The sequence below is a fragment of the Carassius carassius genome, chromosome 30, assembly GCF_963082965.1.
Source record: "Carassius carassius chromosome 30, fCarCar2.1, whole genome shotgun sequence".
Lineage (NCBI taxonomy): Eukaryota > Metazoa > Chordata > Actinopteri > Cypriniformes > Cyprinidae > Carassius > Carassius carassius.
The window spans coordinates 6,275,566-6,419,744 of NC_081784.1; the positions used below are offsets into that span (position 1 = coordinate 6,275,566).

Consider the following 144,179-nt stretch of genomic DNA (forward strand, 5'->3'; position numbering starts at 1 on the left):
TGTGTGTTTCCACCGCAGGAACCAGGAAATAAATAAAGTTCCGGGTAAAAAAATGCCCCTCAGAAAGTCCCTGCAGGCGAGGTAGTACTTTTTCAAAGTTCCGGAACTATTGGGGGCGGGACTTGGGTGCTAAACATCCTGATTGGTTGAGTTCACGCAGCATTGGTTGAGTTCAACCACCATTTATTCGGATCAACATTTTCAAAATATTACTGTTATTGTGTCATGAAATTTAATTGTAAAAGTATTTCAGTCGAGAATGTAGTTGTTTAAAATTCAAATCTGTGGTTTATTTATAAAGACAGCGCCTATTTAAAAATGTGTTTCGCCGATCTCGGAGATGTGAGCTCCACGCAATCAGCGGGAGCTCAGTAATCATGTATCCGCCGAGAGCAGCCTCCCCTCGGCTAGACCTTCTGATGTGTGCCGCTGGCTCTGATGTCTCTTTAGAGGTTAAACAACATATAATTCGTTTTGGGTAAATCTAACAGTTATCTTTTGTCTGTAGCCTATTCAATGTATCTAAATGTTAAAATGAAAATAAAAAAGGCTAATCTATATAATATTTCGTTTCATTGTAATGGCTGTATATATACACATTTCCCTGAACTAAGTACATTTCTGCAGCTGTTATTATGTTTAAATGAAAACGAAAGGAGGCAGTGGTATTTGATATCCCATTTCGTTTTATTGTAAATATACAGAGAGGAAAATTGCAGTAGCCATGGTCAGCTGACTGAAGTTATCAAGTACGCTGCTGTTTGCAGATTTACCGGATTTGCGTCGTCGCGGACATCACACTCCCGTGTCGAATGCACGAAGTCTGAACTACCGAGGATGCACGTCCAAAATCAGCGTACTTTGTATTGAGAAGCGCGCGCAGACCTACGTCACCAGTCTATTTGCCTAATCTTCCATGTACTTTAAACCGCGGTGGAAACCCAGAAAGCAACAGGTCTGGGGGGAAAAAAGTTCCTGGGAAAAAAAGTTCCTGGTACAAATTTTCCGGGTAATTTCGGTGGAAACGCGGCATATGAGAAGCATCATCAGAATAGTCCATCTGTTCAACCATAACGTTATGAAGCCATGAGAATACTGTTTGTAAGCAAAGAAAACAAAAATAACGACCTTATTCAATAATTCCTTTGTCAATAGTCTCTTCTGTGTCTCTCCACATCACCATAGCGGCATTTTGGAGAATTTGACCTGAACTCAAATTGCCTATGCTCTTCTGTGTCAGCTGTGCCACAATGTGCTGTTTTCTTTCAAATCAAAGCATAAATATACCTAAAAACAGCGCATCCTTGTGACGCGGCGGACACAGAAAAGTGTAGGAAGTTTGAGTGATGTGAGGCACAGAGGAGACTGTTGACAAAGGATTTGTTGAATAAAGTCGTTTTTTTTCTTCACTTACAAACAGTTTTCTTGTCACTTCATAACATTATGGTTGAACCACTGATGGCAGATGGACTATTCTGATGATGCTTTTCATACTTTTCTGACCGTGTAATTTACTTGGCAGTCTATGGGACAGTCACAAGCCTCCTGGTTTCCCACACAAGTTATCCTTATCCTTTACCTATAGGAAAGTACGGAAGCCCGAAGAAGACATGCATTATTATTTTATCTATGGAGTAAAATCAATGCCACATAGACTTGCAAAAAAATTTAAGTATTGCAGAAATGTGAAGCGCAAAGGTGGTAGGCCTATAGCTGAAATGCAAAATAAAAGCAGCTTTGCAAATAAATTACCGTATTTTCCGGACTATAAGTCGCACTTTTTTTCATAGTTTGGCTGGTTCTGCGACTTATAGTCAAGTGCGACTTATTTATCAAAAATTTATTTGACATGAACCAAGAGAAATGAATCAAGAGAAAACATTACCGTCTACAGATGCCAGAGGGCGCTCTATGCTGCTCAGTGCTCCTGTAGTCTACCCCTGAGAACATAGAGCGCCCGCTCGCGGCTGTAGACAGTAATTTTTCTCTTGGTTCTAAATAAATGTGACTTATAGTCCAGTGCGACTTATATGTTTTTTTCCTCGTCATGGCGTATTTTTGGACTGATGCGACTTATACTCAGGTGCGACTTGTAGTCCGAAAAATACGGTAGTAGACATGCCCATGGACAATATGTGTTGCAAAATCATTTATTTTGCTCTGTTTCATTTACATTTTGCAATCTTTTATTTTTGTTTGCAAAACTTCTTTTTTTTCACAATACTTCCTTTTCTTTTACAATTCTTTATTTTGGCTTGCAAAAAGTACATTTATTTTAACCAACAGACAAAGAGCTATTTTAGCTTGACTGAGTCCTTGGTCAATGTAAAAAAAAAAATGAACCCACTCATCCATGAAAATGGATTTTGCTACCTCCAGAACAAAAGAAAACAGCTTATAATTTGACAGAACAAGTCAGAAAAGAATATATATAATGCATGGCTGCTTAGGGCTTTAAAAGCAAAGGATGTTAATAAAAGAAATTGATTTTATTTCACATTCAAGGCTCACACTGTGAAAACCCAGAGTAGACTTAAATGGTAATTTTTCTCTTTTGAGTTGCCCTTCCATCCTGATGCATTCTCACAAAAATGCCCAAACACACACAGACATACTTGTTTATTTTTCAACACACATATTTCTGGATACACACACATCATCACAACTTTCTTTTCTCAGAGCACAGCCCACCTCTCACCTCTCCACACACACATTCAAACAAGATCATGTAATATTCGCCAGAAGTACTAGCTCTGAAATTGGAAGCAGTCAGCGAGCGATGAGCATTTGGACACACAGAGCTAACAGCTCAGCACAGAGTGTCCAATTATCCCCCAGCCTTCCCTGACATATCAACACACAACTATGCAAAACAGAGCTTTGTGACATTTTGGCAGAATTCCCACTGTTGAGGGCACCAGACTGCCTAGAGAAATCTCTTACTCACATAGAGCTTCTGTTTATGGTTCATCCTATACCAATGATGAACAGCATCAGTAACATTTGTTCATTTGCTTGGGGGTTTATTTATTATGCATATAGACAATTGCATATGCATTTATTATGCATATACACAATTCATAATGAGGTATGCACTTTAAAAAAAAAATAGTGTTATTAGTTATAGTCTCATTAAGCTATTTAATCATAAGCCTACCTATTTGATGAAATGTAAATATAATATATAATTATATTCAAGCCAGGGTTGTGTGGATAAAATTTTTTAATCAAACTCTTTTGGTTATAAATAGTAATATTTTAATATATTAATTAATATATAATATAATATTTAAGCCGGAGTTATAATAACGGGTGTGTTGACCCCTAGAGGATCATGAGGGTACTGCCGAGGTCAGAACTTATTTTCTATATTGTCATAATGTTTGTTCATTTTATTTCTAAAAGACTGTGTTACAATTAAATTATATTTTAGTACTAGTTACACACTGTGTGTGTGTGTGTGTGTGTGTGTGTGTGTGTGTGTGCGTGCGTGCGTGCGTGTGTGTGTGTTGTTTAATTTTTAGTAAAACATTTTGTGCTTTGTCATTTTTATTAGTTTTTAAAATTTAATATTACTATTTAGGTTTAATTTGTTTTTATTTCAGTTTTAGTTTATGTATTTCCAGTTAGAAATTGTTGTATTTATCTAGTTTATGTTTTTCATATACTATTTCTATTTTATTTAAGATGTATTAGTTTCAGCTTTATTTCAATTAACAAATATATTTTTTTAACTTAATCACAATCCTGAGAACATTTAACATTTTCATGAACAAATATACATTTAACAGTTTCGTAAATAAATAAAGAGAGAGAGAGACAAAGAGAGAGAGAGATGCATGTTATCAAGATATCATCATCTGTTAATGGATTTTTCTTACAGTAGGACAGGTAAAAATATTCTCATTTTAAACTCAGCTCTCCGCTGAGTGCCATTTAACATGTCTTTCAGTGTTCCTCGGTCTTCGTTTCTCTCTTGCTGACAGTATATCATGTGCTGCGCTCAGCTTTGTGTCACTTGTGAATCTCACACGAGAAGGGGGATCAGTGTTGTGGAGATACTCCTGGGCTCTGATACCCACCATCCTGCTCTTGCAGTTACACTTCAACTCAATGAGTAGAAAAGCCTGTCACTATGCATACCTCCATGCATTAAATATTACATATTAAATATTTACACAAGCTTAGTGTTTACATTGTACTGTTGACTTGTGATGTGAAGGAGGAAGCACATTGCTTGAAACATGCAAGATGCTGTTTATACCAAAAGGTTTGTGAGTGAAATTTAAGGGAAATCTTAGTGCTGGGGATAAGTTAGTAATTTAAAAATTATCATTAGCAGTCTTCTCTCCCACAGCACTGTTTCTAGCCTTATTCTGCTATTGCTGTTTTGGTGGCCATGACTCGACCTGTCATGCCTTCATCTGCTTCCCACTTTATCTGCTCTCTTCTCTCACCACTATTTAATTTTGCTATCCATCTGTATCAGCTTCATATTCCTCTGATGGTAGTGCTGATTTTTTAGCAGTCATCAGTCCAGTCTTCAGTGTCACATGATTCTTCAGAAATCATTCTACTGTAATATGCTGTGCAAGAAACATTCTTATTATCAGTGTTGAAAATAGTTTTTGCATAATATTTTTGTGAAAACTGTGATGTTAAGACTGTCATAATCTTTAAAAGAACATGTTTAAAAGAACATTTATTTTTTTTATTTATTTATTTTTGTTAAAAATTATCATTTATTTTAACATTCTAAAAGTTGTTAATGTCACTTTTTATCTTATACTGACCCTAAATGGTACTGTGCATATTGAATATGCACATCACTATATCGAAATAAACAGTATGGTCAAAAAGTCTGAGACCACACTGAAAAACTTTTTTCTTTTTTTTTAACCTTGCAATGAACAGAGCAAAACACAGTACACATTATTATTATTTTTAGGTCAATATAAAATAAACAAATTTGTGGCTATGGTTATGTGAACTCCTTTGTCTTGTACAGAAGCACAAGATGCTCTTTGGAGCATCTCAAATTATGCTGGAGAACAAATTTGGAAAGTTTAATACAGCTTTAAAGTGCAAAACCACAACATAACTTTTTCCAGCTTTTTAAATTGTGCATATAATGGATTGTTACATTTCAAAATACCTTTAGACCCCTATATGTACATACATGAATATTTCTGAACTTCTCATTTAGTGAATTTAGTGAAACACCATTGTACTCTCATTTCACCTTTTCTCCTCTTGCTCTATTTTTTGACCACTTCACTTCTGCATTTCACTTTTTGTACCCAGAGTCCTCTGATTCTGCCTGTCCTGGTTTCCTTTAATCTCTGTGCTCATGAAGAAGACCCTATTGAAGGCCTCAGTAAATTATAGCTGCTCTAGGCTCTTTCTTTGGCACCGCAGGCCACCTTGATTTATAGTGCAGAAACATTGCCTGTTCTTCTTTCAGACAAATAAAACACATACATTTTGTGCTATATATCTCTTTATATAGTCCCAAATCATTTCATATCTGACTTTGATAAACGAAAGTCAAAATTAACACTGAGCTGTTTACACATTTCAAAAGAAAAGAATATGGCAGATTCAAATGCTCTTTTTTTTTAGATTGCAAAAAGTGTGACCACATGGTCACTGACTGTGAACCTGTTGCTGCATTCAGGTCAAGAATTATTCATATTTTAATACGGATGTGTTCTGTAATACCAGATTGTTATTTATTTGTACTAGCTGCACATGCCGCATAAAAACTAAAGAAACAATTCAAACAGACGGGTGGAAATTTGCATAATTTAATTTAAACTTGATAGCTTTCAGACATGACTGCCATCAGCACTGAAGCACAGCTCTCATTATTTGCAGTCAGATTATCTGTGTAGCTGTACAGTTATTGTATGATGCATGTTTCATGTTACTCAGAGCTGAACATGGACGCTGGGTTTTGGACTCAAGGGCCAGTTGAGAGCCCATCAGCAGACAGCGTCTTCAGTTACGTGGCAACAGGGAAAGCTGGTGACCTAAATACAAGACAGACCAGCCACATCAAGAAATGTAGGACCAAAACACAGCCACAAAAGATGAGCATTAATTTATGTCTTTAAATATGAGTGTAAAGGGTCTGCTGTGAAACCCAGCACGTCTCTATAAAACATGAATGATGGAAGAACAGCTTATCTCAGCACACAAACCAAAGCATTTCAGGCTCTACTTACTACAAGCTGCCTGAGAGAAACTAGACAACAGACAATAATATACATGCTATAGCCCAAATTAGAAATAATAAGTAGACCATAACTGTACTAAAACAGGATGTACTCTCTTCAGATTTGATTCTAAGAAGAATAGTCACCATGAAAACTGTTTGTGACATAGATTGGATACCATACAGCCCTGTGGTTGGTTTCTGTGGGAGACAGCAAGGAAATTTTATCCTGTCTTCTCACAAAATCTTAACTGTCATGATTCTGACCAGCTACAAAAGACATGCCATGAAACTTTGACTATGAGATTATGACTTAAACTATGAGATTTAGTGTCTGTAAGACTACATCTGCAGATTTTTTCCTTAAAGACAAAGACTACTGTAGCTACCTTATTCTTGGAAATTTTACTAGAGGGAGACTGGTTTTTTTTTTGGTTTTTTTTTGTTATCAAATTCAAATGATGGACCTTTTCTGCTCTCTTTTATCGGTAACTACACTGTTTTTCTAGCTGAAAAACAGACATGAGCAGGATAAACTGTGAGCTCTTAAGATGTCATCTATTTCTAGCCCCTGAAAAGTGCTTGTACAAGTAACACGTTGCATTAAATGTGAACATTAAAAAGTTTGAAATTGTAGGCCTACTCTAGATGTTTTCTCGTAAAAACGTACTTCACGACATCATTTTGAGTGCACTTGCATTAAAAAATATGGTGTATTAGCTAAGAACTAAACGATTTTGATGAAAAAGCTGACTAATATCCTAAAATCTTTTGATTTACTTCAGACTAAAGCTCATCAGTCCAGCAAAAGATGCAGGACGGCGCTGCGTCCACCGTCAGATGGCGCTGTTGTCCTGAAAAACCTCTGGAGGTGTGACAGCTGATACGATCAGAAAATCTGTACATGCCACGGCTGGAGTGTGTGTGAGAGTGGGTAAGCGGACCATTCCAGCCCGTGTGTCTCTGTGCGCGTGAGCAGTGATCTGCTGTCATTCATGGGGATCATGTATGGAGATGGAGACCTGCTCGGACCCCCACGGAGGGACTGCACGTGTTACCTGGGACCGCCGACCACCTTGATTCCCATGTAAGAATTTTAAAAACCACATATGCATGAGTAGAGTATGTGTTGTGTTGATATGCAGCTTTACTCACTATCACTTTTGGGTCGTGACAGATGTAGTAGCTGTGTTTCTATTAAGGGACAGAAAAAAAATCGAAACAGATCCCAGTTAGAGTCAGTCGTGTTGACACTGTGAAGAAGAAAATAAAAACTAACTATTGAGCTCATTATGCTCATAAATGGCGATATAAGTCTCATGCGCATCTGGGTATTCTTAACGATTTCTTTTCATAAGAACAAGGAAGATATTAGAGTCCACAGTTATCTGAAAGTAAATGGCATTTTAATTTATAGCCTAAAAAGATGTCAAATATAGGCTATTCATTGTAGACTGTAGGAAGAAATCATGCCAGTTCTCTTAGATGCAATGCAAAAAGGGTTAGAACAATGTATATATATATATTTCAGATAACTCGCTGTATAAAACTGTAAAATAAAGTTAGATTGTTAACACGGGATTTGCGAAAAGCACCAACAGCGGCGTTGATTGTTTCGGAGACGCGTCAGTGGAATTGGTGCGTAAAGCTGAATCGCGCACGCCTCCCGGTGGCCAAACACTGCAGCAGGGAAAACTATATTAACTTATTTGCCATATGCTGTCAAGTCCTGATTCTGTTTCTTGTGTTGTTTTGTTTTTACATTAGTAAATGCAAATTCACTCAGTTCTTATCTACATTATTGCAAATGTAACTGCTAGCCTCATTTGAACATCATCACCTAACACCATGATCCAAAAAACAGTTTTATTAAATGTTTTATGAAATGTTTTATTCCTACCAACATGTTATCTTACACATTTAATTAAAATTCGTAATTAAGTAGCCTATTTATTTGTTTGTTTATTATGCAAAATATTTTAGATTTTATTTTTAATTATTATATTCACGTGATTACCCAATCGTTATTATCGCTGTTGTGTTCAGTATTATCATTTTTATTTATTTTTTTTAATATGCTCTACACTGGGTATATTATTTACTTTGAAACTGATAGTAAATTTGAAGTAACACATTGAATTAAACATTATATATATTTATATACATAGGGAACTAAACAATATATTAATTTGTTTATTTCACATTTGTATAACTATACTTTCTTCTAAATGATGGCCTACTGTACCAGAGTTACACTGTATGGAGCAGCAGTCATGTCTGGTTATCATCTTTCAGCCCCTCTGCCTCGTGTGCTCGTAACACCAGTGGAGGGTGAGGATTCGTGCATCCACCCTCTTTATGCACCGAAACAAAGCTGGGTACTCCGAAGCCGTTTTACGCAGTGTTTGTGTTTGACAAACACCCAGTCCTCTGTTTAAGGAGGTGGTCTATCCGAATCCCAATGTAATGAGAGGGTCTGTTTATGTGCAATGCTCTCACTGGCACAACTCACCCTCTGTGTCAAGCGCTCGAATCCAACGCAATTCCAACTTTGTGTTCTTGTCTTCAGCGGAATGCGTAAATCTCCCGAGGTGAGTCCCAGAAGGCTGTCCGACATCAGCCCACAACTCCGCCAGCTCAAGTACCTGGTGGTGGATGAATCGATTAAAGAGGACCTGAAGTCATCTCGATCAGTTGAGGACATCAACAGCGCATCCATCGAGGAGAGGATCTTGAGAATCACGGGCTATTATGGCTACCAGCCGTGGAATGCAGTTTATAAGAGTAAGCAACTCATTTTTACTAATAAATTGATTGTGTGGAACAGCTGTGGAAAACATCAAGGTGTTGAGAGTCTCCCAGAAGAACATTTTACATCTTGCATAGTAGATGGAGTTTAAACTTTGTCTTAAAATAAAAATATACTCAAATGTGACAATTGTTGAGAAGCGGGAATAATGTTACAAAATGAATGCCAGTAGCATAGATCAGATCATTGGGTCTTGGAAGAATTTGGGAATGTTTGAGTTCATATTTTAGACTTTTGGATCTCTGAAAGTCTGAGTTCAGTATTATTGAGAATTTCTATTTGCTATTCAGTATTATTTTTGATTTGCCAGCACTGACACTACCGGATGAGAACAAACAGAAGTTGAACTGAATTAAGTTGTATGATGACCAGTGTTGGGTTAATTAACGTAATTCGATTGCTTTTCCCTTGAAAAAGTAATTAATTACTCTTAATATGCAATTTAATAACAATTACTTCTGATATAATTGCATTAAATAATATATAGACAGAACAATTCTATATTAAAAACAGAGTTTTAAAATGTTATGTTTGCTTTTAACGTAACCTTATCCATTAAAATACTTTGGTTAGTTAAATAATAATTATGTAATTTTATACTATTTTCTTGAAAGAAATACAATCCTTGTTTTGTTCAACTGGTTGAGGTTGATATTGGATTTAGAAAGTAATTAGTAATAAGTGATAAAAAAACTTTTGAGAGAGAGTAATTAGTACAGTAATCTAACTACACTGCTGAAGATGTAATTAGTAGCTAGTAATTAATTACTTTTTTTGGAGTCATTTATACCCAGCACTGATGCTGGCACTATTGTCTTCTGTAGAGCTGCTTTCTAGCTGAACCTAATTTGTTGATAATTGATATCAACACTGTTATTGATCTGAATTTGAAACAGCATTGAACTGACTCAAGCTCAGTGACACTACTGTCTTCTGTAGAGCTGCTTACGACTGAAATGAACTTGTTTTATTACTGATAAACTATTTAACCAAATCTGAATCAACACTGAACAGACTTGAGGTGAATAATGACACTGTTGTCTTTTGAGAGGTGCTTTAGAGTATCATTTGAATCTGTCTCATATCTGAAGAAGTTTGCATCATTATTTCTGTCATTTTCCTGTTTAGTACTTAGAAGCTGCTTTGAAACAATGTGTATTTTATAACGTGCCCACATAAACAAGGGTCACTTGACTCGACCTCTGAAATGCTAGAATAGGCACATGTGAGATTTCCGGGGTCTTATTCTAAAGAGAAACCTCTGAGAAACTAAAGACTTGATGCATTTAGGCTGTGGTTTGATTATTCTGGCACTTTGATAATTTGGCTCATAAGAATTAATAAATGACTGAGTGATTGATTGACTGACTGATCTGCTGGAGGTGCAGTGAGTTATTGCAAATAATGTATGGAGCATTGAAACATTTGATGATTCTTAAATAACCAAACCTTTTAAAGACATGAACACTATCTTGCCACAGGCTTTACAGATATAAAGAACAGAGCTTCCCTCCCCGATCCTGTTTATGCCCTTTTGTGTGACTGTTCCCTCTAGATAAAGTGATAAAGTGTGCTCAGTGTGCTCAGAAACATGCACAGTAAACCATCCACTTGACCTTTCATTGGGACAGACCAAGAAATGCTTTTGTTACATGATACATTGAAAGTCTGTATTTAACTTTTCATTATTTGACATCACAGTGGCCTCAAAAAGTATTTAGACTCTTAGCCACACTTAAAAATGTTAGTATTTTTATGGCAAAATATATTTAAAACAGCTATGGATCATCCAGGTAACAACACCAAAGAATCAAGCTTGTGTAAACTTTTGAACAGGGTCATATTTATAAATTAAAATTTTCTCTACTTTTGTGTACTATATGTAAACATGTGTTATGTGAAATATCTTATTCAGGTCAGTATTAAATAATAATAATAAAAATTATAAAAACATGCATTTTTAATGATCCCTTTTATTTTGGTAAAATAATTAACATTTTGCAATATATATATATATATATATATATATATATATATATATATATATATATATATATATAATTTAAACATTTATTATCAATAAATGATTATATCAATTAAATAACAGCTTATAACTGTATTTTACCGGCTTAATTGTTTAGATTTTTACAATGCATTATCTTCTTAATGATCTACCAGTTCACATTTACAACTGCATATTTGCTGCATAAAAACATGGGTGAATGTTCGCATTGGTCTGAACAAAAACGCAGATGGGCAAATTGAAAATGCTAATTCATTCTCGCGCTGCGCACATATTTATTCAATAAAATAATTGTCTTTAGAAGTTAAATCATGACATTAAGCCATATCGCAATTCTTGTCTTTCCCTCCTCAAATTTAAGACCTCTTGAAATCATAATTAAGACTTTCTTGTACCATTTAAGACTTTTTATGGCTTTAAATATGCTACAACAAAATTTAAGTCCTCTTACAAAACTTTTTAAGGACCCATGGAATCCCTGAAACAGAAAATGTGCACTGCATTAATCATGCGTTAATAAAATGTGTGCCGTTAAAACGAATTCGCAAAGCGTCATTAACGTGTTAATTTTGACAGCCCTAATATATATATATATATATATATATATTAGTGCTGTCAATCGATTAAAAACTTTAACTAGATTAATCACACATTTTTTCTGTGATTAATCGCAATTAATCGCAATAAAAAAAGAAATGTTTTTGTACGTTTTTAATATATTTTTTAATGTAATAATTTCACAGTTAAATTTAAATACTTGTTTAAATGACATCTTTTTATGAATGAAGGCCAGTATTACTGATATTAATACAGCTACTGATTTTTTTTTTTTTTTTTTTTTTCATTTATTATTAAGCTTCAAAAATATAACAGTTTTTAATTTAAGTAAACTTAAAACAATGCTAACATAAACCCATAATAAATGTCATGTTTACTCCTGCCCTTCCTGTCTTAACAGTTAGGAAATATACAGAAATTTAATAAAGTTATCAAAGTTATATGCAGTCTGCACTGCATAAACTATAAATTAAATAGTTAATCCTTATTAAAGCTACAAAAGTTATTTAGTCAAGAGCAGCAAGTAATTTTCTCTGTTCCCTTTGTTCTTTAACTTTACTGACAGGAAGCTGTATTGGCTGCTGTCCCTTTAAGAGCAGACAGACAATCGGATCTCACCGTTTATATACTGTCTATGGATCTCGCCTCATTCTCTCACAACTCTTTTTGTTCATTTTAGACTTTATATAAATCATTTAAGATTGCTCTTATGAGGATAATCGACAAAACTGGCACTTTGGGATGTTTATTGTTAGTTCAAGCGCTTAAGATAACTGGATTCTGGCGCCCTGTCTATGCATTGTGTGTGTGTGTGTGTGTGTGTGTGTACGTGTGTATGTGTCACATAAGGGCATTCACAGACAGCGCATTCTCTTTTGTCTTGCCGCACTTGAAATGTTTAAAAGCATTTAAATTAATAAGAGCGTGATCATATAATGTAAAGCTAGCCAACGGATGGCAGAAAATACGGATGCTGCGTTAATTGCGTTAAATATTTTGGATTTTAGTTTATTGTTTGTTTTTTTGTTGTTGTTTTTTTATAATGCATTAAATTCACATATTTAAGTTAGAAAATACTTTTTGAGGTAACTGTACATATAACTCACAGATACAGGTGGACTGCAGTGTTTACAATTTTTGTCGGGTTCCCAAAGGCCAGGAACTGTGAACTGTGATTGATAAGAGAGTCTTTAGTACATTGGAGGTTGATGTTGTCTATGATGAGTCTATGTAGAGGATATGAAGATCCTGTATATATATGCAAATTGTTAATGCTGATTGTTAATGCTGTTAGAAAAGTATAAATCATATTTTTGCATCAAAAATATAGAATCATGTTAACGTCACGGTGTTGTAATCACAGTAGTTTCTTGCAAAAGAATTAACTTAGCGAACTACTGAGCGAAAACGCAAAGTTTTCTTTCCTGAGTTGATTTGATAAAGTGCTGAGGATTCCGTCACTGTCAACCTTACAAGATTGTGATAAATGTTCTCAAACATACAAAACTGTGTCTGTTCCCTACCAGCACTGTAGAGTTACACTGCGGCCCTAAATAAACTTACGTAAACACTTTCTGCCTGTTACTCAAATTTGTGTTCTGCAGGGTTTAAAGTTTGTTGTAATATTTGTTATAGTCTGTGTGGTCCCATCAGTTTGAGCTGGTTTTATTGCAATGATTATTTTTAGGACTGAGGAATTTAACTGAGTTGGACTCTATTTTTAACATGGGATTTAACTTCTGACTTTTTTGGAAATAAATGCATTCTTAGTGAATTAAAATAAGTGATTTTGTTATTATTATTATTGCTTTTACTTATCGAAGCTTACTAAGGCAAATGTCATGCCACTAATTATATTAGTGTTATGGATTCGAACAAACTCATAAGACTAATATTAAAGCCACAATTCACCCAAAAATGAACTATCATTTTGCATTATTGACACACTGTTTTCCTAATGAATGTTGTTCAGTTGCTTTGACGCAATATATTTTGTTTAAAGCGCTATATAAATAAAGGTGACTTGACTTGACTAAATAGGAAGAGCATAAAATATGCAAGGACGGTGCTGCTCCAGTCTGGATTATAAACAAATTGCATGAAAGCCCAGCAGAAAGTAAATAGTTTTATCTTGCACCACCCTGTAAGTCGATTAACGCGTATACGTGTTATGAGGCATTTTCTCCTGATAACCCCGAAAAGAACTTAAATTACATTTTCAGTTTTGATCGTACAGATAAGAGCAATACACCGCATCTACAGGCAAAAGCAAAGTCTAAAAGTCTCCTTACCAATATAATATGCAAATCACAGGGATAAAAGTGTTGCTCTTTTTTTTTTTTTTTGTGATTTCTTAGCAGATTTTCTACCTGTGTTGTGCATTCAGAAGTCTGTAAGTAGTTGAACACTTTCATTAACATCAACAGAGTTGCAAAGGAAGAGGAGCTTTATACTTTTTCCCCCCTCTGTAACGGTGGGTTAGGTAAGATGGGCTCAATGAATTATTTGTGGCATGCATCTGCCACTTTGCTTCATCCTATGCTGCATACAAGAGCTTTGAACATTTTATTGAAATTCTACCAATTGCTGTCTAATGAAACTCTCTTTAGAGAGAGATTATATATTATATACTGAAAGCTTAGTTCTCTTAGAATTTTATTTAAACTAATGCAATGCAAATTTGAATTATTTTCATTTAGTTTATTCAGAAAATTTAGAAAATTAGTCTTATTGTTCTCACATATGTTCGGCATCCTGGCTAAAATTAGCCCGTTGGCCTCTGACCATCATGGCCTCCTAACAATCCCCATATCTGCTGATTGGCTTCATCACTCTGTCTCCTCTCCACCAGTAAGCTGGTGTGTGGTGGGCATTCTGGCCAGGGGCGAAAATCTCATCTAAATGTTGGGGGGGACAATAAACATAACATTTCTCACAAGCAAGTTTTGAAGGGGACACCAATAAAACAGGCAAAATTATACTTAAGGATATGTGTACAGAGTGGAAAGCCTTACTCATGCATGGAGACCATTCCATTATCCTTCTTCTCAAAGTTTCTTTCTGGTTCAGTGAAAAAGCTGACTAAATTGACCAAAACATTCTTCAAAACATTTTTTTTTTTTTGCAATGTTTTTGAAGTTGTTTACACAATCATGCCACCAAAATACAATGGAATTTGAACTTAACTTCAACTTTATGTATTTATATAGCACATTAAATATCAATGTTGTTGCTTCACAGTTATAATTAAAACATGCATATATAAAAACATTTGCCATGCCTAGCAAAATGAAGGCATACACATTCTTAGACATACACCCTCACACAACTGTATAGTGAGATCGTTATAGATGTGAAAGAGAAGGGAAAAAACAAAAAATAATAATTTATTACGTCAATGACTAATTTGTTCAAAAAGTGGATTCACTCAGTTAGGAAACACCTCCTCAGTGTGTTTCTCAAAATTAGTGCTGTTACTGCTGTAGCTTAGTTTTCAACTTTTTTCGTTGGTGAAATTGTGCTAAAACAGGCAATATGGTGCCTAAAATGCACTTAATATTAACTTCTTGTTTATTCAATTTTTATAAAAATCTAAATCAAATGTATTATGCTAATATCTGGAGAACAACTGCACTCTTACTATGATGTTATATTAGATTAACTTTATTAAATGAAATAAACCGACCAGTGGCGGTTAGTGGATTTTAAAATAGAGGAGGCAAACTAATTGTATTGGTCTGGGGATCCCTGCCAATTGTTATTATTATTATTTGCTTAACTACTTTAAAATGACTTTTTGGTGGCTTTTAGTAAGAAACCGTAAAGAAAATATATTCAATATCGATACTCATTATAAATACTTGGTAAATTATCAGCCCAGCCGCTCCGGGAGACGTTCAAACCATAGACTATATAAAAACAGGTTCAAACTAATAGCACGTAATTTACGTCTCTATGATGGTTGGTTGATATACCAGAAGGGAGGCTAGCCTCCTCTATGATGTTACTTTTCTCAGCACCCCTCAGCGCTGAAAGTGAACACTCTCCCCTCCCCTTCCCCTTCCCCTTCCTCTTCCCCTTCTCTTTCACTTAGCGGTGTAATTACATCAGCAGATTCGGCACATTCGCGATAGAAAAGCGGAGCTTTCATGTAATGCTATTACAACTGTGAAATTACAAACAAAAATGTATACATTCTGAGACATGAACTGAAATGAATTTTATTAACATTAAATCTTCCTCATTTTCACCTCAAAATTTGGGGGAAACCAACGACGAGCCGCCACTGAAACCGACTAACTCATAGTGAACGCGGGGAAATCTAAATGAGCACCCGCACTAATCTAATCTAACGTACAAGACTTGTATATGCGTACACTATGGGTGTGTGTAAAATGTTATTAAACAAGCTAGGTAAACGCCTGTATAAGCAGTGTTGGGGAAAGTTACTTTTAAAAGTAATGCCTTACAATATTGCGTTACTCCCTAAAAAAGTAACTAAATACGTTACTTAGTTACTTTTTATGGAAAGTAATGTGTTACATTACTTTTGTGTTACTTTCACGTTACTTTTTAAATATGAGCAGGGCTTGATTGTTTTTAATATAAGAAGTTCTATTTATAGCAAATGTAAAAGCCCTTTCACACCAAAAAGTGTAATGAATAAACCTCAGGCTGAATGAAAAGTAAATTCACGTCTGTACAGTAGAACACAGGAGAAGAAGGTTCAACACTCTTCAGCAATAAAAAAAAAACAATGAAGCACAATTGTTAGTCTAAAGTCATTTTTTAATTATTAGTATGGTTGAACTGGATCATTAAAGGTCAGCAGCAAAGACACTGTTAATAAAATGGGAATAGATACATTTGTGTTATTTAATATATTTAGTTATTGCAGGTTTGCGTCATATTCTGAATTTGCATTTCACTGTTTTGATTAATTTTGATGAATACTAAATCTGTTTTGTTTTTTGTTTTTTTGTGAGTGGGATGAATAAATGCACATTCACATTTAGTCTAGAACTACAGTAACATCATGTTCACACAGCGCACACAACGCCTCCATACTTCCGATTTCTCCCAATATGGGAACAGGAGGCTTGTCAGTCAAAAAATGGGAATACAAAGTAACTGCTGTTACTTTTTTGAAAAAGTAACTCAGATATTTTCTTGTAAATTAAAAAGTAATGCGTTACTTTACTAGTTACTTGAAAAAAGTAATCTGATTACGTAACTCGCGTTACTTGTAATGCATTACCCAACACTATGTATAAGTTAAACGTTATAATCGCTAACAGCGCAGACTACATCGGTGACAACGATGGACACGATTTATTAATGACTCAGCATCATCTATATTAAAGAGAAAATAATCACTTCATCCGATGTTTAATGTGAATAAAGTAAGCTTGACTAATGGAGTTCCACAACTACTGAAACATGTTGTTTTCTCGGACCGGACAGTGTGTGTGTCGGTGGTGGTGAGGTAAAAGGGGAGCAGGCAGTGGACCAAAGCACTGTGAGGCAAAGCAGGGGGAACTCGAGATGTTTAAAACTTTTTTTGTTGTTGCTCCGTTTGCATTTGTATTGTTTTACTACTTACACAATTAGTTTAACTATATATCATTATATTATTTACAATACACATATTTCAGTTATATTTTAGGGGGGACAACCCTCAGATAGGGGGGGTCCGGACCCCCCCGACCCCCCGCGATTTCCGCCTATGATTCTGGCGCACTATGGCTCCCGTCGCATCATCCAGGTGGATGCTGCACACTGGTGGTGGATGAGGAGATACCCCCTGACAATGTAAGCGCTTTGAGTGCCTAGAAAAAGTGCTATATAAATGTAATGAATTATTATTATTATTATTACATATGACACACATTATAGAAATATTGTCATAGATCACATAATGGAGTTAAAAGTAACAAAATTAAAAAGATCTCATTTTTTAATAAAGATATTTATTAGAATGTCTCAACTGTTTTTGTCTATTCAGTGAAGGTCAATGGGCCCAGTGTTGTTTTGGACACCACTGACTTTCACCGTATGGACAAAAACACTGAGACGTTTTTCTAAATATCTCCTATTGTGTTCAACAGAAGAAAATCATACAGGTTTGGAACAACATGAGTAAATGATCCCAGAATTTATATTTTTAGGTAAACTATCCCTTTAATAGCCTATTTATATATTCCATATGTTTAATTATTCCGTTTCTTGATAGATTATTTTCATCACAGCATGCAACAGAAACCAGTCAGCCCTTTTGCACTCTTTCCACCCTTTTAAACAGACATTATTGTGCCGCAAATAACACTGTTTTTGATTACTGTCATCAGTTCTTGATTTGATGGAGTAGCATTAGCCTGTAGGTGAATTGAAGTGCTAATGTAATCACAGTCTTACTCTGTTGCTGTGGTGCACTTGAGCTAAGCATTGTCACTCCAGGCTATGCCAGGGGAAACCGTCCTTGCAATTAGTGTTCTGTGAGTCACTTTAGATAAAAAGCATTCACTCACTAATAACTAGCCTAACTAACAAGCTGATTAAATGCTGAATGCAAAACTCCATAAAATGTGTCATTAGCAGTAATGTAAACTGCTAACTCATCAGTGTGAACTGATTTTATTGTAATAATTATTTTTAGGACTGAGGAATTTAACTAAATTGGACTATTTTTAATATGGGATTTAACTTCAGACTTTTTTGGAATTAAAATGAATGATTTTGTTATTATTATTGCTTTAACTTATTAATCCTTAATAAGGCAAACGTCATGCTACTGCTTATATTAGGATTAGGGATTTGAAATAACCCATGAGACTAATACTAAAGGCATAATTCACCCAAAAAATTCAATTATTTTACTTGTTACTTACCTGTATGAGTTTCTTCTGCTGAACACAAAAGCTGTTGGTAACCTAAAATCAGCATATGAGTAGGAGGACCACCAGAGCAATGTATGACTAATAACATGAATCATTCTGAACTACAATACTAATCTGTTTATTCTGAAATTCTTGTGGAACTTTATGTCTTGGTTTTCAGTCGACCTGAATGATCAATTATAAACCAGTTTATTTCAATGCATCTTCATGTTGTGCTCAGTATAGGACTGGTTTATATCTCTCAGCTCATATGATGTAAAATGGTTCATGGCTAAAAATGAAACCGCAGAAAATTGCCTCAGATAAGATTAACTTGTACCGTCATGAATTATGTACTGAGTTCTGGAGGGGATAGACTGGGAAAAGATTATGACTTCATGTCTGTCAGCATCTTGGGGCATGATCTGCTGCCATTATATATATATATATATATATATATATATATATATACTGGATAGATAGATAGATAGATAGATAGATAGATAGATAGATAGATAGATAGATAGATAGATGATGTTGGTGATTGTCTCTCTTGATGTGTTGCAGGGATTTGATTTTTAATTTACAGTGTCTCTCTCTCTTGCTCTTTGGACTCATGCCTCATGCTCATATGGCGTGTTTGTCCATTGATTATCCTCTCCAAAAGTTCCAGCTCTGCTCTAAATGAGGTCAGACTGATCCCCAATGAAGAGCCTCAGTCTCTCTCACACAATCACACATACACTCCTCCCTCAGCTTTTTCACACTGCTTATCAGTCAATTGTGTTTATCTTTCTAAGTAGCACAGTGTTAAACAGGAAAGAAAGTGTGTAGTATGCCTAGCTGCCATTGTGTGAAAATACAAAAGTTTGGTGTGCGTCAACCAAGATTAATTTTATGCAGAGTCTTGTATCTGAGAAAAAAATGAAAACAAACGAGCTGAAAAGATGCAGAAAGTGATGAAAAAATAAACCTTGTTTACCTCTTCTCATCTTTCTAGGGAGCTTTGTGAGCTTGGAAAGGGTGTTATTTATATGCACATATGGATTTTTTCCCAACAGAGGCTTTGGATCAAATAAAGGTCACAGTCATCAGAGGTGTGGGTTTGAACCCTGGGCTTTGTCAGTTGTCAGATAGATAGATAGATAGATAGATAGATAGATAGATAGATAGATAGATAGATAGATAGATAGATAGATAGATAGATAGATAGATAGATAGATAGATAGATAGATTAGATAGATAGATAGATAGATAGATAGATAGATAGATAGATAGATAGATAGATGTGAACACAACATCAGTCTGTGCTGAAAACTGTTTCTAAAATTGGCTCTCTGTGTCTTTTTGATATATAACCTAACCTGAAAACACTCTCACACACTATGTGGGTAGTTAAACCCTCCTGCTGGGCCGTCTGTTTGATGGTTACCAGGAAAGAATGACAGTCATCTCAGAAAGGTCAGCTAGGTGTTAGAAAACCCAAACCCATGGAAGTAAGTTCAGGATAAAGCTGTGGGAGAGATTTCAAAGAGAGGATGAGAAAGAGTTGCTCTTTCTGTTCCAGTGAATCTCTCCTTCATGTGTCCCATAGTCATAGTTACAACCATAGTTTTGTCTGATACAACTGCCTGCTTGTGAAAAGAAAGATATCAATTGCTTGCTCTTTTCCGAATAAAAATAAAATACCTCATGAACAAATTGATGCCATGAATGTTCTTTCAAAAGATAAATAACCATTTATGGTATTATGAAAAATATCACGGCAGTCTAAAAATATAGATTATCCAAATAACTACATTGTTCATTTCAACTTTCAACATCTGATTTAAAGGTCTGCTTTCTTTAGTAGATGCATGGGAATTTTTGTTTAATAATATTTGTATTACACCATACACAAACTGGACAAACAGTACACTTTTTATCGCTATTCAGTTGTAAGTGAATATACCCTCTTTAAAGTAAAAAAATTAAGTAAAATTGGAGTGTTTTAGTCTTAAAGCATGTTATGCATTGAAATATTCTTTATTAATCTATATGTAGGAATATAAAACTGAATCAGAAATTCTAATAATAGGAAAAAACAGTGCAGATTCCCAGCCTTAGTAACTAGTTGATTCTATAGATATTGACATTCTTTATGCTCAGGTACAAGTAAAATTATACTCACTAAAGTGAAAAGCACAAACATTACTGCTGCTTGCATTAAGAAAAACTGAATAGTACAACTTTTTCCTTGAAACTACTGTGAGAGGGAGTACTGTGGAAAATTAGCAATAATTTTGCTTAAAAATGAAACCACTTCAGAAAGAATTAGAAATTAATGATTTGGTCTCTAATCAAATACTGTTCTCTGATTAAAACACGAGAAGTTCTAGAAAGTTGTGTGCAGATGGTTCTTGAGTGGATTTTGGAAGGTGGATGAACTTTACTGCTTTACTTTCAGCATCTTTTTGTGTTTGCTTTCTGTCTGTTTCCATCTATTTCTTGCACTCATGGGACAATGATGGATGGATGATTACTTGATTACCTATTACAGCTCAAATGCTGCTGCAAAGTGCAACTAGCTATTTCGGAGTATTCAAGAAGGTTTTGTTGAAAGGATGCTGTAATTTGCAATATACTAGTGGATTTAGTGGTGCTCACAACAACAACAACATATCTATTTATCTATGTATTGCTATGTCTATCGTTCTAGCATCCGTTATATCAATTTAGATTGTTCTGTCATTCTAAATTACTCTGTGCATAAGGCCTATAAATATTAAAACTTGTTATTTGACTTTTTACACTTGTATATTTTGTCAACCATTTTAGTCACAGTCTGGATTCCTGCCTATAGGTGAATACATCTCACAAAACATCTTTCTAACTTATTTATTGAACCAACCTTGTAAATATTTTAACCTGTCCTATTAGGCATTTGAGAACTGGAAGAACAACTGACTCTTCTATGCTCTTATCTTGAATTGTAACACGTCTGTTTCTGTCAGCATCAGGCACATGGGCAGATGCTTGGGCCAAACTGATCACTGATTAGCATGAAAAATTAGCAGCGCTTTAAAACACAAATCAGATGCCGGCCTGCCAGGACACTACAGCGAGCTCTGACCAGCATGTCAGGGTGTGTAAAGTCAGTGTCGTCCCAGCGTGTGTAATACACACCACCGCACGGCTCCATGCACACATGCAATTAGAGCAATGATGGTGACATATCCAACATGACAGCCAATGGGGGAAGGGAGAAACAAGAGACAGAAATAAAATACCCCCACAGCCCCCCTCAGGCAGGCATTCCCCTGCCCGCCCAGTCTCATTTTGCATTAGTACCATGACTTTCCATCATCTTTTTCATCATTATCATCATCAACTAGGAATGAATCATGTTGCTAAGACTGACTGCATGCTATATGTCAATCCAGGTTTGAACAGCATATTTTCAGTGGCTTTTTGAAAAAGACATTTGAAAAGAACATTTAATTTTTTTTCCCTGGCTTTCCGCATTGGAAAGGTCATGCATTTACTTTCTGGTCAGGATGGAAGGTACCAGAATCATGACTCACAGATTAGCCATGCACAACTGAGAAAACTGAGAACTGAACTGAAATACTTTTCTTATATGCAAGTCCAGTGTATAGATTCATTCAAAAGGGAGCCATTTGTAGATTTGTTTTCTTTGAAAATCATTATATGGGGTATTCAGTGGCACTGAATTGCACCCATGGATAGCACCATTTATTTACATTTGTTTTAGTGCCAGATCCACTAAAGCAATTATGCAAACCAGCAACCAAAAACAGCAATAATGGCTCAACCAGTAGTTTGATTTTGTCCGACCAATGGTAGACAGGTAGGTGTGTTCACGAAGAATGTCCAAAGAAAGACAATAGAGACACTTTGCTGACACTATGACACATTTCAGCTTTAATTAAGCACAAAATATGAATGCTGCTGAAATGAGAATGCCGAAGCAATGGGCTTTAAGATAAATTTAGTGGAGGAGGTTTAAACAACAGAGGCAAAGAGATTTAGGTTTTGCGTCTTTTAAATCTTCACTGTTTATATTTTCAGTCATATTGAATGTACAATGAATAGTTTATGAGTTTCTTGTAAGGGAAAAGCACTGAATATTATTTGAACTTCTGAAAAATGGTGCTTATCTTTGACATAATCATCATTAAGGACTTAAGTGAACCTGTTCTGAACTTGTTGCAGAAGTGAAAGTATTAGTATTGTTCCTGTGGCTCAGTGGTAGAGTATTGTGTTAGCAGTGCAAAAAGTCATAGCTTCAACTCCCAGGGAACACACATGCTGGTAATATATGTGTGTGTGTGTGTGTATATATATATATATATATATATATATATATATATATATATATATATATATGAAGAGTTCAGATGCAAAAGCCTCTAAATGCCATCTGAACTTTTAATCTAAAATTAGGATTTTTATCAAGCTCCTATGCTTGTTGAGTCATTTTACTTTAATTGCAATGTGCAGGTCCATTTCCAGGCTATACTGAAGCGAAATGTAAGTCTAGTTTCAGATTCAGATTGATCTTGCCATTGTAGCTTGTTATTCAGAACAAGTTGATGGCTTGTAGCATCTTTCTGATTTTCTCCTCTTCAACTTTCCAAGTTAGAGTACGGGCATACCTACTCCGGTTCTTTTGAAAGCAGTCCTAAAACACCAGCTGTAGCATTGGAGGATACACAACCTTAGATGAAAACAGAGCACAGATAGAGATCAAAGAGCAAAGGGACAGTAATGTATGAAGCTCTAGCGAAGAAAAAAAAAAGCTCTCCCCAGCTAATATTTGTAAAGCTGACGAGTCATAAACTTTTAAAACATCAGTAGAAGAGATGTGACATCTCATCGATGCTGAGCTCAGTGCTGGAGATAATTACATATTCCCTTATAATAATATAATAATTAAGATTCATTATCTCTTAAAGGAATAGTTCACCCAAAAAAAATTTCTTTACTGAAGTTACATTAGCAGGTTTCACTAGACTCAAGTTAATTCCTTGCTTTAATTTTTTACAGTGCTAAATGGAACAAGTTATGTATCTGTTCTGTTGGACTTAACCAACCTCAGTTTAAATGCAAAAACTCCTTCGCATCACTCCAGCTCTGTCAAATTGATTTCTGAGGCTTTCCGTGCCTTGTTATATTATTTATTTTCTCTCTTCATCTGATGTGTCTGCGTCATTGCATAAATTTCCTCATTTCCTTTTCCTGAGTTTCCTCGATGCCTTCTGGTAATGCAGCCATGACAGGAAAACAACATTTAATTTTCCTTCATGACAGAATGCCACTAAAGAATTAGAATGACTCAAAGGAAAGGAAATTAAATTATAGATTAGGACTTTGATTGCCATTGTTATTTTAGTTTCTGGTCACATCTGATTTCTTCTTATGTTTGTGGATGGGCTCTAAACTGTCAACAGCAGATTGCACACATCAGCACCGGCCAAGAGAACAGTCTTCGGGCTAATGTCATTCCATTAAAATGACCATGCTTTCATGTCCAAATGATGCCAGTGATCAAAAATTCTGTTATCTGGTGCACAGTTATTGAATTTAGTTCAAAGTGATTTATAATTGATTCACATTCTGTTTTTGGGATATGTAATGGAAGCTACAAAAACATAAGATGAAAGGATTTTGGGATATCCTATCAGAAGCATTAGCCTATGTTTTGTTTTTGGTTGGGTTATGTGAGTTTGGGTATGGGTCACGGTTGAGGAACAACCAACTCTATAACTCTGCCAGAAAAAATGTAGCTAGACCCCATGGAATCCAGAATTTGGCAAATTTTGGATGCATAAATTAAAACACGACTGCACACTTAATCAAATAATTATATGGACAAGTGACTACTGTTCAGTTTCTTGCACCGACCGTTCGTTTTGTGTCTTTACACATCAGTGTATTGTCATGAGCTGCAGGGTTTAATTTGGTTTTGTCTGTGTATGTTTTTTTGTGTATGTTTATATTATGCTGCTGATCTGTGTCAAGATCAGCAGCGTAATATACAGTAAATAAATAAATCCACTGCTCTGTTGTCTCTTCTGAGTCTGGGACTCTAAATAGTGTTCTGTGCTCGTCTGTGCAGCTAATGATAGAACAGTTAGCATGGCTTTGCTCGAACTGTTGCCATGGCGCTAGAACTGGTACGCTGTTGTAGTTTGCGAAAACAGGAATGGTGGCACCGTGAGTGAAAAGTGCAGATAAAGTGGTGGTGATATTATAATAAGATCCCTTTCCCAAGTCACAAAGGGAGCGAAATCTGACACGCTGGTTTTTTTCAGACGCTTGCAGAAAAAGGCTTACCAAAACAAAGTTACTGGCTTAATCTTTTTCACGTTTCCTGGGTTGGTAGATGCACCGGAGACCCGATTATAGCACTTAAAACCGGAAAAAGTCACTTCCTTTTCAGGAACTCGAGCTGCGTCGAAACGCTTTTGGGGAACGTCCCTGACGAGACCGACTCTGAATATCGTGTGCAATCAGTCCATCGGAAAGGCGTGACGTCACGGGCGGGGTGACGTAGCGACCAGGAAGCTATAAAAGCACGTGCCGTGCAGCTGGCTTCAGCTTCGAATCTGTCAGCAAGCGCTCTGTGTGTGCATGTGCAAAAGTCTGTCCTGTTGGTCCTATTTATTGTTGTCTGTCCCTTAGCTTAAAAAGATCGCTAAAACAGCTCAATATGCCTAAGCAGAAGCAAAAGACCAAACATTTGAAGGGCGATTCCAAGCCGCGTTACAGACTGTGTGTTCCTCCCTGCACTCGCTACATTACGAGCGGGGATACACACAGGCTGTGCGTGGCTTGCCTGGGATCGAAGCACGCTGAGTCGGCTCTCGAGGGGGCCCGGCTGCCCGCATTGTGAACGTTTGCCAATGCGGACGCTTCGATCCCGGAGGGCTCTCTTCGAGGAGGGAGCCTTCACCAGCGTTCCTCGCGGTGCTGGCCCCGCTTCTGCCGAGGCAGAGCGGCTGCTGCACTCGTGGGGTTCGCAGGTGGATCTGTCAGAAGGAATGGAGACGGGCCAGTCCTCATCTCCTTCCTCATCTGCCAGATCCGGCGCCCAAGCCCTGGGTTCGGAAGCACGCTCGTCGGTTTCTTCCCCCCAGGGTGAGGGATCAGCTCTTCACCTCTCGTCCTCTGAGGAGGTCGATGTGGAGACTGTTGTTGGGGATTCGCCACCCCTGTCGCCCCAGTATGAGGAGCTTTTGGAGGTGGTCACGCGTGCAGTAGATAAATTAAAAATCGACTGGCCTGCTGAAAAACAGACTGAGCCGCAGAGAAGCAAGTTAGACGAACGCTTTCTGCGGCCGAAGCAACCACCTCCACGTCGGAGCCTTCCGTATTTTCCCGATCTCCATGATGAGTTATCGAGATCGTGGAATCACCCGTATTCGACCCGCCTCTTTGGCCCTGATTCACTATATTATGGCAACGTGATGGGGCTGGGAGAGCGTGGTTATAGAGCGATGCCACGGGTTGAACAGACGCTCGCGGGCTATCTGTCACCCAGTTCGGCCTCGTCTCTAAAGGCTCCGACATTGCCCACTAAGCTGCTTAGAGTTACATCATCGCTAGTGGGCAAAGGTTATGTGGCAGCAGGTCAGGCTGGGGCGTGCCTTCATACTATGGCAGTCCTGCAAGCTTATCAGGCTGACCTGCTGAGAGATGTCGATGAGGGGGAGGGGATTAAGTCTGAAGATATTGAAGAACTCAGAAAGACCGCTGATCTCTCCCTCCGCGCCACTAAGGAGACCGCTCGCGCAATTGGGCGGTCTATAGCAGCCTTAGTGGCCGCGGAGAGGCATTTGTGGCTGACCCTGTCAGAAATTAAAGAACGAGACAGGGTCTGCCTCCTGGACGCCCCGCTTCAAGCCTCGGGCCTCTTCGGCGACACAGTTAATACTGTCGTCGACAGGTTCCAGGAGGCGCACAAGCAGGCGGCGGCGTTCCAGAGTTTCCTCCCTCGTCGCTCTCGTGGTGCATCTGGGCGGGAGATGACCACGCCACATACCGGCTCCTCACACCGGGAAGCGCAAAAGCAGAGCGTCGCCACTCGTGCTCCCCCACGTCGGGGCCGAGGGCAACGACGCTCTGAGTCGGGGGCTTCTAGGGCGAAAACCGATTTAAGATCTGTCATCGAAGCCCGGAAGTCCTCGACGAAAAGATCCTGACGCCAGGATCCAGAGGGTAGCCCCTGCTGGGGTAGAGCGCGGTTCTCCTCATTACACGGTGCCCGTCTCACCTCAGTACCCTCAGGAGGTCGGTCTGCCAACCCTGCCAGAGCTTCAGGGCGCAGCGGCCTCCAGCGAGCGCCACCCCCAGTTACTTCCGCCCGTGAGCGTAGCGGAGCTGGGATGCTCGCCGCCCCTTCGGGGGCCTCTTACACCAGAGGTCAGTCTCGAGAGACTGATTCCCTTAGTAGATTATTTAGCAGCGTGGAAGCTACTGCCAAATGTATCTCAATGGGTCCTGCGTACAATAGAAAGAGGCTATTGCATTCAGTTCGGTCATCCACCACCGAAGTTCAACGGGGTTACACCGACTGTGGTCGGCCCCCAGCAGGCTCTGGTTATGGAACAAGAAGTGAATACCCTATTAAGGAAGGAGGCCATCGAGGTGGTCCCTCCTCTAGACAGGGAATCCGGATTTTACAGCCGGTATTTCATAGTTCCAAAGAAGGATGGGGGGTTGCGTCCGATCTTAGACTTGCGTCTCCTGAACCGCTCAGTTATGTCACTGAAGTTCAAGATGCTCACTGTCAACCAGGTTGTAGCTCAAATCAGATCCGAGGACTGGTTTGTCACAATAGATCTCAAAGACGCATACTTCCACATATCCATCCTTCCACAACACAGGAAGTTTCTGAGGTTCGCTTTCGGGGGCAAAGCTTATCAATATCGAGTACTTCCCTTTGGCCTCGCACTCTCACCCCGCACGTTCACGAAATGTATGGATGCGGCTCTGGTATCCCTCCGTATGCAGGGCATCCGCATTTTAAATTATATCGACGATTGGTTGATCCTAGCTCAATCAGAGCAGATGGCAGCTCGACATCGAGATGTCGTTCTCGCACACATGGGGGAGCTGGGTTTGAGACTAAACGCCAAGAAGAGTGTGCTTTCTCCAGTTCAGAGAACCACCTATCTAGGCGTAGTGTGGAATTCGACCACGATGCAGGCACGCTTGTCTCCTGCTCGGATCGAGTCGATCCTCACATCAGTCGAGAGAGTCAAAGAAGGCCAGTCACTCACTGTCAAACAATCCCAGAGATTGTTAGGGCTGATGGCAGCTGCGTCCAACGTGATACCTTTTGGCCTGCTGTACATGAGACCCCTACAGTGGTGGCTCAAGTCCAAGGGCTTTTCCCCGAGGGGAAATCCACGTCGAGTTATCAAGGTCACACGGCGGTGCCTTCGTGCCTTAGACATGTGGAGGAAACCTTGGTTCTTGAATCAGGGCCCGGTGCTGGGAGTTCCTTGTCGCCGTGTAACGCTAGCGACAGATGCGTCCCTCACCGGTTGGGGTGCGGTCATGAGCGGCCACCCTGCCCGCGGTCTGTGGAGTGGTCGCCATCTAACATGGCACATCAATTGCCTAGAGATACTAGCGGTCTATCGAGCATTGAAATATTTCCTCCCAGACCTGAGAGGTCACCATGTGTTGGTGCGCACCGACAACACATCAGTGGTCTCTTATATCAATCACCAGGGGGGTCTGCGTTCGCGCCCCTTGTACAAGCTGGCACACCAGATCCTTCTGTGGTCCCAGGGCAAGCTCCTCTCGATCAGAGCAGCGTATATTCCTGGGAGATTGAATGTGGGAGCAGACATACTGTCGAGACAGGGGCCGAGGCCCGGGGAATGGATGCTTCACCCCGAGGTGGTGAAGCACATATGGAGAGTATTTGGTACAGCCCAGGTGGACCTCTTTGCGACTCAGGAGACATCGCAATGTCCCCTCTGGTTCTCTCTAGTTCATCCAGCTCCTCTGGGACTGGACGCTATGGTACAGACCTGGCCGAGGCTTCGTCTGTACGCTTTTCCCCCTATCGCTCTGCTCCCGGGAGTTCTGGCGAGAGTAAGCCGGGACGGGGCCCGTCTATTACTAGTAGCCCCGTTCTGGCCGGGCCGAGTATGGTTCTCAGATCTAGTCTCGCTCCTCGACGGCTCTCCGTGGGAGATACCGATCAGGACAGACCTACTCTCACAGGCGCAGGGCACGATAATTCACCCTCGCCCGGAGTTGTGGAAGCTGTGGGTGTGGCCCCTGAGGGGGCACAGCTGTTAGCAGCTGGTCTCTCAACCGAGGTTGTTGAGACCCTACTCCAATCCAGAGCTCCCTCTACGAGGAAACTGTACGCCCTGAAGTGGAAGCTCTTCACTTCATGGTGCAGAGACCGCCAGCTTGACCCAGCAGACTGCCCAGTTGGTACAGTTCTGGAGTTTTTACAAGCCAGGCTCTCTGCGGGGTTATCCCACTCCACCTTAAAGGTTTACGTGGCGGCCATAGCTGCTTTCCACGTCCCTTTCAATGGTCAGTCAGTGGGTAGACACCCCCTAGTTACACGTTTCCTCCGCGGTGCGCTGAGGCTGAGACCTCCAGTACGATCCCGTGTTCCCCCCTGGGATTTGGTTGTGGTTCTAGAGGCTCTTTGTAAAGCTCCATTCGAGCCAATACAAGATATCTCAGATAGACATCTGACACTTAAAACTGCCCTGTTACTGGCAATCACCTCACTAAAGAGAGTTGGAGATCTTCAGGCCCTTTCGATGGCCCCTACCTACTTAGACTTTGCCCCTGGTATGGCCAAAGCATTCTTATACCCTCGAGCGGGTTACGTTCCGAAGGTTCCCTCTGTTACACCACAACCTATCGTACTGCAGGCCTTCTGTCCTCCTCCCTTTCGGGAGCCAGACCAAGAGAAGCTAAACTGTATGTGTCCAGTGCGAGCACTGGACGCATACGTCCACAGAGCTGCCCTGTGGAGAAAATCAGACCAATTGCTTGTTTGCTACGGTCCTTCTAACAAGGGTTCTCCTGCCACCAAGCAGACCCTTAGTCGTTGGATAGTCGAGGCTATCAACGTCTCCTATGAGTCCTCTGGTCTTCCCCCTCCTTTGTGGGCCAAGGCTCACTCTACTCGGAGTATGGCGGCCTCCAAGGCCTTCTCAGCAGGTGTGTCCCTCTTGGACATCTGCAACGCTGCGGGGTGGTCCACGCCCTCCACATTTGTCCGATTTTACGATCTTGACATGCGAGCCACGCCGGGCTCTTCTGTTCTCTCGTCTTAGCTGTGCTCTTTTGACTACACACTAGGCAGGGATTTGGAAGTCTGGCAGCGTGGGCACATCGTTCCCCAAAAGCGTTTCAACGCAGCTCGAGTTCCTGAAAAGGAACGTCTCAAGGTTACGTATGTAACCCTAGTTCCTTGAAGGAACGAGACGCTGCGTTGCAGAGTCATACTCCCGGCACCCCTGCCGGCGCTTGCTTCCCTACTCGAAGCTGAAGCCAGCTGCACGGCACGTGCTTTTATAGCTTCCTGGTCGCTACGTCACCCCGCCCGTGACGTCACGCCTTTCCGATGGACTGATTGCACACGATATTCAGAGTCGGTCTCGTCAGGGACGTTCCCCAAAAGCGTTTCGACGCAGCGTCTCGTTCCTTCAAGGAACTAGGGTTACATACGTAACCTTGAGACGATTTTTATGGTATGTCACCTTTAAATAATAAAATGCATAATCCAGATTTTTTTAAAAAAACTAAACAAAATTAACACAGAATTTCTGAAAAAAGTAAAACAATTTTTGAGCACTATTAATGGTAAAATTGTAATACATTTTAAATGTTTAAACGTTTATGAACTTCATTATTTATATAGTACTGTGCCACTGTGTCTTGTGCTGTCTCTTCTGCTCTTTTGTCATCTTTTGATGTGTTGAGTAAGATGTTTCAAGTTAAAAATAGTTTTAAAAAACCCTCTTGTGATCCCTGCATTTGTTCCTGTGAACCGACATCCAAGGTTAACTTGACTGATTACTCCCAGTGATTCTCCCACTGTGTGTGGTAACAGTGTGTCCCAATGGAAAACCGCAGCAGCAGCAGGACGCAGGTAGCTGCTAATAGCTTGTTAAAGGGGGAGTTTTCACTTTTTTTTTTTTTTTTTTTTTAGGTTTCTGGCATGTCTGCCAGCTCAGAAATGCTTAAAAGAAAACATACAGCCAGTTTGTTATGGGCTGTCTGAGACCGCACCCGATGTCCAATTTAAAATGTGTGCAAACAACAGAACATAAGAGTCATCCCCAAAAGCTTTCCTTGTCTCTTTTTGTGCCGATTTGATTCTTGGTATTCTGTCTTTCTTTCTCATTTCTTGTTTTTCATGAAAAAATTGTGTAACACATCTTCTCTCTCAGGGGAACCTGCTATAAATATCCTTATCTGTCTTTCTGTCTCGCAGTCTCTTCTTATACTCTATACTGTTTCTCAGAAGCTGCCCTACACCATATCAAAGCACAGTGTGAGTCCTGTTACAGTGAAGCGGAGACAACTTTTTTCTATCTATTAATCTCCTAGTGTACAGTCATTGCTCTTGAGACTCAATACAGTGAGTCCACAGCGCCCCCTACTGCTCTATCAGTCAATATAAAATCTAGTAGTGGTTCTTTGTGTGTGTGTGTGTGTGTGTGTGTGTGTGTGTGTGTGTGTGTGTGTGTGTGTGTGTGTGTGTGTGTGTGATTGCATTGCATTGAAATCATCACTCATGACGTTTTGATATGGTTCTGAAAGATTACAATGTTCTTGTGCCATTTGAATGCTGTATGATGTGTTGATCCAAAAATGAAAGTTTTCTGAAAATGTATTCACCCTCAGGCCATCCATGATGTAGATGTGTAAGTTTGTCCTTCGCAGCACATTTGGTGAAATGTAGCATTAAATAACTTGCTCACCAATGGATCCTCTGCAGTGAATGGGTTTCCTTGGTAAAAGCAATATTATGGATGGAAGACTCATATTTTAATGGGCAACAATAGTTTTAAGTAAAAAAAAAAAATTGTTAATAATGTATTTGTTTCTTTCAGACACACACCTTTTTACTTCACCAGAAGTCAATTGATGGACTGGAGTCATGTGGATTACTTGTGGATTACTGTGATTTTTTCTATATTTCATTTTTTTATCGGCTGTTTGGACTCTCATTCTGACGGCACCCATTCACTGCAGTGCATCCATCGGCGATAAAGTGATTTAATTCTAAAACTGTTAAAAGTTTGAATTGGGCTTTACTTTGAGCAAAGTATACTTTCTTATTGTTTTCTCGTTATTTATGAAATATGACCTGGGCATGTTCTTGCAGCTTTCAAGTGATTCACTCAGTGATTCACTGATTTGGACTGAACTAAAATCTCTCTTTTGTTTTAGTACAGAATCACATTACACACCATATCTATTGATATCACCCACCATATATCCACCTTGTGTTTACAGTCTTTAACCAGACTGTATCTGCTGTCCATTATGTTATAGAAATGATGATCCCACTATGTTTTTTTTTTTCACATAAGGAGAGAACACTGGTATACAAAAGATCAAAATAAAAATATTACACCAAAAATGACTAACAATAGAAATATGGTACCTATTACATTTCCTTTCAAATGTCAGATGATAACTGATCCCCTGTCCGGGGAGAGGGGTCTGAGCTCGGCTTAGCCCAAGTGCTCCCCTGAGTTTTTCTACCTGAGCTAGGGTAGAAACTTGGCTGAAGGTGCGAGATTGGGGTGGCGGAGGGATTCTGAAAGTCGAGAGATAACGAAGGTAAGATGTACTTGATTATTTATAGGCGTTTTCTCGAGCTAATTGGTAAACAGTGTAATTGGTGATGATGATGAACTGGCCGTGTTAATTATCCGTGCAGACTCCTCCCGAAATTCGTTTGTGAAACGTCACTTAATTTGTATGTTCGTTCTGTTTATTTGTTGGTGCTATTTACAGAGTGTTTACGTTTTTTCAAGTTTGTAAGTATCCAGGTACAGAAACCGAATAATTAAATGTAAAATAGCAGTGTAAAAATTAAACACAGCCAAACCAAAATTTATTCAGACACCTTCAACATTTCTCACATTATCAGTTTATTTGCTATAGTTTAGAAAATGGTAATTAAATATGACAAGAACTCAGAGTTAAACTGTCAGAACAAATTCATCTTGCTAATATCAGATAACTTTAATAGAAAGATATGTAATGGATTACAATCAAACAAAACTTCACACAACAGTCAATACTTTGTTGGCCAATTACCAAGCAATGATTAATTGTGTTCAGTCTGTGGTGTGAAAAGGTTGCATTAGCAATTCCGCAAAGGAGAGCTCAGTTCAGTGTTACTGTCTCTGAGACGTGGCTCTCTCTCACGTGCTCACCGAGCACAGCACGAGTAACCAGCTGCTCAGTTCAGCTTTTCCGTGTCTTGTGTTTGAATGCTTTACATTTTTTTGAATGGTTAAATTGGCAAGTGGCAAGGCTTAATAACACCTGAAAATGATACGCTTTCATGACGACACGCAGCAGCGTTCTGTCAACTGTCTTGAACGTCTTTTTAGACTGGCCTCAGCCAGACGGTTGAGCTCGACTAGTAAAGGTGGGATATTTTTTCCTCTTGAAAGCGCGATCTGACATCATAGCTCACTATCAGCAGTTATTTTATCTATGTTCGTAACATTTCTTATAGATTATTGCTCGGTGTAAGAGATAAATAAAGATCAGATATAGATAAATTAGCACAGTAACGTACCAATGCGAGTGATTGCGTGTGTGAATTAGTCATAGGGCCTACTGTCTCTATATTATTGTGAAGCTGTGGGTTGTAAATAGCCTAGTTCCTTCAAAAGTAGAAAAATGCTATAATAAGTTTTGAGATTCTAGGCTACTTTAGTAATAACTCACAGGACAGCGCTGATAAATAGTTTTTGCGTTCCTCTGTGTGCGCAATCTTCACAGCTACTGTTTATATGAGTGTTCTTGCCACAATGCAGCTGCGCGAACATGGTAGCTCGATATAATAATACACATCCGACCGTCTAATCGCTTGAATGTCTAAACCATAAAACAAATACAACTGACAAAGTTTAGTGAAGACTCTAGGCTCACCGCTCGCGCGCCATCACTATGTGTTGAACCGGCGTTCACCTCCGTGTTTTGCTTTTATGCCACTGACTGGCAGAATCATGTGGCTGCACAAGCGGTAGTATGCTTTTAAGGGGGAAGTATTAACATGATTAAAAAACCGAAATAACCTACATGGGAAAATTAAGTCGGTTATAGGTTCTGAATTTCGGTTTCGATTACTTTTCGATTAATCATCCAGCCCTACTAATGGTTAGAGATTTAGACTTTGGTTGTGGGTTTGAGTCTAAGGTCCAGCCAGAATTTTCAAATAACCAGCGCTCTCTTCCACTCTCAATACCACGACAGAGGTGAGACCTTGAACAATTAAGGCACCGTACCTCCAACTGCTCCCTGGGTGGTGCAGCAATATGGCTGCCCATGCTCCAGGTGTGTGTTCACTACTGTGTGTGTGTGTGCATGCACTTGGATGGGTTAAATGCAGAGCACAAATTCCAAGTATGGGTCACCATACTTGGCCACATGTCACTTCACTTCCTTCACTTATATAAACCATGTTTATTACAACTATATTGATTTAAATGAGCTTGACACTGTTCATTTCTCGTTGTCTTACAGTAGATATATTCAGCCTAGTGTTGCTGTTGTTGTTGTTATTATTAGTGAAAGTATCATTCAGGGCGTCATTTATTGGACTTGTTTCATTTATTTTCCACTTGACATGTGGCAGAGCATTACCTTAATATTGAATTATGAATATTAAAGCATGCATCATCAATCAGTTTTGATCGAATTTTGTTTTTGTTTATAACAAAGATCAGTGGCCAATTCTGTATCATGTTAAATCAGGAAGAGCAGCACTACAGATGAGTTTGATTGTCGATGATCGTCACTGTCAGCAAGGTGATTTTCTTTTAAATGTTTAACAGGACTACCTGTTTGCTCAAAGAGTTATTATTGCTGTACTAGATTTAGATTGATCCTATGTGATATGAAAGTCATTTCATATGAAATAATGTTCAAAGATTGTGCTTTATTGTGTCAGCTTTTTTACTTTGATTTTGAAATGAGCTTGTCTTGCCCATACAACAGCCTTTTCTAATTAGTAATTTCAAAACGTAATGTGTTCCTGTAGCTCAAGTGGAAGAGCATTGTGTTATCAATCACACGGTTGGGGGTTCGAATCCCCGGGAACACAGGTAAAAATTGATAGCTTGAATGCACTGTAAGTCCCTTTGGATAAAAGCATCTGCTAAATGCATACATTTAATATTTTAATTTAATGTTTTGCACTACAGTGACTCCCATTTTGACATTTGGTGAGACTAACCATATTTTTCAAGCTTAGAAATACAATTTTTAAAAGAATATTGATTTTTACCACCCGCAAATAAAACGGCTATTAAAAAAAAATTTACCAGTTAGGACTCAATTATAATTATAATAATTATCATTTTAAAATTATAATTTTAAAATGTACTTATGGCAGAAATTTTAATTTTAAATTTAAATTTAAAGTTGTCTGTAGAATTAAATGTGCTGTAGTTTCTGGAAATGATGCATACTGTACATGGCAAACCATTTCTAACTTATTTTGGATTTAAAACATCTGCACAAGAAGCTGGAAGGAAGGCTGACATACTGATGTTGTCACTGTGTCTGTTAACCTTCATCTCACCTCACACTCATCAACCTAAGGTTTACATTTAGTCATTTAGCAGATGCTTTTATCCAAAGCAAATTACAAATGAGGACAATGGAAGCAATCAAAATCAATAAAAGCACAATGATATACAAGTGCTATAACAAGTCTCAGTTAGCTTAACGCAGTAAACGTAGCAAGGTTTTTTTTATATAATAAATAAAAAGAAAACAGATAGCATAGAAAAGAATAGAGCAAGCTAGTGTTAGAGGTCTGCTTTTGATAATTGTATAATAAATTAACCTATCTGACCTATCTGATAGGTACTGTAAGACTCAAACCACTGGAGTGCGGTTCCTGAGATGCTTTTTGCCAATAGGGTTGACAGGAGGATCTGGTGGCTAACCATGTCAAAAGCAGTGGACAGATTCAGGAAGATAAGTATTGAAGATTTGGAATCCGCTCTTGCCAGTCTTAGGGCTTCAACAACTGAGAGCAAGGCAGTCTTAGTTGAATGTCCACTTCTGAAACCAGACTGGTTGCTGTCAAGGAGGTTGTTCTGTGTTGGAAATTTTGCCCACGTCACCTTTAAGGCCCTGTCATATGATTTGTGTCAATGTTCTCTAATGCACTGAACTTTAATCCAATGTCAATACCATATCATGACATTCAAAGAAAAAATTATGAATTGCACAATGTCAAACATAGAATGCCTCGTAAAATAACCCTGTCACGACGCTATCTGCAGTATTTTACATGTGAAGGCCAAAGCAATGCGTGACCTATAGTTGACTCATGATAGATCACAGGTATATATATTCCACTCCAGAGATCCTGTTCTGGTTTCCATCATGATAGTCCATGTTCGTTTTAAATTATGTGCAGTCTTTCTACTTTAAACACATGCCTAGCTGTGAGGAGAATAGGAGTGGAAAATGGTCAGAAATCCAGTAAATGACACAGAAGAGAGAGAGAGCAGAAAGGTGAATGGGATAAGGTTAGCTCTTGTTAGTTTCAGTTAAGGGCCAGATTAAATCTTCTTTTAAGGTTCTGGAAGGTGAATAATTCAGGGGATTTCTCAGATGAGGAAGAAAACAGTCCCACACTCTCTCCTGATCCCTCTCTCTCCCTATTGCTCTTGTGCATAAATATTCCTTTAACCCTCTGGAGTCTAAGGGTATTTTTGGGGCCTGGAGAAGTTTTGTCATGCCCTGACATTTGTGCTTTTTTTCAGTTTCTTATAAATACCTAAATGGGTAAAGTCTAATCTCACTGTAATCAGCACAAACTGGGCTGTAATAATATTTGAAATTATTGTACGTACATGATTGTGTTTTTGAGAAAAAAAATGTTATGCGTGGTTAGTTAAAAACTAAAAGGCAAAAAAACACATAAAGAACAATGGTTCCCGGGATTTTTGAGAACTGGAGCTTGTAGCCTAGAATTTTTCTTTCTAAATTATGTGAAAATCATCTTGTTTACTCACTCACAGAAAACAATATATTGATTTAAATTTTCTAAGACACTTTTTGTTGGTAAAAGTCATATGCGAGTAGGCGTCAACTATCCTGAATATCATTGTGATTTACACCTGAGAAGACAAAGGCCTGCATAATGAGCTGCATAATGAGCCATTCATTCATCTGTGTCACTGAGAGGAAGGAGTTACAAGAAAGAATGTGAAGACAAAATAAATGTAGCCTATATAATTTTATGTTTGTAGTTTATTTAGAATATATTTAATTATCCCACAACATAATTTAATATCCACTTGGGGGAGCAGTTAAACAGTTTATTAGGAACAATCAAAGCTGACTTTCAAACTAATTTTTTGCATCATTACTCCAGTCACACAATCCTTCAGAAAAATCTTATTTTATACAAAAAGATAAATAAATAAAAAATGTATTGTTATTATTATTATTATTATTAATGTTGAAAAGAGCTGAGAATATTTTTTTTAGGTTTTTTAGGGGGATAAATTAAAAGAACACAATTTTTTGTTACATTTGTTAGAGGTTACATTTATTTGTTACATTTATATTATTTACATCAAGCTTTTGAATGGTATATATTGTATATTGTTATTGAAACTTCATAATGTTTCACTTGATTATACATTTATTCAGGAATTATAGTTTGGAAAAAGTCTAACAAGTAAAATGTTTACACGTTATGTGAAAACTAGTACAAGTATATAAATAAATAAAAAGAGACTTACTCATGTTTATGATCTCTGCTGAATAAAATACTTCATTTTTTTTCTGAGGAAATCCATTTCTCAAATCCTCAACCACATCACATATTTTTTTAATATGTCTTATTCCTCTCGTAGCGAAGCAAACAGTAAAATAAAAGAACTTGAAGAACAGTCTGGCTGCTTTTTCTTCTGTTATGGGCGTATTCAAGCCGCGCGCTTCAGTTTGAATCTGAATAGTGCGTTCAGCGCGGGGGCGTGGTCACATTAGATATAATGAAGGGAGACTTGAAAAACGGACATTGCGTTGTTTTTATATGGATTACTTTAACACAGAATATCTGTTTTCGGCAGCACTTATTTAGTTTAAAAGTAGACATGTCAGGCTCTCTAGATATCTCTCTCATGTCTCTTCATTGAGTATTCACTGAGTTACAGTTCATTTTAATGACGTGTTTGTAAATGAAGATCAGCGCAAAGGCTGCAGACAGCACACCTTGTTTGTTATCTTTATTTTATAAGTGCACAAAGTTTTGTTGTTATTATGTCTGTATCCAAAAAAAAGTAGACCCTTTACAGATTCGATTGATGTATTGCTCTTATCTGTACGATTAAAAATTAAGTGTAATTTAAGTTATTTTCGGGGTTATCAGGAGAAAATGACTCATAACGCGTATATGCGTTAATCGACTCCAGATGGGATGGGAAGTTCCTGCATCACTTTGTTGTCCAAGGTGTTTCAAACTCTAGATAATCTACTAAATCAATTAGACTAGGGAGACTATATGCCTGCCAAGTTTTAAAATGAAGGAGGAATTTACCTGAAAGGAAACATTTTAAGACATTTTTAAAATGGGCATTACTAAGATGACCATGGAGTGAACTGACTTGCCTTAAATTGACTTTAGGGCTTCTGACCTCACTGACCTGTTATTTTTTTTTTGTGACAGATGGCTGTTAAGATTTACTGTTACATTTTTATAAAATTGAGTTTAAAGCAGCATTTTAAAGAAATTTATTTTTTGTTATTATTAAATTAGAAAATAAAAAATAAAAACAAAAATAAAAATGTTTTAGGTAGCTTCTCATTTAAGGGTAAACAAATTGTTAATATTTTTCTTTGACAGATTACTATAGTAGTGTTGATGTTATTTTCTGTGACAGATTCAGATTGTTAACACTAGACATTAAAGCAATATTTTAAATAAATGTATTATTATTGTTGTTGTTGAATTTTGAAGTTCATTAAAAAACATTTTAAAATAAATATATTAGCCTATATTATATATTATGGGCAATGAAAGGTTCATATTTTGGTTTTGAGAGTCCCCAACAACAGCTTGACATGCATGCAATGTCAAAAAACACTTTGATTGTCTTATAATATGCATTTATTTTTATCATATTTCCTCAACGATTAGCTCAACGATTAATTTTTCCAAACGCCTCCCTGTGCCTCTAATCTACTGTGATTGGTCTGCATCATGACTGTAATGCCTGATAAAGCAGCGTTTGTGAGCACAGCGTTACTGCAGAAACAGCTATTTTAACCGCTCCAAAAAGCGGCAACTAGTGTCAATGAATTTGCATTTTCATTCATAACAACTAAAAAAACCAACATGTGGGCGGATAATATGCTAATTTTTTATCTTGACGTCGCCATGAAACATCTTGGGATTCGTTTTAAAAACGACTCGTTTCAATGATTCAGAGTCGACTCTTTCTTTTGTGAGACAATTTTATACACGGTGCACTTTCAGATTTAAACTTTTCAGGATGTTTTCATTCACTTAGAGCTCATGAAATGTAGCTAATTGTTAAAAAACTAACTAAGGTAGCCTAGTTGGTTTTTTGTAGGCCTACCTCCACATGTAAGGATTAACTAATTGTTGTGGTATTTTGACAGATGAAGAAATAGAAGCAGTATTTTAAAGAAATTTCATATACAATTTCATTAACTTAATATAATTATATTAATATTATATAATTAATAATAATAATATAGAATTAATAAAATAATTAATTAATTCACAATTATTTTCTGAGGTTGCCATTTCTATGTTTTTCCTCATTTAACTTAAAACAATGCGTTTGTTGTGTGTGTTTTGCTTATTTTAAATTTTTTTTTGTTCGTTTTCTCTTGGTTAAACATTCATATTGCTTTGGTTACATTTACAGATAAAGGGGGTTAATATGTTGGAGTACAGCGACGCAGCTGTCAGAATCAACATCATTGCTGAGATTTATGTACAGTAGCCTACTACTGTGAAAACTAGAATGCAAATCTCTATAGGGCAAAAGAAATGAGCTGCAGCACCGTGCCTGTCCCGCGTGGAGAATGCGGGAGGATACCGCAGAGTGTTTAGAGGGAGGGGAGAGCACAGTTCAGGGGTAGAGGAGGCGCACGACACATCGAGAGCAGTTCGGTCACAATCAGCTTTAGGGATGTAGTCGATGCGGCTTGAGCTCCGTCTGTCCGAGCTCGTCAATATGAAGAAACATTCGGCCCGGGTCGCGCCGCTGTCCGCCTGTAACAGCCCGGTGCTCACCCTGACCAAAGTGAGAGGTACGTGCGCAACACGACTCGCGATTCAACCTCGTTCTGTAGCGCGATCTGCTTTCCTCACTCGCACTTAGTCTGCTCTGTTGCTTTAAAACAGTCTTTGAAATTTAAATCGAACTGTAGTGCATGCGAAAAAATTGCATAATAATAAACACCGAGAAACACCTGTCTCCTTATGCGCATCACCAGTACAGATGTTTGGTTGTTCTCTGCGCCTTTTATAGTTGGAATGTTAATATAAACAGATCATCGTTGAGGTTACAGTGCATCAGATCCTAAAACATCTGCATTCGTAAAATCCTAAAGACATATGGATTTTTTGTTGCTGTCATAATTTAGAATCAATCCAAATAGTTTTATATCTCAAAGAAGCATTTAAAATCCTAGTGGATTTCTGATTGTTATTGCTTCAAAATTACCACAAATATGTATTTCTGGTGAGGATTTAAGACTAAGAGATTATCTGATTATCTGTCATTTTCTTGAGGATATCATCTGCTGTTTCTACTGAGACACAGCAAACAAACTAGTCCTTAATTTTAGACGATGATGTAAAAAGTGCCTCTCTTGTTAATGCAGACAGAAACTTATTTATTGTTTTGAAACTCCAATATTTTTTACATTTCACATGCTGTTTGTATGCATAGAATTGTCATTAATTTTCCCCCTACTTCAGTCAACTGCTACATTTATTAGATTTACATTTACATTACATTTAGTACATCATACTTTTAACTTTTTTAATAATATTTGCAGTAAAAGTAGGCCTACATGTATTGTCATTTTAAACAGTATAATTTTCATTTACAATTTTAAAATAAGTTTTATTTGTAATTCATTGTTTGAGCATATTGTTTTAGTCGTTAGTCTTTAAGCTGAGTGTGCGTGCATTTATGCTCCAAACCATTATTTATATTAATTCTCATTGCATTAGTTTGCATTTTCTAGGTGCCTACAAAGCATGGATTTAAAAATAAAATTTCTTAGAAAGCAGGACAGAGCACAGGTACTTTGATTTTACATTTTCCTCTGGTTTTGTGGTCTGTATCAAACTTGTATGAGCACAGACAGAAATATCAGCAGTTATTGTGAAGGTTTCACTCAGAACATTGTGGCAGGCAGTTTTGTCATACCCTGACATCTCATTTATGCACACTTCATAGTATGAGTAACCATCTTCTCCAAGGGTCCAATCTGAAGTGATGACCAGCACCAGCTGGAGAAATGGACTACAAATCAACTCTGACTCACTGATGAACTCATGCTTCTGAGACAGATGCGCGCTTGTTATTGGTAATCACTATTTCTTTGGATAGTTTAATTGATTTCTTTTCACACATATTGTACATTCACAGTACATGGACTCTTGATCTACAAAGTATCTGTTCAGAGGCTGAGGCAGAATATAAAGAATCTGCTATACTCTGGACTACTGTATGTTTGAGGTGGGATGTTTAACACTCATTGATCTTTGGTTTCAACTTTGGCTCAGACCCAGCGGTCAGTGGTTTAGGCCTACGATTACTAAAAGCTTTATGCTGGCAGTTCAGAGATTTGTTGGGCCTTTTGGGCTTCTTTTGAGGTGAGATACATAAATTCAAGGGCTGTTTCTTCGTCCATGGAGATATACCGTGTTTAGTTATTAGCCTACTTAGAAGTACGGCTTGAACGTTAAGCCAGAGGAATCTGAGAACCTGAGCCGTTTCTCCATCAAGCACAAAATGTAATGCAGGGTGGCAGAAGTAAGAGGCTGTAATAAACCTGCAGTGAGTCGTTACACTGATGTCACTCAGATGCCTTCACTGCCAAACTCTGTCTGTTCACATCTTGGCTTTCATAAGAACTCAGCGTCCTTGTTTGGAAGCCAGTGGGCTGTTTTAAGTTGGTTTTTGGTACATATCCAGCCATTTAATTGAAGCGTTTTAATCAAATATATTTCACAGCAGTGAGCCGGGGCACAAAACATCTATGTTGTTGTGAGTTGTTTTTCTGTCTGACAGTCAGTTAGATACAGAGCTTCAGTCTAAGAATAACTTTTGCGCGTTGCTTGTGATACGTTTGTGTCTGGATGCACGTAATCCTGATTTTGCTTGAGTGGAAACGGGTGCTTTTGTCTCTTGTTCAGCTCACTAGTTAGTGGGAGAGATCTCATCTTAGCTTCACTTCAGACGTTTACATTTTCTTGTTTGAATTAAAGAACTTTGCTTGGGGAAATTATTATTCATTTCATATTCTCAGACATATTTTCATTCCAACAGTAAATTATAATCAAAATTATATGTACAGAATATATTTAAATATTTTATTTGTTATTACAGACAGTATTTATTTTGTATAATGCTTTAAAACAATTCTGTCAAAACAGAATGGACCACACATCTCCGTATCAGCTGTTTTCGAATAATTCGTTTAAGCGAATGATTCAGTGGCTCACTAGCCACTTGTAGTGTTCATGAATGAATCAGTAAAGGCCTATTTGAATTTGATAATTGATTATGTCAAGACAGTTACCAACTACTGGAGTTTTGCTATATCAATCTTGAGTCTATTACTGCAAAGTTCTTTCTTTCTTTTTAAATGCAACCTTGATTTGTTCATGCAAGGAATTCATTTTTCATAGTTTTTGGCATCATCTTTTCTCCATGAATGAATTCTCCTGAAGTGTTTCTTATTTACAAGAACAGGACTTTATGCATCTAGCAAGGCAGCATTTTATTGATGGCACACTTGTCTCAGTGTTTGCAGACTGAGCTGGATTGGTATTGTACACTCAAGTCGAAGTCTATCTGTCAGATTACTCGGACACTTCACACTGTCAGTACATTAGTAGTGTGGAAAGCTCTGTTTGGGGAGACACCTGCAGCGCTAGCTCATCAATTAGATTCAGCAGGGGACTTACGGACGGTCTATTTTGTATTGATCTTGAGCAGGAATACTGGCGTGACTCCAGTCTGCTCTTTCTTCTGCAGGATCTACAGGCTGCGGTGGAGAATGGGACATAGAGGGGTTGGGATAGACTATAAGGTGTATATGAAAATATTATTTGGTTACCCCAAACTGTTGGTAGTTGTATGGCAGTTTCCAGAAAATGTTGTTAGTTGTATAGATAGTTGTCACTGAGTTACAAATAGTTGTTAGACGAGTCACTGAATTAATCAATGAACAAATATCTGTGGTAAACAGATTTAAAAAGGAATCAGTCAATCAATGAATCAAATATACAGGGATGATTCAAAATCTGATCCGACTACAGTTCATTTTTACATTATGTTGGTCAATGAACATAATGGGTATATAATCTGTCAAACAAAGTAATTCATGTTTTTGAACTAATCAGTGAATAATAGAACGCCTCATTCCTAATGTATGGCCAACAATGATGTAACCTACAGAAAGACTCACTGAACGATTCTGTAAAAAAAATCCACACGACTGGATGCCTCTGATGCTACGTACTACTAGTAAGGAGCCACACACACACACACACACACACACACACACACACACACAGACACACACACACACACACACACACACAAGCAAACAGTGGGCAGCTGGCACAGTTATGCTTCTCTCTGTCATGTCCGTGAGCCGTGAGCAGAGTCACAACAGAGTGTGACATCTCAGGCATCTGTTCTTCTAGCTGGACACTGCAGGATTCACTGACCTGCAGCACCAACACACACACACACACACACACACACACACACACACTCTAAAGCCACTTGTTTTCATAGACATCTTTTGACACAAGCACACACAAATGTCTTCCCAGCTTCTCAGAATGAATTTGCCAAGTAAATGTCACAATATAATATCTGCATATGGTCTTACTGTGATTAGAATGTTTGGACATACTGTAACAATGTGTTTAAGTGAGTGCATCTTCAATCCGTGTCTTGCTGTATATTGCTGAATAATGTCTTTCTTTAATTGCATATGGAGAGATTGTCTTCTTTACAAACTTGGAACAGCACTGCCGCAGAGCCCAAACAACGAGTTAGAAAACATATGGTGCTGTCAGCATTAATGAATGATAATTTCTGAAGGACTTTATCATGCAACAGAAAAACATCTGCCAATCTTATCAGTTCTGGACAGCTTGGGAGTTTGGGATTGGTAAGATTGATTTATTTATGTATTTATTTATTTATTTTAAATAAGTCTTTTCTGCTCAACAAGACTGTATTTATTTAGAGAAAATCAGTAAAATAATAATATCAACAAAAAAAATAAAATAATAATAATTGTGTATAGAAATATAAAATTTCTGTGAATGCAAAGCTGAATTTTCAACTTTTTTTATGAAAAGAAAATTCAAAAGAATAGCATTTATTTGAAATATAAATCTTTTGTAACATTATAAATGTCTTTACTGTCAATTCTGGTTGAATAAAAGTAATAATAATTTGTTTTAAAAAATCTTACCAATATTAGTAGTATATACAATACAAGTATTGTACTTTAATATATGATAAAAACCGAAAAACAAATATCTCCATATTTTTCAGCCATTTGACAATATTTCATATTAATGTATCCTAGTTTCTCTAAATTTCTTTTTAGTCAGAGGAACCATCACATCAACACTGATTATTCCATTTTTGAGTTAACATAAACAAATCATTCAATCTGAGTTTTAAATTGATTCATGGAACTGAATTGAACCAATTGTCAAGACAAGGCAAAATAAAAAGTCCATTAAAATCATTGATGGCCTTGTAACTGACAGCATGCCTCTAATCATGGTATATTCCTTAAAGGACATGTTACGCATCTAGGGAAATCCACTAAAAACTGAGCCAGAATCCATGGAGAGCAGAACTGTACCACCATCACCCAGATGGCAACACATTCATATTTTATCTCTAACTGTTTGAAGTCATGCACCGATGTCCCAGACACGCTCACGATGCCATTACAAAATAACATGGACCTGCTCCATAGTGCGTGTGTGATAGAAGAGACTGTGCTCTTTCATGCTGCTTGAGCTCAGTGCAGAGTTGGCACTACAAAGAACTGGCAGTTATCAGCAAGAGATATCTGCACTGCAGAGACAAACAGAGGAGGGAAGAAAGCTACCAAAGACTATGTAGGCATTCAAAAAGAGATAGACATGGGCAAGGAAAAGGCTCTGGATTTGTGTGCAGTTATGAGGCATATGTGACTTTAAAATAACGCAATTTTAATAATTACTTAATCGCTATGAGTTTAGCAGTGCATATGGTCACATCATTATGCTAGAATAGGGCATCGTTAGGGATAATTCTGTGCATCTGTTCTACAATAGGCTTATATTCTGTGGCAGTCATACAGCCGTACCAAACAATCATCAGACCTAATGTCTTCCACAAGACAGCTGCAGTGCTTTAGTATCAAGATGCAATCATAGTCCACCCCACCCCCACAACCCCTCCCCCGCCCATTTTCATTCCAGTTAAAGTTTATTTTTGTGTATTATTGTAATTATTATTAGTAGTAGTAGTAGTAGTAATTGTCTATTTAATTTTTTATAGAAGCTTGTTTCTGCCACGGGTTTTTAAAAATTAACCACAACTTTTTATCTTACAGTTCAGACTTTTTTTCTCACAATTATGACTTTCTTGCAATTCTGAGAGATAGACTCAGAACTGCAAGATATAATAACAGGACTGCAAGAAATAAACTTGAGGTGTTAACGTGCAGTTCTGAGAAGAAAAAGTCTGAAATGAGACTTAATTAGCAAGAAAATTCTGAATTGTAAGAAAAAGTTGCAATTACCTTTTTTACTTAATTCATTTTTTATTGTTTAAGTTCTGAACTGAAGACTCACAATTACAGACTGAAGGCATATTTTGGCTAATATAGGAAATAGGGTGAAAGGCAACTCATTAAATCTTAATATTTTTTCCATAGCTTATGGGTTCAGATTGTGTGCTCATTAAACCAGAACCTACCGAATGGCATTCCCTGACACTCACTGTCACAGTTTTTTCTAAGTCTGGGTCGCAGAAGTTCTGATTGAAATCAGTCATGTCATCGAGGCTGAACTTTCGTGGCATTTTCAGACTTTGAGCTCTGACCGCTGCCCTCATTGCCGATGCACTTTGTCTGAGCTTCTCTTGACACGTCGATTCATTTTGAAATGCTTTTTGTGAGAAACACTCACTGGCCTGATTCAGCATCAAGCCTCTGGCGCAGGCAGATTTTAATCTTCCCTGTCAAAAAGAAGAACTGTTACTTGAAGCTATGGTGCCTTTAAAATAGCCTTTTCAGAATTATTTATGCATAGAGAAACAAATGCTAATGCTAGTTTTAAAACTGGGGACCCTATCGAGTCACATTCCAATAGTAATTATTACGTTTTCAAACTTCTTGATACCAAAGACCCCTGAAATCTGTGATTCTTTATGAAGGACCAGCATTTATCCTGTTAACTGTCACCGGCCAACCAGCAGGCTTACTTGTTATTACATGTTTATAACAGTAATTTCTAAACCTTAAATAATCTTGACAAACTATGTATCATTTGAAAGCTTAAAGACTCTAGTTTTCATATTCGTTGGCTGTTTTTCAATATGATTTACAGAACAACTGTAATTCATTCATTTGACATGAGTCCTCATCAGAGTGCGAACTATAATACAAGTCCAGGATTCTCATATCATTTATGTTATTGTTGTTTCTTGTGGTCCATTGGATGATCACATTCTGATGGTAAAAAAATGTAAATGGCTATTCACTTAACTTAGTCTTTCAGAATTTACACGAGGTTTCCTTAAGAACCTTTTAAACATTATAAATTGCTTTGACGGTCAAAGACTTAGTCATTAGCAGTAAGTGAAATTCCGATTCAGACTCCCCATCAGTCACTGAAGACGTCCTTCTGAAGTCGTGAACCTTCTCTTACTGTTATTTACACAGAGTATCCTTGCAGAAACTTCATTGATGACAACTTGATAAAATAGTCACATTAGCATCTCCTTCTGGCAGCCGAATCATGTGCTTATTTTCTCCACATGCAGCATTGTTTTGAATGCATTGAGTTCATCAACGTAGCTCTGGTTTTGTTTGAAAAGGCTGCTCTTGGCTGAAAAGTGCTTAGCTTGGTCTTCTTTGGTGTAGGAGTTGATTGGTTGATTGGAGTTTGATGATCTAGCTAGCTGACCAATCTCTGGAACATTGGTCAGCAACATAAGAAAAAGACTTAAGGTTTATGGGGTCAGAATCTGAAGGTGAGATTGAGATGAATTTCACCATAACTGAATTTGGATGCTCGAAACCAGTGGTTCCTCTCAATAATAATAATAATAATTCCTCATATTTTACATTGGGTATTTATTTATTTATTTATTTTGTTTTCTAACACAGTGCAAATTTCTTTACAATTTCTGCCGAGCTTGTGTATTGAGTACTGTATTTGTGATCATGTGTCTCCAGAGATTTTTTATCCACATCATACTGATTATCAGTTCCCATGGTTACTACACACGTCCACTGCTTTCAGATAATTACCCACGTGTTAAATACGCACTGATAGAAGCAGTTCATTATGAGGGGACTGTGAAGTGGTGGTAGGTTTGAAAACATATACAGTTCTGCCAGAGTGCAGTGACAGTTTTGTATTCAAGGGCAGCTTCACACAACCTAATGCACACACCTTGAACAGTTTGCATTTCATGGGTCATTTATAGAGGTTTGAGATTGAGTCCCTTGAATAGTCTGACATGAAAAAATACTATAAAATAAAAAGTATTGCTTATGTTTGGCATTAGACTAAAATGTAAGGTTGAACTGAGCAGAGAAGAACTATCTTTGGGAGTAAAACATACTGTTCATTTAGTGCGGTGTATGATATGACAACAGCCTCCACAGCGATTGTGTGTGTAAATACAGATTAGTGTACTCTATAGTGTCAGTTTACACATACAACCTCATGTGGGTGGTGTTATTTTACTGTGGGTTATTTGATTCCTTCTGAATGGAAACTGTAGCTTCTGTCAACAGAAACTGATCTATCGGTGATCATGCTGTTAGTGTTGAGCTCTGGATGTTGAAGGCTTCTCTAGGCACATCTCTAGGGGTGCAGGTACATGAAGGCTAAGAGTTTGGTGGACTGATGAACTATGAAAAAAAAACAGGGCTCTCTGCAGAAACAGATAATCTTACATAACACCAGCAAATTATTGAGTTCGTTCAAAGAATCTCTTTGGGATATGGATTCTAATAAAGCTTCTGTACTTTGGGAGAAAGCATTATTATGATCTCTTAAACTACCTAAATTCCTAGTTTATGCTATAATACAATGTTGTTTCATTATATAATTCTTGTGTTTTAGCAGGTGCTATCCTCTTACAGTCTTCACTTAGGATCTGTCTGTGTGGAATGTCTTCTAGGCTGTTGAGGGTGTCAAGAGAAAATCAACTTTCACTTTGAATCACTTGCTAGATTGTGATATTATTAGGCATGCGCATGGATATGATGATCGAGCTCTCTATGTCTTTCATTTGAAATGGTACTCTGCTAGTGTCTGCTATGCCATGTGTCTTTAAAAGTCTAGAAAATTAGAATGATCTACTGTTAAGAGACCAGTTAATTAATATTAGATAGTATGTAATATATGCAATGGAAATCTATGTTAGGAAAGATTTCTATTTCAAATAAAGGCTGTTCTTTTAAGCTTTCTAAAAAAGTATCACTGTTTCCACAAAAATATAAAGCAGCACTGTTTTCGACTTTAATAATGGTTCATGAGCTGCAAATCAGCATATTAGAATGATTTCTGAAGAATCATGTGACACTGAAGACTGCAGTAATGATGCTGATTATTCAGCTTTACAGGAATATATTACATTTTAAAATACACTAAGTGTATACTTTCTTGTAAATAGCCTTGTAAATAAAAGAATCATCTATCGTTACTTATTGTGTTTCATAGAGTACTCAGATGTTCCAGCGCTAAGGATGCACTTTTTTCTCTTTATGGAAAAACAGATTGAATCCTCCACCAGGCGCAGGCAGGGTAATTACTGCACTAATTACTGAATAGATGAAGGGCTGTTAAGAGCCATTAAGAGCATTTATGTATGGATGGTGGGCTTGAGGTGTGCTTATCAGATCTGATCAATAGCACTGCAGTTCTTGAGAGACTCCAGACAGATTCCATTCAAAGTTTCTTTATTATAAAATAATAAAATGAGTAAACCATGCTATTGATTTCCTTTTGGATGTTTTAGGAAACGCTGGTGAGAAAGTGATGCGTCACCTTTGGTGAGAGGCATTGAATTAGACATCTATCATGTCAATTGAGGCTGAAAAACGCATGTAGTACTGGAACATGTTTTAAACATGTTTAAATGTTTGAGGTCAGTACATAAACATAATAATAATAATAATAATAATACTTTTATTCAGCAGGATGCATTAAACTGATGAAAATTGACAGCAAAGACAATTATAATGTTACAAAAAATTTATTTCAAATAAATGCTGTTATTTCAAACTTTCTGTTCAACGAAGAAACCTGAATTTTTATTTTTTTTTTATATTTATTTTACATATGTATTTATATTAAAGAAATTAAAAAATATATTTTGTACAAGAAGTTGTAAATACTGCATCCAAATGTGTACTGCATCACTGAAAACTTGCACTGCACAGAGTAGTGATAGGGCAATCCTACTGCTGTTTTATGGCACTTAATATATCTAAAGGGAGTATTTTTGACAGTGTCAAGTGATTTGATTGTCCGTTCATTGTTTTCTCAAAACCATAATAAAAAATGTGAATAAAACAGCTCATAAATCAGCAACTGATATCAATTTTGTTTGCTTGTAGGGGAGGACCGGCCGAGGGAGAACGCCATGGGCAACGCAGATGGACAGGCGATGGTGGGCGGAGCAGGGGTGGAGTCAGGGGCAGGAAGGCAGCGATTACACTGCTGTGTTCGAGTCACAGCCGTTCAAGTGCGAAAAGCAATATGGGGCGTGGCCATGGTGATGTGCGTGTGCTCATCATGGGCAGGCTCCACCCAGCTGGCCAAGCTGACCTTCAAACAGTACGACGCACCGTTCACTCTCACATGGTTCACCACCACTTGGAACTGCCTCTTCTTCCCTCTGTATTACATTGGCCACCTGTGCAAGAGTCCTGAGAGACAGACACCAAAACAGAGGTTTAGGTAAGAATCTGGTCCTGTGGGATTGTGTTTATCCAGCAATGCACTCTGGGATTGCCTTGGTGAAGAATATGCAGCTTATTAGGTTCTGGAGCAGAGCAAAACTGTGGTGTACAAAGGCTCCAAAAATGAAAAAAATAAAAATACACCAAAGGAAGTGTATTTTTACTGAATTCCCAATTTAAAGACAATGTCTAAAATGAAGGGAATAACAATCCTGAGGAAATAAGCAACTCCGGAAAATGGGCAAAATGAAACATTTAAACAAAATATCATTCATACTTCTGAGGAACAAACTCAAACTCAGTCTAGCCAAAGGACCAAAGACATGCTCTGACTGAAACACGAATCACATACAGTATATAGACCTGAGCATGATTCTACCAAAAACACAATGAAGATACAAATTAAATACCCTCTTTTAATAATGAAATTTAAACCTGGAAAAAATTACAAATAATACTCATAATGAAACTAACATGCAATTAAATCACTGGAACTTCTAAACATAGATGTGAACAGGTGAATGCAAACAAGACCGTTTCTTAAATAAAATGGTTTCATTTCCTGTAGAGACAGCATATACTGTATGGAAGCTATGCTTAATTTCTCTGTTGGCCTGATTTTATACTGGAAGTGCTACAATAACTCTTGTGAGTCCGGGACACTGAAGATTGCAAAATATCTTTGAACTGATCTGTGCAGACAGTCATATATTTGTCAAGCACAGAAAACGATGGGTGGAAAATGCCATGTGACACCACAAGCATTTTGAGATTTGAGAAATGGTTTATTTTCACTTATCGATGGCTTAGAAGCTAACAGACATGGGATCTTCAAAATACTATACTATATGTCACATAAGAACACAATTCAAGCACTCTTCCACTCTCAATACCCATGGCTGAAGTGCCCTTGAGCAAGGCACTGAACCCCCAGTTGCTCCCTGGGTGCTGGATATATAGCTGCCCACTGCTCCGGATGTGTGTTCACGGTGTGTTCACTTCTCACTGCTGTGTGTGTGCACTTGGATGGGTTAAATGCAGAACACCAATTCTGAGTATGGGTTACCATACTTGGCAAATGTCATGACTTTCACTTCTTACTCATTTTGAGCCAGACATCCAAATATTTGAGCTTTTTTTATACACTACCATTCTACAATTTCTTATGCTCACAAAGCCGGCAAATAAATGATACATGATGCTATGAAATCTTAATATTGTAAAATATTGTCACATTTTTTGTATTATTATAATTTTTTTTCAGTTTTTCAGTGTCATATGTTCCTTTAGAAATCATTCTAACACTGATGCTGTGCTCAAGAAACATTTCTTGTTATCATTATTGGAAACAGTTGTGCTGCTTAATATTTTTGTGGAAATGTATTTAACCCACTCACCACTGTTATGGCTTAAATGTATAAATACCTAGGAGAAACTCTGAATTAAGAATAACCTGATGAAAGCCACATCCCAAATTTATCATGTAAAATAAATTACCAACCACGTAAGCGGTAATCTTTAGTTACAAAACCCCAGATCTCAAATTATAAAAGTGTTTTAGAGGATGTGACTATAAATGTGATTACAAATTCCAATGTAAATCCACAAACATGGCTCTGCACATTAACTTTTTTATTTTTTTCCTAAGGAAAACCACAAGAATTGAACTGAATTTATCAAACTCAAACTTTTCTGCCTTGTTTCTTTTCTTCTTTTGAAATAATTCAAGCAAATCAGCAATTCAAATCATCATAGGTCAAATCACCACAATTGCAACCCAAACACTATAATTCAAATAAATGTCTAACCCCCCGAAATATATGTAGAGAGATCATATTGAGTATTTACATGGGGAAATTCTAAAGACAATATGCAACAATGAAGAAAAACAGAAAATCCCATGTTCATTAGCACAGTCCATGAACAATCCCACAAAAATGATAAATTTGATTACTGGACCAGACAAATCCTCTGTCCCGGGATGCAGACAGGCCTGATCAACAGCATAGCCTCTCTGCATCATCTTCTCATGCTGCATGCACACGCTCACTTTGAGTTCACACAACTCTCAAATTTAAGCTCCATTTACGAGCTCAGTCTCGTAACATTAATTCCTTTTCATACAGTATTTATATGTCCACAAGCAAAAATCTCCTCTTTTTAGGCACCTATTTTAGCACCCAAAGCCCTGCTTACTTTTTCTGTAAAACCCCTCTTCTAGAACTCTAGGGGTCACATTAAAAACATCGAATTGGTCCACAGAAACATTTTTATTAAAGAAACAAAATAAATTTTCTGTTTGTTCACTTTCAACTATCAAAACCTTTGTAAATATGAAATAGCTACAACGAAAATGTAAATAACGCTTTCCATATGAACAGGTGTGAGTGATTCCGAAATATGAATCCATATAAATTTCTATATAGAAATACAGAAATGAGAAAACCTTAAATTAGAAAACACTTTTAAGGTTGACAGCAACACTCCTAGTAGTAGACCCAAACTTGAAAGTGACTCTACAACCGTCATTTTTGATCAATTTAATTCATCCTTGCTGAATGAAAGTGTTTATTTCTTTAAACAATAAATGCACTGACCCCATAGTTTTGAATGGTGGTGTACATAAAGCAAATCAAATGTGCATTATGTGCAGTGGACAGTTAATTAACACTGATTTATCTCTGTGGTATTTCAGAGAGTGCTGTCGGTTCTTCGGGGACGATGGACTGACGGCGAAGGTGTTCCTTACTAAATTGGCCCCTTTCGGCCTGCTGTGGATTATGACAAACTACCTGTACCTTCAGGCTCTGAGAAAGATCAACAGCACAGATGTATCAGCCCTCTTCTGCTGTAACAAAGCCTTTGTCTTTCTCCTGTCCTGGATCGTACTGCGGGATCGCTTCATGGGTGTCAGGGTGAGTGGATGGATGGATCATTGGATAGATGGATGAAATTCTAAAAGATTTTATTTGACATGAGTGTTGCTAAGAGAGTGGATGGATGGATAGATATCCAATGTTGTTTTCTCTGGATATCTTCTGCTGTTTTATCCCATGAGTCAGCAGTACTATCACAATACAATCCTTTGCTTTTACAACCTTTTCCTGTCTTCTTCCTTTGTGCCCCTCCTTTCTCATATTTCCTGTTTTTTTCTCGAATCAAAGGAACTAAAGTGCTGTGTAACATTTCCTTTGTCTCTATGTGTTCCCGTTCTTCCATCTCTCTCTAACACACACATACGCACACACAAACACACACACACACACACAGGCACTGCAGTGCAGATTTTGGTGAGTCAGGGTGTTTGGACGTTCATGGCGCAGTAGAAGTTAAGCTGGTTTCCATTTATAGAAAACACAATTTCTTATTTCTCGCTTGATGTAATTTTATTAATAAGATTCGGGAGGAGCGCGTCAGATACTTAGCCTAACCAACACAGGTGGACCATAATCAAGTAATCAATCCCATAGTATAAATATCGCTGACTTACCTCTATCCATTGACGGTTTATCAGCATCCCTCCTCCACCCCATCTCCTCACTTCAAGTTCACTTTATAAATAGACGGGGAAGGGGGGGTACTCTAGGTTCGGGCCATTCCCGAGCTCGGAGCCCTTCCCCGGACAGCACGCCAAATACGCATTCCATACCTCAGCTAATTATATGTAAGCGTGAACTATTGAATGATATTTATGGTGAAATATGCCCTGAACAGGTTCCATATTTACCCATGTTTATTTCTAAGTTCTCCTGGAAAGATGATAGTAATACGAATATTGCGACATCCATGAGAATGCAAAAATGACAATATTTCAACAGTCTTTCAAACAAAGGAGATAAGAGTGAGAGTCGGACCAAAACAAAACAAAAGGCAGAGCAGGAAAAGAGCGTTAGAGGAAAGCTGTTCAGAGGGCTGCTGGGTGAGAGTAATCAGTCTTTCTGATGTCCTCATAATGTTTCTGTACTGCACTCAATTCAGCTACACTCTGGAAACATTTTTCATTTGGATTCACAGACACACACACTGCGTATGAAGCAGGCCTGTTCCATCATATATAATGCCAGAGTAATACTTCCTTGAACTCTAATATCTATATATATATATATATAGATATTAGATATTAGATATATATATTGATCATTTTGCCCTAGTTACACGATTTCTGCTTCAAATCACATTTTGCACCAACCTTCTCTATAATTTTTATATATTTATTAATTAATTCTTTAAATGTTGCATTCATTCTTTTAGATGTTTTAGCTATTGAAATAGACATTGTAGTCTACAGGCCATCTTTGCGCTATTTGACGTAACAGTGTGATGCCGGTGACCTTTATTTTGTTCTTTTATAAGATTGTTGCTGCCATTGTGGCCATCGCTGGAATCGTGATGCTGACCTATGCTGATGGCTTTCACAGTCACTCTGTTATCGGCATAACGCTTGTAGTGGCCTCTGCATCTGCCTCTGCCCTTTATAAGGTAATCCCGCATCAACAGTCATGACTCTTTTGTTATTCATCAAATGTTTTTCTGTTCAGTCCTGTAATTTGGGGTTTGTGTGTCATTGAAACTATACTTTTCAATAACTGCATCTCTTTACACATATATATTTATATATATCCTGTCCAATGTTGCCTTGAATCTATAGTTTGCTAATCTAAAAGCTAAAGTATTTTATGGACAGTCACGCTGGCCATTACAACAGAACTCAACTACACTACAGGTTTTAAAAATGCCCCAAATTATATAGTTAAACTTGTTTTGGACACAAAATCAATGAGAATATCAAGCATATAGACTTACATTTAAATAAAACTAATTTTACAAAATAGAATAAGTAAAATATGAATATTGTGATAATTCCATGTGGATTAGGCCATTGAAATTAACCATCTGAATGAACCTATTCACCAAAAAGAAAAAATAATAATCATTCTGACCTGACCTAGTCTTGTTTTTCATTCTTCAGGTGCTCTTCAAGCTTGTCTTGGGCAGCGCCAAGTTTGGAGAGGCGGCTCTGTTTCTGACCATTGTCGGAGGTGCAAACTTTGTATTATTGAGCTTTGTGCCAGTTATACTGTACTTCACACATGTTGAGTACTTCACTTCCATAGCTGATCTTCCCTGGGCCTACCTGTGTGGAGTAGCTGGACTCTTACTAGGTAGATAAAATACTGACAGAAAACAGTATATATATATATATACATACATACACAATTATGTCTGACATTTACTGTGCATTTTTTCTTCATTTACAGCATTCAATATTCTGGTGAATTTTGGCATTGCCATTACATACCCTACACTCATTTCACTTGGCATTGTGCTGAGTGTCCCAGTAAATGCAGGTGAGGTCATTTTCAAAGTATTTTTTTTTGTGCCACTGACTATATATATGTGTATATATATATATATATATATATATATATATATATATATATATATATATATATATATATATATATAGTAGATCTATTTGACCAAAACATTTTAAATTATGCCATTAATTACTCAACCTCATGTTGTTCCGAACCCATTAGACCTTTCGTTCATCTTCAGAACACAAATTAAGATATTTTTGGTGAAATCTGAGAGCTTGCATTGTGGTACTCTCATGAATGGCAGCGGATGCTGACAAGGAAGTGAAGAACCACTGATGTCACATGGACTATTTTAACAATGTCTTTACTTCCTTTCTAGGCCTTGGAATGTTTCAGTTGCATTACTGTCTATGCAGGGTCAAAAAGCTCTCGGATTTCATCAAAAATATCTTAATTTGTGTTCTGATGATGAACGAAGGTTTGGTGAAGGTTTGGAACGACATGAGGGTAATGATGGGATTTTCATTTTTTGTTGAACTAACCCTTTAATATAGGCATTATATTACACTCATAGCTCATTGTATAATGAATAATATAATATTATTATAATTAGTATAATATGTAGGATTTAAAAGGTTTATGTTAAAAATAATTTTATTTAAGGAGAAAATGAAAAAGATTCTAACTTTTGGAAACCTGTTTTTGAAGCAAAAAGGGGACAGTCATTGTAACTTCATCTAGACAGTTTGTGGTGGATGTTAGTGGCTCTTAAAGGGCTAGTTCATCGAAAAATCATAATTATGTCATTAATAGCTCACCCTCATGTCGTTCCAAACCTGTGAGACCTCAGTTTATATTTGGAACACAGTTTAAGATATTTTAGATTTAGTCCGAGAGCTCTCAGTCCCTCCATTGAAACTGTGTGTACGGTCTACTGTCCATGTCCAGAAAGGTAAGAAAAACATCATCAAAGTAGTCCATGTGACATCAGAGAGTCAGTTAGAATTTTTTGAAGCATCAAAAAAAATTTTGGTCCAAAAAAAACAAAGACTACGACTTTATTCATCATTGTCTTCTCTTCCGTGTCTGTTGTGAGAGAGAGTTCAAAACAAAGCAGTTTGTCATATCCGGTTTGTGAACGAATCATTCGATGTAACCGGATCTTTTTGAACCAGTTCGCCAAATCGAACTGAGTCATCTTAAACGGTTCGTGCCTCCAATACGCATTAATCCACAAATGACTTAAGCTGTTAACTTTTTTAATGTGGCTGACACTCCCTTTGAGTTAAAACAAACCAATATCCCGGAGTAATTCATGTACTCAAACAGTACACTTACTGAACTGCTGTGAAGAGAGAACTGAAGATGAACACCGAGTCGAGCCAGATAATGACTAGTTCACAAGTCAAGAACCGTTTCTGTCAGACGTGAATCGAACTGTCCGAAAGAACTACTGGTGATCCGAAAACCGATGCAACCGGTTCTTGACTCGTGAACAAGTCAATGTTTCGTTCATTATCTGGCTTGGCTCGGTGTTCATTTTCAGTTCTCTCTTCACAGTAGTTCAGTCAGTGTACTGTTTGAGTAAATGAATTACTCCGGGATATTGGTTTGTTTGAACTCAGAGGGAGTGTCAGCCACATTAAAAAAGGTAACATCTTAAGTCATTTTTTGGATTAATGCATATTGGAGACGCGAACAGTTTCAAACGATTCAGTTCGATTTGGTGAACTGGTTCAAAAAGATCTGGTTACATCGAATGATTCGTTCGTGAACCAGATATCACAAACTGCTTTGTTTTGAACTCTCTCACAACAGACATGGAAGAGAAGACAATGATGAATTAAGTCGTAGTTTTTGCTATTTTTGGACCAAAATGTATTTTCGATGCTTCAAAAAATTCTAACTGACCCTCTGATGTCACATGGACTACTTTGATGATGTTTTTTCTTACCTTTCTGGACATGGACAGTATACCATGCACACAGTTTCAATGGAGGGACTGAGAGCTCTCAGACTAAATCTAAAATATCTTAAACTGTGTTCCGAAGATAAACGGAGGTCTCACGGGTTTGGAACGACATGTGGGTGATTTATTAATAACACAATTATGATTTTTCGATGAACTAACCATTTAATGTGTGTATGGTTGGTGTTGCAGTGGTGGACCTGTACACCTGTGATATCCACTTCAACACAGTGCGACTCATCGCTGTGTTCATCATCTGTCTGGGCTTCCTGATGCTGCTGTTACCAGAAGACTGGGATCAGTGTTTGATTGAGCTCGGCACCAAACTCAGAAAGCGGGAACAGCCTGCTGAGACGGCTGAGACTGGAACCAGTTCAGGACTCAATTGGACCCGACGAGCCAGGACCTCCATGTCCACGTTTTCCCACTGACACGCACTCACCTTCTGCCATACAGTGACTGAATGATGCTAGGACAAGCATTCATTCATAACATTTCTCAGTCAACGAGGTTCCATAGACCATAATGTACCATAATGCACATTATATCAAAAACTGTCTGAAAGCATTTTTTGCAGTTTTCCCAACTGTAAGTGGATTTGAACAATGATTTAGGTCTTTATTTGAAACTCAAGAGCAGTGGTCTCAAACTACTGATCCATGGGTTTATAGGGGAAGTCGTGGCCTAATGGTTGGAGAGTTGGACTTGTAATCCATAGGTTGTGAATTCGAGTCTTGGGCCAGTAGGGATTGTAGGTGTGGGGAGTTAATGTACAGCGCTCTCTCTACTTTCAATACCAGGACTGAAGTGCCCTTGAGCAAGGCACTGAACCCCCAAATGCTCCCTGGGCGCTGCAGTGTGTGTGCAGTGTGACTTTGTCACTTTCACCTTCAAATTTGACCCATGAATTGAATCATTAAGTGTTAATAGGCCATCCTTAAATCCAGCCCAGCTTTCATTTTTTACACTTTATTTAAAAAGATGTTAACTTTAATGTAATAATATTTCAATTTTATTTTATATACTGTTGTAATTTAATGTAAATTATGTATTATAATTTATTTTTATATATTTATTATTCTCCACATGGCTTTTATAGGCCTAAAACTTGAATGTAAAATAACAGAAAAGTAAGAAAACTTTGGATTACATGCATCTATGTAAGACTAGATGGCTATTATTACAATCAGTGGAGTGGTTTACACTGGGAGCACTTGTTGTGGTATCTTCAGTGGATGGAAGATTCTATTTTTTATGCACTAGACTAGAGCTACTCCAACCTTTTTATTTTGCCTGATATATATAAAAATATTTTAATATATATGTAGACTGATTGCTATCTAAGTCTTTTTATATTGAAAAATGTCTGATTGTTACGTCAAGGCCAGGTTGTGTTATTTCCAATCTTTTTAATGGCACTGCTACCTGCCTCTGCAAGGAGGAAATTGCAGTTGCAGTAATGCAATTGCAGGCATCATTACTCCACTAACCATGAGCATCATGCTACAGGTATAGGTATGAAGGAAAGATGTATCCATGCCTCCAAGAGACCCACATAACCAATGTCTCCACAATAAAGATTAGTTTCTGGTCTTGAGATTGTTTAACTTCTCTTCGGAGCTCAGAGAATCACATCTGTGACTTTACAGCTTACATTGTGTCTCTCACTGGCACAAATCACTGCGAGTGCCCATTAGAACATGTGCCATACATTAATATAGACATTAAGAACTGCTACTTGTGCCGTCTTCTTGCACAACAAAGATCTACATTACAACAGGTGCATCTGAGGGATTTCCTCTCCAAGTCTGTGAATGAAGATGTTCTGGATAATTGCAATCTCGAAGGTCTGGGTGGAAGGGCGAACCAGGAATAGCATCAGAAGACCGTGGTGCTGAGGTTGGCTGGAATGCTGGTACAGTGCAAATGCCTCATACAAAGTTCTCCTAAAATATAAACAGAGATATTTGTGGGGTTAACAACAGCATCCAGATTGTTTATATTGAAGCTATGCTTTGTTTCCATCACATTTGTTTCTGAGTCACATGCTAACCACTGTGAGGACACTTCAAGGGCAGTACTGGCAACTCGAAAAGGCAATCTTCTGTGAGTTGTGTTAACATAAAGGCTGCCGTGAGCATCCTGTGAATGTATGACCATTTCTGAAAAGTGCACCCACACTATGTGCTTTTCAAAAAGTGGTGACTGGAACTGATACGCCACCTTTACATACACAAAACATCCATCATTTCATAAGCCTGTTTTTCTTGAACACTGCATTGCATTTTTTATCCTTACGGACTGTTCCTTTGGAAAGGAATTATTTCTACAGAAAAATGCATGCCGAAAATGCCAATAAATGCTAGATGATGGCTTCACTGGCTTTTCTTTGATTTGCAATAGGATCTCATCAGCACTGTCTCCCATTGTCATTGTTACAATAACAATAAATATAATAATGTATTCCTTTGGAATTACTGCTATAGCTATTATATTGATATTATTGTAAACCTTTGTAAGGAATGATTTTTACACTGAAACGCATTCTGATCACATTTGAGGAAAATGACAACACAAATAAATGAAAATTTCAATTTAATAGACTGCTTTGACTGTTTTACCACCTGCCTTGTAAAACTTCACATTTTCTTCTGTTTAAGAATATCAAAAAAGCTTATGATTGTTTGAATTAATAGATTGTTTGAACATGATTAATTCAAAGAGACCAACTGAATGGGTTCAAAAGAATTTGTAGAATAATGTTTAAGTAAATAGAAGATATGTTCAGACAAAATTTGATTGATGAGAAAAGCCAATTATGCATCAGGGAAGAAATAGATTTTTATTTTTTTTAGTACAAATCCATGTTCCAATCCATGTTTAAAGATGGTATAGGAGGAATAAAGAGGAACATTTTGGCAGCACTGAAAACACAAATGGGTCATCGGATTCATACACATGACTGACAGTACAAAGAAATGTGGTTACTGTAAAGCACTTATAATGGAAGAACATAGACCAGGCAGCAAATGTTGGCATGAGACTAACGTAACAGAAGCTCATCCTGACCTTGCCTGTTTAAAAGATATATGTGATCATATAATTTGTTGTCTTAAATGTCACAAACATTTAACATATGTAAAACCAAGTAGCTTTCACATGACAAGCCACAATAAACAGAAAGCAAACTGTAACCTCAAGTTCATCCACATAGTAAGAAGGCCCACCTAAAAGGAAAAAAAGAGAGAAAGCAAGTTAAAAAGTCAGATAAAAGCTAAAAATTAAAACAGGTTTTACTGAAAAATTCATATAAGTACTTTATATCTGCTTTAAAACCCTGAAACGCATAAACAAAATGAATCATTTCTGAACATTTGTTTCAAATGAACATAAAATTATCAATTTAACTGTATACAGACTATATAAGTTTTTTAAAAACATTTTATATAAATATCTATTATAATATACTACATTACTGGTCAAACGTTTGGAATAATTAAGATTTTTAAAATTGCATTTTTAAAAATATGTTTAATATAGCACAGCTGCATTTATTTGATGGAAAATACAGTAAAAACAATCATATTTTAAAATACTAATACAATTTAAAGGAATAGTTCACCCAAAAATTTTAATTATATGTTTATCTGCTACCCCCAGGGCATCCAAGATGTAGGTGATTTTGTTTTTTCAGTAGAACACAAACTCAAACCTGACTTGTCGTCTTCTTGTTGCTTTACGGCGGATCACAGACTTATAAATGCATTACCGCCACTTATCTCTCAAATAGACCATTGACACTCTATCTACAATCTCAATTAGGAAAATGGTAAAAATTTTTACACAAATGGTTAGTTTCTCAAGGGCTTACAGTGGTTACGGATGTAATTAATTGTCAATTTTGCATTACATTTTCCAAGTCACTCATTTTATTAACAAGTCACTCATTTTGAGACAAATGCTTTATAAGTTTGTCTCAATTTATGCGTTTTATGCGTACACATGTCTACATAATGTAGAATGTGTACATAATGTGAATAGTGTATAATAATGTGTAGTGATAACTGTATGTATGTACATATTGCGTATAATGTGCAGTGCTAACTGTATGTCGAATAGTACACTGTGTGTACTGACTATATGTATGTGCATATTGCACATTTTCATCTGTTGAAGTCTGTATGGTTATATGTAAATTGTTTCTGCAATTTCTGGAGCACGCTTCCAAGAATTTCAATCACCAAGGCACGTGCTGTGACAATAAAATTGACTTGACTTGAAATGCATTTGAAACAATTTTATTTTACCTAAATTTAAAGCAATACTAAAATATTTCATTTAAAATATAATATACAAGTACGTCCAACATCACTTTAAAATAAAATACAGAGTAAAAAAAAAAAAAAGACTCAAATGAGAGGAAAAGGAACAAAAGATGACAGTGTGCGGTTTACTGCCGTTTTATTCACATTTGGAGAATCTTGTCAAGCAAAAACCCTTTTAAGGCTTACTTGATTTGCATAAACATGACTCTTCCTTAGAAAAAATTAGTACAATGCAACATCTCAAAAATACTGACAGATATTTTCTGCTGTTTTATGACCCAGTGTTCGGTCTTAAATGTTGTCGGGTATATTCCCACACCAGCAGGGCGGCGCTCACGTGCACATTGAGGGAGCGAGTGATGCCGTGCTGAGGAATCTCCACACACACATCCACCAGCTGCAGCAGGTTTGCAGGAATGCCTTCTCTTTCATTACTGTACAGAGACAGACACAAACACAATGCATCAGGTCATGCATCAGGCTAATTTAATTATGCTTTCTGCTACCAAGAAGAGCACAGCAGTCTCTGCTTATTTGGCCATGAAATGACTGAATGTGCAGTTTTGGTTCCTGTATTTGCTTCAAAGGAAATATGGAACAAATGTGTGATAACTTCAGACCAATAACTGTTTGAAGTACAAACATGAACCTTGATTTTTAGGCAAAATTTAGAATACAACTCTGTAAACAAGATGAGAGGAGATATTTTTAGTTCATTTTCCTGGAGGAGAAAGACTGTACATTTTAACCTGTAAATCTAACAAAAGTTAAACAACTTTAAAAATTACTCTAGCATATATTTGAATAAAATAATAAAAAAAAAACTTTCTTAAAGAAAAAGACTTTACATTTTAATATGTATATCTATGTTCATTTTAATAACTTTTATTAAAGTACACTAGCATATGGATAACCAAAAATCTTAAATAGAAATGATTAAATAAAACTATTATTTTCTTTATAATTATGTCATTTAAAACATATATTATTTCAATTCTATGCATTCTTTAAAAATGCAGAACATGTTTACATTTTTTTAATAATAAGTCTGACTTAAACTGGCACTCTCATCCTGTAAGAGAAAGGCTAATATATCTACAAAAAGTTTATTTTGTTAAGTTTTAGCTGACCTAAAAGCTTACATTTAAAGTAAAAGAAACTAAAGTGAAAATAAAATTGTTTTGATAGTACAGGGTTTTAAAATATATTCTGTAACAGTGTAGAAAATATGAAAGTCAGTAATGCTGTTTAGACCTGCTGCTCAGTGTACGGATGCTGATTGAACTAATAAACCAAGCTTTTAAATAAGTCTGACTTGAACTGCTGCTCAATAGCTTTGAATCAGTGGGATAATCAGGCATAATAATGCAGTAATTCACACACCTTCACACACACTCACAGGGAGAGACACATCAATTACCCTTATAACATTAAAGGGTTAGTTCATCCAAAAATGAAAATTAAGCCATAAATTACTCACCCTGAAGTCATCCTAGGTTTATATGACTTTCTTCTTTCAGACAAATTCAGTTGGAGTTATTTAAAAAATTGTCTTTTATCTTTCAAGCTGTTTGATGCAACTCAGCGGGTGCTGCACTGCATCGGTCCACGAGAAGTTTAATAGAAAGCTCATCCATAAAAAAAAAATTTCTCACATGGCTCAGGTGGGTGAACAAGGTCCTCTTGTAGCGAATCGATGCATTTTTGTAAGAAAAATACCCATATTCAAAACATAATAGTCACTTTAATCTAGCTTGTGCTCACAGTACTCGGAGAATGACATACAAGGTCAGCTTTGCATATGAAAATCCAGAAACAAAGCGGAGAGATCAAAACAAAACAACGATCACTAACTAGAAGTAAAAAACGAGGATTTGTAAAGAAGAATGTTGGAGGATTTTGATATAAGCCAAGCAGAGAATGGTTTTCCTTTGCTAAAGTAAGGACATTTTGCTTTGCTCCTGGTAACAAACATTGGTTTTCACGAGACTCACCGGCGCAACCACAAGACTGACATCGTAAGTAATTCCCCCGGAATCTTTTGTTTTTCAACAGTGAGTGCAAGCTAAATTAAAGTGATTATTACATTTTTAATATGGATATTTTTCTTACAAAAACCCATCGATTCGCTACAGAAGGCCTTTGTTCACCCCCCAGTGCCGTGTGAGACACATTTTTTAATGGATACACTTTTTATTAAACTTTTCATGAACCGATACAGTGCAATACCCGCTCTGCTGTATGGCATCAAACAGCTTGAAAGACCAAAGACCATTTTTTTAATAACCCTGTCTGGATTTGTATGAAAGAAGAAAGTCATATGTACCTACTGTAGGATGAATTGAGGGTGAGTAATTTATGGGCTCATTTTACATTTTTGTGTGAACTAACCCTTTAAACTGGACTGTCAGCGGACACTGAGATGCTTCTATTTTCACATCCCTTCACAAAGACTATCCTGGCCTTCTAAACAAGTCATCAAATCAAAGACCACTTGTTTGTGTGCTGCATTCATGTAAAATGACATCAATTGAACAATTAAGGGTCATTTGAGTTTTTCAATATGTATTAAAATGTTATTTAAAAATACAAATATTAAGTATTAGTATTTCTAAAAACCTGACATTTAAAATCATGTATTTTAAACTGCTTCCTTTTCATCGTCTTAATCATAAGGGTCATTGATCTTTAAAAATGTATAAATATCTTTGCATTAGATAACAATATATCAAACCAAAAAGTTACAAATTCAAAATGTGGTTGGCAAATATTACTATAGTTACGCTGTTAAAAATGATATCAGTAAATCATGTCAGAATTTGTTTTTCTCCAATTATTTTAACTTAAAATCAAAATAACAGTTTTTTTTAATTAAAGCAATTTTTTTATACAAGATTCAGCTCAATTGTACAGCCAATTACAATGATTTTTTACAGTGTACTTAGGTAGGGCATTTCCTAATATGATTGTAATCTATATTTTTGAGTGTACAGACAGAATTTGTACAGTAAATTGGAGGTGTTGGTTTACCCCAATAGTAGGAGGCTTTTCTCAGGAAATGTGTAATCTCGTAAACTCTGGCTGTTGGATGTTTGCTCCACACCGATTACCCAGTATCCCTCTCTCCTCTTCAGCTGCAGGAAATCTGACAACTCGGCAGGCTTCACCTGGAAAACGAAGGCATAGAACTTGACATTTCTGAAGGGCTTCATTAATCATGACAGATTCAATCAGTGCAACGAATCAGATTCTACATCTTGCTCCACAGAACCAGGCTACAGCTTCTGATGCTTCTGTGTAGTGTGTGTATTTGGCTGATGTAATACATGATTATGATGAATAGCATCTCTAGGCTTGTTTAAGCCCACACTCAGAACAACTATGAAAATATGAGTATGTCTTAAAAGGTGCAGTGTGTAATTTCAGCACCACTGGTGACACCAAATGGAATTGCGCCCTGTTTGTTTCAGCAACATGACTCTACCAGTGGTGTCAGTTTATGGGCGGTTTACCAAACAATGTGTAGCATTGAAACTTGTATGTAGAGAGTCACTATTTTTACAGTTCTGATTGGTGTCAGATCAGATTTTAAGCAACAGATATATTCACTCTAGGGATTTGAATAGGATTTGATCACACACACACACACCTCCAGCATCGGCAGCCACAACTCTGAGGACACACTGAGGACCTGGAACTGTTTGTCATTAACATGTCGCAGACTGTCCAGAACCAGAGCTTTGGCTCCGAAAATCTCACATGTCCTGCACAGACCTGGAACAGACACACAAACACTTGCAGTTTAGTGCCATGATGGTCTTAACAGTAGCGTGCACTTAATGCATTAAAAAAAGGATGCCTTATATTGATAAAAGCTGACAGTCAAGGCATTTCTATTTCAAATAGATGCTGTTCTTTTCGATTTTCTATTCAGCAAAGTCTCATGGTTTCCACAAAAATATTAAGCAGCACAACTGTTTCAGAAGAAATGTTTCTTGTGCACCAAATCAGCATATTGGAATGATTTCTGAAGGACACGTGACACTGAAGACTGAAGTAATGATGTTGAAAATTTAGCTTTGCCATCACAGGAATAAATTACATTATAATACATATTAAAATAGAAAACAGTTATTTTAAATTGCAGTATAATTTCACGATGGTACTGTTTTTACTGTATTTTTAAATCAAATACATGTAGCCTTGGTGAGCATAAGAGACTTCTTTCAATACCACGTATACAAAAAAAAAAGACACGCATTCACATTTGAGAGTCGTGGCTGACAGTTTAAATATTAAACTCATCAGTGGTTTCTTCTATCAGTCTTATTAAACACAACTGCGTGCATCAATATTTATTCATGAAATGTGACTGATATAAAACTGAATGAATGAAAACTATATGCCAATCAAACCAACAATAACCGGTGTGTGCAGAATGTTTGAATGAAATGAATGAGCCTTTTATAATGAGCTTGTGTTAAAACTGATTTGCTTGGTGACTCAGAAATGACGATTGAGCTGAATGTCTGTTATGGTTGCAATGATGACATTCAGGAAAAAAAACTAAGACCAAATTTAATGTAAACAATGTGAGATGCTGCAATATTTGTCATTGCAAGGAGAATAAAGGCCATCACAGGATGTGTTCTTCTGTTAAAAATAGGTCGATGGAGCACAATGCAAAAGAACAGAAGTATATTTATAAGTATGTCTGGCACGTATACACAGAAGGACAGTAAAAAGGCAACTTTATGAAAACTGGCATCTTGTACAAATTTATATTGAAAGGAATAATACCAATAATAATAATAATAATAATGTCACTTTAATGAAAAAAATTAAGATGCCAATTTTAATAAAAGTCACTATAATTCACTATAATGATAATAATTTGTCTATTTATTTGTCTTACCGCCCAGATTGGTGGGCTTGTCAATGAGAGATGCGACCACCAGGAGGTTGCTGGTGAGTTTGCCCAGGCGGGCTGCTCTCTGCTGGGCCATGAGCTCAGGCTCCTGCTCCTGGACACTCAGCTTCCACGGGGTGATTTTCTTCTGAACTTCTGCCCAGCGCTCTTCCTGCTCCAAACCACCTGTCGGACATAAAACTTTTTAAAATTTGAATCAACATTTCAAATATCGTAATGCTTTCGCCTTTCTCTTAACAAATTAGCTGGAGCTGTAACAAACTGAACATGAGAGCTGACAAAGAGGACTAATGCTTATAGAAGTACAGTAGTAACAATTATCGCGTTAAACTATGTGGAGTAAACCAATTTTAAAATCACAATAAACAGGCATGTAAATGCCTTAATCACATTATTACTGCTCTAGCCAAAGTGCGCATGTGCTCAGATGCACACAGATGCCACGTATTCTTCACATTATGTATGAACTCAGTGACATTATTCTAAAGCAATCTTGGTTTATGGGGGTGTTGTAGGGTGCTAAGCACCGTCAAACGAAGACAAAAGCTCCCTCAGTTGAGGCTGCAAAAGTAGGATATTCATAGTTTTCATGTGACACCCACATGGAGGGAAAAACAAGGCTTTCCTCCCTTGACCGCCAGTTCTTTTTATGAGGTTTGCACCAAGTAGTAATGTAGTAAGACAGTGATATTTAAAGGCCAAATTCAGACTGTATTGATGAGGCATATTTTGTACAGGCAAACGGATGAACCCAGAATATAAACACAATGCGCCAAGTTTAATATTAAATATTTTCCCATAGAAAACCATTATTAAAACACTTAACCATTTAGCGCATCGCGTTTATGTTCCGGGCTCATTTGCTTGCCTGTATAAAGCAAGCATCATCAATAAGTTGTGTACTGAACTTGATCTTTTAATATCGCAGTGTTTAATATCACTGTGCACTTTAAGTGTTTTCACATTAAACATTTTAGAACGTACCGCTGCTTTTAGTGATTGAAAGATTGAAGTAGGTTCTTTATATGGATTGATAATGACCAAATATTGCATTTTGTTCACATATCTTGGTTTTATTCTTTTGAGAGGTGATCTAAATATTTTTTTCGGATGGGAAATGATAGAACATTGACAGGCTTGTGCTGCAGTTCTATGGATGTTTTGCCTGCCAGGTCGTCTAGCCAGTCACATGACTGAAAACTATGAATTGGTGAAACAGATTTGGCAAAAGCGTATTTGTGTTTGTGCTCAGGAGAGCTTCCAAGGTTTCTATTTACAACATGTTTTGCAGTGCTGAGCAGTGTAGCCAATCACAGACCTATCTGTTGATCTCTTAAACGCAATGGGCAATCAGAGGTGTTTAAGTTCAAGAATCCCCTCACTACTCAATATGCCAAAGTGCTGAGTTACGCAAGTTCGCGGATCCTCTCATTATTGAAAATAATGGCATTAATGGTGCACATGTAAACATAGTGAGTGTTTTCAGAAGTGTGGTGTGGTTCCAGCTCTCTGCCACCCTCATGTGGTGAGCACCTTTGTCTTGTTGGATCCAGTCACAGGGCTGGAGTTCACAGAGATCTGTCACAGGGTTCTTCAAGGGCAGGGCAGCATCGATCGGGAAGTCAACAAAACATTCAAATTTCCACAGTGGAAGCCACTCATCTTCTGCCAGCTCCGAGAGGAGAGGAAAGATCTGGAATATTGTCTGGGGAAGCAGAGAATGTGATGCCTCTGGTTCATAACAGCACAGACCAGATTATACACTCAGGGTGGAAGTGAGTGAGTGAGTGAGTGAGTGAGTGAGTGAGTGAGTGAGTGAGTGAGTGAGTGAGTGAGTGAGAGAGAGAGAGAGAGAGTGAGAGTGAGTGAGTGTGAGAAAGCTCTCACCTCAACACTGTAGTCCCTGATTGGGTTAAAAGCACTGAAGAAGAAATGGTCCTGGATTCTAGACCAATTTTTCATTGCATTTCTGTGGGGGAAAAAATATCTTTAAAAATCCCTGATATCTCCAGGTTTCTCATGAGAATCTAAGAGAACCCTGGAAAATCAGTCCTACAAGTCACTATAACTCAGGATCACAGCTCTAATAACACTATAAAGCCTGACATATGCTATAACAGTTTGGTTTATTGGGGAAAAAAAAGCTTTTTTGAGTAACAAATTTGATACATCAGGCTTTTATGGCTCATATATTATGAATAAAAGGGTGTTTTTCCCTGTTTGAGTATGAGCTCTATATTTTTCTATAGTAGTGGCACAAAAAGACAATTTGGTGCAGGTAATCTTACAAAAAAATAAGATGAAATTCTGACTTATTAATGTAAATAAACGTAAATCAATTACATCTTAATATAAAAATGTAAATATAAAATATAAAAATGTTTTTATTACATAAATTACTCCTAATAATATTTGAAAGATGATATTTAAATGCTTATGATCAAATCAATGCCATGTTTACTTTATAAAAAGCTGTAAAAATTTCACATCAAAAAGACATGTGAACGATGACCTGAAGGGGGACTTTTTTTAAATTGTATTACCTTTTACTTGCTAAGGAAGTAAAAAAAAAATCTAGGGTTTATAGGGTTAAAGAGTGAAACATTTCTCACCCGGTGTTCTGCATAGCTTCAGCCTGATGTAAACAGGCCTGAACCACTGTGGTCAGTCCGCCCAGGTGTTCCTCCGGGAGGACACGGGCATCCTCCAGCTCCCACACCCTTTTAAGGGCGAGCAGGGCGTACAGACGGATGCTGAAATTATGACTGAAACACCACTGCAGGCTCACCTCCACAGCTCTACGCCACTGCACCTCCTGAGAAAGACACCAGCAATACAGTTAACCTTTTAAAATGTTCTGGCCTCACAGGAAGAAGAAATCAGATTCAAATGATGAAACTGCACCTTATCTTGCAGTTTTGGGAGGAGGACATTCAGGTGCACAAGGACAGAGAGAAAAGTGCATATGCTTGTTTTTGTCTTCTCGTGATCCTGCGAAACAAATAACTGCATGGTTAAGAAGAAAATGACAGACATATCTAGATAATTAAAAGACGTTCAAAAAAACTTCTCCTGTCCTAGTTTAATCTTTCCTACTCTTCTAAATGCCACTAATAGTGAGTTAATAATCGTGAAGCATTCAGGACTGGATTTGATCTTTATGTATGCTGCATCTGTTTGTAGATTTAAGTTTGTGTGCTGATGAGTTCAGACTCACCAGACTGAAGCAGTTCCACAGGTTCTGGATGTGAGATGGGTTCTGGTGGAGGACCAGGATCAGGGTCCACTCGATCAGGTACTTGACGGACGCTTGGTTACTGCAGAACCCGGCCTCACACACCTGACTCAACACACACTCTGACACAAACTCCTGTGACAGATAACATCAAAATAGACTGCTGAACTTGAAACTGTGTACACAGAATTTGAATATAACAATCATTTTACTAACAGAATTTATTACTTTTCTGCTTTATTATAGCTATATCATAGCTATTTTTACACTAAATAAAATAAATGATTGATTAAACACATTGCATTTGATCAACAACAGTAATGACATTTTAGCAAACAATATTTGTCTGATTAAGAGCCATATGGCTCAAAACATCCCTGTTAGTGAGAACTTGCAATAAATATATTGTGTTGCAACTTCTTCCATTTTGCGAATGGTTTTGTGGTTGATCAGCATTATTGAACTTTTTGCTGCTGGATGTGCATACTTTTTGTTGAACAGGCAATATTTTGGTCGTATCAAGTAGCAAGATTTTTTTAGGTTATTGTAACTCATTTGTATTTCTAATGTTCTGTTGTAACTGGTAAAAAAAATTACTTTAGCAGTTCAAACATAACCTCTATAAAATATCCCTATTAGCTTTAATTATTATTTTTAATAATTATCATTTATATAACTTGTCTTACAATGCAGGCCGGTTACACATCCAACAGATTCAAATCAGTAATATTTAGAGGAAATGAGTACTACTGTACCTCTCTGTAGGGGGGGAATCACATTGTGTTTAATTAAAAGCATAATTCAGAAGCAACATAGTGATTTAATAATAGCAGAATTGCTACTGGCCAAAAAGCTTGAAATCAAAGCATCTCTAGGACAAAGTGGATTAATATGCATGCGTGTGGTGTGTTGGTGTAGAGATCTAACCGGTCTGAGTTTATGCAGTAACAGCAGCAGCGTCTGCCACACGCGGTTCTTCACTCTGTGCTGAATGGAGTTGCTATAGTAACGTACTTTGGATTTCGAAATCTCGGCATCCTGAGGGAAAGAATACAGAGACAAAGGAGTGAACCTTAATCAAAAACACATGCAATAACCATTCAAAACACAATCAAACACACAATTACTGTTTCCAGGAAGTGCTTTCTTTAAGAATTAATCATCCAATTTCCAATAAGAGCCGTAGTTATGAATAGAACACAAACCTTTCTCAGTAGTCGCTGCACAAGCTCTTCCATCAGACGCTGGTGAAGCTGATCAGATGGATTCAAGCGGCAGAGGAAAGCCAGAACACACACTCGAGGAAACTGATCATCCCTGTTATCACTGGAAATGAGATTCAGAATAATAGATGTAAATCAGCGCCAAAGTATTTGAGCAAAAGTAGAATGAATGAATATATTTTGATTCAAGCAGTTATGTACCACATTTGTAAAAGTCCACAGTTAATTGTGTCAGCTCCTAAAATGTGCATCATTAATTTAAGCTGTATAGTCATTTACCTGTCGGTTACCCCAGCAACAATATTTTTTTCAAGAATATTTAATGATTTCCCTCCCCCCAAAATGTTCCTTTCTTTTAGAAGCATTACAAACAGTTAGTGTTGTGGTTTACCTGTTGACAGCTGTGTTTGCTGCACAACTATCACCAAGTTGCTCAACATAACTTTGAACCTCCTGAACAAGCCTGAAAGCAAAAGATAAAATGTTTTATTTTTATAATTTCAAGTATACTTCCAAATAGGTTTTGACCATATTACATGTCCAGATCACTTTGCCAAATGATTTCAGTTATTTCAAATATCCTAACAGCCTAAAACAGCAAAATAACCAAAACCCATAACACTGACGACCAAGCAAATAAATAATACAGTAAACAAATAAAATAAAAACAACGTATTATTTCCATGTTTTTGTTAAAAAATTATGTTTTATTATTATGGAAAGCATGTACTCTCTTTCTCCCACTCTCCCTTACAAATGCACACACATATAGTATAGACACACACAAACACATATCTATGCACAGAAACAGGTTGTTAGTACTGCTCTGATGATTTTATCAGTAAAATAGTTTAGCAACTTTAAAGCAACTTGTCATTTTTTACTAGCGAGGCTGTTCTTGAAGCAGATGAACTTACAGTTTCTTTATTAGTAGGAACGCTGCTGCCAAACACTGTTGAGAGAAATATTTTTCATGTGTTGTTTTTACTGTGCACTCACCTTTGGTCTCTTCTGAACACTGGGCCGTACACACAGGCCTCGGTCAGGATGTCGAGGTGTAAGAGAGCCGAACTGAACACAGCGTCTGTCTGGAAACCCTCTGCTGCCCCACAGGGAAGCCATGTCTCACAGCAATGCTGGATCAGAACATTAAACACTCCTGATCGGACTTGTGCCAACTCCATGAGCTCGGTCACAATCTGCCAAAAACCAGAACGCTTTTATTATATAAACTAGCTACATGTTGTTGTTTTCTGGATTACAAATGGCACAAGAGGTCTTTCAGGTTTTTCCCTGACCTGTTGTATGCAGGCTGTGATTTTGGGATTCTGTTCCTCTGTGAGCTGCAGAAGGCCCCGGTGAAAAGCTAAGCGCACGAATCCCTGCAGTGTGGACCAGAAATCATGAGGGTTTGTGCTCAGAGCCTGAACTGCCTTCCACGATGCACATATGGCCACAATGCACAGAGATTCATCACACAGCACCACCTGGTGGAGAAAACAGACCCAGCAACTAAACACCAGTTTGAACTCACATCATCACATGATCAAAAATAAATGAATTATATATATATATATATATATATATATATATATATATATATATATATATATATATGAAATTTTTTTAATATAATGTGTTACTGAAAATAGTTTGGCACAAAAAACCTAGACTAAAATTATCCACTGACTGACCTAGAAGAGAGTAGAACATATATTTATCCTTTTAAATATGAAATGCTAATAAAACAAAGCTAATAAGATCCTAACTTAAAGGAGATGCAACTGCGGCCCACCTGTGGTACGACGGATGCCATGAAGTCCAGCACCGGCAGAACCAGATGACCAGGCAGTAATGCTAGAGCATCCACAGCAGCCCTCAGGACCACAGACGCCACAGGATCCCGAGGGGTCCCAGCAGACTTCTGCAGAAAACTCAGACACGTCCACTGATCTCGAATAAACTGGGCCACAATTCGCCCCCAGTCTTTCAGGACGCCACTGTCCACTGGATCACTGTTAGAAACACACATAACTCATGAATGAAGAAGTGATAATGTTCCACAAGTAAACTTACTTCGAACTAAATTTATCCTCTATTTTAATTCAAAGATCAACAGCAAGCAAAAATGTATAAATATATTTTTAGAGCTTGACCAGACCTGATTGTCACAGTTGTGGGTTTCAGTAATGTATGGTTGAGATGCTGAGATGATGAAGGGTAGAAGTAGTCGCTCAGCGAGTGAAGCGCTCTCATGGCCTCAGAACGGTCGTTCAGGACACCTCGATCAGCCATGTCACACAACAGTGCAAGTGTGGCCATACTGACCACTCTCTGAACCTGCCCTGACACAGATGGATTCTAGAAAACACACAGTCGAGATCTCATTCCATCAGAAGTTACCATCCACTTACAAATGTGCTTAAGAGTAATCTATAGTATCTAATAGATATATAAAAAAACGCAATTAACGCAACATCCGTATTTTCTGCCATCCATTGGCTAGCTTTACATTATATGATCACGCTCTTATTCATTTAAATGCTTTTAAACATTTCAAGCGCGGCAAGACAAAAGAGAATGCGCTGTCTGTGAATGCCCTTATGTGACACGTGTACACACACACACACACACACAGACACACACACGTACAGGGCACCAGAATCCAGTTCTCTTAAGCGCTTGAACTAACAATAAACATCCCAAAGTGCCAGTTTTGTCGATTATCCTCATAAGACCAATCTTAAATGATTTATATAAAGTCTAAAATGAACAAAAAGAGTTGTGAGAGAATGAGGCGAGATCCATAGACAGTATATAAACGGTGAGATCCGATTGTCTGTCTGCTCTTAAAAGGGACAGCAGCCAATAAAGCTTCCTGTCAGTAAAGTTAAAGAACAAAGGGAACAGAGAAAATGACTCGCTGCTCTTGACTAAATAAATTTTGTAGCTTTAATATGGATTAACTATTTAATTTATAGTTTATGCAGTGCAGACTGCATATAACTTTGATAACTTTATTAAATTTCTGTATATTTCCTAACTGTTAAGACAGGAAGGGCAGGAGTAAACATGATTTAAACAAGTATTTAAAATATACTGTCTGTGTTGTTTCTACATTAATTTGATTAACTGTGAAATTATTACATAAAAAAATATATTAAAAACGTACAAAAACATTTCTTTTTTTATTGCGATTAATCACAGAAAAAATGTGTGATTAATCTAGTTAAAGTTTTTAATCGATTGACAGCACTAATATAGTATATATATATATATATATATATATATATATATATATATAATAGAGGAATAGAGGAAAAAAATCTTGTTCATAAATGCTGGTTTTATTTGATAAAAAAAAATAAATCAAAGTTTTTTTCTTTTGTTAAATATTATTACAACTTTTTTTCTAGTCGAACACATTTTAAAATGTATTCATGTAGCGGCAAATTTAAAATTTCAGCATCATTACTCCAAAAAAATCTCTTATCAATTCTTTGACGAAGAGAAATATTTTATTACATAATAAATGTCTCCATTACCACTTTGGACCAAATGAATGCTTACTTGCACGAATAACTTTCTTAACTTCTGAACAGTAGTGAACGCATGGTAATTGTATCAAACATGCAATCATGATGAACAGAGTCTGAGGAATCTAGACTATGCGGAGTGCTGCACCTGTTCAGAGGGTTCACCGAGGATCCTCAGGCAGTCTGTGGTGAGTTTTGGGATGTAGTTTTGCTGCAGATTTGAGCCGTACCACGACACAGTGGAATAAGTGAGAACCAGCTCCCTTAATACTGAGAGATAAAGATCAGACCTCTCCACATCACATAACTACAGAAAGAGAGAGAAAAGAGATGAATCCCCCAAAAATCCAGCCAAACCAAATGGTAGTGGTCGACGGACCAGGTTTCGAACTGGCAGACCATCTTAGTGATGGTAGACCAACCTGGAATAACCAGCAATAACCCAGTTTTCGCCTACCGGGCCTAATTTTTTTCCAGCAGGATTATATGTGATGCATGAAAACACTCACCTCTCTCAGTTCCCCGCTCAACCTTCTGAGCAGAAACTCCTGCACTGATTCCACCACAGACAGCAAGAGCGTCTTTAGCGTAACAGCCACAACATCCTCTACAAAACATCCAGACACACTAGTTTCAATACTTTGGCATGTTAGTCTGATTTTCTCAAACACAACACGCACCATTCTCCTTCTCTGTGTCGGAGCGTCTGCGATGCAGCTGCAGCAAGCGCAGCAGTAACTGCAGGCTCTTGTCCGTCTTCTGCAGCACCAGATAGACATTAGTGCTGAGTCTCTGCAAGACGTCCAGAAGGGGCTGGAGAAGCAGTTCTAGACCGGGTTCCTCACTCCTGGTCTGCTGAAGGTCGGCTGTCAGCAGTAAAGTCCGCACCAGCAGCTCGGCCTCACTTGGATCAGGTAGATTTCCTGTCTGATCTGCCAGCAGAAATAATATACACACTAAAGATGATATTCATCTTAATAAAACAGTGAGATGGTGGAAAATGTTTTGGAGCCATGTTATATAAATTGGGTAGATGATATTGACCTTAAAATTCAAAAATCAAACGTATGCAAACTGGGGTTGTTTCAGTTGCAGATATCGACAGTTATGTTGTTCCAGAATTAGTAAAAGATGTTAATGTAGCAACAAGTCCAATATTGTTCAAAAGTTGTGCTGCATTTCACCTGAGCTGGCTGGAACCGTGAGAAAGGTCTTCAGGCGCTGCTGGATGTAGCCCAATATAGAAGCTCCATCTCTGTTTTGTGTTTCAGCGTGAAGCTCCTCAGAGGAGCCCGGATCGCCATTGGTCAAACGAAAACAGCCTTCGTTAGCCTGGAGCCAATTACACAGCTGTGATGGGAGCAAAGTTAAATGTCTTGTGAACATTAGTTCTGATTAAATACTTTGGGATTGGGCAAGATTTATAAATTCTGGTTTAGTTCAAAGACTTTAAGTTTACCTTGTTCCAAAGTGCTGTACCCCGACATAGAGACTCGTCAGCTCGAAAATGTAAAAGAAAACCAAATATCTCATCGAGAGACACCGCTGACTGTCAAAAACAAGAAACCCATTCAGATATCACTTCTGACGGTTAAATGAGCCATCATGACTTAACACAATCATCATAAAAAAGAATGAAACCTGTATAATCTTGAATTTCAAACAAAACTTTTAGAAAATGACACTAAAACCTAATTTTTGATTAGGGCATATTCAAACTGGGAGCATCAAAACTTCTTACATTTTGCCCACATAACATTCACCAGATGAAATATTTTTGCTCAGTTTTCAATCAAATAAAAATAAAATTGAGGTGTGTTTTTTTCCTCCTCCATTCTATATTCTCAGTAATATCATACAAAATTAACTTATATGATACAAAACACATACAAAAACTTTTGCCTGAATGTTCATTAAACTTTTTCATTAAAGTACCCCTATTATGGGTGATGAAAGGTTAATATTTTGGTTTTGTCCCCAACAACAGGTTGATATGCATGCAATGTCAAAAAACACTTTCATTCTCTTATAATATGCCTTTTATTTTTCCTTATTTGCTCAACGACTCCCGTGTATAAAGTTACTGCTTATTCGCTCAACGATTCATATTTCCAAACTAATGTTTATTGTTGACGTCACCATAAAATGGCTCGGGATTCGTTTTAAAAACGACTCGTTTTAATGATTCAGAGTCGACTCTTTCTTTTAAGAGACAGTAGCTTTATACACAGTGCACTTTCAGATTTAAACCTTTGCAAGATGTTTTCATTCACTTAGAGCTGTGTTACACACTACACAAAAAAGTTAATTTCAAAAATCCATAATAGGGTCACTTTAAAAAGCAAATAATCTGACTATTATTTCATATGGCAGGCTTTATGCAGGGTTAGGGATTTGAAGCAGAAAAGCTACAGTACCACATCTGTCAGACACAGAGCAGCACGGAGCAGAAAACACTGTGAAGCTCCTCTCAGAAGAACCTGGTGAGTGATCATAGTGCAGCGCAGAACTTCTCTGAACACAAAAAAACACGAGCAGATTATGTGACTTACAAATTTATTGCAACAAATACATTCTTTTGTCTAGTCGGATCTCATAGATCAGACTCTGGACATTCTCTCAACCAATTAAATCAGTCAATTCACATCACAGCATGCATTTTAAACAGCACTGAAGGATTCACATGTATGCTGGATCCAACTAGTAAAATTGTTACATTTAGTTTTTTGGTCAAATTGTAATGCATAGGCAGTTCTGTCTATTTAGAAGTAATGATAATGCAAAACAAAATATTCTAAAATCATGCATGCTTTAAAATAGATAAAAACAGTAGCACCTCTCCCTTTAATTTGTAATTAACACTCACTACATTTCTCCAATGGCAGGATCACTGGATTCCAGAAGCTAGTAGTTTGTACCTGAATGCATGAAGTCCATCAGATCCTAGTAAAGGACAGGGGGACAGACAGGACAGAGCCTGGGACAGAAAGAGCAGAGGAACTGCGCACCAGTGCCGTGAACCCAACCGCTGAACGAGCTGCAGCAACACTGAACCTGGTCACGACAACAACATCAACCGCACATTTCAGATCAGCATAAAACATCCTGGAGTCTTTTTCATGGTCTTATAGATTAAACTAAAACACAGAGACCGAAACATTTCCGCAAACAAAAACGGGATCTCTTTACCTCTGTTCTCTTCTGGCAAACTTTTGAAGAAATTCACCATGAACATCTGGACTTTCACTCCAAGCTCTGGACAATCTCTAATATTCTGCTGTCGTGCTCTGTGGAAACAAGCATTTTAGGATTCAGACCAAACAACACAACTTTATCCAGTATGAAATGTAATACCAGACAACAGTTACCTGTGATAGAGAGAGCTCTCTGCAAGAACATCCATGAGAGGGCCGATTACAAACTGACAACCACAAGAATGTTCATTATTAAGATTTGTATTTATCTCATAATGTGACATATTTCTGGGTTAAACAGAGTATTACGTTACAGTATCTCATAAGGAATAACATCCTATTATCTTCAGATTCATGGATGGATGGATACCTGTGAGAATGCCAATGCAAACGCAGGACGATGCAGTGCTTTCAGTTCTAACAGGTGATTGACTCCTTCCTTCATAACTGCCTTGTTCTCACTGTGAAACATGCGCTGATACACACACAGCAGCCAGGATGGAGAAAACAGCCCACCTGAGGATGGAGAGAGTTGGGGAACAAGATTAAGCAGAGATTCAAGGCCAGTCAGCAGAAAACTGTATAATGGCAAATGCTGCCATGAAAGTAATGTGGCCAACCTTGGATGTCAGTCGCCGTTGTCTCAACAAGCATGTCGATCCTGTTGAGTACAGGTCGAATCACGTGAATCTTTATAAAAAAAAATTAATAAATATAAATTTATTTCCACTATACATTTTACATTTATAAAATTATGCATTTAGCAAACGCTTTTATCCAAAGTGACTTACAGTGCATTCAAGCAAACAGTTTTTATCTAACGTGTTCCCTGAGAATCAAACCCACAACCTTGTGCTGCTAACGCAATGCTCTCGATAATAAGGCAAATATACAGATTCATTCATTCAAAATGAATTTTTCTATTCTGAACACAACTAGTTGGGTTATGTGAATCTGAAAACCAAAATAAAGTTATTCTTACCTGGTTTTCCTCTAGAGTCTCTAATACTAGAGCATAATCTTCCCAGAATTCCCTCAGCAACTGCTTTTTTTCTGGAGTCCATCTGAACAGGATCTCATCTGCAGAGATCCGAGAGATGCATATGTGAACATTGCTAGAAATCCTAAACCTCTTCCACACCATGCATGTTGTCTTACCCGTGTTAGGTTCCTTGCTAGTAAACACATCATCTTTCCTGATCTCTGACAGTGCCACACACCTTGTAAGCATGTAAAGTGCCCGTTTTCGGGTCACACTGTCCTTGTGGGTCAATCCGGCCTGAATTGCCCTAAAAAACATTTGAGATCTTCTAGGGTCCGGCCGGGTCGGAGAGGTTTCAGATGAGTAGAGGTAATCGGAGAGAGCAGTGAGACACAACAGAACCAGAGCTGATACTGATTCTGTATGATCTCTCTGATGCCATGACAGTAAATCATCCCATATCTGCTGTAGGACTTCGGATTCAGCGTCTTTATCGCAGGACTTGAGTATGGTGAACCAGATCCGTACTATGATTTTGGAGATTACGGAGTCAGAGAGGTCTTTGACACAGCAAAGGGTGCAGGACAAGGTCCTGGAGATGATGTCTCTGTCATATGAGATGCTGGATAACAGCACTGCAGTGACTTCAATGGCAACATCCACGTCAAACCTGCTGGTTTCATGGTTGCTATCATCTCTCGTCAACAGCACAGGCAGAAGAACGTGACTTACCTTCCCAGGTACATCATGGGTCTGACAGGTACTGACACACACTGCAAAGAGTCCACAGAGAGCACTGAGCATATCTTTCCCTCCATCATCTGCACTGGAGATCGTTTGCATTAGTGGCATGCACTGGTTCCATAACACTGACTGCACTTTACAAATAAAGCGCTCCTCTTGTGATTTACTGGAAAGTTCCTTGATCAAAATAGTTAGAGCTTCAATCTTCTCTATGTCGGGGCGTGATGTGCTTGGCCAGCACAACGTACTGAACAAATCCTCGGGATCGGGATGGTGGGACAAAAGGGTGTTTATCAAAAAATTAGACATTTTCTTACTAACGTTAGCCCTTTTGAGCTAAAAACATCCACAGCTTTAAAATAGCTAAAATCCGGTTCGATGCTTTTGCCTGATAGACACGTGTGAACCGCGTCTACTTCCTGAAATAATACGTGACCGATCGACGCATGCGCTGAGTGATAATGGTTGTTGCCAGCAGGGGGCGCATGGCGACTATTTATTTATTGATTGATTGATTGATTGATTGATTGTTTATTTTTTGCTATTTGAATGGCGACTATTAATGGGAGGTCCGACTTTTCTTTTGAACATCGATATAGCTGTTCGGATCATGAGTTATCTCCATTTGCATTAATATAGCCTACTACTTAGTATTTACTTAATTTTGACTGAAAAGGTTTTGCAAGTAAAAAAAAAAAAGTACAAAATCTGTCCGTAACAAAAAATGTGAGCGTATGAGTTTCTTAATGAGTGATTGGTAGATTAGGATTTCAATGCACTTGCACAGGATTCAAGAAAGCTGTAGGCTAAATGTTGTGTTTGTGGGCGAGAGAGAAAAATCTATAAGTTTGCACATTTTGTCTTTAAAAGAATATGAGGTTGGACCCCTGCAGCACCAAACATACACTGTTTACACTAAACACATCACCAAACACCAATGACTTGTACATGCATATTGCATTACACAATATAGTGTACACTCCAACTATTCAAAAATAAATAAATAAATAATAATAGCAGCATTTCCAGCAGTATCCAACATTTCTATCTGATCTCATTCAGTGACTCTAGCCTATGTAGGACGGGTCGAAACCATGGAGTGAATGGGGGGAGATAATTTTGCTGGAAATGCAGAAATAAGCCATAATATGGCCCTGCTGTTATGCTAATTGCTTTTAGCAGTTTATTGTATTTCTAAGTAATGAATAAGTCATGCACATATTATACTATGGAACTTCAAAACGTGTTTATTCATACTTTTCATTCTTGGTGCTTTTCCTTTCACTGAAAGGAATGGAGAATGATTTTAATAGGATGTGTGTCTACAATACATAAATGAAGAAATGACACCCTCCATTATATACACAACCTCTGAGGGCTTGATGTGTGTTTTGTAATTATCGGGGAAAAAAAAAAAGAGTTCCATGTATCCTGAACAAAACAAACAATGATCTATAAACAACGAACAAGACTGTTCTTAAAAGTTCAACTCAGCTCAACGTTACATGTGTTATAAAAGAACTATGTGATGTTATATTAAACCAGTGGTTAGATCTCATAGAAAACAGACATGGAATATTTTGGTTTTACCTTTTAACTTAGTTCCATTTGCTGTTTTTTGTAATTCAGGAACATAAGTATTGTTTGTACACAATTATTGTTTTAAACAGGAGATCATGTGGTGCATGTTCAGTGCCTCATCATGACTTAAAAAGAAGTGAATTCTTCTATCATATTTGATATTAAGGACTCTGATACTGATGAGCCAGACAATCTCCCAAGTTAAAAGTCTTTGTTTAAAGGAATGCATGGCATTTTATTGCACGAGTATAGGACTTGTTTTTGTGCACTCAGTGGATTTTCTGGTAGCTTCTATGTGTTCTCATAATGTAATTCAGAGAATGTTCCTAAGATTGTGACATTCTCAAGCTATCTTAGAGCAAATGTGAAATTCAGAGGTCCAAAGTTTCTTTCCCTAAAACATATTTGTAGCATAACATGTTACAACTTGTCCTAAGTAGATGTGAACCAACAAGTAATTTTTCTGTCCACAAAGAATGTGGAAATGTTTCATTTTGTTGTTTAATATACACTTCTGCCATGCAGAACAGGATTTGGACCAATGAAGGTTCAGTGTGGTCGAGAACTCCTGTTGCTTATTGTGGAATTTACTTGGAAGAGACGGTTTTATCAAGTCATTTTCTCAAGGCCCAGTGTTAGAGTAGTAATGCTTTGCTTCTCTTAATGTTACTCATTAACATGTTCTTTAAAAAAAGTTCAACACAAAATTCTACATGACCGAAGATTTGTAAAAAAAAAAAAAAGAAAAAACAACCACATTTGTTCATACTGTCATACAGCATAGAAACACATTGGTTGAGTTTTAATGAAATTCCTGATAAAAATGTGTCCTTTTAATGCCTCAGTTTTGTCTTTATTTTTCTGTCCAGTTTAATGGCAAGACAACAGCAGTCTTCTCAGTTTCTTAAAGGACAAGCTCCAGCAACTGGTTATCATCCAGCAGGTCCAGAGATAGGCAGTTCGTGGAGCGCTGGACACAGAATGAAGTACTGTCTGGACACGGGCTGGTCGGGGAGTGCGGAAGCCCAAACGTGTAGCTGACGGATGTGACTGGAACTGATGCCGTTCCCAGAGGGAGAAGGGGGGAATACAGTCGCACGTCATCCAGACTCAGACTGTAGCGGTCGGCCGGGTTACGAGCCTTCTGATTCGAAACCTGTAATAGGTGATGAGAGAAATTAGTGACATGATGAAGAAATGAAAAGGGAAAGACTGAAGAAGACATAGACTGCAAACCTGTTTCATATTATCTGGATCAAAAAGGTCCATTTGATCATTGCCTGTAACTGAACTCATTTGTGGACCTGGAAACAGATGTTATAGTAAACAGGGTAAGATATATATTTTAATCAAAATATTGGTTTACTGTATTTACAAATTGTCAAAAAACTACATTTATGCTTTAAGGCCTAATGCACAGATACAATATTCTGACATATTGATTTGTTCACATTCAACTTAAACATTGCCTTTCAAAAGTTTAGGAAATAAATGTACAGTTTAATTCAGCAAGGATGAATTAAATTGATCAAGTGACATAAAACGTATATATCGTTACAAAAAAAAAAAAAAGAAATTGAAAATTAAAAAAAAAAATATATATATATATTTATAAATATATATATAATTATCCACAAATATATCTAGCAGCACATTTGTTTTAATTAACTAAAAAAAGATTTCTGAAGCATCATGTGACACTGAAGACTGGAGTAATGGCTGCAGGAAATTCAGCTTTGCCATTTCAGAAATAAATTACATTTTAAAACATATCACAAAAGGAATACAGCTATTTTTAATAGTAATAATATTTCACACCCTTTTTACTGAATTTTTTTTTTCAAAAAACTACTAAATGATATTATATATCAATCATACAACTGAAATAATAATATAGATAATATGATAATATAAAATATAAAATAATAATCAGCACCCTAATAAATTATTCTATATAATTATATTAATCTTGCCAGTGGTTGTATGCATTCACTTTCTCTATGATTTAAAATAATTAACCATGTTTTCAGTAACTTTATTTTTATGTTAAGCAACAGTGAAAAATACAAAAATTAAACAACTGGTTACAAATGAATTAGAAACAGATCAATTAATGGAGATCAGTTTTCAGACTGGATGTGTCAGATGCAGAATTGTTTGAAAGGGACGTAATTCGGTTTGTTTTGTGAGTCATCACCTTTAAATTCGGTATCTGATTGGATGGTGGGACAGTCGATGGACACGCCCTCCAGCAGCTCAGCCAATCGCAAGATATCCACAGGATCATCCACAGGGTCATCCACAGAGACCTCCCCGGGCTCCTTCACCACCTCCTGCAAATCTACATTGAGATTTCATCACAAACTGTCCATCATGGGCTAATCCATGCTTAACCTTGTCAAAAGCCTAACATACCTGACACAACATTTTGTCTTTCATTGTCAGTGCGAACGTGACATTTTGCAAGTCAAGCTTACTGAGCAAATAGACTAAATAACTTCAGAACAACCGCTACAGCTTCACCTACGTCTTTCTAGCATTACATTTGTGAGGAATCTGTCAGCAGACCATGTCAAACTGATAAGCAGGACATGTTATACTGTTGCAAAACGACTGCAAAAGTATTATACCAAATATCACTAAAGTGTTTGAGCCTCACCTTCCTCCTGCCACTCATCTTCATCAGTCTGAGCTTTGCTGCTCGTGTCGTTGCCAAAGGTGTGTGAGGAGCCATGACTGACAGCAGAGATGAAGGGCTTTTCCTTCTCCACCATGGAAACCATCTCTGTGGAGACTTGCCTGGTGTCTGCCTCAATGCCAGAGCTGCTGGTGGAGTGTCTAGACAGACGGGGACTGCCCTCGCTGCACGGCTGATCCAGGTCTAGCTCATCACTAATGTACGATTCACGGTACCTCTTCTTCTCTGGATCCGAAGACGGAGGAAATTATATTTTGTCAAAAACAGTCTGATATGGTACAATAATTCTGTGCCAAATAGGGGTGATTCTCACAAAAACTTTAACATATCCAGTTCTTATTTCAACCAAAATCAATGGATTTTATAAATTTCAATAGGGTGACCAGACATCTCTGTTTTCCAGGAACAGTCTCGGTTTTTGGGTTTTTTTTCTAAAGTTATAATTTTGTTATAATACTGTTTTGAATTATTTTCTATTTGCAACAGTAACTATTTACTATTGTATGTTTATTATATAATACATTTTATTATTTCTTATTTTATTGTGTCCCCAGTTTTCATTTAAAAAATCTGGTCACCTTATTTTCCAATTTCAATTTAATTTCCTTGTATAGTGCTTTTCACTATACAAATCGTTTCAAAGCAGTTTGGGAAAAAAAGCTTGATTCAAATATTGCGATCAAGAAGCCAGAGGTCAATATCTATGTTTCCATCACTCTGTTTCTGAAGTATCGCATTAGAAACAGAGCGATGTAAATGCCAAAATCTGGGGGGAACAATATCATACTACAAAAGCAAGCATGAAGGGCTTGTAGATGAATATTTTGTGGACACATACCCTCTGAGTCCTCAAGTTGTCGCAGGTGTTTGAGTGCAGGTTGCAAACTGAGGTACAATCTGTGACAGGAACTTAAATGCAGCAGAAGATGTCGGGAACGAAAGGCTGAACCCGTGTAATACACCAGCTTCCTCGCAGAGGGCAGACCATCAGGCTGGATCTCAAACTTCTTCCCCTGTGCAGAGAAGACAGAAAACAGAACCTCTGTATTTGTAAGAAGTAGCTTTTAATGTCAGAGCAGGTGATCGAGCACCACAATTCAAATCACTTCATGGAGTTCAGATAAATCAACCCAAAATGACTTGGAAGGAGGGAGAACCAGTGAGGTCTGGTCTGATCTAATAACGTAAAAAGCAGTAACATTAATTGTTACCAGAAAAGTGAGTCGTCCCACGTGAAACCAGGGGAAGTCATACAGCAGATCACGCACATTGTTCACCTCCTGCAAAATAAAGAAAAAAAAGGCCTCTGTCACATAAAATGGTCAACTCATAATTAAGAAACGTTAGAAAATTTAATGGCTCAGTTTCTGATTTCACTAAATGGTTCGGGTTCCTTTATGATTCCATTACAGATTAATGTATTACTTTTGAGAAATCCAAATAATAGTTGCTAATTATGTACTTAATAAAATCAATACAAATATTAGCAATTTTTATAAAAAAAATAAGAGCATTTAGATTTTTTTTAAACATTTATATTGATTTTGCAATAACATTTATATTAGATAACAAATATTAAGATTTATATGAGAAAAACTGTGCCTTAAGTAAGCATAACATTTTTATACATTTTGTTATTCTAATACAAATAATACACAGTTCAATCCAACCAAAATTATTCAGGCTACAGTTTCAGTAGTTTTTTTCAAATAGACAAACAATCAGATTGCTAAAGCTTACTTGATACAAAGCTCACTTCCACAAATCATTTGTTAGATCGTTTGTAATATAAGCTTATTTGGCAGTGTGAGAAAGGAGTAAAATATAAATCCTGTTCTTTAGCAATGCAGAAGGGGAGCCCATTTAAGGTTGGGGTCAGGGCCTCACCACACTGGGTCTTTGATCTCCTAGACACAGGGCCCTTAGTTTAATCCAACCCCAGACGCTTTAACGGGCGGATCAGAGGGCTCAGGGGAAAGGCATGCACTCCAAATCCCTGTTTATGGACTGAACCGTCTAATATATGCATTCCAGTCAGGCCTATCTGGAGAGCTCCATCATTGTGATTGGCACCGGCTCAAAGAGAAAACACAAGGACTGCACAACAAAGTAGGCTGTTCACACATGCTTTGCAGCAGAAAGCAACCAGAAGTCCTTTTTCATTTTCAATGGGGGCTGTCGATTTCATGTGATGTGCAACAACTACTGTTGTGATGTTGCTGTGTCCAGTTTTTTGCACTGCAGCAAATTAAATACAAGAAGTGGGTTTCCCTATTTGTAGTGCCTCATTCATTCTGATACACACACCTGATACACTTGCATTCCTCGCAGAGTGAGTCCAAGGAGTGCTGAACCTTTCTCTTCTTTCTTGTCCTACAGGAAAGAGACACAGGCTTATATACACTTCATAATAAATTAATATATATATAATATTGCATAATTAAAAAAAAATAACAATAATTTAAATATAAAAAAATGAAAATGAAAATATTCAAATCTTTATTATATGCACACACAAGTTTCTGATGCTCACCAAGGCTGCATTTATTTGATAAAATACACAGTGATATTGAAATATAACTACAATGTAAAATATCTGTTACAATTAAAAATTCCTGTGATAGTACCTTTCTAAGAAGCCATTACGGTCTCCAGTGTCTCTCGATCATTTAGAAATCATTCTAGCATTGGTTGAGCTGCTGTTGTAATATGACTCAATCAAGCAGAATGCAGTTCTATCAGGTGCCACTAGTAGGGCAGAAATTACTTCACCTTTAACTTCTACTTTGATGAAAATACTTTCAAAACCTCCTTACATTCCACAGCTGAGAACGTCTTGACCTACAGAAAGACAATCCGATAACCGTGCTTGACCTCTGACCTTTTGTAGGCGATAAAAGGTGACTGGGACATCCTCCAGACGGCAAGATTCTCTGATAAAGTGCAGGATGGCGTCACGTGATGACATCCCCCACAGCTCTTTATGAACCTTGGGCCCATGACACAGCAGGTAGTCAATGCCACGCTTCGCAATTATCTATAAGAGAGCAGACACAGGTCATGCATGATTATGAAATGACTGTGGGCTCTCACCATGCTTTATTAGAATTACAAAAACTGTAATCAAACCCCTGCAGTAAAAACACAATAAGAATTTGCTGGTTTGGTGCTTTTCAAAAAATGCTAGTCAATCAGCATGGCCTTCTGGTCAAGCTGGTTGTCCAAGAAAGTCTTGTTAGTTAAAAACACTGGTGAGGACACCAGCATACAACAAATTCTGGACTTTTCAACTTAAAACGAATCTTACTATGATTCAAAACAAAGTAAGCACTACCTGGTTGGATGCAAATGTAAGTGATTGCATTTTATACACTCTAATGAAGACTTACCCAGGGTGGAAAGTATTCTTTGGGTTGGAAATACGCAGCGTGTCCCCGACTGTGGCCGTCTGAGCGGTGGTCAGAGTGATCTGCCTGCAGGGCGTATCCTGCCAGCTGGAAATACACTTCCTCCTGCTGTCGGCATTCTGAGCGCAGGACACGTTCCCGCAGATCATAGTAGTACAGTTTTCTTGCTTTACGCTCACTGAGAACATAAAAAAAGTGTACGAGGAAAACTATGAATATCGATTTTTAGCAAGAATTTATAAATCTATTCCAAATAAATCCTGTTCTTTTGAACTTATTATTGATTAAAGAATCTTTAAAAAAATTATCACTGTTTCCACAAATATATTAGGCAGCATAACTGTTTTCAACATTGATAATAATAAGAAATGTTTCTTGAGCAGCAAATCAGCATATTAGATCTATTTCTGAAGTATCATGTGAGACTGAAGACTGGAGTAATGATGCTTTACCATTGCAGAAATAAATTACGGCCCCTAAACTTTTAAAAGACTGTATTTCGAATTAAATGCTTCTAAGAATTCACATCAAGCCTAATTTAAGAATTTAAAATAGAACAAAATAAAGACAATTCCACCATAATCTTATAATCTAAGGTGAACTATATTAATCACGCAAAACTAAATATGACACATAAAAATTCATTTAAAAAGGAGACTATTTTTGAATCTTCAGCCCAAGTTCAAAATCCTCCACTCATTTCCCACATTTAATCAAATCTAAAGTTAGTCTGAGTTTCATTATGAGCAGTTTACGTTTACACCACTCCCAGATGGAGGAGGAAAATTCTTCCTAATAAAAACAGCTTTCAAAGATAGACCACATAAAAACCAAGACCACAAGCCCACTCAAACTGGCCACACCCCCCGGAGGATTAAAACTAATGAAGGAAAGACGCCAATGAGAGGGTTCCTCCCTTTAAACATTGGGAATCTCTGGCCTGTTTCTTACCAGAGAAGTCTGCCGTTCTCCACATAGTACTGGACCTTCAGACAGAGCAGGGGAGGGATTGACCTCCTCTGTGACCCCTGCTGAGAGAAAGAAAGGCTTGACTAGGTTACTGTGGCAACCCCCTCATTATGAAGTCACTCCCACATCCCGACCGGACTACTAGTGTTTATCTTAACTATCATACTGTAACCGCCCTGATTACCACATGGAACATGCAGGACATGGTACAGTGATACTATGATGGAATGAGTAGAATCACAACACTATTTATATTTATATAATTTATCACTGATGAGCCATGGCAATTACAGCTATGTAAAAGAACACCATGGTACTACCATGATGAAAATCCCATAGTTGTTTATACTTTTTGGTACTTTTTTATAGTGTTAATGATGGAGGACCGTGTTATGCTCACCTTCCCTGAGTCCTGTTTCCATTCCTTAGGGAAGTACATGGCAAGTTTCTCTTCCAAGTCCAGAAAGATGTACTCATTGTCTAAAACAGCCCAGAAAGGACACACAGGAAACAAGTGTAAATGCTCTCGGAGTGCAAACAATGGCATCATGAATTCATGCATGAAATCTGCCCAACAATGACCTCAATTAGGGAGACGGCTGGAATGAAAAGACCCGCTGAGCCATTGGTGGACGCAGGCCCCCGGTATGCAACAGCCCTAACCGCAGACAAAACTCACCCCAGTAAAAACTAGCAGTCTCATGCCAGAGCGACTGCGATTGCAAAAGAATTCTAGCACTTTGAGTAAATCATGGAAACACTTCTAAAAGGGAGCTTGTGCAAGAATGGAATTAAGATGGTTTAAATAAATGTCACAATAGAAAAATGTAAGAAGATTTAGCTAAAACCAAGAAATGGATTTTATTTCCCAGAGTGTTAGCACGTCCTTTTCATCCAACTGGTCCATGTGATTTATTTGATTTGTCAATGTGACCTATTTAGTATATGTATATATTCTAATATATTCTAATATAATGATTTGCTGCTCAGGAAACACTTCTTATTATTATCAATGTTGAAAACAGTTGTGCTACAGTACTGTAATATTTTTTTGGAAGCCATGATACATTTTTTCAGGATTCTCTGATGAATAGAAAGTTCAAAAGAACAGCATTTATTTGAAATAGAAATCTTGTAACATTTTGATTACTTTTGATCTATTTAATGCATCCTTGCTGAATAAAAGTTTTTAAATGAATGGTAGCGTATCGCGTATCGCAGTTTACACTAAAATATTAAGCAGCAAAAGCTTTTTTCAATATTATTATTAATTATTCAATAAATGATGTGTGATATTGACAATTCAGAGTCATTTGAATTAAGTTTTAGATGCTGAAAATTCTGATACTGTATGTTTCAGTATCTATATAAACAAAAAAAAAGTGTGTGAACACTTTATGTTATGTTTTTACAAACGAAAGTTCACATTCCGTTCTGTTTATCCATCCTTTATCGCTGCTAACTTTGCATCACTAACTCCCTTACTAGATGACTCAAATTCATTCTGACTCACTGTCTCTTTATCCAAGGTTCATGACAAGAAGGTTGTGACCCTGCTAAACGCTCAGCCAATATCAATTACTCTCTGGTGAATCATGGTGAATTCCAGGCTTAACAAAGTTAATATAGCTTGATTCCAAGCCCCAGGGGTCACCAGCCCTCAAATAAACAAAAACAAAGACGCTCTTGTCCAAAAGGAAAGTGACACAAAATCATAAAAAGGTATTCAAGGGAGGAAGAAGCTGGAATGAGGCTTTTTCAATGATAGGTTGAACAGGAGCGAAAAAAAAGAGACTGAGTGAGCAAACTCTTTTTTGAAAGAACAAGAAAGATCAGCAGAAAGAACCTGATCGGAATTGCAAAAGAAAAAATATCAGATGCTACATTAGCTACATTTCCTGGGAATAAAAGCAAGTTTGTGTATTTAACCACGTTCTGCAGATTATGTCATTAGGGTGAAGTGCATACATTGCTTGAATTAGCAAAAGACCAGAAGGCCTTGAGCTGTAAGCATTTGCATTTGGATGTCTTCAGTGAAAGACAAATAAACTCAAACTCAACTATAACTATAAAAGTTATTTCGCATCTATGGTTCCATAAAGAACCTTCAACATCCATGGAACCTTTCTATTGCACAAAAGGTTTTTACAGTGGAAAAGGTTCTTTAGATTATTAAAATGGTCTTTACAATAAGAAAACACCGGTTCTTTTAAGAACTGTTCACTGAAACATTCATTCTCTGCTATGACATCACTGCAAACCCTGCCTTCTGGAACCTTTAAAAGTGTACACTGTAATTGGGAAGAATCAATCCTTACCTTTGACTAAAGTCAATCCAAAGTAGTGCAACTCTTTAACCCCGAGAAGCTCACAGACACGGTGAAACACATCTTGACCCGTTGCTTTCAACTTGGAGGAAAAGAAAAACAGATTTGACAGTGAATGCGGTATAAAAACATTATTTTGAAATGCATTAAGATTCTAAATGCAAGCATTCAATGCAATAAACACAAATATGGAAATTGTATATACTGTATAGACAATACAGCCAGACGTAGGTTATTGCTTTTTTGTCATTTGTCATTGACAGATCCACATGGAAACAATAAGAAGACATGCTGCAAATCAAAATATGAAAAATCACAAGAGCTGTATATTTACCCCCACTGTGATGTCCAATGTCTCCTTTGTGGGAAGGAGGACACATACTGTCCTCTCTTGTTTTGTGGGGACAGACATGGCCTATGCAAGCTCATCCACATACATATGTGTACACAGACACAGTCACACACTCACACTGGCCTCTTTCTCTTCAAGTTGCTTTGCTCACAGATATTGGCTCCTTCATTGTGATTATCTGCAAAACAGCACAAACAAACCAGACTCTCCTTCAATTTAAGTGTATAGGATTTTATGGCCATCTTATCATCTGCCGGGTGAAGATCATACGTTTGAAAGTAGCAGCACTCATATTTTTCATATTTCAAAACACAAAACAAGGCCAAAAAAACACTGGGGTAATTAAAATCTCTAGACTGTCCAGAAATGTTGAGGAGGTCTGTGGTGGAATATGAGGTTTTATCCTGCTCTCATATTTCATACAAACTTGTCCATACAAACAGTTCAATCATGCAATAAAAGCTCATTACTTTGCACAATCTGTCCAGTTGGGTTGATTATATAAACACAATTATATAATAATGAAATGAATGCTAAACTTGAAAACAATGAGTCTCGCAGATTCTGTGTTAAATATTATTGGGTGATCTTGTGTTTGTGGACCTTCAATTTCCACCTGCTTTCATTTTTTACTGAACAAAAAACATCAGCATTGTCCTGTTGATACAAAACTAACCCTTTCATCTACGATGCTGTACAGAGAACATTATTTTGTGTATTTGATGTAGAGGTGAACGACATGGAAAAAATATAATATCACGATTCACGAGTCTCAACTTTTATACAGAATATCTCTTTGGGTTTGAGACTTTAATCTTTGCAGCTTTAGGGATCCATTCACGGACAACTTGTAAATTCCATTCATAAAAACAACATGGTAATCCACATGACTTCAGTCCATTAATTAACATCTTGTGAAGTCAAAAGCTGCATGTTTGTAAAAAAAATACAATTAAAAAATAAATAAATAAATCATAATTAAGACGTTTTTAAGTTTAAACCAAGGCTCCAGGTTAAACTACCAGTCTTCTTCTATACATACAGAAACAGAGGAGAAATATGCACAGATCACACAATGTTTTGGTGAGGATCCATTGGTGAGTAAGTGATGTAATGCTATATTTCTTGAGATCTGTTGAGTTGAAGAAATAAACTCTCTCTAGATTCATTAGTTTTGGCTGTTCTAATGCTGTTGCTCTCTCACACTGTGTTTACAGTGGCGTGTTTAACTTCAGGTGATTCAGAGCCACAGTAATGTCATCCACACCTGTGAATCAAGACATTAGGCTACTGTTAACCGCTACAGCCTCAGGGGAATCCAGCTGCTAGTCCTGATTTCTTTATTTTGATCGATGGATATCGTCTCATTTTATACATGGCATACAGAAAAAAATAAACTGACAGTAAAAGATAATGGAAGGACAGTTAAAGACTGAGATATGATGTTAAAGGAATAGTTCACCTAAAAATTAAGATTCTGTTGTAACCTACTCATGTTGTTCTAAACCTGTTTGACTTCTATGGAACACTACAGGAGATGTTAGGCAGACAATTAATGACATTTCCTTCTATTGCATATTTTTTCTTCATACAGTGACAATGAAGGTTGACTAAAGTTGTCGTTCTGCCTTTTGTGTTTCACAAAAGTATGACAGTCATCATCGCTTTTGACTTACTGGGAACAACACCAGAAACAAACATTGAGTGCACTACACACCTCTAATGATGTTATTCCAAAGGTGTCATGAAGTAAAATACAACATGCAAGAACTGTATATAGACCAATATATTATCCAGGCCAACAAATCAGCATTTTGAAGTTAATTTCTTTAATTAAGATAATCATCATCTATCCCTTCATACACACTTTTGTTGGATGGCATCCAGTGCAAAACATTACTTCTTTGTTTGATGCTTCCAAGACTATCACAACTCTTGTCATATTTTTGACAAAGTCTAATCTAAACTAGCCAACAAACAGCTAGTCAACAATGGTCCCATTTTAAAATCAAAAACCGCAGATCAATGCCCAGTACTTCAAACTAAACCAATTGTATAAGTCTGAATACCATAAAAACCCAAGGACATGATCAACAGTTGTAAGAAAGCAACACTGGCCTTGAAATCTGCACGTATTTGCCCAGATCATCTGGGCATCCTTATTTATAATCCCTGATACATTTACATCCCAATTGTATTTGCCAATATCATGTACATATCAGCAGTAAATCTGCAACATATAATGTCAAACTGCTCATAATTTATTTAGAGAGATGTCAAGAAACTGATAAACAACAAGAAGTTTGCAGTTTAACACTTAAACCAACTCAACCCACAGTCCTGTTTGTTCAATCTGAAAGTGAATGAGACCTGAACACCTCCGCAAACAGTCCCAGAGAACATTTGCCAGCAACCACATTTTCAATTTAATACAAGCTTCAATTTCAGTCTTCATAAAAGGATACATAAGTATCATACTAACTAAAGTATTGATTTTGTGTAAGATACAGAATATGAAGTCATTATTCACTGATAAACTTTCCCTCCAGTAAGCTGTTAAACACTGGGATCAAATGATTTAATCAATGAGCTGAATTCAAGAACCATATCAGTCAATTTGTGAAAGAATTATTCCGATTGGGTTTGTGAACTAGATGAAACAAAATTCAAAAGATGAATTGAACATATCGGATTCAAAATGGTACTTCTTTTGTTAACTAAGAAAGTTTATTGAATAACTCCCTGCCCATCACACAAAAATATCGTAAGACTTACAGTAAAGCAAACAAGTCATTTAGGCTTCATTTAGAATCATTTTGCATCCTTGCATTCAAGCTTGAAAGCTTCAGTTATAGTTCACTGTATTTGCAAGAAAAAAATATATATTTTTGTTTTCTATGGGGGGAAAAAAGGAACTCAAACAGTGGGTGAATAAATGTTGACAAAATGTTCTCTAATTTAGATTTGATTCATTTTGTTTTCATAGAGTTGAATGTTTAGTTGGTTTGGTTGAAAACTGTCATTCTTAAACAAATCAAACTTTCAGGCACACACGCCTCTCTGAGAAAAACAACTGTAAATGTAGCTTCTAACATTCTCAATCTAACATTCTTCATTCTGAAAAAGCAACTTTCTCTGCAAGGACAGATAAAGAAGGATCACTCAAGTCTCGAAGCAAGAACAAATCTTCAGCACAACCACACCAACAGATTGCGGCTATGCTTCTCTCACAATCCCAGCACCTCTGAAGACATGCAAATATCACTCTCTGTCTGTCCATTCCAGAACAATTCCAGAGTAAACAGATTCAGATAAGCCTCACAATAACAGGTAGCCTACTTGGTGAGCTTGTTTGTTAAGGAAATACTGAGAGCAATGATATCCAAGCATAAATCAGGCACTTCAAGTGAAATGCGGTTCCTACAGGAAAGCACCTTGAGTTATTGCACAATGCCAATCACAAGTCTTTACCAACCACTAAGATCTGAGAACAAGTCAAAAGCCGGGTTTGGCACCCACCTGTGGCTGTGAAAAAACACTCAACATCTTGTCATGAACCTGCATAACTCTGTGTCCGTTGAATGTGCGTTCATGTTTAGACCTGTCAAAGGGTGAGTCTGTTATATCCGCAATTTACTTCCAACCGATTTCCTTTCTGTCCCGTTCACACAGCCTAAAAGTTCCTATGTGTCCAAACTGTTTAACCTGTTCAAAGGCTGTATATCTATGAACCATATTTTGTATTCTTGTGCATTAAATCCAGCTCACTGTCTGTACTAGTGTCCTTATACACTACAATCTCACTATTCATATAAAGAAACAACCTGCAGAGCAACTTCATGGGTGGGAAAGTAACTGTAGAAGTTTTAATATCACTCATGAAAACACACAAATCAGCATAATTTCTAGATTTAGAATAGATATATCAATCTGAATTCTTTTAATGGCTAATGAAAAGTTAACCAAAGGTTTTGCACTCATTTTATATTGTAAACAACAATGAAGTGGACTCTATAGAAAGAAAATGAGCTCAGCTGTAACTGTAACGACTGTACAAAGACAAAATGCTCAATATAAAAAGCTTAAGCTTAATGGTGGAATATATGACAAACAACAGAACAATTCCAGAGAAAACAGATTCACATATCTAACAAATGTGTTTAAAACAAATTGTAAAGAAAAAATGCTTAATAATTGTACTATTATTTGTAAAAAATAAATAAATAAAAAATAGAGATAAATGAGGTCACATTTAATGACTATAAAGAGAAAATAATTGCTCAAAACATTCAAAACGACCATAAATCAATTAGTTTCTCTGACAAAATATTGCAGAGGGACAACAACAACAACAAACAAACAGTTACATGAGTCTATATGAATTAAGGAACCAAAGTGTGCTTTTTTTCGATTTTTTAAGTCCCATGACTGTAGTTAAAATAATTCTGTGCACATGCTGAACTAGATCCAGAATGCATTCATGCCACAGGTACAACTAGTACATTACTTTCAAATACAAAAAATGCACTTACCGCTTATTAAAATCGCGAGTGCACGTTTGTTTTCAAGTTTGATGGTGTTGTAGTACAACTCAATGAGGAGAGAATCGGAGCTGTCGATAGGACCGAACCAAATCACCGCTGCGTGGGGGGGGAGGTTTCATTACACCGCACTAAAAACTAACACATTACTACTAAATTTCAATAGGTAACATTTGTCTGCGACAAAAATCAATGCACAATAAAACTGAAATACTGAGGTAAAACTGTAAAACTTTGGTTGTCCGTGGTAAAAACCTATATAAACAAATTCCCCTCCGCCAAATTCATGCATATGTATGATCCTCCTTTTAAATTGATATACAACAACAGTAGTGTGTCTGTGTGAGTGTCTAACTGTACACATTGCATTTTGTTGCTGTGATGAAAAAATGCAGTAATGTTTTGTATAAATCGATTAAGTGTAAAATGCATTAATTAAGCTTGTTTACTGGTGATGCGGGCCTTGTAAAACACGTTGCAAAAACTACAAATATTCATCATGAATAAACTGCTTTCGCCTAAAAACGTAGGTGATCATCGGACTATTATTGTTTTTGCAAGCTTCTTATTATAGTCAAAAATAATCAATTTTTACGACTACAAAAATAGGTTACAACCGGTCAAGGATCCTGAAACCCTTCTTTTCACCAGTCATAAATGAATTACATCAAAGAACATGAAACCTCTTGCATTCTCAAATAAATACATAAATTAAAATATAAATTAAAAGTTAACACAGCTCTTGTAGCCTTATTATAGCTAGCCTATTGTTAGAGGTCTGAAATAAAATAATAAAATGTTTATGACTGTAATAAGGTTACAAGCTGACATGGATCCTCTGAAACCTTTTACCTCGTTATAGAACTCAATATAAATAAAAGACCATGCTAAATAATTAAATGTATTAAAATCATTCTGAAACTTAACATTGATTGAAAGAAAGTTCATATTAGTTCATGATTTTAGAACAGTAACAATATCTGTAGTAGCTACATTATAGGCTCATGAATTCAGCTGTGTGCTGTTCACCATATGTGCAAAACTGTGCAGAAATAATTTTTCTTCACTTCAGCAGGGTTTTCCCTTCTTTAAGCAATAACAATGAAATCTCTGGACCTGCCTGGGTCAGATTAAACCAATTACAATCAAGATTACTAATCAAGATCAGCATGAACCTGTCGGAGATTACACGGATTCAGGGAGGCGGAGACCACCGCCATCCCACAGTTAACCCCCTGGAGGTCTGATCAGTCTGCAGAATAATGAGCCATGCTGTTTGTGTTTGTGGGGTGATTAAGGGTCCGTTAAGACTCATGACAGGCCAATAGGAGTTATCCCGTTTCCATTGTGCTGAAAAGATGTCCGCTGTCTTGCCAATTTCAGCCTCTTAATGGTCTCGAGGAAAATAGCTGTGTGCTGTTTTCAACCACTGACCCCTGCTGTGATCATATTCACATGACCTTCGATCTCTGTCTTTTTTTTTTCTGGCCGGACCGCATGACATCATCCTCCATCACCATCCGGCACTCGAGAGGGAGTCTGGAGAACTGGGGGTGGTGCTGCTCTCATTCAGGTCTTTAAGGTTTCCATGGTGACCCCACATTCCAAAGATCAGTTGGTTTCAAGAGGCCACATGCAGCAAAAACACTACAGAGGGGGTAAACATTTCTATTATACATGATCATGATAATCAAAATGTGTTCGATAATTCACTGATGTTTCAAGTTGCATTTAAATCTTACCTTTTTAATCACAAAATATAAAACCAAGTTATTACAGTTAATTAAAACTAAGAGAATAAATACAATAAAAATGAATGTTGCCAAGGCAACATTTCTCATTTTCATTTAGTAAATTTAAATTAGTAAAAATTATATAGACAAACCCCAAAACGAACAAAAAGAAACAAAAAAAGTGTAAAATACAAAATGTAAATAATCATAATAAAAGCATTAAAAATGGAAAATAACAATAAAAACGAATTAAAAATTTGAATAAAAATAATAATAGTATCTCAATGAAACTAAAATAACACTGCTAAGTATAATGAAATTCATCAGAACAGTATCAAATGTCTTTCTGAGCTAGTAAACAGTGCCATCTAGAGAAGAAAATGTCAATGAAATGCAACTTTTTTTTATATATATACAGTATATACACAAGTACAGTTCATAGAAAGACCAAAAACACAATAAAAGTATCATAAAAGTGGTGTGTTGTATAATAAGTATTACATTATCTTGTATTAGTGTTCACTATAACTTAAGACAAAATGCTTTTGTATGACACACACACACACACACACACACACACACAAAAACATGATATACGGTAAGCGCACAAGTCATCTCTTGAAATCAAGTCACAACTGAAAGATACAAAATTTACAAAAGGGGACAAATAAACGTACAAGGGGGATTGTAATTACCTACCATTATGGAACTTGGCTTTCACAGGTTTGGAACTATTCCTTTAATTTAAAATAAATACAGTAATCCATGAAATCAAAGCTTCTATTTAAAAAAAGAGAACAAAAAACATTTATTGCGAATACATTTAATGAAATGTGGAGTCCATGTTACAAAACCCTTTAAACAAAAACAGGATAATTTTAATGTCTTATAGGTAGGTATTTTTGCACACAAGCATCTAAAAATTCCTTCATAGGAAACTGAACATACCTACTTTTCCACAACAATGTGATCTGATTACTAGTATATGTGCTGTTTTAAACTGACTAACCATCTAGCCCACACACTTGGCCCATTGTTAATTATTTACCTGTATCCCCTGTAATAATTAAAAATATATATATACTAACATGCTAAGCGTTGGTTTTCTCCACCCAACACCAGGCTGGGTCAAGATTGTGCATGAAAATGCAATGGGCACCAGAGACTTAGTATGAAATCTACACGCGGTCCAAGGCTGCTTCGTTTCAGCTACAATCACGTTCGTCTAGGTTCAGGAAGCCTTTGACATTGTAAAAAAAAAAAAATTATAATTTTGTAAAAAATGTGTAGTCAAATGGCATTTTCTTAATAGAAAATATGGTTTATGCAGTTCGGATGCCAGCCAACCCTAGATACCAAAACGTTCAAGTGAACATGCTTTTACCATGAAAATGACCTGGATTTCCACCCCAAATAAATAGTTAATCGTTTTTTTAGCAGCTACATTTCCAGTTCAGCATAAGGTAGAATAAATTGTTAAATAAAAATGGTAAAAATTAATGTTGCACATAAAAATAAAAAAAACCCTGGGAGGTTTGATTTTCTTTATAATGAATAAACCATTAAAATTATTTTTAAAAAAAACGGCAGAAGAAAAATAAAAAACGAGAAGTTCTACATTCACAACAGACTTGATAGAAACTAAATCAACAACAGAAATAACACTGATATATTTTGCTTTAACTCCAAGAGCATACTTAAAACCGTGAGGAAAAAAGAACCAGAAAAACATCCGTTTGCAGTGAGGTATTCGCTTCTGGTCTAGCAAGGCTACTGAAAAAACTTGAGCCCTGCCACCAGGAAGAACTTTTCCAGGAAAATCTCAGAGTCCAGGACGGCGATGTGGGCTGCCCGGCCAATCAGGGAGTTGGCGGTGTTGGGCAGCGCATGGATGACATCGTAACGCACCAGGGTACAGTCTTTCTTCTGAAGCACAGGAAGTAGAAGGTTCTCGATCATCTCAGCATACACGGGACCTGATCACACAAGATGATAAAGATTTATAAAAAGGAGAGAGAAAAGGAGAGAAATATGTTGTTAGACGCAGTGAAATTCAATTAAAATCCTAAAAGCTTGGACATTGTCCCTAAGATCTCGATCCTTGCTTAAAAATAAAATAAAAATAAAAACTCACTGACCCTAAACTTTTGAAGTAAATAGAGGGTAAATAAATGGTTTTAAAACAACTGTTCCTTTAATTCTCACCAGTCTGTTTGTCCTTTAAGGCTGTTTTGCACATCTCGATTCGAGCAGAGTGATAGGGGACATATCTGTCCTGAAGAGACCCCACTAGCACCACGTTCTTAAAGAACTGAAGACCTGAAACAGAGTTTGAGGGTTTGGAAATGGAGAAACCCAAACTAACATCAGCTTGGTGGAAGCATAATAATGTCACACTCACCTGCTTTCTTGCTTAGCTTGTAGAGGAAGGTCTGGCGTGGGTCAGAGTGGTCACGACAGGTCAGCTGCAGCAGAGAGCCAGATTTCTTCCACTTCTGCATAAACCACAACCCTGACGCAGAGGAAAAATGAAAAAGTGGTTCCTAAAAGCAGTTTAAAAGGAATAGCTCATAAATGACTGTCTTCAGAAAACTGCTGAGTTGATGCGGATGGGTTACCGGTATTGACGAGGGCTGAGCTGTTGTACAGAGTGCCGAGATGTGGTCCAGACAGAGATAGAAATGTGTGCAGTCTACTGAGATAACACTTAAACCTGGGCCTCGCCAGCACTGAGCGTACAATCAGATTTCCCAGAGAATGACCCACAAAACTGTTAAAGACAACATGGTAATTCTGTCATTCTGAGGCAAGATGTGTTTTAGCTTTGACAAGCTCGTATTTTTCAAATCCGATTTATCAACAAGGTCAAATTAAAATTCAATTAGAGGCCCAGGCCAAACTGGCACACTTTCATTTTTAAATTCATTTTAAATTCACACTATTTGTCATTTTGTGGGGCAAGATGGTGATCAAGTGCGCCTGCCTATCAGGCCAGAATGAACCATGATGTACATTGGTTCAGACCTCAAAAGTCAAAAATTGACCAAGGCTCAGGACAAAAAGAGCCACAGGTGTTTAAACATGTCTCTGTGGTGAAGTCATGTGTGGGGGTTTTTAGTCTAGTTTTTTGACAGCACAGCAGTATTTAATTTATTTAATAGAAATATCACACTGGACAGGGCCATTAAAAATGTCTAAAAAAAAAAAATACTGTGATGCTTTTTTTTCATAGCTGAGTTTTACTTTCTCTTATATTTGAGTTTGAGGAAAAGATCTTACCTTATCCTGGAAACCGTGAGGTTGTAGATTTGTATGTACTGCACAATTTCGTCCAAAAGTCTGTCAGTCATGGACTCAAAATCAGCAAATGTGTCATTCTTGAATAACCAAAGAAATTGGTTTTTATCATTTATCAACTCTTTATCAGTGATTTTACATATACTTCATACATACAGTACACATACACAAACATATACATACATATATATATATACATATATATATATATATATATATATATATATATATATATATATATATATATATATATATATATATATATATACACACACACAAACACACACACACACAATTCATTTCACAATTCTAGAAAGTGCCCTAAGCCCAGTGCTTGTTCATGGGACTGTTCTGCAGCTTACCTGATTGCGCTCTGACATAAGGAAATCTATACGAGCTCCAGGCAAACCGATCTCCAGATAAGTCTTCACTAGACGCAGATCTGCACTGTTACCTAAAGAAATCGTTTTAATCATTATAAGATAATCTGAATCTGTAAATGTGGACTCAGTTATAAATAGGATATACTGACATCTAGAGTGTGACTGCTTACCATCCAGACCATGTACACACACTATTAGATGTATGCCCTCATCACAGTTTTCATCCTCATCCATGCTGAAATATGGCACAGTGGACGCCAGATCTGCCACCTCACTGTACAGGAAGCCTGGTAAATTTAGTTGCTTCAAATCCTCTTTTGCTTGGGCAAACCTAAAGATTCAAACACACATTCAAAATGTGAGACAAAACAGGAATCTACTCTCAAGTATTTGTTCTTGTATCTACAATGTGCAGTTTCTATGTATTATGCATAAGCAAAATTAAGCTTTTAATGCTGCTTTCTTTAATATTGTTCTAACAATGTCTTAATGTAATAACAAGATCCAAAAGCAATGTGAAACAGCATTTGCAATATCTTTTAAATCTACTGTTATTTGCCATTATTGATGTAACATTTATTATATTAATCTGCATTAAATTACTGCAAAATATTTTGCAAAAATTATATAAAGATACCATTACCTGGGGGAGTAGCCTAAACAATCCCTAAAGCTATATGGCTGTTGTTTCACATTAAAATGAATATGAACATCAATATACCAATATAATATCAATACACCGAGTGTAGTCTCAGCCACGGACCGTTTGCTGAACGTCTGATGCATATGGGACACAAAAGTGGAAACACTTCAGAAGTGTCGAAGTCGTTACGGATTGGTTGAATTCTAAAAGGATTTCCTTGAGACGTGTGCCGCATTCTTTAACGTTACGCCTGGAAACAAAGATACTGTGACGCCAAACCCTCTCACGAAAGAAGAAAGCCGCCGTATTTACAACAGTGACGATGAGCGCTTATCGGGATCAACTAAACACTGGAGTTTCAAAAGTATGTAAAATATTTAAAGTTCAAAGCATAGCATCTTTAAAATACGTTCAAGATTTTTACACACCGATGTGGTATTGTGGCGACATTTCCATGTCTCGAAATGTGACGATGAATGAAACAAACTGTGATTGGTTGTTGGACATGTCGGTCAAAAAGCCTCAGGCAGGCCTTGGCCAATGAAAGCTGCCATGAATTCAAGACCCTCAGTCTGAAGGTTTGGCTATGCGAGACCTTTTTTTTTTTCAGTAATGGTGAATTAATGTAATCAAAAGTGACATTTAAGACATTTATAACATTAATGTTAAAAAATAATGTTAAAGTTTTTTATTTAAAAATGCAGTCCCTTTGAACCTTTATTCGTCAAACAATCCTGAAAATTTGTCTCGCAGTAGAAAAACAATTGCAATATTTTTTTTTTCATTTCTCATGCATGGCAAACTTCAAAAAGGAAAGGAAAAAAGAAAACTCACACTGTCATCTGAGCAGTGGGAGAGCTCTTGTACCAGCACAGGTCATTGCTGGATGGTGCTGGTCCAGGAGGCAGTGTCTGCAGGCCGGCTGAGGGGATGTAGGTTTCCTGGAGCTGTTCCAATGCCAGTTGATCATAAAAAAGGGTCCGTCCCTCTGCTCCCCCATCCTCACACCTTCCTTCCTCCCCTGGGAGTCCATTAACATAAACCAACCCATCGGTCTCCTCGTAGTAACCGTTCTCAATCATCTCATGATCCTGCTCCTCCTCTTCATCCTCTTTGTCAGGAGCATTTGTGCAAGTCTGAATCCCCAGCGTTACAGCTGCAGTCTCCAGTGGGCTGATCTCAGATATATCAGTGCTGGAACGCGAGCCAAAGTAGTTCTCCACAAAGCCTTTCTTCACCAGGTCCGTGCTGCTGGTGACCGATGTACTGGATTGGGCAGTTGTCTGAGGCTCACTACATGCTTCTGGCCCGGAAGCTGCACCACCTGGAAGATCGGTCCCACTAGATCCTGTCGGCCTGTCAGGAGCATTATTTTCACAGAGGGACTGGGTAGCAGAGTCCTCATCTCCTTGAATGATGGAAGCTTTTTGTGGAGTCAAAACTCTAGAGCTCGATAACATGAGGTTGTGAGAATCTCCTGAAAATATGAGGCTCTGTTCCTGCACCAGGATGCTGGACTTTCTGCTAGTGACCTCTGTCTCCACCTCCTCATCCGAGGGGAGTGAATTAATGGAGGTGAGGGAAGACTGGACTCCGCTAATGCCGCTGGTGCTCTCTGGATTCAGACCCTCCAACGCTGTGACTCCCCTGGAGGCAGGGCTAAGAGATGGTCTCTGGTGGGCACTTTGTAGAATCGGCTCTGTTGGCGGCTCCAGGCTAGTAGAAGCAAAAGGAGATGGAGAGAATGGGGCTAGCTGTGTTGCAGAGCTGGGCTCGCTCTCGATTCCTGAGTCTGAGAGCCTGGAGGAGCCTTGAGGAACACAATCACTCCTCAACACAGCTCCACAAGCTCCGATGAACATGGCACCGTCCCCAACTCGACTCTTGAACTCAGAGAAATTGGTCTGCTTGATCTCTGGAACGTCCATCTTGGCGGTTGGATCCGAGTGGTGCGGTAAGAGAATGGTGACCTTTTCGCCCTGGTAGGGGTCCTTGTCGCTCGGCTTGACATCTATATGTCTGAGCCCAGCAGGTGGATGTGTCAAATCAATTCTGGCAGCAGCGCTTTGTGTGGCTTCTGCTCCAGTACCAGCCTGGGGCCTAGCCTGCATTTGCAAACTCAAAAGATTGGAAAAGCTGTCGCTCTGGATACCGACGTTGCCTTGAATGTCACTTGTATTTGGAGCACAATGTGTGGTTGCAGTTTCATTCTGGAAGATGTATTGGCCTATGTCATCGAGCTCGACTTTTGGATTGCACTGAGTGTCTACTTCTTTGGACTTGGTGGTTGGTTCACCATGAGGAACCTTCAAGTTCTTGTAGCCTGTGAGGATCACTGAGTCTTTGGAGCTTTGCCTGATCAGCTTCTTTGAATTTTCAGTCTTGGCATTCTTCTTCAGCTTGATAGATTTGGCTTTGGATTTGAGGGGAGGCTCATTTTGCTCAGGCCAAGCCGTGGCGAGGGCAGCTTGCTGCTTATCTGGGTACGGACCAAGGCCTCCCAATCCACTAGCAATAGAGTCCTTTGAGTTGGACCTGTCTGCTTTAGTGGACACAGAGCCACTCCTGTTGTTGTGGAGACCAAGCCATGGACCATCGCGATCTTCAGGGTAGAAAAAATATGGTAAGTAGTCGTTTAACAGACAATTTATCCAAAGTCACTTAACTATTGGGACTGTTACCATGGTGCAAAATGAGATTAAAGAAATAACAGTGAATTGAACCTTTATGATTTACATAACCAAACCAATATGCCACACCTAGTTTATCTTAAATCAGTTTGTGCTAGTTCATGCTGTTTTTGAGATTTCAAAGGTCTTGTCCCTTTTCTACATAGTCACTACATTTAGTTCAGGTTTAATAATAATAATAATACATTTTATTTGTAATGCGCTTTTCTTAAACCCAAAGGTTTGTCCAGTCTTGCTCCTGGAGTTAGGCTTAACCCTAATAAAACCAGAGGTGGGTAGTAACGAGTTACATTTACTTCGTTACATTTACTTGAGTAAGTTTTTGGGGTAACTAATACTTTTCGGAGTATATTTAAAGATGGGTACTTTATACTCTTACTTGAGTAAATTTTTGGGGAAAAATCTGTACTTTTACTTCGTTACTGTGGGCGACGCTGCTCTCGTTACTTTATGCAATAAATGTTATAAATGCTTCAGTTTATTTCAAACGCGCCGTCTACTTTTCTCTGGGCAATGAGCGATGCCCATTTGCGAATGATTCATTCTTTTGAGTCGATTCTGTTCAAAGGCTTGATCAAACCAATTGGCAAACGAGTGAATTGGTTCATGAATCAGTTTGAATGAGTCGTTCAATTCCCTGCCGCACGCGCTGAGCGTCTGAAGCGGTTCACTCGGAGTTGTAACGTTTAACATCAGCAGCGTTGAAAACGTGACTGGAACTGCACTGAATTGAAAGCAAATCTGCAAAGGCTATTATTTGCTAGCGATGGAGATCCTTATTAGATGAACACCGCGTGTGCTGTCTACTGTTTAACAGGTAATAACTTGGGCTACATTTGATTACAGTACACGATAACACTGTGACATTACTTTGTTGTAACGTTACGTGTGTGGCTTATAACAGAGGGGAGTCAAGTTGAATGCAGCTTCCAAAAGACAAAAAATAGCCGATTAAGATTTTATTAATTTTAATACAATCACACCGTTGCGAGTACGTTCAGCAAGTCATATCATCAGCTGCTAAATTCAGATCTGTGATTGCTTGCTGGCGCTGAGCCAGAGACAGACGCGTTTTTACAGCACTGCGCATTATAACCAATCACACATGATTCTTTTGAGCTGATTAAAGCATTGGCCAATCAGAGGTGTTCCGATAAGTCATCGCTGAAATGCCGGTGCTTCCTTCAGTCACTCACTGACTGAATACCTCTTTCTGGCAAATTCTCTCTTCACAAACAACAAAGTGCAGATGTGTGAACGAATCTTTAATTAAGATATTGATTTCACAGTGTTAACAGTTTCAGTGATTTTAATGGGAGTTTCTGAGAGTGATTGAAATCTAGACTGTCAGTGAAAAGTATCTTTAATAATGTAAATGTTATTTGCTCTCTTTCTGAACAATGAAAGATTAGTAGCAATATTTATATCACATTAACTTTCAATGTTAAATTCACATTTAATATAAAGTCAGTCGTATTAAAAATATGTTATGGCATACCTATATCTGTTACTTAAGTAAACAGACAGGGTTTTATAATAAATTACATAAATTGGAGTAAAGGCTGATGAAATATATACATTTATACACGCACACATACATTACATACATTTTATCTATATATCTAAATAAAAATAGGCTCAGTATATATGACCCAAAGTAACTAGTAACTAACTACTTGAGTAGATTTTTTATCCAATACTCTTTTACTCTTACTCAAGTAACTATTCAAGACTAGTACTTTTACTTTTACTTGAGTAAATATTTCTAGAAGTACTTTTACTTTTACTTGAGTACAGTTTTTGGGTACTCTACCCACCTCTGAATAAAACATACCTGAACCAGTTAATTAAGGTCTTCAGATTTACTAGAAACTTCTAGTCAGGTAGGTTGGAGCTAAACGATGCAGGAAGGTGGTAAGTCTGCATTAAAACTTGAACAAATCTTTTTTATATGAGCTGATGGATAAAATGATAATCAAAGATTATCACGTTATCAATCCAGAAGTGCCGTTATACATACCTTCGGTAACTGATTCCAAATATCTGTCCTCAAAGATTATTGGTAGGGAGTTCACATCACCATCAAGATCTGCACATTCTACAGGAAGTGGTGGCAAGGACAAGAAGTAGGAGGAGTTCTTAATAGCTGTGGTCATCTGTTGGTGACTGTGAGCACTGTTAAATAAAGTAGTTCATTTGAATTATAATGAGTATTCACATCTTTTCTTTGTGCAAAATAACTACATCACAGTAATGATATTTTAAGACGTACTGTAGTTCCTGGTAGGCTAGTGCACTCTGTCTTGGGTGTTCAAGACAAAAGAAAGCTTCTGCAAATCTTTGCACCTAAAAATTATAAATACAACATACATAAAGCCAGAAATATACTATGCACAAACACCTCTAACTATGCAGCATCAATTTCATGTATCTTTGCTTTACAAAATGTGTCAGAATGTAATGCCTGTTTCACAACGAAAGCTTGAGATTTGCATCAGTGTAACTTCATCTTCACTGCAGCTGCAGACTAGTGAGAGTATTCACACCGGAAGCGTGTGTACAGCATCACAGTAACAGCTCCAAAGCTACATATTTCTTTACAGAGATAACTATACATTTGTTTTAGAAGTTGGTCAGTTATAAACTTGAAAGTTTGTTAACCCTGGGATACACATGTAAATGGTTAACAATAAAAACAGCTCTGATCATGTCTTTTCAGTCATATTTTGATCTAGTACGTGCTGCTTACGTATTATATATATATATATATTTCATTTCTGACATACTCAAATTAATGTTAAAACACACCATACATGCTTATTCTGTGCATTCTTAGCACTTTTTTGTGTGAAATCACATTTATTTTGTCCATCAACAGTGTGCTGCAATTAAAGTATGCAAGTAGAATTTGCAATGGTAAAAAGAAATCTCAGAGAGCTCACCCGTAATGTATGGTGCTCCTGGGCCAACAGCTCAGAGACACGCTCATTCAGGGACACCACTTCCAGGAAATTCCCCCACAATGCCATGAGCAGAGAGCATAGCTGCGCCAAATTCATGTTCACCAGTTCAGCCAACTCATCTGGGCTCTCTGCCCTCTGCTACAAGATCACATACACAAAGAGCCAAATTTTTAAGAACTAGAACTCCAAGGCACTCGAATTGTATAGTGAAAAGTTAAAAAGCCTTTATTGCATCACTGGCTATATACGTTAAAACTCTTTTGGTGAGAGGTACATCTACGCGTTGCGGCTACATGCCTTCATCAGGGTGTCCTTTGTACATTAAATAACCAAGCTGTAATGACCTGAATAAGTCATTATTCACTACTTGAATAATTCAGTGAATTAAACACTTAAAAAAAAATGTGATGCATAACCAAAACACATTATTCACAATATGTTCATGATATGTCTGGAATCGATTAAAAAAAAACACACACTTTAGATTATTTAATACTTCAGGTAAAATAAATGTAAAGAAAATATTTTTCTAAACAAAAAACATCTTCACAAAATATGTAAAATAGAACATATTATAAAATAAATAAATTATAAAACTCTTATTGGATGATTCACTTTTCCAAACGTTTCTTCACTGATCAAAAACGGAAAAATAACAAAATCCCGTTTTTTCAGATGTTGCCAGATGGTAAAAACACCCTCTAATAAAGTTTGTGTTTACTTGTTTGGGAAATATCCTGCTCTGTATTTTTCCATTTCTTTTGCATTAAATGATTTTAAACTATGACATACCTTGACTTGTTCACAAAGCTCATCAAGTCGGACCTCCACATCAAGTTCCTCTAATAAAAGAAAAGAAAAGAGCAGTTCAAATATTGTTCCAACAGGAGCAGCATAGAGTGAATGAGAGAGAAAGGTCTGTCTGAAGAGCCTGTGATTGACAGCACATGAGAGGGATCTAGAGGACCAACAGCACAGGAAGTAGGAGTCAGAGGACACAGAATACCAGCAAATTTCAAGCAATAAGACTGATCCCAAGTCAACCTGAGATCTGAGATACTACTAAAGGAAAGAAGGACTAAGTTGATCTAAAATCTCCCTCACTGAAGGACACTTGCCATTGACAAACATCCACGTTAGGGGAAACGGAAGAAAGAAAGAAAGAGAGCTAAAAATAAAAAAAGAGAAACGAATGAAAGGCAAGAGGTATGTGGAGCGATTTAGAGGGTCGGTTTTGAAGGGACATACCTATGTAGACGTGACTTTGGCCTCGAGGGTAAGGTCTTCTGAGAACTCGTTCATAAAGGACCTGCATGCTGGGCTTGGCTAGTGGTGGGATTGCACATATAGGCACGTTTAAAACTTTCACTCTCACCTTTAGCTGTTTGAGCTCAAAATGAACCCTCAAATACATGCAAGTTCAGTGACTGTCAGAAGCAGCAAGGGGTGAGTAGTTTAGCTTTGAATGAGTAAGTGAGGGCTTACGGTGAAAGTTCTGGAGGGAAAGTCGTATTAAAGACTAGTTCTGAGGTCCAAACACACAAAAACAGAAGATAAAAGCATCCGCATACTGATACATACATAAGAAGGAGGCATACAATATGCAGGTAAATAACAGCAGGTCTCCAAAAGTCTCTAAAAAGTTATTCAAGTGAATGAGTGGATTAGTGTGAGTGAGTATTCAGTGATCTGACGGGCTCTGATAATATAAAAAAAATATATATTAATATGTGAAAGCAAATGATCCAATGCATTTACAGTAAACACACCCACACACACACACACATATATATATATATATATATATATATATATATATATATATATAAACAGTACGGGGAAGGAAATATGCAAAAATGTATATATTGTGAAAAAATATATAAAAATAACAAAACATTGATATACATTTTTAAATGCAATCAACAATCACATATAATTTGAAAGAAAATAAATCACAATATAAAAATATTATAGAGCAAAAATTCAAAAGCCCTTGAAGAAAGTTCTGTTCTTTAGCCCCAGGGTTTTCATTCAGCATCTCTGAAGGTACTTCCAATAGTTCCATGAAGAAAATTATATATAATACTATTTTTCCCTCTATTAAGATCTTCTAAATATTCTCCCTAAATTCTCCACACAAATTTCTTGTAGTCTTTTGGTCAAAAGGATTTTTTTTTATGCTCACCAAGGCTGCATTTTTTTGATCAAAATAAAATAAAAATTTAAATGATCTTTAAATTTAAAATTTATAATGATCCTTCAGAAATCATTCTAATAGTATTTTTTTTACTGCTCAAAAAAAGTTTTTTTTTTTTTTGTAACTATATTGAAATCATTTGTGCTGCTTAATATTTTTGTGGAAACAATGATACAGTACATTCTTTGATTTATTTGATGAATAGAAAGATTTAAATTATTTATTTAAAACAGATTTTTTTTTCTTTTAACAAAGTCTTTACCATTGCTTATGATCAATTTATTGAAACCTTGCTGAGTAACAATGCATTAAAGTTGTATAGTCCGAACCTTTGGATAGTAGTGCATACCACATGCCCTTAGAGCACATACCGAAGCTCAGTGATTAAACTGGCTTTAGCAATTAGTAGGTTTGGTTAAATGACAATAATTAGTAAAGTTTGGTTAAAACAACACCCTTCAAAACAAATTTAAGCAAAACATCATGACAATCACCTACAAAAATGCTTTATACAGGGTCAAAAATTGAAGTGCAGTGTAAAAATGTGTAAAAATAAATAAGTTTAGCCTTCCAACTCAGGTTGGAAACAAGACTTTTATTATTTCAGCCCTAATGGACTACATACCTAGCTCTATGCGCTGAGATGTGGGCAGATTCTTGGTCAGGGAGGTTAAATAGCAGAACAGACCCTGATATGCACGCAGCAAGTTGGCACACATGTTCTGGTGAAGGCTGTAGGCATGCTGTAGGCACTGATCCGATACCAGGAAGGTTTTGCCCTGCAAATCACGAAAGAGATCTTAATGCATCACTGAACGTTGTGTGAACAGCAAGAGCATTAAGAGTTTATGCACTTTGATAATAACCAATTCCCCTCAGTGATACAATCTTTTACATTCGAGAAAAGTTTTGTATTTAATAAAGCTATAAAAGTGAACTAGAATGGCTCTAGAGCGCACTATGTTCAATGGAATTTCTGTAATGCAAATATCACATCATCTCATTTACAGTAACAGCTCAAGCCTTTCAGTTACATGATGTCTATTTATGGACAGATTTAAAGCTCTCACTGATATGAGAAAATCACTGCATCTGTACTTTGCTTTGCAAATGCAATGTCAGCAAAGTGTTTTAGACTAATTGTAATAAAATGAAAAATACACTTTAGTCATTTAGCTAAAATAAAAATAAAAACACTAAATAAAGACCATACCTATTCTTTATGTGTGTAGACATTTTAGCTCTCTTGCACATTAGATGTTGTACTGGTTTTAGTAAGGATTTTTGTGTGTGTGTGCGCATGTATTCTTACATCTGGGGACAGCTGCTTGACGTAGGTGGTACTGAACACCACAGATTCCAGCGTTGGGATGAGAGAGTCTTTGCTTTGTGCCGGAGCATTCCGATTCAGCCAGGTGCTTTTGACTGGCCGTGGGAAACTGAGGGGCCAAACACGGACGGTCAAATACAGTACACACATTTCGGCTGCTTTTTAAAAAAAGGCAGAATTTTGATAATTTGCACCATTTGAATGTATTTTCCCCTTTACTGTAAAGGCTTTTTATGCGTTTGTCTGTCCTGAGAAGCACATCTCACAACTCTATATGACTCAATCTACTGTCTTTGCATGTGACATATTCAAAATTACTATTATGTTCGGTATGTCCAGTTCTCAGTGTACTGCTGACCTGATTAGAGGTTGATGCAGAGCCACCAGTGATGCGTGGATAGTGGCAGAGATGACAGACAGATGGAAATAGTCAAACATGACCTTGACGTGCTGATGGATGCCTCTGTGAAGGCTAAAGTGCAAATGCAGCATTCGACTGCTGATGCTCTGGAGAGAACTCTGGTCCTCGGGCCTGAACCCAGACAAATACAAACACTGTGAATCATGTGACACAACTGTTTTAGGTAATAGTTTTTGTTTGTTCAAATCCCAAACCCTAAATAAGCAACAGTAAAAATCTTCATTAAATGTTATATGATAATCTCTATAAAAAAACATTCAGTTATTCTTCTACATACGAGTAGTCGCCATCGGTGAAGTACAGGTCCAACGACATCTGAAAGTCCATTTCATTTAAGGACTCTTCCACCTGCAGGGGAAGAAAATACTATCACCACCATCACTAGTGATGCATACAGAGGCAGATTTTATCACTGAACCCTTAGTGTGCATGTTGTTTGAGTCATGAGACTCGCTCACCCTCTTTGCATCTAGCAGCATCATCACTTTGAATACGAGGACATCGTTGACTACAATTTCCTCGTTTTTATAAAGGATCTGAAAGGTTTTGCTGCAGACCACATCATCTTGAACTGATGCTGGGAAAGCCAGATCTGAACCTGTGGGATGATAACATATTCGAAGGGCATTACAAAGCACAGAAATACAGGTGCTACTCTTCCATGTAAAACTACATAAAATCAATAAAACAGCACAATGGTTTAATGGAAATAACTGCTGTTATTCCTTCAATTTTAAATTGTTCTGTTCTCAGAAAAGCTTTCTGCCTCGTTGTATTTCGACAAAGTGCACCAACAACGGTGTCAATGAGAAACTTAATTAGTGTTTGTGCATCTTGCATCTAACTGTTATCAATGTCAACCAACATTCTTTTCAAACGTAACGCTAAAAGATAAAAAAAATGTAAACAAACATCCAAGCATACAGACTGCCCTGATACTTCTATGAGAAATCACTGGACAGATAATAAACCTTCTCACCACAGGGAAAGACATTGCAAACTCAAACACAGAGTCTGTTAAAGTGCAGGCAAAGATTCTTTCAACCCACTGTCAAACACTGTAGGCCCTGAGGTGAATGTTGATGTAATATTAAGAGAGCCGTAGGCTAAATTTGTGAGAAAGTTAGATGATTATCTCTCATAACTGAAGATAATCTGCATTCCTTTGAAATACACAGCCTGAAGAAACCTCTAGGGAGGTAAAACTAATAATTTACCTGGCTGACACATTTTATTTGTCTTTAGTAATACAGCTTCAGCACACTCACATTAATGGCAAAATGGAATGAGACATCAGTAAAAATCTATTTGACCAAACAATGATCCAGAACACATCCATACATTAAAACTAAGACTGACATTGCAAACTGCTAGCAGCATAGTTTCCAGCTTAATGTTTTTTGGTCCCTCGTTTTATATTTCTATGGCATCTTGACATGACATGACATGTTCATTTGAGATGGATGAGTGTTTTTACCTGTGGGATGCAGCAGACTGGCTTCCACCCTCTGCGGGATCCGTGGGGGCACTTTCATACTGGCTCGGATCTGATAAAACCTGTCACCACATGCAAGAAAACAAAGAGTGTTCAAAATAAGCTTAAGAATTCAAGCAAAGCATTATACATTTTTAAAAATGTATACCTACTTTTTCACTATTACACAAACACAAAATTAAATAATATATTTTATTATGGACTGAAATGCAGATCTAAATACCCTTTTTTGATGCCTTGAATATTTTTCTTTATACTGAGTGAAGCCTATGTGTAATATATATATATATATTTGATTTAGTGATGCAAAAAAAAAAAAAAAAACCAGTGTCAGACTTACAATTTCCAACAGAAAAATGCAGTTTGTGAACCAATAACACAACCAAACCTCTTGAAAGCAAATTGTTTCTGCATTGTTTTGTTTTTTTTAAAGAAACTGGTCAGCTTTTCTTCTTTCTGTGGTTCTTAGAATGGAAAAAGCCACTATGACTGTCAAATCACACATCTTACATCTCACACCCTCTCAGTTCCTCATTTATACTCATCATAGCTCGGCTGAATAATCTGGACACACGGAGCATATCAGAAAGCTCCTGAACATGGCTGTATCCACACAGCTCGTGTTTATATCCTGTTCTCCATCCTCCCATGCATTTGCAATTAAAGAGGAAGTTCAGGCAACCAAATAGAGCTGCAATTATCCTTCTGACAATAATATCATGACATCAAAAGCACAAAGAGGCACTTATGTGGAAGCGAGGAGATGGGTAAGAATATAACCAACTGGCCGGAAAACAGATCTGAGAACAGGAACAAACAACCAGTCCCCTTGCAGGAGCTGAAGAGGAGAATGACGGTTGCATTATGCTTCCTGTCAAACAACTGAGCAAACCCAATGGCTTACTGTTTTAGTTAGACCCACAGCGACAATGTCAGCATATGTGGAATGTTAACCTGAGCTTGCAAACTGCTGTGTTGACACCAAACAACCCTACTGAGCACTGACAATAAACTAGAGTTTCTTCCTTTGCTCTGAAAATTGACCATATAATAATTTTTTTTTACATATAATGAAAGGAAATGGGAACTGAGACTGTTTGGATATCAACATTCTACAAAATATATTTTTTTTTCTTCAGAACATAAAAGAAAGTCATACAAGTTTGGAATAAAATGACGGTAAGCAAATGATGACTATTTTTATTTTTGGTTAACTATCCCTTTAAACTATTTTATCACAAATAACAATTTTTTTTTGCTTTGGATATCCAGCAAATATAACTGTATATATCATTGTGACTTAACTCTTACCTGTGCTGAATAAAACTGTGGCTTTTCATAGTGAACAATAGCCTCTAGAGATCACGTTACAACAATGGGCCATTAGGCTCTTGTGTGTTGAAATGCCCATGTTTCAAAGCTTAGCATAAGACTAGGCGAGATTAGGTTTAGGAAATACCTGAATAGCATGCTTGGTCAGTTCTTTGGCACTATCTGCAGTTAGCCTCAATTTTATTCTGATATTCACTGCTAATATAAATGTCATCCTCACATTAAATATGAATATGCATTCAGGTTGTCTAGATGATCTACACATTAGTGAAGCTCATACATAATAAAGCTATACATAAGTGCATCCTTAATAGCTTGAAACTGCTTACCCAAAGCCAACCATCCTGCACCAGAGTGTCTTTGATTCGCTCATGTCATTTACAACAAACAGGTTCAGACTTAAAGGTTATCATTATCAAGTTGACAAATTAAAGGGTCACTGGCGAATTCAAGTAACAAAATTGCAATACACAAGTGAAATCTGGATGGGGAACTGTTTTCCTTCATACAATATTCTCAACCTCACATATGCAGATATTGAAATAACTGGACTTTGCCCATGAAATTTCACCAAGCAAGCCAGAGTACCTTTATACTGCACCATACTGTACATATTCCAATTACTAGCTAACAGCCAACTGGCAAGTAAGGCTGTTGTATTTACCCTCATTTGGCAACTGGGTCAGGGTTCATTTTGGGTCCTGATTAAAAAGAAAAAAAAACTTAGGTAGGTATTTTGAGGTGTCCCTATCTGCAAGACAACTCATGGAGAATAAAACTGTGTAACATTAAACAAAACAGTCCAACCAGACAAGTGAGACGTGCCTGAACAGAAATAGTTGTGAGAAGACTCTTTAATTACGAATTCTAAGAAAAGCTGGTACACATGTAGATTGAGAAGCTGAAACTCTTGCCGGCAAGCAATGGCAGGAATGAAAGAGAGACTGTACAGCACTGTAAGAGCATGTTATTAATACCAGTGAATATGATATTGTAGGGAGTAGGGATGTAACGATTCACTCAACTCACGATTCGATTAGCGATTTGATTTCCAGATTCGATTCAATTCACAATTTTAGTTTTTTAACAAAAGGATATTTAAAGGGATAGTTCACTTTCAAATTAAATTTGGTATGTTTTAGCTTACCTCAAGGGCATCCAAGATGTAGGTGTCTTTGTTTCCACAGTAGTTTCCATTTTGATATTTTTAGGTCAAACCGTTCTTATCTGTGATTCACATAATGCAGGTCTATGGTCACCACCTCAAAGAGCATGCACAGAGAAGTCCAAATTAAACAATTCTCCATCGTAAGTACACACTGATGACCTAAGACATGAAGCGAGCGGTTTGTGTGAGAAAACGAAGAATTTAAAGCAGCAGACGCGCGTCCTCTTAGAATACACAGACAATATCGTTCGCTGGTGTGGACGCTAATATCGTTATCTTTATAGTTCTCTTTATATTTATCGTTCTGTGTGTGAACGAGCCTTTAGTCTGCGCAAGCGCGGAAAATTCCGAAAGTGATCTCTTGCGCGTGTATGTCACTCATTGTTTACACAGATATCAGAAGTGTTACCTTTTACTGTGAAGATCTAAACATATTTAGACGTACAGGAAATCACAATGGAAGACGATTTCGATATATCAACAGACAACGGTGAATTTTTTTTCACAACCATATTTATTTGAACCAGAATACACAGATCAAGTACTCGATGGAGGAAGCATCTGTTGCAGCAGCACGTCTCAGAGAGACAGAGACCTCTTCAAAATTGGTGGTGTTTTAGTAGCAAGTGTTGTGAGATGCCAACAGAAGTGGAGAGCATATGTTGTCACGAATGGAACATAGCAATGCCACAACTACAAGACGACGACGAGGACATTGACAGTATCGCATCACACACCTGCCTGACTGAAGATCCTGAGTTTACTCCGCTGTTGAGCCGCAGTGTTTTGCACGTTGTGTTTACCAAGGCACATGTGCTGTTGTGATGTGACAATAAAAGTGACTTGACTTTAGTTTGCCACGTATAAACTGGAGGCGACGTCCAATGCCAGAGGGACCTAATGGCACGCGGTCAATAGAGTGAATAATGTGTTGTATTTTTATTATTATCGCAACTATTATAGGGTGCATTATAAACCAATTAATTCATTACAATTACTGCATTATATTTCAGACAGTGCAGATTGGTGGTGTATCGTGTGGTAAACAGTAAACAATGAGTGACGTACACGTGCGAGAGATGAGTTTCGGCGCTTTCCGCACTTGCGCAGACTAAGCCAGAACACACGCACATGTCACACACCAGGAAGCACGTGTGCCCTCAGATCACTTGGACGTGGTTGTGTACAAGAGGTAAAAACGATATAAATACTGTTCGTTTTCTCACACAAACCGCTCGTTTCGTGTCTTAGGTCATCAAAGTGTACTTACGATGGGGAATTGTTTAATTTGGACTTCTCTGTGCATGCTCTTTGAGGTGGTGACCATAGACCTGCATTATGTAAGTCACAGACAAGAATGGTTTGACCTAAAAATATCAAAATGGAAACAACTGCGGAAACAAAAGACACCTACATCTTAGATGCCTTTGAGGTAAGCTAAAACATACCAAATTTTAATTTGAAAGTGAACTATCCCTTTAACAAAAATTATGAATAAATTGTGTCCTTTAATTATTGCTTGGACAAAATGCTGTACATTTATTTGTGAAATTAAAATATAACTATAATAATATACTAATATAGCACTTGCATATTATTGCTCTTTTGTTGGTTTTGATTGGTTCTATTGTTCTCATTTGTAAGTCGCTTTGGATAAAAGTGTCTGCTAAATGACAACATTTAAATATTTTAAAGTTTTTAATTTAAATTCATTTGTATAATTAAAAAATTCTGAATCAAAAACAGAATGGATTGACTTTAGTTTTGTGAAACTATACATAAAAATATCTGCATGAAACAGCGGACGAGCTGAATGAGATGCAGATTCACTCTCTGCCAGCAGGTGGCGCTTAAAGTGTTTCCTTGGTTTCCCCTGTAAACGAAGCAGCACTGCACTTATGAACTTTAATATGCATTGTCCAGAGGCAAGATGAAAAGAAAATATACAATCTAAACTTTTTTATAGATAGTAAGCTCCCCTCAGACATGAATTTAGATAAACTCCTACCCCTAAATGAATCACGATTTGTTTAGCATCACAACCGATTTGAATCGTCACATATTTTAATCGATTTTCAACCGGCTCGAGGTTAATCATTACATCCCTAATAGGGAGTGCCTAAATGGAGATGAGAGTTGCAGGCTGCAAGTTTCTAAGGTGAGTTTTAGCTTTGTGCTCTGCATTACATTTTACAACAAAACAGCTTTATTTTCAATGTCAAGAACAAATTAGGCTTTACCAATTAGGTTCAAAATGACCAACTCGAAGACCAAGAAGTGTCATTCAAATAAATGTAACTTAAAAAGGGATGTGGAACAATATCATTGACTGTTAACTTCCTTCCAAATTTGCCAAACATCTTATTACAAACACGTTCCATCGTTCACCACCTTCTTTTTGCATAAACTAAACAAACTTTGCTAAAATGCAGTTCATCCCTATTTCTTTGTTGTTTTAGTCGTGGCTTCCAAGCAAGATCAACCTTGAAAATATTTTGCCTGTGTGTGCAACCCGACCTGGAATGACACTTTCTCTGGGATAAGATATTTAGTGGAACAGAAGGGTATTAAAACATGTTCTTACCCTCTTTGGAAGAGATCCACATTATAGAACTTGTGGAGCTCCACAGAGAACTCAACTGTGGCCTGGACCTCCGTCATGCTGGATTCAGGGCTGGAGGAGGGCCTGTCTCAAACGATCGGCAGCAAAACTGTGGAAGAACAGATCAGCGATTTGAACAGTTGTGTCATCACATGTAGAAGGACCAGAGAAGAAGTTGGAATACACATTTCTACACTGAAATTTAGCCAAAAGATGCATTAACGTGCGAAAGAAAAAAAAATATGAACATACGTGTGCATTCAATATTATGTGCGACTGCGCTTACTAACAAAATAGCATACTCATTTTTTCTCTGTGTGAGAAACAGACTAAAATATACATTACTGTTCAAAAGTTTGAGGTCAGTAAGAATTTTCACCTTTTAAAAGTCTCTCATGACTGCATTTATTTGATCGAAAATACAGCAAAAACAGCAATATTGTGAAATATTATTACAATCCTACTGACCCCAATTCTTTTAATAGTAGTGCAAGTTCAGTGATAATCATCCCCTCCACTGAAACACAAATAATAAAAAAGTATAATAATAATAAAAGCATACAGGTTTGAAATAATTCCAGCTTTTTTTTTTTTGCATGTACTATCCCTTTAAATGTACTAACTTGAATGTCTCGTTACACAACACAAATTTATAACATAAAACTGAACAATTTCTGAAATGTGCAACTCACACTTTAACTAACAAATCTCACACTAGAAAGAGAACAGAATCTGAAAATTGCTTGTAAGTCGACTGTAAACAAGACAACTGGGTAAAAAACCTGAAGTAGCAAGCGAAACCTCATGCACTTCCACTTCACTAAGCAACTCTGACCCAAGTTCATCAGACGAGTCTGACTACCTCTTGACATTTAAACCCCACAAATATAGCAACGGCATTCTCGTCTGCAAACATGCATGGATTTGCATACAAGACATCATTCCTACAGTGTATTCTTGATGCTCTTCACCGTGACAGCTTTAAGCCCTGCCTGTGCTTGATCTGAATTACCACAGAATGCTTTCACACACCCCACAGGTCTTCAGAATGATTCACCCTTATTTGCAAGTCACAGTACAGTACTGAGGTGTGATGCAAGATCCTGACAAGTCCAGCACACTTCAGATGGTTCAATGCAAATACCTCCGCTAACGCTGGCTAGACTAGCCTGCGGGGGTCTCTGGAGGATTTCACGCACTTAGTGGCATTATCAGGGGCTTTAGCTTTCATTAATACAGATTAGCTATCTTAAATGAGAGGCGAACTGCAGCTGCCTATAACATGCAAACCACAAGTCAAATCAGATCAACCACAGTTAGATTTTCCTTCCCAACATGTGTCGAGCTGGTGATAAGAGCACAACAGCCCCGTCCCACTGTCAAGCACTGCATACACAGAAATGAACAACAGAAAACAGGCCTTATTTGTGCAAGGGCAGCTACTTTCCTTCCTCCGAGTTGTTCCTGTGAAAATTAAGTTATTATGTCAGTGTGACCCTACTGCTTGGGATTTGAAACGGGTTTTCAAGCAATCAAAACAATGAAAGTTTAATGAAAGCTTCAGTTTTTTTCTCGTATATTAGAATGTGTCTGTTTAATTCTTCTAAGCAAAAAATAACGACTACCATGCATTTTTACCATGGTTTACAGAAAAAAACATTCATGGTAACATATAACAAAAAATCTTGGCAAGCATATTTAGAACAAGAATCATTAGATAACATTAAAAGACTTTATTTACGGATCACAGACAGTGCAGCACCCAAAAACTAACTTCTAATAGTAAATTTTTACCAATCTTTGACTTTATACTCCAACTCAACTAGGTTTTACTCATTTGCCAGCAAGAAGTTTTGAATCATTTAAAATATATTGAAATATATTTAGAATAATCAAATACAGTTCCGAATAATATGTTGTTTCATTTTTACACAAATATATCTGTTTTCACTGAATGATGATGGAACATTATTTAATCCACTATAATTGACATTTTATTTACACAAAATTAACACACACACACACACACTATTTCATATTATCAGTGATTTGAGTAACGTTACATTATTAGTGTAAAGTAAACATTATATGACTCACCCGTCCTGACTCGGTTCAGTATCTTCTTTCCTCATGTCAACTGATAAACCACAATCCTATATAAAAAGACATGAACACATATAAAATACATAAAAACAGCTATTTTATTAAGTTTCTCAAATAAAACATTCAAACAAGCATTTGATACCATTTTATAATACAACTAAACGTATCTAATGTATTATATTACCAATTTCTGTAATATCATAGGTTTAAACATGATTTGTTAACAAAAGCCTTCGTTTTTAATTCATGTCGTGTGAATTTGCGTCCTGAAAGACAGTTAGCTCTAGCGTTAGCCTGTTTTGCTTGTCAAATGACCAGCCTTCACAAACGTCGCACTATTTGCGTGGGTTAACGGATGCGTTATCAAACCTACAACCTGAAACGCAATAAAACAGTTATAGTTTACCAAATTTCTGCCCGTTATGTAATTAAAAACACGTACATGTATCCGCTTTGGGAATTTAGGCCTCAATCCACGGGTTGGATTTCAGAGCGATCCAGCCTCGACGCTCCGATCACCCGGCTGCTTAATTCATCTGCATGCCGTTGAAAATTCACTTAAAAGCACGTATCAGTTAGACTGGCTGAAAAAAAAGAGAGAGAGAAAAAAGAATAACATCTTGATATGTTCAAGTGGTTAGAGTCGTAGATCATAAAAATTGTCCAAACTTGTGTTTAGTGTGTTAGAGTGAGTTTAAGGGAGGCGCTCACACACAAGCCGGTATATGGCAAGCCTTTGTAACATTTAATCTATAGGCTGTACTAGTATCTTTTTCCATGTTACTAGTACTTATTTTTTAGACACTAGTATATTTTCCATTAAGTACTAGTACTTATTCATTAGGTGCTAGTGCTTATTCATTAACTACCAGTGCTTAATCTTTAGGTAGTGTCTTTTGTAAAGTTACTAGTACTTATTCATTAGATACTAGTACTTATTCATTAGATACTAGTACTTAATCATTAGATACTAGTACTTATTCCAATAGTGACTAGTATTTATTTAAAAAATAGAACTATTACTTATTTTTTAGTAACTAGTAACTTTTTAGACCAGAGATATCCTGAACTTAATAGATACTAGTCCTTTTTAATTTGCATTTCTGCACAGTATGGTAATTGTATGTTGAATATTAATGAGCCAGCAACATATAGGAGAGAGATTAAACAGAAAACAGAAACAAGGAGATGGATGTACATTTTTTTAGAAAACCAAATAGAAAAGAAACAATTACACAAGCACATAGAAAACGTATTTTTGTCAGTTTCTTAACTTTAATTTCAGTGAAAATTAATCTGCATTGTTAATCCTTTTGATATTTTATTTTTAAAATTCACACAAATCTAACCTTTCATTGGATAATAAGAATCTAAAATGGGGGAAATATCTATATTAAATAAATGTTTTTCTCTAATACACATTGGCCACCATTAAGAACACCCCTAGAAATTCTTATGAGTAAAATAACTCTAAAGTATATTCCCAGTCATATTCACAATTTTGAGCACTCCAGCGTGATTATAAACATGAAATTATCCAGCCATTGCTTCCTGTTTCACAGAAATATAAAGAGGAGGGAAAACAAAGCCCAAATGCCCTTAATAATCCATCACAATGAGAAAAACCAAAGAATATATTTCTGATGTGCAGCAAAAGATATTTGAGCTTCACAAATTAGTGAAGTGGCTTTAAGAAAAAAGTTAAAGCAGTGAAAATTCTCATTCCCACCATCAGGGCAATAATTAAGAATTTCCAACCAACAGAAAATGTTACGAAACTGCCTGGAAGAGGACGTGTGTCTATATCGTCCTAATGCAGTGTGAGGAGGAGAGTTTGAGTGGCTAAAGACTCTCCAAGGATCACAGCTGGAGAATTGCAGAAAATAGTTGAGTCTCGGGCTTAGAAAATCTTAAAAAAAATTGTCAAACAGCACCTACATCCCCACATGTTGTTTAGGAGGGTTACAAGAAAACTTCTCCTAGCTCTTTCAAAAACAAACTAAAGCATATTCAGTTATCAGACATGACTGCTTCAAATGGGACTGGCTTCTATGGTCAGATGAAACAAAAAAAAAATGAGCTGTTTAGCAGAAAACCCTCAAGATGGGTTTGGTGAACACAGAGATAAAAAGTAACCCATGTGTACAATGAAATATACTGCTCTATTTTTGATGTTGTGGGGCTATATTTCTGCTGGTGGTCCTGGACATCTTGTTTATATACATGGCTTTGATTATACCAAATACCAACATATAAAAAATCAAAAAGTGACTGACTGTTAGAAATCTTATAATGACCATGTTTGGATCTCCCAACCTTACAATAATCCAAACACAAACCTCAAAAACAACACAAAAATGGGTCACTGAGCTCAAAACCAAGCTTCTGCTATAGCCATTCCAGTCCTCTGACCTGAACCCTACAGAAAATGAGAGGAGGGAACTGAAGAGGAGAAGCACCAACATGGAGCTGTGAATCTAAAGGGTCTGGAGTGATTCTGGATGAAGGAATGGTCTCTGATCTCTTGTCAGGTGTTCTCTAACCTCATCAGGCATTATAGGAGAAAATGTAGAGCTGTTAAACTGGCAAATGGAGGTTTAAAAAATAATTCAATAAAAGGGTGTCCTTAATTGTGGCCAATGTGTATTAGAGAAAAACATTTATTTCATAATAATATTTCCCCCCATTTTAAATTCTTATTATTCAATGAAAGGTTAGAATTTTTTGATTTTTTTAAATAAAAGATCAAAAGGATTAACAATGCAGATTAATTTTCACAGCCTTCTTTGATCATATTTACCAAGGCTGTCCATATTTTTGGGCATATATATATATATATATATATATATATATATATACAGTATATATATACATAAAACTAATAATGGTTATGGTTAGTATTTCTAAATAAAAAAAAACTAAACAAAATAAGGAACATTACTTTTGTAATAACACTATTTCACTATAATATACAAAGCTGAGAAGCCTATAAAAGAATAAATATAATAATAAATATAGCTGCAAAAAAATGCACACTTCTTTACCCCAGAGAAGAACGTAAGGAAATGCACATTTTTACCTCAAAGTTCTTAATTATTTTAGCTATTTTATACTCAAATTAGGGTTTTGCAAGCAATAATTAGTACTCAGTGAATTTATTTTTAATTCATACTCGTCGCCGGAGGGCGCCCTCGCACAGAAACTCCACAAGCGAGACTCACTGATGAAGTTCCAGGAAATTCAGCTTTCGCTTTAGATGTCATGGTAGATGTAGCTGAATAACATTCAGATAGACGTTTTACTGATGAAACTTGATGAAAATAAACAATGATTTTGACAATATATGCTTTTATCTCTGCTCTTCAAACCATTGCGCGTATTTTTATGCAAATAAAGTTTAAAAGGCAATCCTAATGCAAATTTATTCTGCTTGTTGTATTACCATGTGGACTCTGATTGGACGGTGGAGAGGTACTCATGTTTATGTAATGATCTGTTTAAATGAAGATATCTCCAAATGCATTCTTACTAGTTCTTAATGAGGTTGAAGATATCTCCAAAGGAACAGGGACTCGGAGTTATTCTGTTTTTGATATCATCTTTTAATTTCTGACTAGTAATTATTGCAATAGTATCTAGTATCTATTTAAATATTAAGTATTCATTAGATACTGGTACTTATTCATTAGATACTAGTTCTTATTTAATAGATACTAGTAGTTATTCATTAGGTACTAGTTCTTATTCTTTAGACACTAGTACATTTTTTAATCACTACTAGTAACTATTCTTATCTTACTAGTTAGATCTGCTTTTTTACTCGTCTTATGTTATGACTAGTCCAAATGGCTACAGTAGAGTTCAACAAAAAAATTTACTAGTAAAATAAAAAATCATACTAGTAACATTTAGAATAAGTACTAGTATCTAATAAATGTGTACTAGTATCTATTAAATAAGTACTAGTATCTATTTAATAGGTACTAGTATCTAATGAATGAGAAATAGTTTTTAATAAACAAGCACTAGTACCTAATGAATAAGTACTAGTATCTAATAATAAGTACTAGTATCTAAATAATAAGTACTAGTATCTAATTGATAAGTATTAGTATCTAATAATAAGTACTAGTATCTAATGAATAAGTACCAGTGTCTATTTAATAGGTACTAGTATCTAATGAATGAGTACTAGTATCTAAAAAATACACACTAGTACCGTATGAATAACTACTAGTACATAAAAATTAAGTACTAGTCACAAGTGGAATACATACTAGTCAAAACTCAATAGCTGATATCTCAATGACGGATCCCCATAGAAGTCAATAGCAAAATTTTCAATTTGTTACTAGAAACAATATAAAAGTTACTAATCACTATTGAAATAAGTACTAGTATCTAATGAATAAGTACTAGTGTCTAATAAATAAATACTAGTATCTAATAAGTAAGTACTAGTATATAATAATAAGCACTAGTATTTAATCAATAAGTACTAGTATCTAATTAATAAATACTAGTACCTAATAAAAAAGTACTTGTATCTAATGAATAAGTACTAGTACCTAATAAATAAGCACTAGTATCTAATGAATAAGTACTAGTATCTAATGATTAAGTACTAGTATCTAATGATTAAGTACTAGTATCTAATGAATAAGTACTAGTAACTTTACAAAAGACACTAGTACCTAAAGAATAAGCACTAGTACCTAAAAAATAAGCACTAGTAGTTAATGAATAAGTACTAGTACTTAATGGAAAAGGTATCTAAAAAATAAGTACTAGTAAATTGAAAAAAGATACTAGTACAGCCTATAGATTAAATGTTACAAAGGCTTTCCATAGCCGGTACAACACCGGTTCCCATCAAAGGCGTTAATATCTGATTCCTTCCCTTATTATTGAAAACGTTATCCAGTCCCTTCCTAATTATAATGATCCACTTCAGACATTTTAGTTTTCTGAAGGTGTTGAAGAATACAGCTATGTCCAATAAAGATAAATATTTTATAACCTATACTGTTACATTGTTTACAAAACTATATATATATATATATATATATAACTGAATATATATATATATATATATAAACACTGGTTGGTTGTTGTTGTTTTTTTTGGTCTATTGCTGGTCTTTCAGTTTGGTCATGTGAGTCCTGGTTTAAAGAGGATTTGGCACATTTCAGCTGACTGCGACCAGACAGTACCTTAGACCAGCTAAACTAGCAAATCATAACTGGCTGGTTTAAGTTTAGGTTTGTTTATTTATTTACCATACCACACCAAAATTGTTCCCTCCCCTATTACAGTAGGATTTAGTTTGGTGCTTTAAGTTAGACCTTCAGTAACTTGTATATTAATTGCTCTTTACAGGTGCAGAAATGGAAGGTCCCAAACAAGAAACTCTCCGGATTAAGATGTAAAAAGACATGTTACACATCAACCACAAATCCTGATAAGACATTTGGAAAACGAGGAACAACCACGGAACAGTATAGTCACTGTTTTACTCAAAAATGGTCCATAATAACCATTAGATAATGATTTCAATTATTTTGCCAAGTACAAAATGTGTTTAATTCCAAAACTTTGCCATTTACCAATATGTTGTTCAAAACATTTTTTTACACTTTTTAATGTTTTAAGTTGTACTTATTATGCCTAGTTTCACAGTCAAGGTTTAAGACTAGTCCCAGACTAAAATGCATGTTTGAGCCATTTTAACTGAAAGCAACTTGTACTCACATATCTTAAAATATGCCAGTGCCATTGATTTGTATCAAGATACACACCAGTAATGTTTTTTCTAAGGCACATTAAAAATAAACAAATTAATTAATTAATAAACACATAAAATGTCCTAATTCAACTAAGGCTTAACCCTGGCTTAATCTAAGCCCTCTCTGTGAAACCGGGCCATTCAGTTTTACAATCCATGTATAAGTAAATGGATGGGAAATTTAGAAAAATGTGTTAAATGTTGTATTTACACTTACTGTATAACTGCTAATTTAATTCAATTGTTTTGAAAATGCATTGTTGTGTAAGTTCATTTTCCTAATGCCAGCTTGATCAAGTGAGTTTTTTTAATGGACTTTGCTGTGACGAGTGGGGTGGGGTCGAGGGACGTGGGAACGAGCGAGGCCGGTGGAGTGATCGGGAAATGAACGACACCTGTTCGACCCACCGGTCTTGAGTCCCACGGAGGAGATGGAAGGATATAAGACAGGAGCGACGACAGTGAAGGACGAGAGAGGACCAGGCCTGGGCTTTATTTTATGTTTTGGATTTTATTTGTGCGCATCAGTCATCCGCGAGGGGCTGATGCGCTGTTTTGTGTTTATTTTGATTATTAAAGTTTCATTTTGATTGTCTGCCGGTTCCCGCCTCCTTCTTCCTGATGATTATGGAGTTTTGATTATTACAGTGGTGCTGAAACCCGGGAGAAGGAGGGACACGCTGCTGAAGATCCCTCGCCGCTGTGGTGAATCCGCGGTGCCATCGAGCAGGCAAAGGTTGTGTGCCGCCATGGACGCTCGAGGCGGTGGGCTGGAGTGAGTTGCCGGGGACGGGCAAGCTCGCTGCCGGCCGCCCGCGATGTGGAGGGGCGGCTGCCGTCCGTGAGGGAGCGGAGGAGTCGGCGCCGTTCGCCAGGGGACCGGAGCCTGCTGCCTCCGTGAAGGAATCCGGGGGAGCAGGGAACGGGGGACTCCTGCCAGCTGCCCAAAACCGGAGGAGCCGTCGCCGTCCACCGGGCGGCGGAGGAGTGTCGTGCCGTCCGTCGAGGGCCGTCCAGTGCCACCGCCAGGCACCGCGGAGGAGATCACCCAGCTGGTGGAGGGCCGAGCAGCAGTGCGTCTGGGAACCAGATTTTTTTTTTCCCTCTCTCCCCTCTCTCGTCTCTGTCGCTCCTCCTTCCATCTCCTTTTCTCTCGCCTCGTCTGTCCTACCCCCAGGTTCCCGCAGGTCGCCGTGAGCGGTCCCCACCGGAGGGAGGGGGGGGGGGGGTGGGGGAGTAGAGCGCAGTCTCGGGAGTACCCCCCCCGGCCTGCGAGGGGCGATGGGGGTATGTGACGAGTGGGGCGGGGCCGAGGGACGTGGGAACGAGCGAGGCCGGTGGAGTGATTGGGAAATGAACGACACTTGTTCGACCCACTGGTCTTAAGTTCCACGGAGGAGATGGAAGGATATAAAACAGGAGCAACGACAGTGAAGGACGAGAGAGGACCAGGCCTGGGCTTTATTTTATGTTTTGGTTTTTATTTGCGCGCATCAGTCGTCCGCGAGGGGCTGATGCGCTGTTTTGTGTTTATTTTGACTATTAAAGTTTCATTGTGATTGTCCGCCGGTTCCCGCCTCCTTCTTCCTGATGATTATGGAGTTTTGATTATAACATTTGCATTCACAATAATAAGATGTTTATAGATTTGTTAAGTTGTGTCATTTATGTATTAAAATCTGTTTAAAATATCTATCTATATTAAATGAACTTTTAATAAACAGTACAGTAGATATTGAAATGAAACTGGGCCACGGCTGGCATGCTACAGTATGTCGTGCAAATGAGTGACGGCCTGATTTTGGCTTGGATGTAGCAGGTTGTTGAGTTAACGGTTGCCGCATCTGGCACAGTTGATCCGGGCCGGAATTGGGCAGTGAGTACCTACACAGGTATCCTGCCCAAGTGTGGCAGATGGAGCCGAGCCGAGGGGTAAGTCTCCGGCAGGTTATAATCTTACCGGAACTGATCTGAGTGTATTTTGCTATCTGGGTTGTATTGTCAAATAAATAATAATAATTAGGTGTTTTAAACAATATATTTTCCCCCATAGATAAGACAGGATAACAAAAAACAAACCCAATGCATTCGACCAGAATATTTAAAGTGTATCAATATTATATGCATTTCTTGTTGTATATTAAGAGTAAATCTCAAAGCATACGGACATGCAAGTGAATCTGAGTTTTTGTCTGTTTATAAATCTCTTACACAGGACAAACACAAAATTATTGTGTTACTTTAAGACTAAATTTAACAGCAGCTCCAGTGCCATTCAAATGACTTATCACCAACTGGTTCATCTGGTTTAAATTTACATGTCTGATTTACATCTACATTTAGTCAGTTAACAGATGATTTTACTGATCTACTATAAAAAGGAAGCAAATGTCATAAAGCATAAAAACTGTCCCCCCAGAAAGTCATAAGTTCGTTAAGGAGTCTTTGGGTACACCATATGTGCTACCATATGACTCTCTCTCTCTCTCTCTCTCTCTCTCTCTCTCTCGCTGGTTAATGTAATAAGGACGTTTCTATAAGCATATTCAAGACAGTCAGGTTTAATTTAAAATGCTGAAACAGAGCAAATCCTGTTGAACTGTGATCCTCCTAGTTTGTGTTGTTTAAGTCTGTTCTGGTAATTTCCAACAAAAGTTGTGGGCAGACAAACTTGCATTCAGTTATGCATTCTATAAAAGATGTTCTTTGAATGCCAGAGCAAAATAGGGAACCAAGTGCAAAATTAAAATTTAATTTCTGTGGTCATAAATTATTGCACAGATCTCCTATTTCACAAGTTATCAGTTATGTATATTATTTTACAGTATTTATTGTCAGTGCAGTGAAGTAAGACACGACACTTACTGGATTAGATAAGATGAATAACACAAACAGCCAATCAGGTGTGGTGTCTTATACATATCTGATGGAGATTTGTGAAAATTAACCAACATGAAGCTTTTCCATCCTCAACTGTGGCATCTGTGACGTTGTGTTCACACTGGATGTTACCTAGGGAACTGCTGTGTTTTAAAGCAATTGATTGTAAATTATTGAAAAATGTTTTTTTCCAGATATTTTCTGACCCACTATTGGCAAAAAGATACAATTATTTACTTGTAAACTATGAGTTTCTATTTTTTCCATTGGATTTTTAAAATATGTAAAAAATTTAAAATTCAAAAATCTAATCCAATAAGTCTCAATCACTAGATGTTCATCAATAATTATAAGTCCAATTAATGTCCTATGTCACAGTTTACCTTTGCTTATCATTATCAAGGACCAGTTCCCTGCTCCAGGACTAATGAGCAGCAGCATCATGTTTGGGGTTGTCAGCTGTTCCTCACCTCACTGGACAGCTGCAGATTATGTTGGTTAGCTGGTTTGATGAGATCTGGGTGGGCTTCTCAGATCAAATGCCTCCTGCAAGAAAATAATGTTTTCTCTACCTGTTGTCTAATGTGATTAAACAATGCTTCTCCACTGGTCTTCATGCACACAGTATCTATGATTTAGAACTATAAGTGACTTCGGTGGGTTTCCGGTTTAGTATAAAATTATTATTTTTTTTAAATGAGGTGCATTAAGATTTTAACCAGTCTTGAAAACAATAAAATGCAAAAACAAAATGCTTGAACTCAAAGGAGACAATGTGATGCAGCTTTTCAAACACAGTGTTTTTTTAACATTACATTACACCAAATACACAACATAATGTTATTTTTAGCAACGTCATATGACCCCTTTAATATGAAGCTTGTAAGTCTCATCAAACTGAAGGTTTAGTCAGTGGTTCACAGCCTCTCTAAAGCAACTGATTAAATGATTCCAGCTGTTTGGTTGTGTTAGCTTATTTTACATCTGGTGTTGTCTATAATTTTAAGCCCTTGGAAGTGTGCTGAGGCCACCTAGTGGTCCATGGGCCCCTGAATGAGAACCACTAGTTTAATGATTTCTCCAATGATACAGACAAAGTGTTTGCAATCTCCCCGTTGTCAGTAAATCTCTAACCCAGTAACCAGGGTCAATACTAGATAATGAATTGTACTGCTGGCATGTGATGACATCTACTGGTCACTGATGGAATTCCTCTGTCCATGGTGCTGAATTAGAAAACTAAATTATAGGCGGTTATTATTATTTAAATGCATTGGTAACAAAATAAAAATACTATAATATTACATAATTCCATGGTTACACCATGTTTTTGAACATTGCGAAAGTATTTTTCAAATACTATTTTTTAAAAAGTGAGACAAATACCATGGTACATAAATACTATAATCATCAGTGCCATAGTACGTTTCTGAATTTCATGGTATTAGCATCTGATATCATTACTGTACCCTTAGAACCACTACAATGTTTTTTGTAGACAGACATTATGCTAATAATGTTCAGTATGGCATATTTTTATGCTATTTAAATATTGTAAAGTACAGTAGGATAAGTGTAGATAAGATTTCTGTTTGTAATCATGTCTAATTGAGTCTTGATATTCCATCCTTCGATCAGATTGTGTGTTTCCCATGGGGCTGCCTAAGGAATTAGGACTTTCTGCAACCTATCGAATAAGTGGAAGTGCACTGAATAAGAGTTGGAATTTGTGGCAAATGCAAGATCTGAATGGAAATGAACAGCTTGCAGTCAGACTCAGCGGGGAGGCCCTGTCTGTGGAGTTCTCCTACAGAGCCCAAGAGAACAAACTGAAGACAGCTTTATTCCCTTTCCAAACACTCCTCTTCAATTCTCAGCGGCACAAGATTTTATTGCTTGTCAAAAAAAAGGCTGTGTGAGTCTGATAACAGAATGTACAGCAACAGATTCACAGCAGCTGGCACCCAGAGGAAGTAAACCTAGATGGATTCAAACATAGGCTATTGGAAAACTGAAGTACAATTCAACAATAGCTGTGCCGGTAAAATTTTATTTATTACACATATTTCTTATTCCATATTTTTCTATCTTAGTCCATAAGGTCATTACTGTTTTAGTACCCTGATATTTAAATGTCCTTCAAAGCAATTAAAAAATAACAATAGTACTTACATACACTATGTCCAAAACATCATGTTATATGTACACTTTCTTTTTTTTTTCTTGTGGTCACAATGTTTTTGTGTCATTATGAGATGTGACTGTCTATTTAAATAGATTTGGATTTTACAAAATTCATTTCAGCAGATATGTGGGAATTTTAGCAGTGAGGTTCTAGTCCAACAACTGACCTGCATAAAAACTCTTTTTTCTTTCCTCACAACAATACTTGCAGGAATAACATTCGCAAAGTTGAATTAGACACAAACCAAACGTCTGCACTCCTCATTCTTTTAGTCTAATCAGAAGCTGAATGTGATAAATTCAAGGATCTTTAAGGGCAATTTTTGTGTAAACATAGATTTTGATCTAAATGTTTGGAGAATCAGTTATATATCTGTTTAATTTTTAATTTGTGTAAAAACGTCATAGGTTATTATTTACACATTTGTATTAAAGCATAATACGTTTGAGGCTGGTAAGATTTTTTTCCACCAAGGCTGCATTTATTTAAACTAAAAGACAATAAAAACTTATTATTTTGAAATTTTAGAATAATTATATTTTAATATATTCGAATAAGTAATTTGATGTGATGCAAAGCTGAATTTTCAGCAGCCATTACTTCAGTCTTCAGTGGCATATGATCCTGTCTCATGTCTTATTATTATTAACGGTGAAAACAGCTGTGCTTCTTAATATTTTTTTGTTTAAACTCTGATTCATTTTATCAGGATTCTTTGGTCAACAGAAACTTCAACAGAACAGCATTTATTTGTGAAATAGAAATCTTTTATAGGTTTTTCTTTTTTTTTTACTCTCACATCTTATTAATTTAATACCTTCTTGCTGAATGAAAGTATTCATTTCATTCTAAATATAACAAAATAAAAACCTAAACTTTTGAACGGTAGTGTAAAGTCTTAGTGTGTAAATTTATATGATCAGACATGAGATTTGTGTCTTCCTCTAAGTAACTATGTCAGTAACTTTTGAGTAATTTTTTAATTAAGTGTCACCAAATGATATATGGACATATTATGAGCTCAATCTACCACTACCATCAACAAGAAAACTAATTTAAATTCATTGTTTTGCAAAGATAATTTACTACAAAAAGTGCAACATAAAAAAACCTTTCTTAAACAAAAAACTAATCAATCTCTTTTTGAACATTACACATTTTTTAACATAATAAGCTAATGATAAACAATTCAATACACCCCACAGGCACACATTATCATGATGCTTTTTGATGGTTGTTGGTCTGTTGTTTCAGTTTGAGCTGCAGTCAATGCTGATCCACTGTGACTTAAACATCCCACAGAGAGGCAAATGCGGTGACCTTCCTGCAAAGACGGAGGTGAGACATGTCTAACATAACAATTTTAATCTAAGAAACTAAAAGTCCAAACTTCAAAAACTGCAATGTAATGGTACAGCTCTACTATTTCCAGCATTCTCACTTTGTCTCCCAAAGACCAATTACACTCTTAAAAATAAAGGTGCTTCAAAAGGTTCTTCATAGCGATGCTATAGAAGAACCATCTGTGGTTTCACAAAGAACCATTTGTTTCTTACCTTTTTATAACCTGAAGAACCTTCTTTCGCCCCAAAGAACCTTTTTGAAACAGAAAGGTTCTTCAGATGTTAAAGATTCTTTATGGAACCATTTAGACAAACAGGTTCTTCTATGGCATTATAAAGAACTTTTATTTTTAAGAGTCTAGTGTTTGTTAACAGAGGTCAAATGTCACAGTCTAGTAAAATTTCCCGCCGTTTATTCGAAAGTCTACCGGACTCCATCTCTAACTGTGCCATTGTCCTCCAATCACAGACCCAGAACAAACCACCTCATGAGTATGTTTGAGGACTCTGTGGTTATGGTCTCCCTTGTGTTTCAGCATATGTAAAAAAAAAATAAACTTTGCATTCTTAAACATAATCACAAATTCTGTGAGATATTATAGGCTGCACTGCATTTTTGAATCCATCTTTATGGTCCATATCTTGTACATGCACACCTGTAGCACGAAAGTGCGTAAACTGTTCACTTAAACTTTGTTTGCATGAATGATTTGTTGTATATTTTGACCCGAGGGATCATTTTAGTTTTCATATTACACAAGCTTTGTATTAATGCATCTATAAACATATACATATGAACTTACTATAGGAGAGCATTGTTTAGTTTCTATTTTTGAACAGAGGGCTGAAGCCGGCCCTCCTGGTCCTCCCGGTGTGCCTGGAATAGACGGCATTGATGTGAGTTGATTTTTTTCAATCTCAACATAAATTAAAATATAAAGCAATTCAATGACTAAACCATTATGCATTACTGATGAGTTAAAAGTATGTTTTTCTTGCAGGGGGAGAGAGGTGACACTGGTGAAGACGGTTCGGCTGTAATTATCAGTGTGTCATACATTGAGATTATAATTTGCTATATAGGAATTTGTTGCATATTACATATTGTTATTTGTACTGAAGGGCCCTGATGGAGACCCTGGAAAACCTGGTTCTGCTGGCCTTTCTGGATCACCTGGAGCTGATGTAAGGAAACGCATTAAAATCATCTTCTGGATTCTCTTCATAACATGTGGAAATTGACATAGTCTTATATGGGAAAGCAAACCTCAGTTTCACAGAGTTCAGTCAGTGGTGGTCGGCACTCTTAGACGGGTCAAAAATGTCAGGAATTTCTCATTCCAGACTGGAGCAAAGAACACAGGACAAAAAAGGTCTGTCCAACAGACAACAGGGTTTTTGTTTAAGCACAGATACCCAAAGCCTAGACTTAATTAAAGAGGATTCCCTGTGAAATGACAGATTATTTTGTTTTGGCATCAAATTCTGTGGCTAATAGTTATTGGTTGGTTAAATGTTTGAAACTTCAGCTTAATTTCATGCAACAAGCCCTGCCCTTAAACATCCTTTTCAGTTACAGTCCTCCATCGTTTGTTATTGTAAGAGGTAATAATGTAACATTTCCCCTCCATGTTCTTTAGGGATTGACTGACCCCATAGGAGAACTAGGCCTCGATGGCCCCCCAGGACAAAGGGTGAGGGACTAATGAGCTTCTCAGTTTTCTGCTTCAGTAGGGACCAGAGCTCAAATCAGTGTACTGACTGGCCTTACAGAGGGAATTATAAGTATTTTCACATGACCACTAGTTCCTAATCTTGTCTGTGTGCTCACTGATCTGTGCAGCCAAGTCGGATTAATCAGATCCTGTTAAACTCACCGATGTTCAAACACAGCACTTCACGTGGCCTGTTATTCTATGGCTTTATGTGATTTTCATTACAGTAATTGTGCAGCAGTGTGATTTTCTTGTGACTTTCAGAACAGTATACACATATTTATTTACACACAAACACTTCTACACACACACACACACACACACACACACACACACACACACACACACACACACACACACACACACACACACACATACATATATTAAGCTCTGTCCTAAAATATGCACCAAACACCTATTCTATGCAATTTTGTACTTAACTGTCTAGTATATTAATTTTTATAAGGTTATTTTGTCATCCAACATCAGAGTTTGATAGCCTACCCCCTTTCAGGAGATAATGGTCCTCACTGTATAACACAAGATCCAGATCCATCTCCCCCTTCCTTATATATACCTAAACCTACCTAAACCATCTCCACCCCCTGATCCCTAAACCCACCCATTTCCACTCTTTAAAACTACCAATCTCCACCCCCAAGATGTGGAACAAACCACACCCCCTGAATCTTGTGTTCTGCAGTGAGGTCCTACTGCCCTCCAGTATGTCATTTGTGTGCATAAAGTGCACAACATTTCACAATTTGTTTTTTCAGTTAATTCATCCGTGCATTATTTGGACATTAAGTGCAAATAAGTTGTTATTTTTGGAATTATCAGTGTAAACACAATAATCACATTATTTATACTAAAATATTAAATTATTTACAGTATAATTAAATGATGTTAAGCCTAAAAAGTGACTTTGTGTAATTGAAATAGGGAGAACCTGGCAAACCTGGACCCAGGGGAGAAGTGGTAAGCCTAATCTTTTAGTGAAGTGAAGAAATCTTTTAACATCTCTGAAGCCCATGCATTCAATAAAAACACAATTGAGCTGATAAATAGTTGTAAACTAATTGCCTTTTATTTCCTTCAAAATGGGTAAAAACTGTTCTAAAGAAACCTGTCATGTTAACAGGGTGCTGCAGGGATGCTGGGCAGAACAATGGAACGGGTAAGAGGAAATCTTACTAGGTGCTCCATCAATCCTTTTGTTGCAAACCATATTGTTTTCGACATTGAAATACGATGTGATCAACAATGTGTTTTGAGTAAAGTGCTCTAAGGTGACTATTAGATATTGCTGGACTGAGTGACAGAGTGATGCTATTTTTTTTCTTTCTGATGTAAAGTGCCCTAATGCATGCCCACCTGGTGCGCCTGGTCACACTGGCTTGCCTGGAATGAAGGTGAGTTTTCCTGTAGATAGTATTTCTATATATATATATATATATATATATATATATATATATATATATATATATATATATATATATATATATATATATATATATATATAGGCTATATACACGTATAAATATGTATATATATATATATTAGTGGTGGGCCGTTATCTGCGTTAACGTGCTGCGTTAACGTGAGACTCTTATCGGGGGATAAAAAAAATATCGCCGTTAATCTATTCTCAAAGTTGGGTTGGGAGCTGGGTCTATACTAAGCAAGCTATGATGACTTTCACCCTGGCTGAGGCCAGCCTAAAAAGATGCTCAGTTAAAGGGCCACTGCTGCACATCGTCACGAAAAATTATCTTTTCATGTGTTTTTAAGCCTTACCGCTTGTCGATTTAAACATTAAAGCATCCAAAAACAAGACGCGGAAAAGCTGAACAGAGCAGCTGGTTACTCGCGCGCTGTGTTCGGTGCCCACGAGAGAGACCGAGAGCCATGTATCACGGACAGCGACACTGAACCGAGCTCTCTTCTGCGAAGTTCTCCTCGAAGTCCCTCCTGCACCTGAACGAACAAATACAAATCGCAGTTTGAACAAACAAAAAGATGTGAAAGAGCCCAATTCAGTACTCGCGGTGTTCTGGTGTTCAGAGCTCACGCAGAGAGATGCGTCTCAAAACACTTGAACATCGAATTTGCTCATTTTTGCTCTTGTGCCGACAAATACATACAAAATATGTCAAAATATCCGCCTTGGAAATTATGCTCGAAAAAAACTGTCAGTTATTTCTTAAGTGAAAGTAAACAGTTGGGGAAAATAATGGGATGTGTATTATATTGGATGCGTTCATCGTCTCTTAAAGTGACCGCGCCTAATTTAGCTATTGGCTGCTGTAATGTTAATCCAAGAAAATGAAAATGAAAATCACTCACTAGTTTTAACAGTCAAACCAAAAATTATTCAGACACCAGATATAATTTTTGATATATATAGCAAAACTGTAATAATGTGAGAAATGTTGAAGGTGTCTGAATAAATTTAGGTTTGATTGTATATTTCATTTTTACATAGCTTGATAAACCCCTTCTCAAAGACTTACTGTTTGTCAATTTTATTTTGGTAACACACATATTCTGAATGCCTTCGGCAGAATTCGAATGAACCATTTTAATCTAGATTAATCTAGATTAATTTCAAAATCACAGTGAGATTAATCTAGATTAAAAAAATTAATCTATGCCCACCACTAATATATATATATATATATATATATATATATATATATATATATATATATATATAGATATTAGTGGTGGGCATAGATTAATTTTTTTTTTGTAGACAGAAAAAAAATTATAACAAATGTTGGCTAGCTATACGATAGTATAGTTCAGATTATTTGCTCCAGGAAGAGTTTAATGAGAAATGTTTGCGTTCAAATTGAAAGTGAAGATTTTATGTGCAGAAATATCCAAGAAGCAGGCGACTTCAGGTTTAGACTTCAGTTTTTTTCCAGACCTGAACAATATCATTTTATGACAGTAACTTTAAAATGCAGCATTTACAGTACATACATATGTTCAAAATTGACATTTATGTATTCCAGTTCATAAATATATTTAAACAATTTTAACTGTATATTCCTATTTAAAGCTGTAATAATATATTTAATTGTATATAATTAATTCTGCATACAGCTATTTCTTTTATATATATATATATGTGTGTGTGTGTGTGTGTGTGTGTGTGTGTGTTACAAATGTTATTTATTTTTTGATTGTTTGATCAATTGACTGATTCATAGTACAATACCATTTGTAATCACAAAACTCTGAAATGCAAAACTGTAGAATAAAGAAAAATCAATAATAAAAAAATGCATCAATTAAATGCCTCAGTTGAAGAGTGAATTTCAGTTAAAACATATAGGGTTGGAATATATAAGTGTATGTAACTGTAGATTAAATCAGCAGTGTAGAAAACACTGATGTACATTCACATACCAAATTTATCAGCATCTTCTCAGACTGCACTCTCTTTTTAAAAATGCATGAGAGTGTTTTTGCAGGGGAACTAAAGGATTCTGCAGTCTTTTCTCTTTATTGAAAAAGGTTTTGAACCTTTCCCATCTGTTTGGAAATCCCGCAGTGAGACAGGAAGGAATCTAAAAAGACATCTACCAAAATTTGACAGTAAATCCCAGACTCTGACTGTGTGTCATCTTACATTGATTGTCTTTTCAGGGTTCTAAAGGTGACTTGGGCTTGCTTGGACTTCCTGGACCAACAGGCCTGCCAGGAATAAAAGGAGATAGGGTGAGGATGTCTCTGCTGAGCACATTCCAATATATTTTTTATGCCAAAAATCTCAGAATTTCCTCTTTTTGATTTTGCTCCCTTGTGAATTGCTAAAACCTGTGCACCCTACTTCTGGAAATTGAAGTCAGGAATTCTGATTGGTGCTTTTATCCTTAATTCTATATTTATTAAGGAACAGCAAAGTGTACAGTACATGGAGTTCTGCTACATCAGCATCCCTGTAACTATAGCAAAAAGTAATCTGCAGCTATTTAAAAATACCTAACCTCTTTATATTCACTGTTCTTACCTAATTAGACAGTGAGGGTTCCACTTTTCTAGCCTTTAAAGCACTGCAATTATTATGTGCTTCCATTGGTGTTTTAAAGTTTAAAAAGCTTTGAAAGTACAATGGTCCATTTTAGATTAAATGTTTTCCTTAATGCATTTGAAAAAAAGAACCTCAAACAGATGTGGGATTTATAGAAGGAGCTAAATTCTGAGTGTTCATTATTGAGCAACTGTTGTTATAGTGAACTCTTCAAACACATGCTTACTGTTAAACATTCATAGGAATGAATGTCTGATTGTGATATTACACAGGGTGAAGCAGGAGAACCTGGACCAAAGGGAGAACAGGTAAGAGCATGATTCACATTCTCATCAGATACAGCACGGCAAAACTAAACTACCCCAGATACTTTTAAAATGAATGCAGAAAACTAATGTATACATGTATTTAAATAAGTTTATTCGAGTTTTTGATTGAACATTATTTATTCAGGGTAACCAAATCAAAAATAACAAAAATATGCCCTGTGATAAAGGGCTTTTACTATAGTTAAAGGGCACCAAACCCTTTAAAACGAATTAAAATGACTATAACAGCCAAAATCAAATGGTTTATTGCATCTAGAATTAAATACAGTATACATCTATATAATGAAAGACAGCAATATTTATTAAGAATAAAAATCACAAACCAATTCTCTCACCAAGTAATGTAGTTCCTGTAGGCAGTGAGTGCAGCTCATCCAATCACATTTTATCACCAAAACAATCCATTCTCAAAGTCTTACAGTAACAGAACTAGACAGATAACAGAACATAGACATCTATGAAATCCCTCACAGTGATGCGTTTTATTGTAGGGAGCTCAAGGTGCCGAGGGAACACCAGGAGACAAGGGAGATGTTGTGAGTAGCTCTGAAATACTGAGCTGAAAATAATATGAATACAGCATGCTAATGTACACTGAGTTTTGAGATATTGTAGTGCATTGTAAATCTCAAGTTGTTTCTGTACTTAGGGTGACCCTGGCCAACCTGGAGCAAAAGGAGAAGTGAGTTTTTGATCAGTATTCTTTTATGAATATTTTTGAGTACTGTCTATTCGGCACTTGGCTCTGATTTTAGCTAATCCATGAAGAGTTTTCTTTGGTATTATCTCAGCTCACTCTAGTCCATAGATATGACAATTAAATGCTATATTGTGATGATTTACTGTATGAAGATGCTAGTGTTACATCTATTTGTATACTTATGTCTCTGGTTGGTTTTCAGGGAGGTAACCAGGGGGATCCGGGTAACAGAGGACCACAGGGTGCCCGTGGGCATTGAGGGGCATCCTGGTAGTCCTGGACCACGTGGCATGCAGGGGAACAGAGGAGCTCCAGGACCTCGTGGCACCCAGGGACCAGCGGTATGTTACCAACCTTTGAAAGAGAGAGTGATTAACAATAACACTTCAGGACCAAGGTTATTAAAAAAGACAGACACAAATTTCTCTTCACATGTAAATATGCATTATCAATGTTCTATCTGCTTTTTAAGACCATTTTCTTGGTAGTTTTCATTGTTTTGTTGCACATGATGTTGCTTTGCATGTACACAGTTCAAGGGTCTTTTTTTATTTATTGTTATTTAGCAATAATGCCTTAAATTGGTCCAAAGTGACAGTAAAGACATTTATAATACTATCAAAAATGAATTTCAAATAAATAAATGTTTCTGTAAGTTTGTATTCATCAAAGAACTCTGAATATTTTAGCCAGATTGTATTAAAACATTTAACCATTTTATTGTACTGTATATTTGATTAAATAAATGCAGCCTTGGTGAGCATAAGATATTATAAATAAATAGATAAATGAATAAATAAATTCTTACAGACCCCAAATTCTTGAACGGTAGTGGTTATATTGCTTTATATTTATAGCTATTTATTGATATTCTGTCAACTTATTCAATGCATTCAAATGCTTTTAAAATGAGCTGATGTTTTGGTAACTAATTTTTTCCCACTTATTCTGTATTATTCATGTGTCCACACTGTGACATCAAAACTAGAAAAAAGATGATTTTAAACCTATTAAGGACTCCTATGGAAATAGAAAATCTGTAAATACTGTAAAATTTAAAACTAATTTCCAGTCCAGTTGGTGTCTATAGTGTTTATAATATGTTCTGTTATGCTTGATTCAAAATATATTTAATTAAAAAATGCTCTTTGTGAGTGCAGTCGTGAATGAATGAATATTTTTAATAGGAAAAGTTTTAGAAACTGAAAATTCAATTGCCAAAATGCGTGGAAACCCCGTAGTCGTCAGTGTTTTGTTGTACACACTCATTTTGTTTGGAAAGGAACGTCAAGAAAAAAAAATCTGAAACATTCTGCTGCTTTTAAGAACACTTGCATCCAATTCCAATGTTTTTCTTAGATGTTTTCTGAGGTAGAGCTGATTAGTGGTTTGAAATGAGATGAAATGAACAGTCACATGATTGTGTGATTTTCTTCCAAATAACTCCTCCTGTGTTCACAGGGTAAAGAACCAAGTGATCAACACATCAGACAAGTGTGCATGCGTGTTATGCAAGGTGAGTCTGGAAGCAAAGACTTTTAGCATTTCAGAATTAAACGTGATTTCCCTTTTATGCATGCAGAGCCACTCTTTTGCCACCAGTGCATCAGAACTTTCCAGGCAGGAGAACACAAGCACGGACCACTGAAGGAAGGAGTGGGATGAAAGGAAGGAAAAATTTGTTTTTTGTTTCAAAGATTCTTTTTGATTCTACTCTGATGAGCAGAGAAAGTTAGCCATTCGTTCTGCCTCTCTCTAAGCCCTATCGAGCGCATGTCGCCGATACCCTCATGACTTTTTTATTCACATTTCACTGAAAAATTCATGTTCGTTTTAGTTGATCTGCACTTTTGCCTCATAGTGATGAGTTTCCTCCTTCAGCGTCTGCTTTCCTCCACCAAACCTTCTCTGAAAAAGCTCAGTCAAGCATCGTGCTGCATACATTTTCAGGACGTTTTCCGACTGAAAGTTGAAATTCACTTGCTCAATGGCTCAGGGATTGGATTCTTTACATCAGGAATAAATCGGTCTGCCCTTTTATCCCGTCACACAATGGAAAAGGAAGTTTTAAAAACAGCAGCAATGCTGTTCTGTTATGCTCAATTTCCCATTGCAAATTGAAAACGTACAAGAATACTATTAAGACGACGAATGAAAGGAATTGGCTTTAACAGCATTCTGCAACACTTTTTTGAATTATCTGCTTATTCACATAAAAATATCAGAGCTATAAAAATATTAAATTAGTCTAGGGTCTTATTTTACATCCAAAACTTACAGAATGTGCATTTAAGAGTCAGAGATGTGGCTTCTTCAGAATTGCACCTGGCCTGACAGATCTACACATTTAGCATTTATCCAAAGTGGCATACAGAACATAACAAGGTGTGCACAACTTTAATCATCAATTAGGCATATTCATGTGCTTTGTACTATGGACAGAAAAATGGGAAAAAACCCAGCCTTTGAGGAATTGTTTGTTTTCAGTGCATTGGAGTCTATTTTTGGAATGCATGTTAAATATCTTATTTTGAACAATTCATCTGTACATGATTTCTTATAATATCATAACAGGATCTTCCAGTGAAACATCAGACTTCTCTCTGGTGATGCATCCAAGACTTCTCCAATCATTTAATCCACTTAAACTTCACCCCTCTAACCTCACATTCATCTGCCTCATTTTTGAGAGCAACACCCACATCTTAAAATCCATTTAGTAACTGATGCATAGAACCTCTCAAATGTGCATCATAATATGGCAGAAAAGGTCTGTCGCTATCTCGGTTTCATTGCAACTTTAAGTATAGTGGACAATACAGTGAAGGAAACATGTGAGGACAGAGCAGGAAGATGTATCGTCCTCAAGGAGGCACCCTAACACTGGTATAGAAACACAATAGCCAAAACACAAAGCAGTCAGTGTGCAGTGTTAGATGACTCTAATTAGTGAGTGCAACTGCAAAATCAGTGGATAAATAAAATACAAATGAACTGTGCTAATAGCAGTGGACCATTTACACTCATTAGCCCATTTGGTCTTTGCCATTTCAGAGCAGTTGGCCCAACTGGCTGACAGTCTGAGGAGACCAGAGTCTGGCGCGGTCGGACTGCCAGGCAGACCCGCTCGCCCTGGTCCTTCTGGACCCCAAGGTGACAGTGGCTTTCCTGGGCATGCTGGTGCTAGAGGGCTCCCGGGACTCAAAGGGCCTCTGGGACTTATTGGTCTCAAGGGGCCGAAAGGTGAGTTAATATACTGTAGGACTGTGAGTTCAAACTGCTTAACAGGATCCTTTTTGGTCTTTGAACAACAACTAGACCATGGTTTCCCAAATAGGAGTTTATGGGTTGATAAAAAGTGAATAATTAAATTGAATGTAAATTTTCAATGAATTTAAGCTAAAACAAAATAAAAAGGATTCAATATTTTATCCGTTTACTTGCATGTGACATTTATCCTATCTCCTATCTCCCTATCTCCTTTTATTCCTCCTTTTTGTGTTATTTTAGTATCACTGAAGAACTAATATAGTTTTTATTAATATTTTGAATCAGTGTTTATTTTTAGATTTTCCATTATCATTTTAATTTCAGTTAAAGTTCTAGTAATTTTATTATGCTTTTGTCATCGGTTTGTTTAAATGTTTTACATGTAATTTTTTATTACATTTGTTATAGTTTGTCAGTTTAGTATATCAAGTTAAACTAAATTCTGAGAAATGTAGCTAGCTGCAAGTATTATTTAGAAAATCATGAAAAGGAGTTTTGTTTATTTTTTTTTAGGTTTAGATTCTGGTTTTGTTTAAGTTACCTAATGCTACTGAGAACATGCAAAAATATCTTGGTGTACTTCAAGTAAATATTTTACTTGACGGTCTGCTGACAAAAAAGTTTGGGAACCCCTGAACTAGAGTCATGTGTGTAAAGACACGGTCATGGCAGTATTTGAACTAGTGTGTGTTAAAGGTGAGATGGGAGACAGTGGACAGGGGACCTACAGTTCGGGGAACCAAAGGCATGCCGGGACCTCCTGGACTACCAGGTGTGTTCTGAATCAATCTCATGTCCTACTTCCTCTTGTCAAAAAAAAAAGTTTGAAAAATTAATGCATAAATGGAAGGGGTTTAAAATAATATAATCTGCAAACCAATTCAGTCGGAAATAAATCAATTACTTTCTAAAATGATGCTGGAGATATATTTAGCTCCATCCTGGTAACAGACTTTTGAGAGCAAAGTTAAATTGGTGTTAAATGAAGCTGTCAGATGTCTGATGAATTGGAGGTATATGAAGCCTTCTGTTGTCTTTCTATATGTGTCACTGACGCTTACTGTCAGTCGAATGAAGCTGTCTGTTTAAATGGGATTTCTTGCAGTCATTACTTAGTGCTCTAATTGTAACATACAGATATGCTGGTGTCATACATTTTTTTCAGGTTTATATTTTCAAGCATTTAATTCAATGGAAGCTTGCTTCCACCACAGGATGAAACAAGTTTACAGGTCATATGTTTACAGGTCATATGTAAAAATTGGTTATTTGCTTTCCATTACTCTCAAATCTCATTCAAGTTTGTCTCCTTATGGAAATGCAAATGAGACTGACCTTAAGCGTTGGCATTTTGCAATCAAGAATTAGAGATGACTGACTTTCTTCTGTCTTGCAGGTGAACCTGGAAAACCCAGATACGGTCAAGATGGGCGTGATGGAGAACGGGGGCCACCTGGTGCCCTGGGTCAACCAGGCGTTCCTGGACCTCCTGGTACAGCCGGACCACCTGGTTACTGCGATCCTTCGGCCTGAAATCTGAGCGCAGGTGCCGCCCACCAGTCCTTCAAAGACTCTAGCATGAAGGGACCAGTTGGAAACTAAAAACAGCACTGTTCCGGACATTCAGAGAGACTCCGCTACAGCTCTGCAGAAAGCACAAAACAATATTGCCTTCGCAGATAATTTTACAGCTGTAATGCTTAAAACACTTTGCCAACTTCCTACTCTATGTACAGAAAACTGCAAAATTTCTTGATCCAAACAAAGACACGTTTTTCATTCCCCTTAAGTTATCTGTTAAGTCAACTTTCACAGAACTTATTTGCATTTAATGTTCTTCTGAAAGCCATTTCCTGTAGACTTTAGAAGCTGTTTTTTCTCAACTCATACTAAATCTGCTCTAGGAAGTGAACAAACATCAATGTGGTCTTCAGACCGGAGGCCTTTTTAATTTCTGTGTGCCAAAGATAAACCTGCCAGAAATACTGATGGTGCTGGAAGTTCATAACTGAAACGGCTGCCAGAGACCTGCTGTCAGAAA

General features: G+C 37.1%; 5 protein-coding genes across 12 annotated transcripts; 2 read left to right on the forward strand and 3 right to left on the reverse strand.

The window, feature by feature from the left end:
- The first annotated feature begins 7,147 nt into the window (after positions 1 to 7,147).
- On the forward strand, positions 7,148 to 59,025 carry LOC132110475 (solute carrier family 35 member F3-like). 6 transcript variants are annotated; one of them, XM_059517108.1, is made up of 9 exons: positions 7,148 to 7,304; positions 8,787 to 9,001; positions 49,854 to 50,196; positions 52,894 to 52,936; positions 53,003 to 53,113; positions 54,552 to 54,677; positions 55,168 to 55,360; positions 55,457 to 55,546; positions 57,681 to 59,025. In XM_059517108.1, the coding sequence occupies exons 1-9, from the start codon at positions 7,213 to 7,215 to the stop codon at positions 57,917 to 57,919; spliced, it is 1,452 nt and encodes a 483-aa protein (XP_059373091.1). In that variant the 5' UTR covers positions 7,148 to 7,212; the 3' UTR covers positions 57,920 to 59,025. The 6 variants fall into 6 exon arrangements, with proteins under 6 accessions (XP_059373091.1, XP_059373090.1, XP_059373092.1 ...); XM_059517111.1 differs by lacking the exons at positions 7,148 to 7,304; positions 8,787 to 9,001 and adding exons at positions 39,883 to 40,040; positions 41,224 to 41,330; positions 43,985 to 44,156 and having other exon boundaries at positions 52,894 to 53,113; XM_059517107.1 differs by having other exon boundaries at positions 52,894 to 53,113.
- Positions 59,026 to 61,770: 2,745 nt separating this feature from the next.
- On the reverse strand, positions 61,771 to 80,117 carry tarbp1 (TAR (HIV-1) RNA binding protein 1). The gene is made up of 29 exons (XM_059517113.1): positions 79,090 to 80,117; positions 78,914 to 79,011; positions 78,552 to 78,621; positions 78,302 to 78,447; positions 78,106 to 78,158; positions 77,927 to 78,024; positions 77,656 to 77,791; positions 77,155 to 77,251; positions 76,197 to 76,286; positions 75,922 to 76,087; positions 75,418 to 75,669; positions 75,247 to 75,344; positions 74,886 to 75,044; positions 73,363 to 73,562; positions 72,997 to 73,216; positions 72,500 to 72,688; positions 72,201 to 72,400; positions 71,593 to 71,664; positions 71,184 to 71,304; positions 70,906 to 71,016; positions 69,961 to 70,113; positions 69,648 to 69,734; positions 69,356 to 69,558; positions 68,631 to 68,712; positions 68,277 to 68,448; positions 66,729 to 66,908; positions 65,463 to 65,587; positions 64,844 to 64,980; positions 61,771 to 62,247 (listed from the first exon to the last, which is right to left on the reverse strand). The coding sequence occupies exons 1-29, from the start codon at positions 79,964 to 79,966 to the stop codon at positions 62,085 to 62,087; spliced, it is 4,755 nt and encodes a 1,584-aa protein (XP_059373096.1). The 5' UTR covers positions 79,967 to 80,117; the 3' UTR covers positions 61,771 to 62,084.
- A 1,598-nt stretch (positions 80,118 to 81,715) lies between these two features.
- On the reverse strand, positions 81,716 to 95,671 carry LOC132110477 (FERM domain-containing protein 6-like). 2 transcript variants are annotated; one of them, XM_059517115.1, is made up of 14 exons: positions 95,524 to 95,671; positions 90,974 to 91,169; positions 90,631 to 90,721; positions 88,713 to 88,792; positions 88,295 to 88,371; positions 87,326 to 87,521; positions 86,818 to 86,973; positions 86,244 to 86,309; positions 85,148 to 85,216; positions 84,775 to 84,949; positions 83,898 to 84,161; positions 83,436 to 83,579; positions 82,475 to 82,542; positions 81,716 to 82,394 (listed from the first exon to the last, which is right to left on the reverse strand). In XM_059517115.1, the coding sequence occupies exons 2-14, from the start codon at positions 91,049 to 91,051 to the stop codon at positions 82,143 to 82,145; spliced, it is 1,716 nt and encodes a 571-aa protein (XP_059373098.1). In that variant the 5' UTR covers positions 91,052 to 91,169; positions 95,524 to 95,671; the 3' UTR covers positions 81,716 to 82,142. The 2 variants fall into 2 exon arrangements, with proteins under 2 accessions (XP_059373098.1, XP_059373097.1); XM_059517114.1 differs by having other exon boundaries at positions 88,295 to 88,374.
- A 3,121-nt stretch (positions 95,672 to 98,792) lies between these two features.
- LOC132110479 (protein FAM135A-like) lies at positions 98,793 to 120,450 on the reverse strand. 2 transcript variants are annotated; one of them, XM_059517116.1, is made up of 22 exons: positions 120,332 to 120,450; positions 119,884 to 119,939; positions 117,769 to 117,895; positions 112,667 to 112,746; positions 111,648 to 111,787; positions 111,467 to 111,537; positions 111,127 to 111,300; positions 110,751 to 110,877; positions 110,064 to 110,217; positions 108,490 to 108,567; positions 108,034 to 108,083; positions 107,221 to 107,379; positions 106,551 to 106,624; positions 106,299 to 106,453; positions 102,423 to 104,190; positions 101,116 to 101,276; positions 100,925 to 101,016; positions 100,545 to 100,642; positions 99,884 to 100,035; positions 99,667 to 99,777; positions 99,471 to 99,584; positions 98,793 to 99,241 (listed from the first exon to the last, which is right to left on the reverse strand). In XM_059517116.1, the coding sequence occupies exons 3-22, from the start codon at positions 117,843 to 117,845 to the stop codon at positions 99,036 to 99,038; spliced, it is 4,041 nt and encodes a 1,346-aa protein (XP_059373099.1). In that variant the 5' UTR covers positions 117,846 to 117,895; positions 119,884 to 119,939; positions 120,332 to 120,450; the 3' UTR covers positions 98,793 to 99,035. The 2 variants fall into 2 exon arrangements, with proteins under 2 accessions (XP_059373099.1, XP_059373100.1); XM_059517117.1 differs by lacking the exon at positions 108,490 to 108,567.
- Positions 120,451 to 138,037: 17,587 nt separating this feature from the next.
- On the forward strand, positions 138,038 to 143,839 carry LOC132111100 (collagen alpha-1(IX) chain-like). The gene is made up of 7 exons (XM_059518270.1): positions 138,038 to 138,147; positions 138,660 to 138,704; positions 138,818 to 138,850; positions 139,071 to 139,209; positions 140,330 to 140,384; positions 141,923 to 142,111; positions 143,535 to 143,839. The coding sequence occupies exons 2-7, from the start codon at positions 138,700 to 138,702 to the stop codon at positions 143,669 to 143,671; spliced, it is 558 nt and encodes a 185-aa protein (XP_059374253.1). The 5' UTR covers positions 138,038 to 138,147; positions 138,660 to 138,699; the 3' UTR covers positions 143,672 to 143,839.
- Positions 143,840 to 144,179: the final 340 nt, after the last annotated feature.

Bases quoted from the DNA above. Each gene is read 5' to 3' on its own strand.
- LOC132110475 (XM_059517107.1), top strand. From the start codon at position 7,213: ATGGGGATCATGTATGGAGATGGAGACCTGCTCGGACCCCCACGGAGG. The intron at 7,305-8,786 runs GTAAGAATTTTA...TCTTGTCTTCAG, and splicing joins CCGACCACCTTGATTCCCAT to CGGAATGCGTAAATCTCCCG. The intron at 53,114-54,551 runs GTGAGTGGATGG...TTCTTTTATAAG, and splicing joins ATCGCTTCATGGGTGTCAGG to ATTGTTGCTGCCATTGTGGC.
- tarbp1 (XM_059517113.1), bottom strand. From the start codon at position 79,966: ATGTCTAATTTTTTGATAAACACCCTTTTGTCCCACCATCCCGATCCC. The intron at 70,114-70,905 runs GTTAGATCTCTA...TATCTGTCACAG, and splicing joins TACTGCATAAACTCAGACCG to GAGTTTGTGTCAGAGTGTGT. The intron at 62,248-64,843 runs GTAAACCAACAC...GTCTCTGTACAG, and splicing joins AAAAGCCTCCTACTATTGGG to TAATGAAAGAGAAGGCATTC.
- LOC132110477 (XM_059517114.1), bottom strand. From the start codon at position 91,051: ATGTCTGTCCCCACAAAACAAGAGAGGACAGTATGTGTCCTCCTTCCC. The intron at 84,162-84,774 runs GTATGTGTCCAC...CTTCGGATCCAG, and splicing joins ACAACTTGAGGACTCAGAGG to AGAAGAAGAGGTACCGTGAA. The intron at 82,543-83,435 runs GTGATGACTCAC...ATCTGTTTCCAG, and splicing joins ATCAGATACCGAATTTAAAG to GTCCACAAATGAGTTCAGTT.
- LOC132110479 (XM_059517116.1), bottom strand. From the start codon at position 117,845: ATGACGGAGGTCCAGGCCACAGTTGAGTTCTCTGTGGAGCTCCACAAG. The intron at 108,084-108,489 runs GTATGTCCCTTC...TTCTTTTATTAG, and splicing joins CCAAAGTCACGTCTACATAG to AGGAACTTGATGTGGAGGTC. The intron at 101,277-102,422 runs GTGAGTTTTCTT...TTGAATCTTTAG, and splicing joins CCCACTGCTCAGATGACAGT to GTTTGCCCAAGCAAAAGAGG.
- LOC132111100 (XM_059518270.1), top strand. The intron at 139,210-140,329 runs GTATGTTACCAA...CTGTGTTCACAG, and splicing joins GTGGCACCCAGGGACCAGCG to GGTAAAGAACCAAGTGATCA. The intron at 142,112-143,534 runs GTGAGTTAATAT...TCTGTCTTGCAG, and splicing joins TGGTCTCAAGGGGCCGAAAG to GTGAACCTGGAAAACCCAGA.